General features: G+C 39.1%; 10 protein-coding genes across 18 annotated transcripts in view; 7 read left to right on the top strand and 3 right to left on the bottom strand.

The window, feature by feature from the left end:
• jade2 (jade family PHD finger 2) overlaps positions 1 to 26944 on the top strand; it is a 172526-nt gene extending 145582 nt beyond the window's left edge. Inside the window, exons 12-14 of the mRNA XM_020635492.3 lie at positions 4834 to 4965; positions 13926 to 14071; positions 15995 to 26944. Coding sequence (XP_020491148.1) covers positions 4834 to 4965; positions 13926 to 14071; positions 15995 to 16789 — 1073 coding nt within the window. The 3' untranslated portion in view covers positions 16790 to 26944. The remainder of the gene's footprint in view (positions 1 to 4833; positions 4966 to 13925; positions 14072 to 15994) is intronic.
• Positions 26945 to 37206: 10262 nt separating this feature from the next.
• sar1b (secretion associated, Ras related GTPase 1B) lies at positions 37207 to 48199 on the bottom strand. The gene is made up of 7 exons (XM_020635571.3): positions 48041 to 48199; positions 44992 to 45067; positions 42254 to 42373; positions 42020 to 42085; positions 41559 to 41662; positions 40373 to 40504; positions 37207 to 38969 (listed from the first exon to the last, which is right to left on the bottom strand). Exons 2-7 carry the CDS (start codon positions 45047 to 45049, stop codon positions 38853 to 38855), a joined length of 597 nt encoding a protein of 198 aa, XP_020491227.1. The 5' UTR covers positions 45050 to 45067; positions 48041 to 48199; the 3' UTR covers positions 37207 to 38852.
• Positions 48200 to 49416: 1217 nt separating this feature from the next.
• sec24a (SEC24 homolog A, COPII coat complex component) lies at positions 49417 to 69269 on the top strand. Of its 6 annotated transcripts, none has more exons than XM_065962962.1 (24): positions 49417 to 49789; positions 52294 to 52884; positions 56306 to 56470; positions 56960 to 57037; positions 57547 to 57609; positions 58208 to 58374; positions 59109 to 59296; positions 59504 to 59606; positions 60143 to 60266; positions 61300 to 61409; positions 61621 to 61733; positions 61932 to 62050; positions 62391 to 62446; positions 62764 to 62970; positions 63426 to 63549; positions 63824 to 63982; positions 64107 to 64280; positions 64465 to 64575; positions 65685 to 65860; positions 66035 to 66172; positions 66502 to 66606; positions 67008 to 67100; positions 67268 to 67371; positions 67773 to 69269. In XM_065962962.1, the coding sequence occupies exons 1-24, from the start codon at positions 49729 to 49731 to the stop codon at positions 67885 to 67887; spliced, it is 3444 nt and encodes a 1147-aa protein (XP_065819034.1). In that variant the 5' UTR covers positions 49417 to 49728; the 3' UTR covers positions 67888 to 69269. The 6 variants fall into 6 exon arrangements, with proteins under 6 accessions (XP_065819034.1, XP_065819033.1, XP_065819032.1 ...); XM_065962961.1 differs by having other exon boundaries at positions 60140 to 60266; XM_065962960.1 differs by having other exon boundaries at positions 59489 to 59606.
• Positions 69270 to 72053: 2784 nt separating this feature from the next.
• camlg (calcium modulating ligand) lies at positions 72054 to 76691 on the top strand. 2 transcript variants are annotated; one of them, XM_020635486.3, is made up of 5 exons: positions 72054 to 72196; positions 72305 to 72449; positions 73014 to 73480; positions 73879 to 73944; positions 74814 to 76691. In XM_020635486.3, the coding sequence occupies exons 1-5, from the start codon at positions 72191 to 72193 to the stop codon at positions 75003 to 75005; spliced, it is 876 nt and encodes a 291-aa protein (XP_020491142.1). In that variant the 5' UTR covers positions 72054 to 72190; the 3' UTR covers positions 75006 to 76691. The 2 variants fall into 2 exon arrangements, with proteins under 2 accessions (XP_020491142.1, XP_020491141.1); XM_020635485.3 differs by having other exon boundaries at positions 72140 to 72449.
• A 249-nt stretch (positions 76692 to 76940) lies between these two features.
• On the top strand, positions 76941 to 90571 carry ddx46 (DEAD (Asp-Glu-Ala-Asp) box polypeptide 46). Its single transcript, XM_020635554.3, has 23 exons — positions 76941 to 77090; positions 77370 to 77534; positions 78267 to 78389; positions 78664 to 78751; positions 78847 to 79015; positions 79229 to 79470; positions 79929 to 80039; positions 80281 to 80446; positions 80850 to 80970; positions 81211 to 81386; positions 81749 to 81870; positions 82209 to 82287; positions 83430 to 83512; positions 84910 to 85074; positions 85277 to 85439; positions 85913 to 86106; positions 87189 to 87326; positions 87764 to 87913; positions 88141 to 88368; positions 89126 to 89344; positions 89553 to 89697; positions 89790 to 89863; positions 90058 to 90571. The coding sequence occupies exons 1-23, from the start codon at positions 77074 to 77076 to the stop codon at positions 90103 to 90105; spliced, it is 3186 nt and encodes a 1061-aa protein (XP_020491210.1). The 5' UTR covers positions 76941 to 77073; the 3' UTR covers positions 90106 to 90571.
• Positions 90572 to 90915: 344 nt separating this feature from the next.
• c14h5orf24 (chromosome 14 C5orf24 homolog) lies at positions 90916 to 97406 on the top strand. 2 transcript variants are annotated; one of them, XM_020635568.3, is made up of 2 exons: positions 90916 to 91214; positions 92670 to 97406. In XM_020635568.3, the coding sequence occupies exon 2, from the start codon at positions 92676 to 92678 to the stop codon at positions 93297 to 93299; it is 624 nt and encodes a 207-aa protein (XP_020491224.1). In that variant the 5' UTR covers positions 90916 to 91214; positions 92670 to 92675; the 3' UTR covers positions 93300 to 97406. The 2 variants fall into 2 exon arrangements, with proteins under 2 accessions (XP_020491224.1, XP_020491223.1); XM_020635567.3 differs by having other exon boundaries at positions 90917 to 91214; positions 92673 to 97406.
• On the bottom strand, positions 97398 to 100591 carry LOC109985283 (E3 ubiquitin/ISG15 ligase TRIM25). The gene has a single exon (XM_020635566.3). The coding sequence runs from the start codon at positions 99912 to 99914 to the stop codon at positions 98808 to 98810; it is 1107 nt and encodes a 368-aa protein (XP_020491222.2). The 5' UTR covers positions 99915 to 100591; the 3' UTR covers positions 97398 to 98807.
• A 566-nt stretch (positions 100592 to 101157) lies between these two features.
• On the top strand, positions 101158 to 106537 carry txndc15 (thioredoxin domain containing 15). The gene is made up of 6 exons (XM_020635585.3): positions 101158 to 101362; positions 102030 to 102349; positions 103218 to 103364; positions 103518 to 103681; positions 105390 to 105520; positions 106274 to 106537. Exons 1-6 carry the CDS (start codon positions 101266 to 101268, stop codon positions 106468 to 106470), a joined length of 1056 nt encoding a protein of 351 aa, XP_020491241.1. The 5' UTR covers positions 101158 to 101265; the 3' UTR covers positions 106471 to 106537.
• A 591-nt stretch (positions 106538 to 107128) lies between these two features.
• On the top strand, positions 107129 to 121275 carry pcbd1 (pterin-4 alpha-carbinolamine dehydratase/dimerization cofactor of hepatocyte nuclear factor 1 alpha). The gene is made up of 4 exons (XM_020635509.3): positions 107129 to 107337; positions 108281 to 108412; positions 118206 to 118286; positions 120968 to 121275. The coding sequence occupies exons 1-4, from the start codon at positions 107224 to 107226 to the stop codon at positions 121061 to 121063; spliced, it is 423 nt and encodes a 140-aa protein (XP_020491165.2). The 5' UTR covers positions 107129 to 107223; the 3' UTR covers positions 121064 to 121275.
• Positions 121276 to 131506: 10231 nt separating this feature from the next.
• pitx1 (paired-like homeodomain 1) lies at positions 131507 to 142527 on the bottom strand. 2 transcript variants are annotated; one of them, XM_065963230.1, is made up of 5 exons: positions 142371 to 142527; positions 141371 to 141425; positions 137000 to 137149; positions 135672 to 135874; positions 131507 to 132818 (listed from the first exon to the last, which is right to left on the bottom strand). In XM_065963230.1, the coding sequence occupies exons 2-5, from the start codon at positions 141414 to 141416 to the stop codon at positions 132270 to 132272; spliced, it is 948 nt and encodes a 315-aa protein (XP_065819302.1). In that variant the 5' UTR covers positions 141417 to 141425; positions 142371 to 142527; the 3' UTR covers positions 131507 to 132269. The 2 variants fall into 2 exon arrangements, with proteins under 2 accessions (XP_065819302.1, XP_020491225.1); XM_020635569.3 differs by lacking the exon at positions 137000 to 137149.
• Between the last annotated feature and the right edge of the window lie 308 nt (positions 142528 to 142835).

Raw genomic sequence — 142835 nt, 5'->3', positions numbered from 1 at the left:
TTCAGTATTGTTCAATTTTGACCATCTTTATGAGCTTTTAGGAAATGTGTGAGTCAGATTTAGAGTGTTTGCATCACTGTGTTTAGTGAATCACACCACCAGACTACAAACTGGAGCCTTGCTCACATACTACTCTGACTTCAGCAAGTGTTGCCCAGCAGTGACCCTTTGTCTACCAGTAAGGACCGTAGACTGTATAAAAAAAAGATGGCTCAAATGACAGCTCCCCAAAATAGAAGCTAAAAACATCAAGAGCTCCCCCTACATAATGTCTACATTTTAAGTAATATACTCTGCCTCCTCCATGTTAGCAGATCAGACATGGGTCAAGCTATAAAATCAAAGTGCACATCAAATAATGTTTTCTCAAACATGTTACGTGTCATTAAAGAGAAGCTTGGATTTAATTAGTTATTTGATGCTATAAAAATGGGTGTGTGCAGTGCTGTGTGCACCAGATTAGCAGAGCAGAGGAGGAATGGCGAGAGAAATATGACAAACACTTACTGGAGAGAGTCTTTGAGCTTTCCACAACCGTGGTTCCTGCTTCAAACAGGAATGTCCTGCTTTACTGTTTTACTGGCACAGCTCAAAATGATGCATTTATAGTCATTGGTTATGACCTGGGAAAAAGCCCCCACAAACTACATCTCTTGTTCACTTTTCATGATCTGAAGAACATAATACAAAGCACAAAAGATCAAAAACGGTGGCTCTTTTCATGAGACTGTGATTGCATGCTAAAGACTAAAGGACACAATCATGTTCTTTGTAATTGTTGTTAATAAGAAAAGAAATCAGGTCAGCATAAAAAAAGAGAGACTGAACACGACGTAATAACAGCCAATGAACTTAATTAAGCCATGGCTTCTTCTGGTTGTATTGCATATTCAGTATAGCCGGAGAAGATTCGAGGTACATTTTTTGTTGTTGTAAAGCTTACAGTCTCCATCTGTGAATGTAAATGTAACCTATCAACAGTACAAGCTCGATGACTGACCAACTCCTCTGTGTAGGAGAGTCAAAGGACGTAAACAAAACTGTTTGTAAGATTCAAGATGTGCATTTCTTGGCTGTACTCCGGTGATTTCTGCCATGATCAGATTCATTTATTTCTCTATTATAAGTGATATCTTTATAATAAGTTGTCCTCCGCGTTTTTAATATTCTATAACTTGACCTAACGGTTTAGTCCTGGAGTGGGAGATAAACCTGCAGTTTAAGAGATGTTTGAAGAACAGATGTTCTTTTATTCGTCTCCTCTTGAAGTATTGTTCTCCTTATAAACTATAGTCTCACAGTTTCCGCTGTTATGCTCACTTCTGATTTACACACACACACACACACACACACACACACACACACACACACACACACACACACAAACACACAAACACACACACACTCTGGTCTCTCTCAGTTTCATTCATGCATGTCCTGCTCCTCCATGCTAAAGTAAGCATGAGGACAGCCTACTGCTGGCTATGACAGCCACACACACACACACACACACACACACACACACACACACACACACACACACACACACACACAGTGAGGTCATGTTCAGCAAAAGAACCTAAAGGAAACCAAAAAATCTTTACTTAAAAACCACACCTGCCAAACTAATGTCCACAGCATCAGTCAAAGTTCAGTGCTTTATGGTAAATGTAAGCATTCTAGCTCACTCCAAATACATGTTAGCATTTAGCTCAATGCTAATGATATCTTCTGACACTTCATCTAGTGCCACCATCTGATCAAAATGTGAATTTGTCAGTGACACATACCTGGAAAAAATACATCAGCCCAGGTTAATGTTAATAGCAAATATTGGAATGCAAACACCCTTAAGACATCAGCATTCAGCTTTAAAATGTCTGATATCTTCTGAGCCTTCGTCTTGTGTAAGCATCAGTGTCAAATATTTTATTTTTCCAAGATAAAAAAGATATTGACATCTGCCCAAGCCGCAGTAAGTGCTGACAGTACAGTATATAAGTGAAACATCTCTGCATTTAGCTCGATACTTATGGTATTGCTGACCGTTCATCTTGTAACAAAAATCTGGATTCATTTCTCATTGTCCAAGACAAAAACGGGTAAAGCCATTGTAAAGCTCGCTAAAATGCAAAACAATGCTTGCAAGACCTCTAGAACGGTTCTAGTTCTGTTTACATTTTTTTGGTGTATGGATGTACTTCATAATGTAATGTTCCTTTTGTCGTCAACAGCCACATTAGTAACACATTTTTCATGCATTTTGTATTTTGGAAAATACTGAAGGAGTACATTTTTCCACAGAGACTCACGGTTAAACTTTTCTTTGGGTATCAGCCTATCACCCTGCTGTGACTGCTGAGTGACACATAAACAAATACCACCAGCTTTCTAAACCCCAGTATATCTGTAATGAACCTGCAGCTGCCACCTGCTGTACCAGTGCACACACACACACACACACACACACACACACACACACACACACACACACACACACACACACAAAATATTCAAACATGATACACAGCAGTAGTAGAGTTAGTGAGCCGTGCAGTCGGGACTGTGTGTTTGTGTAAACAGCAGGAGCCTGTAACAACAAGACAACCAAACAATAAGGGCTTTCCATGTCATGGAAAGAAAGACGGGGAGAGACCCTCACTGTGCTGTGTGTGTGTGTGTGTGTGTGTGTGTGTGTGTGTGTGTGTGTGTGTGTGTGTGTGTGTGTGTGTGTGTGTGTGTGTGTGTGTGTGTGTGTGTGTGTGTGTGTGTGTGTGTGTGAGACTCAGCAGAGTGTGACTGCAGCATTTCCTTACATGCTGTGTGTCTGTGTGTGCAGATGTGTGTTACTGTTAAGCTTGTTTCTTTTAAATGCAGAGCTGAGTATACATATTTATTTATTTCAGTAAATAGTTAATATTAATGAAGTTTATTTTAGAGATGACAAATCCATTAAAAGATTGGTAAAGGGAGAAACATATATTTGCAGCTGTTTTTACAACTGTTTAACCAAATGTTTTATGTTTTGTCTTTACTATCTGACACTGTTGACAAAGAAAGTCAAGATAAAACATAATACATTTAGGTTTTTAAGGACTTTGGTTTGGCTTAACTTTTGATCTACTCTCCCTCTCTTCATGCCTGTGATTCCTGTAAAATTCATTTGTAGTAACTAGTAAATGATGTAGCTTTCCCTTGGCTGAGGAGAATTGTAAGAAGTGAGAAACAACCTACGGTTACTCCACTCACTGAAAACTCCAAGGAATGGAAATTAGAGTTAAAGTAAAATAAACTTGATTGGTTCTATAGCCCTTGGTATCATTGGCGTTATTAGTTTTTAAACCTGTTGTAATATACTACCTCCTGCAGTGTATGAGGTCATATTAAATGTCAGGTGTTTTTCTTGCTGGTAATTTCGACTTTGAACATGTTCATGTGTCGGTGTTTAGTGTGTTACCTGCCACACTCTCAGCTGGGGAGAGAGAGCGAAGTCTCCTGGAGTGAGAGGACAGCTCGCTGCAGGGAGGCGCTCTGCAGGGATCTGTTACATGCTATACTTTGTGCATGCGTGTGTTAATGTTTGTGTGGTGTGTGTGTGTGTGTGTGTGTGTGTGTGTGTGTGTGTGTGGTTGAATACACATTTTGTGCATAGTTTTTTTCCTTAAAGGGCAGTATCCTACAGTATATCTAAAAGTAATCGAACACCCACCACGAATGTAAATAAGGCTATTTATAGCATTTTTTTCTGTTCAATAACTTAATCATGTAAATACTGTAATATTATCCTCCTCATCAATCTATGCACACTGCTTAATGTATAAACTGTAAAAACTCTCTACCTCATATATATCAGCCATATATTATATTATTTAGCTTTGTATATATTAGTCTTTCTTGCTTACATATTATGTTTATATTTATATTTAATTGAATGTATAATTGCCTTGTCTGTAAGCATACATGGCCAATCAAGCTGATTCTGATTCTTCTAATGCTGTTGTGTATTTTGCTTCATGTTTTGACTAATAGAAACAAGACATATAACGCAGTTCTCCAGCACTCTCAGAAAAGCAGGAACCCCATGACATAAGTCAGTATTCATTTTTTGAAACCTCTGAGGTTAACTGAGGTCTGCCTCATCAATGGGAAATGATCTTGGATCTTACAGCCTATCCCTCCAACTTTGTACTAGAATACTTAACAGCCTTGACAACAAGCATTAACATGCATACCATGCACTTTGGTTTTTATCTGGGTGAGGCAGGAGGGTAAATGTGCCGCTGAAGATGAACTACAGCTCTATCACCAAAGCTCATTTGTAGTTGAGTCACATTTGGCGAGTGGCAGCTTTCCTTTTACTTCAGCTGAGTGCTCACCTATGATAGGCGATGTCCTGAAACGACATGTCACACTTAAAAATGTCGGTCAGAAGTTCTTAGACATTTTACTTAAAAAGAAGATATGACAATTTTTTTTAAATCTGGAAACTGGACTTCTTAATGCCTTTAATTCTCTTTATTCACAGCTTTTCCTCATTCCCTCCTTTATTTCCTGAACTCTGAATCTTATTAGCAACATGTTCATTTTATGTCAAACATATTTTAACTCTCTAGCAAATCTTAAATAAGCTTTAAGTGTGTTTCAGTCAGAATTGTAGCAAATGAAATAATTGCCTCAAATGTCAGCAAAAAATGACACTTCTTTTTGTGCTGTATTTTTCTCGTTCAAACTTCACCTAAAACAAGAAGTTTCCGAGGCTCGGTTACATTTTCCAGTAAAAAATGAAGTTTGAACTGATTACATTCACTTAATCCCTTCTGTGTCTCCTTGCAGAGAAAAGCCAGAAAGGAGAAAAGAGGAAGCAGAATGGCGTAATGGAAAAAGGGAAGGAGAGGAGGAAGAGTAGTCCTGAGAAGAAAAAGGAGAGATTGAAGTCAGACAACGGTTCCCTGCTAAAAGAGCTAGGTACATTGTGTGTGTGTGAGTGCGTGCGTGTGTGTGTGTGTGTGTGTGTGTGTGTGTGTGTGTGTGTGTGTGTGTGTGTGTGTGTGTGTGTGTGTGTGTGTGTGTGTGTGTGTGTGTGTGTGTGTGTGTGTGTGTGTGTGTGTGTGTGTGTGTGTGTGTGTGTGTGTGTGTGTGTGTATGTTGGAGTATGTCCCTGTAGTGTTTCCAACCTGGTCAAATGCTCTGTACTGGCTGAACATATGCTATGAACAGTTTGTGTGTTTGTAAATCAGTTTGAAAGAACCTGCTGACTGAAGTTGCAGCAAATTTTCATCCTTGATGCATCAATTATTCATCTGAGTGTTTTGGCACCAACGGGTGAAAATGATGTACTGAGCTGGCATCAAAAAACATAAAAAAAATGTTAAGGATAATAGGATAATATTTTTTTATTTTGAACTGGAAAAACTTTGTAGACAAATGGAGACAAATGTGTTTTTCTGACATATCCGCCGCCAGCACCGAGTTACCGGTTACCGGTTTTGAGATCCCCGCACCCGAGGCCGCGTGGCCCCTCGGTGCTGGCGGCGGATATGTCAGAAAAACACATTTGTACATAAGGATTGATGCATCAAGTTCATGTCACAGAAACATCTTTTATTTTAATTTCAGACGTCTGTGCTGTCAAACATTGTCTGTGCTGTCAAACATTGTCTGTGTCGTCAAACATTGTCTGTGTCCTACTCATTGTAGATCAAATGTCAGATTGTCAGTGTAATTTTGATTTATTATTTCACCTAATTTTAACCAGGACAAAACTTGTTGAGATTAAAAATCCTCTTGTTCAAGAGTGTCCTGGCCAAGGAAGGCAGCAGCACAGTTAACAGAGTTTCTGACCATACAAAGATATTAGAAAATACATAATTATAAAACATTAAAATACATAAATTAACACATTTAAACAGCAAATCTTTTTTAAGATCGCCACAAACACATCAGGCAGCAGAACATCTACAGCCAGATGTGTCTGCTTCCAATTCATTCAGTATCCTCAGCATCCAGTGAGACGATGAGAGCTCTTGTAATTTCATTTCAAGTAAAAGGAGCAACAAACTTCAGCTCTGACTTTTGGAACAGGAAGGATTTGATTCTACTTGAACCGTTGTTTGTTGATTCTAACTAACAACTTTTTGGAACAGTAACAAAACTGCCTTCAATGAATGTAATCATGTAATCATTGGGTGCATCCCTGATTATGAAAAACCTTTCAATAATGCGGGGATGTTGCTCATGTGTATGTCAGTAGCGCTTCAGTTTTTTTTCTGCAGCGGGAAGATTAAGAGGAAGTCTAGTTTAGTTTCATGTCATGCAAAAGCAGTTTCACTGTGAAGTTAACGCTTAACAGAATCCCCACTACTTTTCAATACAGCGACGTTTAACGCTTAGACGACATGTACTAAGTGCAAAATTTTGCGTTTAGAATTTAATATTTTGAAATGTGTTGGAGTATCGACCATTATAAGTAAGTAAGTAAAGTTTATTTATATTGCACTTTTCAAAGACAGGTCACAATGACAACAAAATACAACATACGTATAATAAAAACAGGAACAAACGAATTGGTTGACACTCGTGTCAATGGTGACTTGTAGTGAGGAAATGAAAGACAGATGAAAGACTGTTGATGGTCACGCATACTGGCAGCTGTGGTGAATGAATCTGTAGTTTATAAGCTGACTACACAACACAAGCCACCTGCTGGACTACAAGGGAACAAGTTGACATCAGAGTTCAAAAACATGATCTATAAGTGAGGCTAGAAATATGTTGACTGATATGTCAATAACGCATTCAGATACCAAAGCCTCTCAATTTCTCTCAAAAATTCTTCATATACTGCTATTGATTTGTTTACATCTCTATCCGCATTCCTGTAGTCAGATGCGCTTGTTTAGAGTGTTGGCAGCTCCTCTACAGCTGTCGATACCTTGAAAACAACCTTAGTCTTTTTCTCAGATGCAGGAGCTTCATGGGAGAGTAGAGCTGACAGTTTGATGGAATCTGGTGCTGTTGACGTAGCAGAACCAGGGCGCACTGTCACGATCAAACCCAGTGTATCTGCTTATTCAGAATACAGCTTTTAAGCTCTCATTATTCCCTACAATATGACTTAGCCATTAACAGCCATTCCAAGAAATGTAAAAGACCACGCACATTAAGTGGTTGAAAGCACAAAGATAGAGTAAAAGCTGCTTTGAGAGATAAAAGACGACTTTGAAATTCATGCTGAAGTTATTATTTTTTTATCAGTATGGTCTGCAAAAAAGAAAACCTTTTTGTCCAAATAGTTTCCCTGCTGCCTCTGAAAAGTACTCTATTTTAAATAACTGACTACATTTGAGATTTGAAAATTCCATCCAGCAGTAGTTTTTGACATTGTTTTAAAACAGATCAATGTAGTTGTATGAAGATATATTTAAATAGTGGTGACCATTATAACTTCTATGACAAGTTCCATTACAAACTAATGAGATTGAAGCTTCTGAAGTTTAAGTCGGAGAACTATCGAAAATGGAAATGAACTTTTGGATTATAATGTGTCAGAAAATAAATAATGAACCTCCAGAAAAAAGAACCAAAGAAACACTCAACTTGTTATATACTGTATGTTTGTGTGGGCGTAGTAAGTAGAAAATAAAGTCCTCCATATCTTCAGGCCTCGTCTAAAAACAAGCTCCTCTTGCAGTAAAAAGCATCTTTATGTAGGACATCAAGTGGGTGGTTTTGTAGCCTTATACAATCCTTGTTTATTGGTTTCCACATCTAATAACTTGTGAATATCCCTGCAGTAACTTTCTGCAAAAAGCTGTGGGTTGCAAGGACACTTTCTGATAAATATCTGAAAGCAGATCATGAAATCGGATGAATAGCTGTTTACCTAAGCGTAATTCATCCTCCTTTTCATGTAAATAAAATATCTTACCCATTATGATGAGTATTTAGTTTGCCTTGCTACCCATTGTGATCGGGATAGTAACTTAATAGGAAAAATAATATGCATATAAGTATGGGTCCAATTATTTTTTAAATCTGGACCTTCTGAACTAAACAAGTCCTACTCACAAAAAGACTTTGATCTTCTCAGTGGAATAGAAAAGTCACTGGATGTCGCAGAAACACAGAATTTATCCGCGGAAAGCTGCCGATCCCACAAAATGAGTTGATTTGACAGCACGTCACTACATTGTACCGTTCTATTTTTAGAGGTGATTTCGTAAAAAACGTCAATTATATGTCCTATACGACAGCATCATCCTAGGAGCCCCTGTAGCATCCAAGATTTCAAAATAGTCTCTCTGTTCTCCTTTCCCACTTACACAGGTATCTGTCATTTTCACTAAACTAAGCAGAGCGCAAAGGATTATGGTCTTTGTAGTTACCACTTCCATCCACTCTGCTCCACTGCGGCTAAAACAAAACTTTTTGCCCAGAACATCGACTCATACCATCGCAAGTCCATGACAGGAAATGGTGGCAATTAGTTTGATAGCCAAAAGCATATATGAAAAAGATTTAATCCACTCAGTTTTCTCATTATACATTATATGAAAACACTATGTTTAATCAACTAACTTATTTAATTTGTGGTTCAATGCTCTGTGTGTGTACTCACATTACTGGTCATTATTCACATTATTTCCACTCATAATCATTTAGGTTAGCCATAAAGCTATCTTCGTTATTATAGTGGGATTGAGCCTTGAGTGGTAGGTAAAGCGATCTCCATCTTGAAACTTCAAATTCCTTAGGGTTCCTTTTTGGTAACTAAATATAGCAGTTCAGCTATTTAAACAAGAACGCCATTAAACCAAACAAAACAGCTGAGAAAGTTTGGAGGACTGTTCCATATTTGTTTAATTCAAAAAGTCAACAGAGAAAGATTTGTTATCAAATTACTGTCTCCTATTTGTTTTAGAACAATGAACTGTAGTGCATACGTTCAGTACAGTATGCAGGACATAGTTTGTGCATTAGCATTTGTACTTTTGTATCCACTAAAGTGGCAGAGCTGTGTGGAGCTGTTCACCCACACACACAGTCAGCGATGACACATGACTTTTTCTCATTTCTTTTTTCAACCAGAGCTGAGGGTCACAGAGCCAAACACCATTTTCCTGTCCAACTGAATTTGATTAATAAACAGAGCGACAATAACAAAAGACATCTCTCTCAGTTATATCACTCATTAATATCACTCATTCTGTAGATCTCTCTTTTTCTGTTTCACTCTTTCTATCGGAGTGATGAGGAAAAAGAACTAACTACATGTAGAATAGTCGATGGGAGATCATCACTCACGTTGTGTTTCCATGACAAACAACCGTGCCTGTGTGTAGTGAACGTCCATGTGCATGTATGCTGTCCCCAGTGTTTTATATATGTATCGTTCCTGTCAGCATGTCATCTGTGTGTTTGTTTGTTCAAGGCGTTTGCGTTCATATCTCACAGTCTAAGTGTGTGTGTGTGTGTGTGTGTGTGTGTGTGTGTGTGTGTGTGTGTGTGTGTGTGTGTGTGTGTGTGTGTGTGTGTGTGTGTGTGTGTGTGTGTGTGTGTGTGTTTTGTGTCAGGCCATCTGTTCTCTGTCGGGGTCTGGTCCTGACTCCCCCGGCTTTGTCTTCCTCTTTGTGTTCTGGGATCAAGATGACAGATATGTAGCAGAACTCATCCTCAGATCTACTGTCCCCTATCCCCACAGTTTGATTACTGGGCCCATATGGTGCTGGTGATTTGGAAAAAGGAAGATTGTTTTTTTTTTTGGTTTGTTTTTTTTAAATCCTCCTCGTGTCTCCTCATACTCACTGAGGAGCTTTCACCTTCAAAACTGAGATCTGGAACACATTTCAGTCAAACTCTAATCAAATCTGCATGTTTGAGTGGTTTGAGATGAATTTGCATCAAATGAAAAACACCCACAGAAAATGAGCTGTTGAATTTGAGAGAGCTTTGATCATATGGTGGATAACTCAGTCAGCGATTTCTTTGCAACAGCAATTTCATAGTGGTTGACATAATGCCATTAAGAAATAACGCAAATCATCCGCGAAGTGAATTCACTTTCGGTGACATCTGTAAGCGTGGCAAATGTCCTGTGAGCCCCACCGTACTACAATGAGAGAGGTCCAATAAAGCATGCATGCTGCTGCAAAGTGTACAGAAGAAAACAAGGACCCTGTGACATCACTGTTGAGTACAAGAGAGCCTGTGTGTGAGCAAACACAAGAGTCTTCCGGCTTTTATTAAGGTCAGCAAGACAAGGCTTTTAGACGTTTGTTAAGTTACTCTTACAAACTGTAGAGTTTTTTTAGTCTGGATGTTATTGTGTCTTGTCCATGTACTCATTTTAGTGCAGTGTTAAGTGTGCTCTTTTTCTGCCTGCTGCACTTCCTCCTCCACCTTAGCTCTCTTTTAGTTTATTTTTTTTAATCTCTGAGTTTCCAGGCACACTGTTGGCACCTGAGAACAATCCTTAGACTGTAGTGAGGGCTTTAGAGCTTGCAACACACACTCACTCTTGTCTCTCTCTCTCTTTCTCACCCTCTCTCTTGCTCTCATGCACAGGCCTGGTCTTGGCCAAGTCCTACTTCTAGCACATTCCTTACCATTCACTGCTCCAGTAGTGCTTGCTAGAAAATCACTGCTCACTGCTACAAAATCATTTGTTCTGTGATGGCAACCTGTGTTTATATTTTTCTTTTTCTCCTGTGAGACTAGTGTGCACGTGTGAAGAGGCCAGCTGTTCTCCAAACTGCTGCGTCACATTGCACAGCCTTAAGCAATAGCTTTAATAGACCTTCTGACACATTAGCATTAGCCTACAGTGTCCCTTTTCAGACCTGTGAGTGTAAGCAAAAGAACTGTTTTTAAAGAGACAGCTCCATTTTGATGAGGCAAATATTGATCGGTTTCTTCAGAAGAGTTCTTCAAAAGAAACTTTTTTCACTATTACTTCTTTTAGAATATCTTTCTACTTATTACTTTTAAAACTGTGCAAAAAAAAAGAAGTCCACCGAAAAATAAATGTCCCCCTTTTTCTCCAACAAAAAGGATTTTTGTTCTCAAAGACAAAATGTAGATGTTTAGCACTCATATTAACCTCCTACAGCATTGCATTGCTGTCATTTCCTAAACCCTGGAGATACATATTCAACAATAATGTGACATCAGGATAGTTTTAAACATTGTTTGTTGCAACATGATGTAACAATATAACATCACACTAACTACCAGATGGACAGATGTAGTGTTGGGCATGTTACTGAAAATAAGTAACTAGTTACAGTTACTAGTTACTACTACTATCAAAAAGTAACTCAGTTACTTACTGAGTTAGTGCATTATTAAAGTCAGTCTAAAGTCTGACTTACAAATCTGGAAAGTAACTAAATATGTTTTCAGGTCACTTTCACGGATGGCCATTAGAAGAAGTTTACAATTTTATTTTGTCTTAATTCAGATCACTACCAATCATCCTCGAATCTGGACATTCCCATCAGCTTCAGCTATACTTTGTGTTCAGTGCAAATTGACCCTGTGTTGGCTCTCTGATTGGTCCGCTGACCACCTATCAGAGAGCTCCCTGTAATAGCAACCATGCTGGGCAAAGTCTTTTAAGTGCATCGCAATGAAATTGTGACCTTAAAAACATTGTGACCTTAAAAACATGGTTCATGGTTGTGACCTTAAAAACATGGTTCATATTATTAACATGGATCAGGGAAAAACACAACCTAGGCAGGGCAATAAAATAAAATACACAGGAGAGAGCTTTCATGGGTTTTTATCATTGCCAGTTTAAAATGAAACATCATCACTACTTTAATTAAAGTATCACTCTTGGATGATATGAAATGAGTGAATGAAGCAAACCCTGTATTTAACCTTAGTGTGGCATGGTTAACATGGTTAAAATGTGTGCTTGGTGTCAGTAAGGGTGACTCAAAATATCGTTATCCAGGTGTCATTCCGTTCCCTAAACCGAACAAATGTTTTTTTTATGTTATTGGTTTTATGACGGATATTTAGTAGATGTGTAGTAGGTCTAGCTATAATCTGTCAAAATAAACTATTTAGTTTGCTTTATTCACTTTCCTACCCAGCAGTATATGAGCAGTTCTGCCCTGTGACAGCTCCATTGGCAGTCATTTTCAGAGACAGTAAATGAGGCTTCTGTCGTTTTTCCATGGATCTGTAGCATTTAGCAATAATTGATGTTGCTGTGATTGTCAAATTGTGCACATAACTCTCAGCTGCGTATTGGAGGCCCTGTTGCTGACATTTAGAGGATATTTCAGACCTCTGGCTCCAGAAATGTTCATTGAGATGGTCACTGAGAGGGCTAGCAGCCACGGGAGGACAGCTAAAGTTAGCATCAGACATCGATCATGCTTTAAATGATTTTTTTAGATTTATGAGAGATTTTGAGTTATCCTCATACACCCTACTGTATATCTGTACTTTCCAAAATAATCAAATCAATTAAATACAGATAAAAGTCTGTCAAATCTCTGGGAGGAGCCCGGCGAAAAGAGATTTTGACTATCTTAGAAACAGTAACCAAGGTGGGCGGGGCTTGACAAAGGGTCAATTAGCTTTACAGATATTTGCATGTTGTCATACTAAACTAATTTGTTGAACATGATGCTTCCTAAACAAAAAATAATATTATAGTATAAATGGAAAATATTAGCAGGCTGATGTTAAGCTGAAAACAAGCTGTAGCACGGCTGTGAACTCATATACTTGTTTATATATTTCGACTACAGAGTGGTATGTTTCAGGTTTAGATCTTCTCTACCTCTGTTTGAACTCTGTTACTCCCTCCTCTCCTCCATCATCACCTCCCATTTTCCTCACACTACTTCATTGCCCCTTTTCTCTGCTCCGTCATTTATCCCCTCCCTCAGAGCTCTCTCGACTCCTGCAGAGACATGCTGCGTCATGGAAACGACCGACTTGGTGTGTGTGTGTGTGTGTGTGTGTGTGTGATGTTAGCTGGTGTGAAACACACCTGAACAGCACCTCCTGCAGTCCTACTTGGCAGATCATTATAGTCACTGATTTACTGGGAGGCTAGAAAGACAGTTGAGAAAAAAGAAGCTCACACCTTAAAGTCTGGTCTGTATTTTCTACAAGCTATTTGTGTGCAAGTTGTTGTTGTGAATATAATCTCTGCAGATATGATATGGTCCTCTAACTTGTTAAGAAGCAGCAGCTGTTCCCCACATTGGACATGACAGACTGCTAGTGTGCAGAGGTTGATGTTTTTTCTGGCTGTTTACTGACATATTGGGACAATTTGATTGCTGCAAACCACAACGTTATTCTTTCTCATTTGCGATGATGACATTGTTCAGCAAAAATGTGGGCAGCTTCTTCGGTGTATACAGGTGACATCATGGTAGACATTCATGTTGCAAAGCTACATGGGACCATGCATGGATATTTCTTCATCACAGAGCTCATATTATTAACATGGATCAGGGAAAAACACAACCTAGGCAGGGCAATAAACTAAAATACACAGGAGAGAGCTTTCATGGGTTTTTATCATTGCCAGTTTAAAATGAAACATCATCACTACTTTAATTAAAGTATCACTCTTGGATGATATGAAATGAGTGAATGAAGCAAACCCTGTATTTAACCTTAGTGTGGCATTTAAGAGTTGACACAGAAGTCAAGCATTGCATTTTTGAAAAGCCTCGTTTCTCTCACTCTGTGATCATTACAACTTTTATGCGTTTTCTACTTATGAAAAATGAATGAGCAGCACTTCTCACATGTCTGCCCCCCCCCCCTTCTCCCTCCCTGTCTTTTCCTCCGTTCATCCCTCTTCATTTCTACCATCTGTTTTTCTTTATCATCCGTCATCACCCTGAATGCTTCTTTCTCACTGTTTTTGACCTATTTCCTTCCTCTAGGTTTGTCAAAGTCCTTCCCATTGGACAACTCTTTGTTCGACAGCTGGCTCGCCCAGTCGGTTCAGATCACAGCTGATGACATGCTGAGTCAGTGGGCTCTAGGCGCCCAACATCGGGACAAGAGTGGCAGCCTGCTTTCCGACCAGGTAGGTCTTCAGCAGCTAGTTCAGAGTTGTTGCTGCATGGATTGATTCAAACATGGATTTCCACTCATTCAAAAAGTTATCAGAAGCTTAACATCATTTCAGCATCAGTACAAGCAGACAGTGCATAGATCAGTCGAGTTTAGAAAAAGGGGGATTATATGAAATGGATTGCCAACTGGCTCTTGGCAGTGAACAGCAGCACACATGGCAAAATACAAACAGCTGAAGTAATCACCAGAGTCAATCCATCACCTCTTGAACTGAATCCCAGTCCACTTCACTTGAAGACAAACCAAGTGCCTGGAGCCAAATTAGAAACTGTCCTGGCTACAGACAGGATTTAACAGGACATCCAAACTAACAACATCTTCTTATTCAAAGAGGGAGCTGGCGTGTGCATGGGTGCCATAAGGCCAAAATGCAGGCTAAGTGAATCTGTAAAAGCAAAACATATGTATTGTGGGAATCTTTGAGAACTACTCTTTGCAAGAAAATAAGTATTTGTCCTAATCAATCACAATTATTTCTCTTCCTGTTGTGTGCAAACAACTTAACCACAGACACACGGGTTGGTGATATTTAGTAAGTAACGTGTAAACGCCTTTCCCTTGATATCATGTTTTAAGTGTTAACTGACTTGTAAAATCGAGTTCTGCTTCTATGCTGGTTGGAAATTTTTATTAATTACTGTCAAATAACTTCAAAAGCAAATGCTTTAAAAACGAATATGCATTAAAAAAAGTGAGCTATAACTTTTATTGTGAGATTAAAGCCCCTGACATTAAAGCTCCTGTAAGTAACTTAACTTAAAGTCAAAATAGTGTTTTGACCACAGAGTTTCTTTCTGCAGGTGCTCCCCCTCTCTGCTCTTAGTATACATTGGTACAAGTTTAACTGAATGTTTATTTATTGTAAAAGATATTAATTTCCCTGAACTGAATATCATCAACATATAGTGTTTGTTTTTTGAGACGACAAAACAACCTTCATACCTGAAAGAACCTTACATTTAGAATTATTTTGACTCATAATTAAATCCTTTTAATTGCTTTTCTCTTTTGTGAGTGGCATGAGTTCTGCTCTCCTCTGACTGTGGGTTAACCAGTTTGATGAGAGAGCTGATGGACAGAGTCGAGCTGTACTGTGGCTGGCCTGCTGTTCTCCTCAGGAACCTGCCCTGTTTGTGAATTTATTCGCAGGGGGCTCCAACCAGAATGCATGATATATGCAGTATATATATAACTTGTTGTTATTGTTCACATGTTTAACAATGTGTGAAGGAAAGAAGAAGAAACAACATGAACCCTGTTGTTACTAAGTAAAACAGACTAAAGTAGTATTATAAATAACCTAAGGAAGTGCGGCATAAGGCTGATTTTAAGTCAAACTACTCCTACAATAAGTCAGATTTTTCTTTACCTATTTTTGCATGTGACATAGTTGCTCAAAGTGGGAGGAGAGTTTGTTTCCAAATGATAACAGGCAAGAATGTGAGAAAAACAGAATGGCAAGCAGCATGCAGATTTATTGTGACTTAATATGCACTCTGCAGGAAGTATGATAAACAAGTTATGGACTATAATAGTAAACAGGGGGAAAAAAAGCCATTAAACATTATGGTGTAGGTTACCACATTTACATATCCCATAAAACGAGGGGAAACAAAAGGGTACAGTTTCTCACAAGCGGCTTTTTTAATTGTGCCTGATTTAAGAGGGTGCTGCAACATCCTCAGCACCACTACTTACCGCATCCCTGCACAAATAACGTCTTCTGTAAAACTTTTACATTTTAAGTATGGGTTTTTGCTTTTGACTTTTTCTTATCTCGTCTTTATTTTTTACACTCCCATCTAATTTTGATCTCTAATGCCTTTTTTTTTTCTGTTCTCAATTCTTCTCTTCTCTTTCTTCTCTCATCCAGCTCCAGCAAGGGGAGGAGAGCCTGCTTAACCTCATGATGGAGAACTCCATGCAGTCTACTTGGAAAACACCCCAGCTAGGTCGCAAACCAAGAGGGAGCAGCAAGGCCCGTGCTCGGGGACATCCGCAGTCCACCACCACCACTGAAGCCCAGATACTTCTGCCTGCAGGGGCTGCTTCCATCGTCAGCAGTCCCTCCACTGCCAAGAGCTTCTGGTCCAGCGTGGCAGAGGATAAGCAAAGCTTTGCAGGTAGAAAAGTGGAAAAGTCTAGGGGCACTTCCAAGGTCCTGCATCACCACCACCTTCATCACCACCAGACCAGGAGCTCAGACCTGCACAAGGACCCACCACCACAGCCTCCCATTTCAAAAATGGATTCATGTCACATTTCTGAGGACCGCGACCGCTGGGATAGCGTTCTTATTGGGAATGGTGTTGCATCAGGGGCTGGTTCTGGTTTCACCACAAGCTCATCTCCTACCCCAGCCTCTAGCCCAGGGCCCATGATGCCTGACATTCTTCGTGGTGGGCCATCACGGCTCCGCCTGTCCCGCCAGGGTAAATCCAGAAATCGAGGATTCAGTGGAGGTGGAGGTATAGGAGGGCTGGAGTCTGTAGACATGCAGCTCACAGGAAAAGACACGTCTCTGCTGGATGCTGCAGAGACCGATGGGTACTTCTCCGATGGCGAGCAGAGTGACACAGACACACGCTCTGCTGGACGCAAACTCCGCCTGTCGCAGTTGCATTCTGGGAATGAGGACTTGCTAAGACGGAGCGTGCTGGCATCCTAAAGAATTGACTAAAAACAAACACACACACATAGTAATCCAAACAAATTCCTGCTGGCTAGTTGTTTCACCATCTGTGTAGACATTCTACAAAAACATGGCTGGATGGCTTTGTTCAACCAAATCCCTCTCACGTTAACCAGAGGGAAATCTCTTCAGCTCTGACCTGCTTTGTTTTTGAGATGATTTTGAATGTAGCTGTTTGCCTGTCGTTCAGAATCGTTATCCATCGGACCCCAACCACAAAATGCTGAACATTCAATGAATAGGAAACAAACATTACCTTCAGTCTTTTTTTCTGTTTTGTATTTCAGATTCATTTTTGTTTCTGGGCGTTTAGAGAACCCTATTCTGGCCTCATGTCTGTGATATCTGCCAGACTTGGGAACAAACACTTTGGGGCATTAATATTATTGTTATTCAAGCTGGTTTCAGGGTCTGCTTCGCCCCTGGCCTTTGTGGCCTGAGATGCATCCAATGAGTCCTTGTTTCCTTGAATATGTTCATTGGAAAGATGATTTCACACCAGTGCTGGACTGAATATGTATAGAGGGTGACATGGAACAACATGTATTCAGCCTTGAAAAGCACAACTAGCTAGTCGTAAGAGCTGTATTGTAAGCACTTGTGTGTATAATAGATGCTCATTCAGGATTGGGGTCAATTCTCATCACATTGACTCAGCTGTAATATTTTGTCCTAAGCTGTCACTCTCCACTTTATCTTGACCGACTAAAATTACAGATTTCAGTGTTTTCCAGTTTTTGATTTGACCCCAACCCTGGTGCTCATTGGGATTATCACACAGACACACAGACATACTGACACACTGACACGCATATGACCATGAGCAAATCCCTTTGCTCATACAACAGCAATTGCTGAAATGTTGACCTGACTTTTGACAGCTATTTTCAAATTCTTCCTGATTCTGAGTTTTTGTTTTCAAGTCTTTCAAGTCTTTCAAGCCTGACTCTTAGACGAAAAATCATCATAGAACTCTGTGCCTTCTGTCGCTTACCCTGTGCCCCAGCCCCCTTAACCCCGAAAACCTTATCACTCAACCAACAATCATTAAGCAGATCAATCAGTCGTATCTCAATCGGACTTGTAACAATCAAACCATTGTTGGATTGGTTACAGAGTGTAGCCAGCATTGGGCTCCTTGTCACCTTAACAATTATCTAGTGCCTGAAACAAGGATGTAAATGCAGCATTTTTCATTAATCAAACAAATCCTCTGCAACTGTTAGCAAAGCAGAGACATGCAGTGCAAAGAGCTGCTTACTGTTCTGTGCCCCCCCAACCCAAATAGATCTCTGCAGTCCAGAGCCATCAATACAAAGAGTTTAGGTAGTTACAAATTAGCATCTAATTTGCAGTAACTTTAAAAATTTTCTCGGTCCTCAAAAATCAAACATGTATCTCGTTACTATACAAGATCGCCCAGGTCCCCAGTAAAATTGAAAGAGTAAAGGCTTCAGGCATCAGGAGGGTAGAATGATGCTCAACACAGTTCTTTTTAAGTTACGCATTGAGCAGGTTTATGATACCAACATGGCTGCCACTTGAGTTTGGCCTGGATGAGTTCTGGTAACCGATGGCTCTGCTTGCTGCACCTGTTCTCCTGTTACATGAATGATGACAATGTTATAGTCAGCTTCAGAGGCCTGCGATCTTCAGTTCTTGAATTGAGTTGTTTGTAAATTAGTTTTCTCTTTTCTTCTTTTTTTTTGTTCTCTCAGAGAGTTGTATTTTGTACCTAAAGCAGTCCGTGTTATTCTCAGGGGTTAAAAAGAAATCTTTTGAAAAAAGAATAAAAGGTTGAAAATGTATGGAAAAAGTGACGCCAGACATAGATAAATATATATATACAAACATATTTTATATCATACAGTATATATATATATATGTATATGAAGTGATTTGTGTATGTCTAGATACTTCCTTATTTGGCGATCTTCACTGTTTGAACTCCTACACGACTACTACTGAGCATTTTGCCTCTCTCAGTATGATGGTATAACCATCAGCCCTGGGTTCAGTTGTTCCAAACAATAATCAATGCTCATCTGATTTCTAAGAACTTTGATACCTAATCAATCAGGTTTCAAATGAGGCTTAAACAAAGCATCAAGCGTGATTTTAAGGGCTGCTTGACCCAGGCCTGATGAACCAACACTTAAAAAGTGTTTGATCTACTTCCTTTTGTTTTCTCCATATGGACAGTTATGTAACCTGTCTTCTAAGTGACCACGCCAAAGAACAGATCTATGTATCAAGGCAGCATATTTTACATCTTATCTACAGCAACACACAAACACACTCCGCTCCTTCTCTGGCCTTCTACGTGATGAATGCTAGATAAGGATGTTACACAACTGTTACAGCGCTGTCATGGCCAGCATGGTTTAATCCAGACGCCAACATTACCTGGATTCTCTCCGAGATCTGCATTCACTGGGTTCACATTGGAAAAAGCCTGCTTCCACAGGACTGCCCTTAAATGCAGACTCACACATGTTAACCCCCTTCAGAAGAAGCCAAATGCTGCTGAACTGAACACACACATTGTATACAGCTCCAGCACGCATCTATACACACACACACACACACACACACACACACACACACACACACACACACACACACACACCAGAGCTGGTATAACAGGGTTAATGTAATGTTCAAGATGACTAGTTTTTTACGTATGTGTGGTCCTGACTGCATCAGGAAGAATGAGCTTACTCAGAGGGAAACACCCCCCTAATAGCAGGAAAGTATTATTACAGGTGACAGAGAAGCATCTCTGTCCTTCAGGTGTAGCAACCGTAGAAGTCTCCTCACTTGTCTGTTCTTTAACATGAAGAGGCAAAGTCAGGAAAATCCCTCTTTTTTTAAGGCAGGGCTACGTGTCAAACTTTGCAAAGAAAGGCAGAGGGATTTGGACTTCTACAACGGCTATAGTTATTACACCCCTAATGGAAACTGATCAAGATAACACACACACACACAACAGTAACAGCAACAAAGCTTGAAGTGAGGTTTTTGTGGACGTATTACTGCTCACAGAACCCGGCACTGGGTTGCTGTTACCATTCATGTATTGGTAATACAGAAAAATGTAATCTTGGTTTCAATATTCAATGTTTGGAGTAGCCTGACTTTGTAGACAGTGGTATTAGACAAGGCCTCTCATTAACGGCCTTTACATGTAGTAGCAAATGCTAAGGCTGCACAGCATAGGCAGAAGAAATGGCTGCACTACCCCTACTGAAAGTTATGGCGGTAGTTAGGTTAAAAACTCTTCTCATTATTGTGAACAGCAGTTTACCTGAAGACCGCACTATGATACCATCTCAGTCAATTTGGTTTTGGAATTTTTGTTAACCTTGATACTGTGCAGCCTTGGCATACACAAACTGGTTGTTATTCTATATTTACAGTGTGGCTTCAATGCCCTCTCCTTCTGTTCCGTAGATACTGTAGACTGCAGTCTCTTGCAGGATCGTTTTCTTCATTTTTTTTTTTTTTTATCAACTAGAATGCAACTTCAAAGCATCACCGTCCTCCGTGTGGTACGCTGGTGTGGGTGTTGGCTCACAGCCCAAAATGTGCTCTGATGATCTTTTTGAATTTTGCAACTGTGTCAGGTCAGATATCCGCATGATATGAGATCTAGTTGTATCATGTAGCATCAGTGTCAGCAGAAGATCAGGAGGCCTAATGAGGTTATGTTCTTCTGGGTAAGCCTACCATCTGCACTTCATGATGAACAAATTATGGATAACTATACAATCATACAGTTCTCTAAATGGTGAGTTATGGCACGCGTGAGAGCAACCCCCTGCATTGGAATTGGAACAAATGCCTCAGCCCAGAAATAAACTGGTGGGCATTGTGCACTTAATGGCAGGTCAGAAACACACCTACACAAAGTGAAGCATCCCACCTAGACTTCTTCTGAAAAGATAGTTAAAGGCCAACACTGATTTCTGCAGGCAATTGGCAACTCTCCTGTACTTCACACAGCGGCTAACGACTGTACAGACACTGTTGTTAGTCTCCTTGGAAAGACATCACTGCACCAGCCAGGCTGGGTGCCTGAGAACTGCCTCAGCTTAGCAACGATCATGTTTGGAGCAGAGAGGCAGGTCAGCAGTATATCCAGCAAGAAACATGTTGGTAAATTCTGTCTTAACAAGCCATTTTGTGCAACAACACCCAGTTTTTGTTTGAACAGGAAGACCCCATAAGTTCCATTTGTTTTAACAAGTGGAACTTATGGGTTTTGAAAAATGAAAAACTGATTGTTGCCCTGAGGTGGCTTTCAGGAACGGGGAGGACATTAGGAGACTGCTCATAGTTTGTCTCTCCTACTTTGTGTTTGAGCCGTCATCCAATTGGAAAGTGGTTTGAGGCTGTCCTAAGGTCAGTAAAGCCAGGGTTGGCAAGTTCTCAAGATTTGTATTGACGATACATTAAACATGATGCCTCGACTTCTCTATCAGGCTGCTTTTATTGTGATAATACAGAATATAGTTACACAAGTCTAGGCACTGAATGTCTGCTGGGCTCAACTAAAATCACTTCTCTCTCTCTGACAAAGATGAGTTGGAAATGGGCACAGAGCTTGTTGCATGTGATCTACATGAGATTTAGATTTCTCAAAATGAAGTGATAGAAGAGAAGTCTTGACCGAAGTTGAATTCATTAGTTTGTTTATATGATTTGGAAATGCAGACTGGCCCGATGACTGCTCAGTGCTTCCTGATATCATTGCCGAGACCTTTCTTTACTGTCTTACACCAGCCATACAAACCAACCCCTCTACCTGCGTACCACTGGAGTTCTTCACAGTTTCAATAATGTATAATACTGTTCAACTACTACTATTACTACTAATAGAGACATTTTCATTTTCCTTGTTTTGAAAAGGTTTTGGAAGCTGTTTTTTTTTTTTTTTGTAACGCTTTTTCTGGCCGCGGTGGCTCGTATCTAACTAGAAAGCTGAGTCATTATCTGCTTCCTCTGTTTTACTGGCGCTTTGCTCTCCTCTCGTTACAGCAAAGTAAAGGCTCAAAATCCACTACTCAGACACGCTGCATTGATTGGAGGTTTAGTAATACAAACTGGGCTGTTGTGGAGGCAGAAACAAAGTCAAGATTGGTGGAGTCAAAGAACAAAACTGATTTAAGTCAAGAAGCCTTCGGTTATTCTTTTAGGATTTGGAGGTCATTAACTGGCACACAGATGGATTGTGGTTTCCGTTTTTATTTTCTTTCAGCAAAAATGGCAACTGTTTTGTCAAAGTCTTGACACTGTAACTATTGGCTGACCAAAACATATATATGAAGATTTATACCTGTACTGTGAGAAATAAAAACAAAAATAGTTTAAATATTTTTTTTGCTTTAATGTTGGAGGATATAAGTTGGTCCAAAACAAACAAAAGCTTTTCAGCAGCTGAGAATTTCAGTCAATCACGAATATAAAACTATATCTACAAAAAGTACTCTAAGGTTACTTGGAGTGATTTGTTTTCTAAGATTTGAAAAAACTAAATTTGCAATCCTGTGTGAAATGTAAAAAAGATTTATAAGATGCCTATTTATTCCGACCAAAATTCCAAAACAAACGTGATGTGTGGTTTGCCATTTTTGTTAGAAAAATTACCTGTAACCATTAATCAAACATAACAGTTGAAGAGACAATGTATTGTCTCCTTTTCTATCAATTTATTGGCTAATTGTTTCAGCTTAATCTTTTCCTGAGTCGACATTTCTCAATCTTAAAGGAATTTTTCATGAAAGAATAGCAGCCATGTTAAGTTAAAGGAAATTTGAAAAGAACTTGTCCTTATAATACACTTCCTTTAGTTTTATTATGACTGTTTCATTGGGGCATCAGTCCAAAATCTCTTTGCCAAAAACACTCTTTGGCTCTGCCCACTGAAGCTCAACACAGTGAGATTATGATGTATCTGCCTCAATAGCAGCTCTGAGAAATCTCTTTTAAACTAAAGCTCCCGTCTGCTCAAACTGTGCACCTTTCTCTGCCTTCATCTTCCAACATCTCCCTCCTCCCTGCTCATTAGCCATCTCCCCTCCCCTCCTCCATCCTTAACCCCCCCCCCCCTCCAATGTTGATAACTCCTCCTTTTTCTCTCCTGTCCAGTTATCAGCCTCCTTGGCCCAAGTGGCACTTTTGGAATCTCTGTTAAAGCATAGGAAGATCAAATTTCTTCTTCTTTTTAATATGAAATGAAAAAAGGATGTCTGTAGCTTTAAGGACAAATAATGACAGGCACATCTTGTGGATGTACATGTGAGGAGGGGAAAACGTTTCACTCTGCTTTGCTCTGGGTTGCTGAAAGAGAGATAGAGAGAGAGAGATGGATAGAGAGAGGAGAGGAGGGAGACATTACCTGAACCGAAGCCAGAGAAGCAAGCAGAGAAAGAGAACAACTTGTTCTTTCCCCTGCGTTCTGTTTGCAGCCCGTCTACACAGTTGAGTTAACAAGCAGCTAATATAAACAACACCAGGCCCTTCCCTTCTGCTGCCCTCTTGCCTCCTCATATCTGCCTCTCTCTTTCAACCCCCTGTACTTTCTCCACTCTCTCCCTCTCTCTCTGTACAGTCAGGTCTCTATACAGGTGTTTCCTTCACAAACTGAAACAACTGAATCAGGATAGCAGTGCAGAAACTTTGAAGACTGGTCATTAAATAACACATTTGGCCTTGAGAAGCATTCAGTATTCTATAACCAACATTATTTTCCCATAAAAATCATCCTCTGTTGATATATATTGTCGGCTGATGTTTTTGTTAGATTACATGTAACTCAGCCAACATTACTACGTGAGTCCTGATAATAACAAGCCATAATGACATAATGCAGGACATCTTCTTGGTGTCTTTTTTTTTTTTGCCTTTGCTAGGGATGACTTATTTGATTCTTTAATCCAATGAAACACAAAAAAATTCAGCCTTTCTAAAACATGCACAAAAGTTACTTTTTCTGTACAAAGTAACAAAGATAAAAACTGACAACAAGGACTGTCTTGAGGAACAACAGTCCTTGAAAGTGTAAAGTGAAAATGCCATCTTCATGCACACCTGCACTAGTTTATGGGCCTGTGGTGACTACAGATTGCTAACTTGTAATGAAAGGAAAGACTGAAAATAATTAGTTTTTGCTGAATTTGTTTACATATGAGAGAGTTTAAGCACTGGGGAGTTGACTGAACTTTTTGCAGATTACACTTTGTCCATGCTTAGCCCTTCAATGTAGTCGTGATCAAATGTTATTAATCGAGAAATAACTGATTGCGACATGGGAGGGATGTTGCTGAGTATTGACATGACAGGTGAACACATTTCTGGTGTTGGTCCAGATTTGATAATCTTAAAAAGAATAACAAGTAACACCAGCTTCATCACTAAAATGTCAAAATACATCACCCATCTGTTAATACTCAGTGATTGTGTGCATTTTTATCAAGATAAGATTATAAATTTGACCAATGCAATCAAGTCTTGAAGCTGAATCCATTTATAGATTTTTTTGCCAATTGAACTTGAAGTAGTGATAGAAACATGGCTCGAGTCCATTTTCTGGTTCCTCCCTCACACTCTGAGAGGTGTACTCAGCCTCCCTTTCCATCTGGTTTAAGCATTAGGCTCCTGGGAGGTTCACACTCAGACATACATACATCACTGCAGACAAATTGAGTTGTAAAAGCAACCGAGACACACGGAAGATCAATTTGGCAAAAGCCACCGTCTCCCACTGGTGGTCAAGCAACATTTGGTAACATTTAATTTGAGCTCGGCTGGGAACTGTACACAAAGTATAAATACAACAAAGGGACACGAGTAGGAATCTGTCATTGGAGGGAAAAAGAGTTATTTCAGCAGACACTGGAGACACTTCACTTCCAGGTGTGAATGCAAAGTCAATAAATCATGTCTCTAGTCAAAATTTAAATTGACTCTGCAGGTTAAGACCATATAAAGAGGCCCTCTGTATCGTATTTCTGTCTCTGTTTTGTCACCTACTTTAATTACATTTCTCTATCTGTCTCTGATTTATTTCTCTCTCCTGGTTTCTGTCATTTTATTTCATTGTTCACTGTTCTCCTCCACTGCTTTTATAATTGGACTTCGTTTTGTCTTTAGCACACACATGGCAAATTCTCAAAGGAAAATATGTATTTATTTGGGGGAAGGGAATATTTTGGATTATGTTACTTGAGGATATGCAGTCTCTCGGTATGTGTGTGTCTTATAAAAGATTGTGTGTGCAGACAGGTGTGGATGTCTGTAGTTACAGGTATTAGAGGAATAAAGTTAGTGTGTGCAAGGTGAGACAGAGTTTGGGTTAAAAGTAGCTGCATCAATCCAGCAGGTAAACTGGTCTCCCGTCTTTCTCCTCTTCCATTAGGCTACGTCCACACTAAAAGCTCCCTTATTTTGAAAACCCCAACAAGTCAACACTAGCCTTTTTTATATCTCGTATTCCCTGAGATCTCTGTCTACACTGAAATGCCTAAAAAAGAAACAGAAACAATCCATTCTGGAGAGATAAAAAGAAAATCAGAAATCAGAAAAAGAGCACATTTTCTGGGTACTACGATGCTGAGGCTCTGCAGTTTCAACATCTGTTGAGTCCCCTCTTGCTCTCTGTGACCAGCGTTTATGTGTGCTATTCCATAGCCAAATTCTCATATTTGTTCTTATTTAACGTCCCAGTATAAAAAACCAGTATGAATGTACCCTTTGTAATTGGTTTCATTAACCCTAATGAGTCACATTTCAGGCAAATGTGTCATCCATAATATTTAGCCATATTAATACATTCAGTTTTTTTTACATGCATTTAAGTCACTGCATGTCAGTAAGCCTTCTTTCAACTTCTATGACAGATGCTAATCCACTTTTCCTATCAATGAAACAGCAAAGCCCGCAGATGGAAATAACCATTTTTTACAAGTCTCATCTATTGCATAACAAGGCTGGAATAAATCCATTTTTGGTGACAGGTTTTTAAAAAGCTGCAGTTTTGATTAAGAAAAACACTGGCTGAATGTGGACAAAGAGCCATAACAGAATCCTTTGGGTGTACTTTTATGCATAACCTCCCTGTTTATAGTCTTTGTGTTGCCGTGGCATTTAATGTCTCTTTCATCCACTTCATGTCTCTCTCTTTCCCTTTTTCTCCTCCCGTCTTTCTCCATGTCGCTCCTCAGTGCAGAATAAGTGTTTTCAGACCCTCATTGATAACTAAAAAAAAAACGTTCCTTTCTTGCCTGACCTGTAATCCAGAGTTTTCTCCCTCAGGTTTAAAACACATTGTGAGTTATCACGTAGAGACGGTTTGGTTTTCAAAATTTGAGCAACGTGTTTTTCCTGTTATTTAATTCTGTACTTACTCCTATAAGCACTTACAGTATGTATATCCAATTTTTTTTAGATTAATCTATTTCTCTCCCTTCACTCTGCTCTCTCTCTCTCTCATGATTATTTTTTTACATTACTGGTCATCATTCTGCAAAATTAGATTGTTTGGCATCACATTGGTCATATTTAGGCACTATTTGAATACCAATCAGCATAGTCCAATCAAAGCAGAGCTGGACACAGGTTTCTCCTCCTCCTCCTGTCTTATTTGTCTTTATAAAGGTGTTCAAATCTGGTGTCCAGCGTCTCCTCCACTCTGCATCGGCTGTTCAATACAATAATATGAATGTTGCAGGAGTTAATTCTTCTGTATTCTTTGTTTCAAAGAATGTTGTGCCATTTGTTAATAGCAAAGAGAACTATTGAACATATATGACAAAGAAGAGCTATTTTAAATTATTTTTTGGCTTTTTTTGCTATATTTATTTTCTTGTATTAGAATCTTCTTTGTAGGAGGGAATATAAAAAAATGTATTTTTCATTAGTGCGAAAAACCTATTTTCTTCCTTTTTGTACAATTTCGATGTTTTAAGCGAGACTTTGAAAAGCAATATGATGATGATGATGTTTCCTGTGACTGTATCTGCATGCTGTTTGTGTTGCCTTAATGATGGCTGCAACCCACTTTCAACCCACCCAACTCCAACCTGTTTCCTCCAAATCCGCCCCCCCCCCCCCCCTCCAACTCCTACCCAACTGATGGAGTCCCAGTTCCACCTGATCCAGTCCAGTCCAGTGCAGTCAATAAAGCAGTGCTTTCTGTGTACACAAACCTCTCTGCCTCTCTGTCTATCACACTAACACACAAACGGACGTCTCATTTACCACTTCTTTCCTGTTTAACAGGCACCTACATTGATTTAAAAAAAAAAAAAAAAAAATCCTGGGTTAACACATCCCATATTTTAAGAAATACATCTGAATTATTTTTAATATTTGATTTTAAGTAATCTACATTATCCTTGACAGGTCTCATATATAGAATCTCATATATACAAATATAAACACCGTATTTCATCATTTTGAGACATTTAACAAAGACAAATTTATGACAAAAACTTTAATCAACTGGTGGTGCATGAAGAACTGGAAGTTCTCAGATGTCATTCTTATTCATTTCCTGGCACCTTGGATATCTGCACCAATTATGTGTTCATCCATGTAAATGTATTGATCTTTTAGCAAAGCTTCTGACTCATGGCTTTGCCAAGAGAAAAGTCAAGACTAAACAGCCACCTGCGAAGACAGACTTTGATCAGAAAGGCAATATTTGGGATATCAGAACTTGCATTGTCAGGTAGTTACTGTCAGTATAGGCTTTCAAGTGCGTAAAAATACCTCTCCTTAAAATAAAAACCCACCACATGTTAGAAACCAGGAGTTTGTCAAGAGACATGAGACTGAAGGCATGATGCAAAAGACTCTGTGGTCTGATGAAACCAAATCCAAAACGTCATAGCTGATGCAAAGGGTTGTTTGTACTGGAAGGGCAGATTTTATCCGCCCTCTAACACCAGCCATACCTCGACGTTGAAGCTTCAGACTTGGCCTGTGTGTGTAGGGAGACTCTCCGCCAGAGGTTCAGAGGAACAATGCAGAGATCCAAACAGGCACATTTCAAGGAGAGCACAGTTTCTCAGTGCCAAAGGCCTGAGAGTAGGGCCAACAAATTTATTCTCCAGCACGACTTTAACAAGCTGCCAAAGAATCTTTAGAGAGGCTTCTCAACAAGAATGTGAAAGTCATTCTGTAGTCCCAAAACCGAGATTTGAATTTCAGAGAAAATCTGTGCAATGACTTGGAAGATTCAGCCATGTCAGCAAAATCCAAATATTCCGTCCTGATGCAGATGTATTTTCTTTTTCTTTTCTTTTTTTTTTTTTTTACAAAACTTGAATAAACTGAAGTTATATGAATCGTCATTCTTTATTTTTAAGATCAAATTACAAAGTGCAATGTGATATTGGTGTCTATGACGCACCCACAAAGTTATCTCTCCTTAATGGAAAGTTTTGCACTTGTCATCTTGTTATTTTGGTTTTCTGGACCTCTGATGATTTACTCTCAGTGCTCTCATAATCATAACATGATGGGGTTTGAACTATAAGTATTAGGTGTTTTTGCTTGAATGGGATCATTTATTCCTGATTATCTTAAGCACACTATTTGCTTTTGTTGTCTCTCATTACACATCCCCTGATTTGTATGTCTGCTTTCTTTTCAGAGGTATGTAGAAGCATTTTTTTGTGATATTGAGGCAGTGGAACATAAACTTCGGGCCAAAGACAGGCTCTTTAAATACTTCATGGAGGCACAGTTACAGACTCTGTTCTTGTTTGTTTATTTCAGGGCCTCCCAGCTTGAAACAAGGATTGATTATTACCTACTCATCCTTTTCGGGTTTTCGTTAGCTCTAGTGTGATTTTCCTCCTAATCTGATTACTTCCTCCTGCTGTATTCTATCTCACTTCTGTTTTTTTATTTTGCCAGCCTATTATGAAGGTTTAACTAGTTCAATCCACTCAGCAGTTACACTGTAAACAAAATATCCCACTGCAACTTTAAAAAAATGAGCTAGATACCATTTCTCTAGAATAAATTCATGGTTTTGTTTCATGTGCCTGCCATCCTATAGTCCACATGTTGTGGTGTTTGGGAAGCAGCAGGAAGAAGTTTCAGAGCTAAGTGTGCCTCAGAGGACTCAAGCTAACTTTTTCACGCACCTGCTACAGTGCTTTTACAAACAGCAGTTATTAAAGCTGTGGTAAGCAAGTTTTTTTTATAATTTAAAAAAAGTTTTCAAGCATAACTGCAGAAACATCCAACCTAACTTTCTGCTCCTAGTGCTTTACGTTCTGTGAGGTGAACTTTGAGTAAAGAGCAGTGATCACACTGAGAGTCCACCCGGAGTCTGAATGCAAACCGAAACGGAAAAACATTATGAAACATACAAAGACAGTATGAAAACATCGAGAGAAAGACAATGTTTTGTATGATTATTTATTCTTATAGAAAGGTTGTCTTTGTCTGGATACTGTTGTGTTCAAATCCAACCATCTTTCTATACATATCTACATCAAGTTCAGTCTGTAGGGGCTTGGGTTGGGAACCGGAGGGTCGCCAAATCAAGTCTTGGTGCGGACCAAGTCTGGAAATTGGTCTGGGAGCTGGAGAGGTGCCAGTTCACTCCCTGAGCACTGCCGAGGTGCCATTGAACAAGGCACTGACCACCCCTCCACCAGGTCAGGAGCGCCCCCCCTCACTCTGACATCTCTCCATTAGTGCATGCCCATAAGATCCTGTTTGTGCATGTGTGTGTGTGCGTGTGTGTGTGTGTGTGTGTGCACGTGTGCATGTGTGTGTGTGTGTGTATTTCAGCCAATTTGTGTGTAGCATGTTCAACAACAGTGTAAAATTGAATTTCCCCTCGCAGGTTTAATAAAGTGTGTCTTCTTCTTCCAGAAAGAGGGGTTGTCTTGATTAATTTTGCAGTTTTGTATTAGTCTTAACTGTTTGTGATTCTCTTCCTATACTAGATTTGCAAGTCATTTTGAGACTTCATTAATTTTCCTGAGGGCATCTCAAACATTATCAACTGATGCTTTTCACCCACAGCTCAAAGATTTAAGCCTGACTGACTGAAATGGCAGAAACATGAAAGACATCTCCCAGGATCACCAGCTGGTAAGTGAAGACAGTTTGAGTGAGTTAAAGAGGCTTTGGTGATGATGGATGCTTGGATTTAATTTGAAACAACTATCACTTGCCACTGCCACATCCCGCATTGAATTAAAAAAAAAAAACATTTGAATGCTTTAAGGGCATCATTAAGAAATTTGTCATATCATGCAAGATATTAAGTTTCACTGGTGTGACATTTCAGGGAATTCAGGAAAGCTTATCAGAATCAGAAATACCTTATTAATCCCGGGGGGGGGGGGAATTTGAACTGATCTGCTGTGATTGTACTAATCTTTACAGCTAACTGTCTTCCCAAGTGTCAGCAAGCAATGCAAAGTATTACGCATCATCAGCTAGCTCATTAGCTTGCTATCAAACACACATGCTCCATGAGGAGTGCTGATAAGCTTTTTTTTCTCAGTCCAAAAGACACGGGGCAGAACGTACTTTCCTGCATGATGTGACAAGCGTCTGGCAAAGAAAAAAATGACAGACAAAAAAATCAAAATGTCAAGGCATCCATTTAACAGCCTTTTGTGCTGGCAGCAAGTTAATCTGACACATTGTAGAAAAATCGATAGAGAGCAGAAGACTGTTAGGATAAACTGTTGGCAGATGACATCCACCACTGTGAAACCGTGAAATCCACATTAGTTTCAGGACGTCCAGGAACAGTCAGAGGAAGGAGGTGGGCGGCTCTGCTCGGGGTGGTTGAACAATTGTATCTGTTATAATCTGATAGACTGTCCTGCACATACGCACACTGACAACATAGTCCCACACAAGCAGATCATAGTCCTCCTGACACATGCTCTTATATTTTCTTTTATTCCCTGCTCCCTTGAGAGCCTCACTCCACCGACGATACGTTGACGCCAGACCAGTTTTTTCACTTGTGAGGTGTTTAAAACCATTCAGTACAATAGCAGGTTGAAATGTCAAGAGGCCACTGGGGTTTAGAATGTTCCTGATAAATTATAAATTATCTAGCTCCTCCAACATCAACAAACAAAAGGCTCAGTAGAGGGCTTGGCTTTATAAAGAAGAAAGAAAAGCACAAGATCCTGTGGGCATTAAAAAAAAGTTGTTTTTTTGTTCCTTTTTGGTCTGGATCCAACAAACTCTGCAGTAAGTGGCAAATCCCTTCCCGTACAAGACCTCTGTAAATACTTAGTAGAGTCAGAAAGGAGGAAACGCTGCAAAGAGTTATTATCTTGTTTTATATTCAAATTTTTTACATGTGTTCATCTGTAATATTTCTAGAAAAGTGAAACGTCTCACGGCAGCTCAAACTTTTTAATCACACTCTCGCATGCTGAGGTTTTATCATTTAGTCTAAATTCACTGTTACAAAATAACATTACAAAAAGATTAATACAACAATCTTTTAACGTACAGTAGCCTATTACCCGAGCCCAGAGAAGCAAAAGAGAGAGAGGGGGAGAGGACATACGCCTACATATAGACAGCCAGGATGCAAAACAAAAAGTGGTCATTTATTAATGAAGCCTTGCGTATTGCAACCCTCTGTGATGTCAATGAAGCATAATGCAGTCTCTGTTCACCTTCCCTTAATGAAAGTGACAGCTGTCTTGTGAGCAAGTCCTGTGCAGGTTAACAGTGTTTAGGTAGAACTGCCCAGATGGGCACCTCACATTCACACTGCCAACATGTAAGCTTGTGTGTGTGTGTGTGTGTGTGCATGCATGTCATGAATTTTGCGGCTCATGCATGTTAATCTGAGATTGACTTCAAATTGGATATACTTGATAGGACATGCCGGTCGGCAACCATATCCAAACAGGCTGTTAATCGACTGATTCCTGTCACAGGCCGGTCAATCGCCGAACAGTGAAACATACCAGTGAATCTTTGGAGGTTGTACAAAAAGACTGTTTTTGCAAGTTGCTGTTAACCACCTCGTCTGACACCTACCAAGCAGCAGCGATATCAGGTATTGGAATGAATAGATCTTGTTGTTAATTGTCTTCTTTGGTTCTGTATGTCATATAGAGACATCAGTATTAGTTTCAGTCTGTTTAAGTTCCAGTTCAAAACTCCACACAGGAGCTTTAACTATAATATTTTATAAAAAAACACTTATCTCAGAAATGTAATTAACTATAGTGACAACGCCATCAAAAACAAGATGAGTTTTCTCGGGTATCGATTATCAAACTGTGTTATACACAGTTATATGTCAGAGCAGCTTGTAAAAGTCACAAGAAAGCAGAAATAAAGTTACAGCAGCAAATGACCAACTGAAACAGGACCTGAAACTGCAATTACTTTAGTCAGACCAATAACTAAAGATAATGATATGGATTATTTTTATACATCCTCTTAGTAGGAAGTAGCTGATGTTATAAAGTGTTTCTCATTTTTCCTGTCCTGTGACACTTCAGGGGTTGATGCTTTGGAAAAACATTTTTCTTAAAGTCTGTTTCTTCTGCAAACAGAAGGAAAAGGGACTTCAGAGATGTATAGACTTTCTCAGAGACCCTCAGCTGCCTTACTGTACTGCCCTCTGGTGGCATGATATGAAACAACTGAATAGCTGAATTGCACCACAGAGCCATTACAAACACCTGCACTTCCAATTACAGTAAGTGCTAAAGCAGTTTTTAAATAGACCACTGCTGTGGCTAACAGATTTGTAATGCACTTGCACTTAAATTATAAAGGACTGCGTAACATAAAATTGAGTGAAAGACAAACACATGTCATTGTCATAGTCTCACTGTAAAAGACTTTCCAAACTAAATATGTGTAAAGCATTAAAACATGCATTTCCAGTTTGTTATGTAACAGAAGACTGTCATTAACCACTAGGCCAGTTATGAGAAAATATTGACGATATAAAATTAAGTTTAAAAAATATATACAGTATATGCTGTGGGCGGGTCCATTGAATGGGCCAAAACTCTGCCCATTCACAGAAAGAAGCTTCTAAAAAACTGGAACTCAAAATCTTCCAATTCTGGCATCAAGGCAAGATGTACTTGTGTAACGAAAGCATAGCTTAGGGAGGTTATTCTGAGGGGCCTCGGTGCATGTTTGGCCGTTTGCCCCTCCCCAAAAAACCTGAACCTAAAAGTGATGAAAACTTTCTAAAAGTCTAAATCCATAATTCAGTCAAACATAGTTCTCAGTCTTTTCAGATGCTGACAGCAACTTTTTTTCCAACATATATAGTGTGTTTAGAAACCAGTTTCTGATTTTGATTTACACTGACTTGAGAGGTTAGGTAAAGGTTAACATATCTTTTTCATTCCTAAGACCTCTTCTGAAAAGAGCTACACAATTTGGTACTCCAGGTACCTTTGTAAGAATTAACACTTACATATTGGTGAAAATTAGCCTATGTGGACTATAAAAGTTTACCATTTAAAATAAATAAATAGGATGGTCCAATAAATATATATTTTTAAACTCTAAGCCAGTTTAAATATATTGAGCACAAACTACTAAATAGTTAATTCTCAGTTTTTTATTAACACCTTGGAAAATAAGATTCATTTATGTTTACATCCTCATGATCTTAATGGAGACTACACAAAGAGCCAAATCTTATGGACACATGGAGCCACGTTGTCCTACCCTCTCTGAGTGACTGTGTAATGTTTGATGTCAGTTGAATGAATATGATAAGATAGGGTATATGACATGATAGGACACTAATACGATACGATGCAATGTGATGTGATACCACACGATACTATACCATACCATTCGATTTTCAGACACTTGATTGTCCCCTTGGTGAAATAACAGTGAACTGTTCTTTCTTATTTCTTTTTGGCTGTTCTTTGTATTTGTTTGTGAGTCTGGCAGGCAAAGTTGATCACAGCAGCAGTGAAGGACACATCTCCATGGCCTCTGTACCTTTCCCCTTTGCAATCTGCTATAAATAGCTTCCAATGTGTGTGTGTGTGTATTTGTGTTATCCCCCCTTGAAGAGATATTTACCCTTTCATTAAAGGAAGGTGAAAGAGACACAGAGGCAGAGAGGCAGAGAGACTATGGCAGAAAATGTTTTAGAATACAAAATGAAGCATAGGTGAAGAGAAGGTGAGGACACAAAACATTAAGTTAACACATCAGAATAATAACTTTAAAGCTGGATTTGGGATGCTCTTAGAGACAGGAAGTATTCAAGATTTGGAGTTTTTCCACTTGCAAAACTGCTTAAGCCACATTTACCAACATATGAACACTCTCTGCCTCACTTATGGTGCAGGATGAGTGTATTGGGGAGATGTGAGTGCAGCAGATAGTCGGGGCTTACTGTAAAGATGTTTCTGTCATTCTTCTTCAACAAACTTGAGAGTTTGATATGGAAGATATGGAAGATTCTGGTCATTACAAAGACTGCATGGGCAGCGCATTCACAGGTGAGCAGGTCTACAGGCAGGTAAGCCAACTATTATTTCATTCATTATGTATAAGATAAATGCATTGACTTGTTAAATGAAAGCAATAATAAAAGATAATGTATTTTTTCATGTATTTCAGTCATTGATGCTGTCATGATGTGAAGAGAATTTCAAAATATAAAACAAATGTGCTCCTTAAATTAATTTCCTTACCTCAGACCAGCATCACATCATGTAAAAAGCTTTGCAGCAGGATTCAAGCTGATAAATAAATCAATGGATTGATGGTTAAAGGAAAATAATTCCAATTTTTTTAAATGGCAATTCTTTTTTTTTTGTAAAAAAGAAAAAAACTATTTTACATGATACAACTAAAACTCATTTAATAAAAACATGACAATAGTGCATACACCAAATGTATGACTTTAACATCCCTAGTAAGACAGCTTAATGCCTGTCAATCAAAATAACCAGACAAAGGTCTGTAGTGTTTCATATATGCATTAAAGCAAATTATAGCAGGGGAGCTTTAACTTAGCCCATCAGGCTCAAACCTTTTTTTTTATTTCCATTAGCTGCTAATTCTTTAAAAATTGTAGCCCGCACTGTTTCCACAACAAATGGCACTACCTATTAAACATTTGACCGCTATACAGTACACTCTCCATCTCCCACTGGTGGCAGCTTTTGGTTATACTAAATATGAATTATACATAAACACAAACATAACCACCAGTACAATACTCTTAACCTATTAGAGGAGCATCATAGTTAACTTAAAGTAACATTCTAATAGTTTAAAAAAAAAAGTCTAGACGAGGCGTCATACAAAGTATAGACTATAGGAATATTATTGGTGTAGTATCAGTTCTTCTACAAATCTTCTTTTTACAGCATGCCATTTTGCCACAAAGTAATCCACAAATTCATTTTAATTTGCTTGAATATGAACACATTTTGAAGTTTTCTGAGGGCTCGATGTTACAGTATGAGGTCCAAGAGGTCATTCCCAGCGTATTTTTAATCACATAATCAACATCTATCTTGATACTTTTTAATGCACTCTGGGCACCTTATTTACATTCAAAATACACACCTTCATCACTGAAAATAATTTGAGATGTGTTCTTCACATTTGATGCACACCTGCTATTAATAATAATTTGATGATGGAGTTGGAGAATAAGTGCATTTCTGCAAACATTCGCTTATTGCAATATTACTATACACATTTTCCTACAGCCTACAGACAATATACTGTAGTGTCTGCACTGTTTACCATTAACATTACCATTCATATGTAACATTCAAATTGAGCTTTATAAATAGAAATTAAATTAAGATAAAGAGCGAGAGAGAGAGAGAGAGAGAGAGAGAGAGAGAGAGATGCAAAGTGTCTCCACCCCCAATCCCCCAAGGAGGTTGACATCCTGGGTGACCGTATATCGCCTACCTTGAGGCCCCTTTGGGCATGAGGCCCTGGGCAATTACCTACCTTCAGTTGCCTAATGGTAAATCAAGGACACCACAGCCCCTTATACGGGCCAGGGAGCTCAATGTTTTGATGCTTTAAACACATCAAGACTGCCAAGCAACTACTCTGTTCTTGGTCATACAAACAATTGGAAGTCAATGTTGACATAAGCCAGTAAGTATGGCTTTAGGCATCAGGAAGAGGTTCTGACACCCACCATAAATATTTAGACCTTAGAATCACTTTTGCAATAAGTGAACAATCCCATAGTTTTTAGTTCTTTTCAGAACTCTATGAAATTGATAGTGGAGACTATTTAAAGTGTTATTAGTGAACTTCCTTCCAATTTTGCAATGTTAAAGTCATGTGGCTGTCTAATGTTGTTGTATTTACAGGATGTTTAAAGACAAACAGTGACACCATCAGTCTACAGCATTGCTGCAATAAACCAGTTATGAACCTCAAAGCAACACAGATCATCTTAAAATGAAAGCAGGGCTTCTTGGAACTTAATCTTCAAAGAACATTCATTTGATGATTTATTTGTAAACAAAACTATTACTATTGAATTATTAATTAATCAATAGTATTATTGTATTCTTTGTAATTATATGTTTCGGCAATATTGTCACGTCAATAAAGCTTACTGAATTAAAATAGACATAACCTTTGAGATACAATAAAAGGTTGTTTGTCATGATGTGGTCCACTGATGTCGGTGAACTTAAACAACTTTTTCTCTTTATTTGCTGTCATAAAAACTCCAAAAAATCTTCTCATAAATATTATGTCATGTACACCAGCCAGTGGCCCAATGCAAATACAATGTTTGTATTGAAACTAAATTATTTGGTTTACTATTTCTTTATATGAACATTTAAACAGTCAAGTAGATTGAAACTTCAAGTGTCAGATTATGAGCCCCAGTCTTGAAAAATATGAATGATTACTCAAGTACTTCAGTACTTGTTTACAACTTCGCTTTTTTACTTCTACATTTTATCAGTGGGTATTTGAGCTGTTCTTGTTACTTTTCTGATTGAAACTTAATTTTTTGTGTGTTTTTGTCATGATTGTGATTGTTTGTAATGTTTGAAATTGATCATGGGTTTTCCCATGGTTTCATTCACTTCACTGTTTAAGGCATGGAGAGGGAGGTCTATTTACATAATGTATGTGAAAGAACAGCTTTTCTCTTCATCATACCAAATTTAGAATTTAGACTTCTTTTTTTGTTGACTGACCAACTACATCACAATTATAATAATAATCAATATTGACAGTTGAAAATATACATAATGGAGGAAATTTCTGCCACTTTTAGTTTGTGTACTTTCTCCAACATTTTCCTGAGACTTGTGTACTTTCACATAATTTGAATGCAGGACTACCTTGCAGTGGTAGTAAAAAAGCATTTTGGATCAATGTTTAAGTCTGTTATTCATTGAAAACATTTATTACATTTTTTTTTATGATGCAAACAACAGCAAGTCCCACCCTTGTTGGAACAGCTCGATCACGTAGTCATGAGGGAATGAAATAGACACAAGGGGACAGAAAAAAAACGTGTATTAAGCGCAATTCCATTGTTTCTGTTAAAAAAAAAAAAAACATGATAATCAGCTCTTATGGTAAATTTTGGCATCTTTTCCCCTCCTGTTGTTCACTCTGGAATATTGGTCATTCAAAATCAAAAAGAACAAGGCATGCATAATAGTTTCTGGTAATGCACGAGTCAAAGGATACCACTTATTAATACAAAATCCATGTACGGTGTTCATGTACATTTCATATACATATATGGTCCCTTTTCTTAGAGGCTACTAAGGCCTACCTACCTGTTCCCACTGAGGGACTGTGGCCTCTGTTATCTACACTTGGTCACTAGATTCACCCTGTAAAAAGGTCTGCGCTGGAAAATACATCTGAAGGATGGATTTCCAATATTGACAATTACTAGATGTTATAACCATCTGTTTCGTTCTTTCATGTCTTACTGCATGTTACTATCAAGCTATGGATCCCAAAGTTTCATTTCTTTAAATGTGTTTCTTTGCATCAACTGACCCATGTGCCTTCCGCACCATGACACACTTTTCCTGGTTTATAGCCTTTATTATTTCTATTAAAAATCAGATCCCATCTGCTATACTACCACCCCATGACATCTTTAAAAGGGGAACCCACAGATTATCCATTAATAATCCATAATCCATTCAATGCAACTGTGCTCACAAGATAGAAAAGTCTGGAACAAGTTGTTTTTTTTTTTCCTTTCTGAAACACTAAGTTAAATGCACTGGTCCATCTAATTAACGGGTGAAAAAGCCATGCGTCTATAGTGAGGGCTGTATACATGGCCACACTGTTATTAATTTAAATGTAAAAAAAAGAAAAAAAAAGAAAGAAAAGAAAGTGGGACAAACCAAACTGTCGATTAAATACAATGTCGAATGAATGTCTTTACTGTTAAAAAAGTCTACTGCAATGTATGCAACTATGTGGCTCACTCTCATTGCTCAAAATGAGTTTAAGAGGGGACATAGGCATCAGGATTGTTGATATACCAATGAAATCATATACAGATTTACAGTTATAATGCATCTATCATCACACTCAACTGATGGCAGGATGGGAGTTTGGGGGGGGGGGCGGGGGTGAGGGCAGAAGATGACAGACACAATATAGAAAAGATTCATCCGTTTGAATTTAAACACCCTTTGCAGTGGAACCAATGCTATGTTACTCTCTTAGAAAAACATGAATAAGAGTTTGTGTGTGTCTGTGTGTGTGTGTGTGTGTGTGTGTGTGTGTGTGTTTGTGTGTGTGTGTGTCTGTGTGTGTGAGTACAGGTATGATTTCTGTAAGTGCAGAACCAAATGTTCGACCAATAAAAGTCTATTGGGATCAAGTTGTACTGGTTTCTCTGAAGGTGGAGGCAGACTTGTTAACCAAACATGGGGCTGAGTAAGATGGTACTGGTGGCAACGATGGGTGTCTTGAGTGGTTGGGTTTTGCGCCCCACCCCCCCGGTGGTGGTGGTGGTGGTGGTGTATTACAGGGCTTGACTGCTTTAATCGATGTATTGGGAGAGCCAGCGGAATCCATCGCCATAGCCCTGCCTCTTCAACACACTGCACATGAACACCTCCAGTGGTCTCGTGTTCAGCTCCTTCATGGCAACGTTGCCCTGCGAGTAAAACAAGAAACCAAGTCACATTGTGTCCGATTTCTTTTTTTCCCCCAGAGCAGAAGTTATTCTCTTGACAAGCTAGAAAAACCATCTTGAGTTTGTATGCCTTGGCAAATGGGGAAAGTGCAGTTCAAATACTTCAGGGCCAGCTACTGTGGCCAGCACAGAGGCTTCTATACTTAATAAATTATTCTTTTAAAGAATATATTACCCTAAAATAAATAAGCACCAGTTTCCCTATATTAAACAGGAGAGGTTGAACTAAAATTATTTACAGGAAGGAAAATAATACGAGTGAAGTGTTCTCGTTCTCTGCTCATTCATTTGCAGAGCGTGTGATCGTCAGCAGACCCTGTAAGCAAAAAGCGCAAAGGGAGATTATGTACCAACAACACTTGGATGATTTTGTTTTCTCAGGTAGAATTATAGTAATAACAATAAGAAAATGATCTTCTAGTGTTAATGAGATATTGTGTTCATGAGAATTGGACACATAGAATCTCAGGACCGGAACTACTCCAATCTAAACACTTCTTCCTGAATTTGTTGTGGTGAAATGTAAAGATATTCCTTCCCTTTCAAAGATATTTACAGTAAATTCAGGAGAATGGGGACAGAAGAATAGCCTGAAAAAAACATTATGCTGTAAGAATCAAGTTTCACATTAATTATTATTATTTTTTTAAACCTTTTGGGTATCAAAATGTTACTCTTACCTATTAGACATTAGTGAGTCCAGTGAGTGGACGGATGAGCCAAAAATGTTTATTGAGAGTTCATGAATCCAAGTGAACATTTGAGCGAAATTAAGAGAATCATATTCACAAGCAAGAGACTTTGTTGCATAGAGAGAATTCCCAAAAATATGGTACCTCCGGGCTATGGCTGTGGTCAGCATAGAATCAAAATATGTTATCACACAAGAGAAGGTAATGTCATAACCTGGAACCGATGCCCTTGTTCTACAGATTTAAACTCCTGTGGCCTGGTGACTTTGGATTTTGAAAAAGAAGGGGCCCCGTGTATACAAGAAATGATTGAATATGTTGAAGAAGACAGAGAAGGGAACTCTTGCATAAATATATTTGACCTTGGAATCTTACATTTTATGTCTGATGGACGTTAAATAAAGGTTAAGCTGACAAATGGACAAGCCAGGAGTAATTCATTGAACCATGCAGCTACTAGAGCCTGTCTTGACACAATCACTTTTCAGTCTTAGTGAATGTGGCGGGGGCTCATCATCCTGTAGTAGCACATGTTGGAATGAATGCAATTTCTTTTTTGCAACAATAAAAAGTGATATTTCTTTTTTCTTCTGTTTTAATTACTTGCTGGGGTCAGATGTTTGAAAAGAGGCTCTCTGTTAGATTTGTGGTAGGATGGACTTCTCTACTCACTTTGCCTGTTGTCTGTCCGTACAATCCAAACATTTCCCTCAGCTTCTCCTCACTGATGGCGTCATTTCTGTCGATCTTGTTGCCCAGGATCAGGATAGGCACATTTCCAATGGTTTCGTCTGTCATTAATGCCTGGGAGGAGAAGAGAAGGTGATAAGAAACTCATATCTCTATGTTAAAGTCATGACACATCTTATTTGGATCCTTCGAGGATGGATTCATTTTAACGCATGTATACATCAACTAATACCTCATTCCCAACATTTTCAGCATTTCCAATGAACTAAGAAAACGTATTATTTCCTATATAGTAGTTGGTTGAGAAAAATTCCAGAGTTAGATGTTTTAGTAGGGATGGTAAGTGAGTCATTTGTCGTGTTGAGTGCTGCAAGCTTAAAGAATAAAAAATATAGTATTAGACAGTGCAGAGTATTTTCATGACCTTAATAGAGAAAAATGGTTGAAAGTTAAAGTAAAAAAAACAATTGCTCTGTTTCTAAAGGGACGGACTAACATAGTATGTCTGTGCATAAAATCATCCTTTGCAAAAATGATTTCATGCACCCGACCGATAGATGTACACCGATACAACTGCCACTAACATCGAGTCAAAGTGTTTGATATTAAAAATGCTTCTTACTTTTTTTTTTTAAGTGTGGGCTTTCATCTCTGCTTTGGCTTTATGTTTAACAATTATTCTAGAAACAGCAAATGAACTCTCATTGCAGTGCCCACTTTATTAAGGCTGATTGTGATGTCATTTCTTCAAATATCTTCACAATGATATCCCTTAATTCCACTAGATATTTACGCCATTCAATTTGTTTACAGTTTTTCTCTAGCTTTTGTTTTTTAGATTGATTTGTACAAGATAATACAAACAATTATCAACCACGGCCAGCTTGAGGACACACTGTTCCATCACCAGTTTGTACACTGCACATAACAAAACACATGACGTCATCTATTTACATTCAACTTGATGAGCCAATAAACAGGAGCTTAGCTTTTATATTACATACATTTAGACAAGATGTGCAAACAACTGTAACAAGGTCTGTTGTGTTAGGGGTTAGAGGGCAGTTTAGACTGCATCAGGACCTCACAGCTAAAGTAGTATTTAGCTCTGAATGCAAAATAACCACCCTAAAGTGTTACTGTGACGAGGCATGTAGCTGCTACTTACATCAAGTTCTGCTTTTGATTCAGCCAACCTGATGAGGTCAGCACAATCCACGAGGAAGACAATGCCGTTAATGGCAGGGAGGTAGTTTTTCCATACTCTGCGTGCTGTGTAAACAAAAAAAACACACAAATACAAAAAACAAATATGTGAGTTTACAGTGCAGCCTGACACGCATTTCAGTCATGTCTATTGCTCCATCCTATTTGCCTTGTTCAGCAACAGTATCAACAAAACATCAGAACTTCTTGAACGACAAATTCCCTGTTGTATTCCCTGTCATGGCGGTTATGAATCCTGACTGATAAAAAAAAAACTGTTAACTCAATAATTGTTTTCCTGAATTCAACGAGCACTCGAAAAAGTGGTATCGGTGCTTCACTTACACATACCGAGTACAATGCAAGCCCAATACTTTCCTTAACTCCCCCCTCCCACGCACACGCACGCACACATACACAAACCTTGTGCGTGGCCTCCAAGGTCAAAGGTGGTGAAAGTCATGCCAGCGATCGTCAGCTCTTCCGAGGCTGGAGGAAGAGAACAGAAAAGGAAAAAGTCAGGTAGCTTAAATACACTGACAAACCCCACAAATCTTATAATACATTTATACAGCATTCATTTCTTTTTGCCAAATTGAACACATTATTTAACACATTCAAGAATCCCATGTGTGTGGGAGAGTGGCAACAACTCACTTGGATGTAAAGTTGGCACATGCTGTCCCAATCTGTCATCTTTAAGCATGTGCAGTAGCGTCGTTTTGCCAGCATTGTCAAGGCCAAGAAATACTAACTTGCCGCATTTCTTGTACAGTCCTGAAAGAAAACCCAAAGAATTATAGAACACAGGCCATGACACAATAAATCAACCTATTCAGATGTGAAAGAATGTTTTATCTTTTGAACTAAGGTAAAAATACATGTCATCACAGTTGACCAGTCAGGTGGCACTAAAGGCCTGTCATATGTGAAGGGTTAAAAAGTTTGGAAGAAAAAAATAATTAAAGTAAAATAAATTACTTTTGACAAAAGAGTTGCTGAGCTCAGATTTGTTCTCTGCCATCTACTGGATATCTTGTACAACCAAACAGGTTATTTGATTCAAAATGAACACATGAAAAGTAGAGCTGGGTATTAATTTCACGTGACTTCACACTCTTATGGAACCGCCCACCTGGAGGGCAAGAAAGGCTCTCTACCACTGTACGCTACTGAGAAGTTACTGGTCTCAGCTGCCCCCCTACGTCTTTTTATCGGTTTTATTTTTTTCAAATGAAATACAGGTGGTGTTTAATATGATACACGAATCGACAAGGAGACGAGCCTGAGTTTTGCTTCTACAGAATTTAATCCGAGAAAAAAAAGAAAACAGAAAGGAGGACGTTTGTGGATTAATGCCCTGACGCTCCGCGGCCCCTGTGAGGGGAAACATCAGACTTCTCCTCATCCTGACATCAATTATAGTGTTGACTAATTCTAAATATTCTTGCCGTTAACTCAAATTACTGCCCCAGAACACTAAAATTGACAGCTGATACTATCCTGATACTATCGCTAGCTTACGCAAACTAGCTAATCTTAGCTAATTAGCACTCACTGATGCTTGAATGATGAGGAATTTCTTGCCCTTCACTTCTCAAACAGCAGCATTATCGACCCAGACCGATCAATAATACATAAAGCTGCCTGTATGTTTTTAGACATTCATCCTACAGCGATGTAAGGAGAGGGATTCTCCTCTAAATATCAGCAATATCACTTAAGTTACGTTCTGGTGTTACGGTTAAAAGAGTGACCATGTTAACTGATGACTTTCAGACAAACGCAACTGAAAGTGTCCTAACAAATGCCTCTTTGTATTATCATAATGTCAAAATTACTTATGAGATATACAAAATTTCGCTATGGTTGTTAGGTGATGTAAACATGTGTCGTTTATAGGATATGTTAAAATAACAGCCCGTGATGCACTTCTACAGGGTTTTCAACGGTAGCCGTTACTTTCCTGTGGGAAAGGAGCCACAGGTTGGATCCTCCATACATGGGGCGTGCACACTAAACACTGCGCCACCAGCACCCCGGCCTTGTATTCTTTATTTGGGAAGCTGAGGGACATTAAGTCCAATAGATAAATAACAGATCCTCTGACAACTGCTTCAAGCCTGACACGGTTTTATTGGCAGTTCTGTCAGATGGTGTATTGACTGACAGACAAAACAGAGGAGAAAAGGTGTAACTAAGGCTTCTCCTTCCTTAACACTTGTGACAAGATAACAAGGCTTTCTGTTTACCACCCTCTGAGTCAGCATAGTGATACCCAGATTTGTGAAATTTCTGACTGAGTCAGCTCCACCAGACATCACTATACTCACAAGAGCACTATGCTACCTGTCTGACAGGTAGAACAGGGCCGACTGCTTCACAGGAGGAGCTCTGACACACAACGGTGGAACAGCAAACCTCCTAACAAGACTTTCCATCAGATTTCATATGGATACAAAAGCTGTGGTGAATTATCACGTCATGTCTCAATGAGATAGATTTCCTTTGTCACTTTCATTTTCAGATAACATTGAAATTCTACCTTTTAAATAAGATCACCTTTGCTCAAAAAACAGTAACATACTGTAATAGAAGTCTCACAGACATACCACTCCGCTAGAGTTATCTATAATGTAGAGGTTTTAAGAATAATTTATATCCAGAAAGTCAAGAGGGAAAACCCTGAGTATTCCTCTGGTCAATTACCAATCTGCCGTTGCCAGCAAGCAAAAGCTGACGTAACATGTGCAATGTAATGTAAGCCTTTAGCCACACCACTATACAGACACATTATGGGATGCATGTTTTGCCCCAAAGAGAATAAAACCCGTAATCCATCTTCTGTTAATGCTCAAACAGGAGATTCACAAATAATCCATTTAGAGGTACATAACATTTTTTTTAAGAAATTCATTTATCTTACATGTTTTGATGATTACTACATAAGATGAAAGAACAATGGCCTAGGCTGATAATGTTTAGTGTTTTAAATCTTTAAGTACAGATTAGAATTTCAAGAATTGCCAACTGAAGTGAACTGTCAGAGTACTTGCGTTTCAGATTTGAGTCTGCAGGGCACAACATAGATCAGAACTTGTAAAGAAACTCTACATTTTCCTTCAAGCTTTTACTACAACAAGGATGGCAGGAACAAAGCCCACTATTGTTAACTACACTGTAAGACGCAGCTTTCCACCAAGAAGACTTTAGGGCTGTGGTGCTACACAGACCAGTTGTTGTTTCAATGTAAGTTGTTGTGATCAAATAAATGAGACTTTAGGCACAGTAAATCATCTTGAACTAAAAGTTCTGTGCATCATGTCAGAGAAAAACTCTAAAGAAAAAAAGGAAAAAAGCTTTGTGCTTCAGAGTGTGTGTTCACTTATACTCACCGAACAACTGTAGCACACTATTGAAACTGTGATAAACCCAGTCAAATATGAATGACATATCCGGAGCTGTTGAGTCCTAAAAACAAGAAAACAGAAAACAGAAAAGAAGAGGTAAGAAGTTTGTAATGCATGGAGAAGAGAACAGGAAAGAGAGGAGCTGTAACATGTTATTTTGTCAGCAATATCCATCATCATCATCATAAATATCATTAGCCAAATTTAAGCATTGCACGTTGAACTGTCCAGGTAAGGTCATCTTGTTTGAGCATTTCTTTCCAAGTGGTTATTTTATCAGTAACATTTGTATGCAGGCTGTCACTGATGCTACCCACAGGGTCTCTTTTCCTCTAGATGAAGGATAACTTATTGTGGCATCGGAAAGCTGCACTCTTACATCCCCAGCAAAACAAAATCCACACGTGGAAGAGTTTTTACGATAGCTGCTTAAATGGCACACTTATTAAAGTGCTGGACAGTTTGTTTTCATTATTCTTCAAATCCTAAAAATCACAGGATGGTATGTTAAACATGTTTTAACTTTTTATTTAATATTGAGATCTGAGATTCAATATCTCTGGGAAACAAGGATAAATTAGTAAATTCCTGTTCACATTGGGCTGATTACTTTTTGTGCTATGAATGAGAACACAGTTTTCAAATCCAAATCTGAAGATGACGACACCACTTTTAATTTGCAGTGGAACATTGTTGGAAAGCTCTTTCAGGGGATAGTAACCAAAGCGAGATACAAATTAGAAATATTAACAAAATAGGAGACAAAGAGTAAGATCAATAGAAACCAACCAGCATGCCCCATCACAATTCTTACAAAAGTGTCAGCAATCAGCTCTAAGAGTGTGTGGACTGCCTTAATCTATCAGATGATATCTGCATTTCATGGTAAGAACAATGACTGGTGGTCCACATCCAATGATAAGCTTGCTCTAGTAGTAATCTTTCAACAGCAGGACAGGAGACTCCGAGTACTGATCAGATAGCATCTGACAGCTCCTCAACAACCCATCTGCAAGGACCTTGGAAATACAGCCTAGTCTTAGTCTTTCATGATAAGCTGGGTAGATTGTATTTCAATCGAAAAACAATGAATCTGAGATAGGACCTGCTGTTACTGTGTGACATCAAACAGCTCTCTGACAGAACACATGCCACAGATTGTTTCTAGCTTTGTTCATTTGTTATTCTACTTCACACAAGCTCATTTTTTTCTAAAATGATGTGATCAGCAGTTTCAGCTACAGTCATGGACATAAAAGTCTGAGAAGGGGAGTAAAAAAAGCACAGACTTCCTCTCACTGAAACCAAAAGACAACATTTTTGTAACCTCAATTTTATTCCCACATCACACCATGATGTTTGCTATGCTGGTCAAATTAATTCTGCTTTACACATTATTTAAATTCCCAAGACTTTACTCTGCGACAGCCAAAGTTAACCAGAACAAGGTACGCTAGTGCCGCTGACCTCAAGTACTTGTTACGTAACATGCAAACAACACAGAGGCTGAAGTGTACGGTAGGTATGAAGTTCAAGAACACGCAAATACAGCTGAACTACACGTCAGCTGTTGCTACAGTTCACTGCTCAAACTGGCTGCTATGACGCTGTGGGCTGGCATTTCTGATTGATGCTCCACGTGGGGTTAAACGCTGCTGTGAATATGGAACCACATTTGCCCATGATTGTTGTCAGTCACAGTCAGACAAATAGAAACATCTGTTTAAAGATCATAGCACACAAAAGAGGGGAAACCTAACTTGATTAATGTAGCAGTTGTGAACAGGCTTCAAATGTGGAAGCAAATAAAAACCACAACCATCACAGTGAAGCTACAGGTGTGATACAGAGCTCAGATTATGTAAACTCAACAAGATGATAGATAAACTGAATGAGACATCTGATATCACGTAAATCTATCACACAGGGACATGCCCATTTATAAAAGACACTTGGACAAAAATGTTAAAGAATAATTAGGAGTTCACATGCTCAAACTTCAACGCTATAACAAACGTTTGCCATCCTTACTAAACAACATAATCTGATCTTTACCTGGATCTAATTCACCATGATCTGCTCCCAGAGACAGTGAGTGTGGAGGAGCAAAGTCTGAACTTTCTAAACACTGTCATATTTAAACACCACAGACTCTTTTGCATGATTAAAAAATGCCTTTACCCTAAACTGGTTTTTAAATATCTGGGGGGGGGGGGGGGGACTGGCCGCTGTTTACATAATAACTAATTGAATAATAACAGAACATTTAAAAAGTCGGTTTTTTAAGCAATTAATCACTTGTTCAAAGTTTATCAGCTTTACTATGACAATTTCCCTTCAGAATATTTAGTCTCTGTCGATATCGTTTTCATAAACCTGTCAGGAAGGGCTTCTGAAATAGCGTTCATGTCATTTCAAGATAATTAAACCAAAACACTGTCCCTGGTTTCTCTGTCTGTCAAACGAGTCTCGCATTTACGACCGCTGTCAACGTAGCAGCGAAGTTAGCTAACCTTTACCTTCACATGGAGGGTTGATCTTTTGCAAATAAAAGAAAAAGAAATGTCCAAATATAATTTTAACATTTATTTAAAAAAAAACTATACAAGTAAGGTTGTACACTGTGCGTGATGATACACAGCTTGGGTCAGGTCGGGTAGTTACGCTGGCTAGCAGCTACGTGTCATCTTCTGGAACAGGCGACGTTGCATCAAGCGGCTACTAGCTCGAAGCTAAGTTAGCTACAGAAAACCAAAAAAAAAAAAAGAAAAGGACGTACTGATGAAAACGAAACTGGACATTTAAAGAGTGTATCATATCCCCAATAATAAACACGAATGTTAAAAACACAATCACACCTGGTTCAGTAAACATTCAGATTGTGTCTATTTGATAATAACCAAGTAAGCCAACTTGGTTTTCGCGATGCTAACGTAGCGTCGCTAGGAGCCGGGGTTAACGTGCTATAGCCGAGATCATTCACGTAAGAGCCTCTTTTTTTATATCATTAATGAGGAAATGTATCAACACTTACCCGTTGTTTAGGTGTAGACTAATTAACCCAACGTGTTTGCTCTAATAGTCATGTAAATTGGTCCCCTAGTCGAAAAAAGAGAGCCTGCGAAAAGCCTTCCTCTCTCTTTTCGTGTTTTGTTACTGAAGCCACGACACTGCAATGGCTGTCCAACTACTCCCCAAAACTCTGCCGCTTCCTGTTTATGTTTCACAATCTTCTTTCCGACAGGTGAACTGATTTAGAAAGAGGATCAATTTTCCTCTATTGATAGTTTTCATTCATGTAATTCACTGGATTTTTTTTTTCTTCATACAATATGTATCAGATTATATATGTATATGTATTTTAGTAAGTATGACTGGATTACTTAAACAGCTTTCTGTAGTTCTTTATACTGTAGTGGATTTTTTTTTTCATACAATATGTATTTTAGTAAATTTGACTGGATTACTTAAACAACTTTCTCTAGTTCTTTACACTGTAGTGAATTTTTTTTTCATACAATATGTATTTTAGTAAGTATGACTGGATTACTTAAACAACTTTCTCTAGTTCTTTATACTGTAGTGGATTTTTTTTCATACAATATGTATTTTAGTAAGTATGACTGGATTACATAAATAACTTTCTCTAGTTCTTTATACTGTAGTGGATTTTTCTTTCATACAATATATATTTTAGTAAGTATGACTGGATTACTTAAACAACTTTCTCTAGTTCTTTATACTGTAGTGGATTTTTTTTCATACAATATGTATTTTAGTAAGTATGACTGGATTACATAAATAACTTTCTCTAGTTCTTTATACTGTAGTGGATTTTTTTTTCATACAATATGTATTTTAGTAAGTATGACTGGATTACATAAATAACTTTCTCTAGTTCTTTACACTGTAGTGAATTTTTTTTTCATACAATATGTATTTTAGTAAATTTGACTGGATTACTTAAACAGCTTTCTCTAGTTCTTTACACTGTAGTGGATTTTTTTTTCATACAATATGTATTTTAGTAAGTATGACTGGATTACATAAATAACTTTCTCTAGTTCTTCACTACAATCCACTGTAGTGGATTTTTCAAACTGTGCCGTCATGAAAATTCACTTTGTAGAATAAATTAATGTCACTTATTTCGACTGTTGGCAGTCTGTTTTATGGTCGTTTGAACTCTGCACGAATAGATTAGACTACATTAAGAAGGTCACTCTATATTTAATTTTGGGGGAAATACTTCATCGTACATAAACGCGGTGAATGTAGTCTGTGTTAGAGGTCTCCCGGTCTCCACTCTTGTTTCTAGTACACTACAAAATCCAGGACACCAGAGGAAATGCCACGTGTACATACTGCGCATGCCCGACGATTTTGACGTTGATCCTGCTGGGTGATCCCAACTTCCGGTTGAAAGAGGAGAAGTGTTTCACACGATTACTCTGACAAGGCCTGTCGTTAACCACCCCGTAGAAGAGTTGACGGGGTTTTCTGTGTAAGTCATGGCCCTGTGATCGCCATCAGGCGGGCTAATTAATTTTTATAAGATATTGGCAGAGGACTGTTGACGTCGATTTGACCAAAACGCCACATCGTTAGAGCCACAGGTTTAAACACCTAACCCGGGACTACGAGCTAGGAGGCTAGCTAAAGACGCAGCTACCTATTCGCCAACCAAGCACCTCTAACTTGGATTCTGGTGTCTATTTCAAGATGTCAACAGCGGGGTTCAACTCCCAGAACGGGACAGGGACAGGGCAGGCATATGCTAATGGTGAGTTGTATTAAAATATCATTTAAGTTGACTCATGGTAATTAGCTATCAGCACCATACACAAGAGTATCAAGCTAACACTAGCAACAGTTATTTGGTCTTCTCTCTGTGGCTGTTTGCTAACTGTTAGCCTACTATCTGTCTTAGTTTTAATCAGCTATAATTAAGGTAGGAATGATGAGCTGTCAGGTAACATGACTGCTCATGTGGATTACCTGAAGGTAAATCTTACTGTCTTAATATGGAAAGAGTAACTGATGCCACAACGATACGCTACCTGTAACCTGTCTTGTTTATTACATTTTGCTACTTTTGGTTTGTTGACTTGGAAGACCAACAGGTGGATAGGCCTACATGTTAAAGACATAAAATAGTTTGATGATGGTAATTAGGCAGCTATTCCTTTTCTGTAAAACTGTGTTGGCGAGCAACAAGTCTGCCCTTAATATTTGTTGTTTTTTTCGCACAAGTCTCCTTTTTGTTTTTCTCCAATGCAGATCCATTGCTAGTGGATATGCCAATCTGAATGTTTCGTAGTTATCCCACTTTGCACAATGCCATTTTTTTTTATTTTTTTTTAGCAGGATATACTGCTCTGGTATGTTTTCGTTTATCGTTTCACTGTACATGTGGCACATTGGGAATGATCCAGATACGTTACTGCTCTCTCCAGGCTCAACCAATTACCGAGTGTGAGACTTGAGTTGAGTTGCAGAATATTCCCGTTACTGTCACTTTGCATTGATCACTGAAAAAGACATATCTGTAAACAGATATCAAAAGTGTGAATGGGTGCAGCCCTCAGTAGTTAATATCGATGCTTGCGAATGGTTATGTCTAGTACTGCACTGTGGAAGTTAAGTAAAAGTGAAATTAGCTGTGGTTTACTTAAGTTGTAGATAAACATGTGTGTGACCATGGCAATCCTGTTATTCTCATTCCTTTATTCCTTTTAATCAGACGGGCCACTAAAAGGTGTTAATCTTTCTCTGTTCTTTGAGCGGTGATCAATCTTACAACAATTTGATTAAAGAAACAGTTCATGACAGCGTGCCACTAAAGCTAAATTAGATCAGTTTTCACCACAGTGGTTGGAAATCAATTCTTCTCAGATATTTCTTTAGTTCTAAATTCTAATTCTAAATTTTCAATGTCTAGATATATTTCCAGAATGCTCTAATATTTCAAACTATTTCCACAAAAAGTACAGACAAAAAAAAAAACTGTAGTATTAAAATGCTCTCTAGAAGTCTTTTCTTCTCTTTACAAATGTACACCCTTGAATCTTGATTGACAATCATTCGAATTTCTCGATTGAAAAAGATTTGGGTTAAGTTATGACTTCAAAGGGCACTCTTTCTGATTGGACACCAGCTGTAATTAACTGTGAGCTTTAGTTCTTAAATCTTCCCTGCTCAGAGGAAGGAAGGAGATTTGAGGTGGATTATGTTCCTTCATTTATCTTTGCTCATTGAGAAGAGTTGTTGACTAATCCCCTTTAACTCTGCTGACTTGACTCTACTTCAAGTTGTGTAGTACTACATAAGTGGATAGAAGTAAGTAATCTGTAGGTATGTCATTATTTAAGTTGTAGAAATCTACAATTGAAGCATTGCTGTTTTTTAGGTAACACAATTATTGATATGCATTCCCACTCTGACCCAATTCTTTTCTCCTTTTTTCCACTGAATAGTAGATAGTTTTTGAGATCTGTTTTTTGTTCTTCTTGATAATGAAATCTAGAATTCAGGAAATATAGACAAAATAGTCAAACATTTTAGTCTGTGGTGTTTAAATATGACAGTGTTTAGAAAGTTCAGACTTTGCTCCCCCACACTCACTGTCCCTGGGAGCAGATCATGCTGAATTAGATCCAGGTAAAGAGATTAGACCCTGAGCACTGAGCAGTCAGCTTATTGGTTGTTTGGTGGATCTGAGTTTTTTTTTTTTTTTTTTTTGTACTGAGCGTGTCCATTCACAATATTGGTACATCATGATTTGTTTATCAAGTAACTTTTTGAACTGGGCTCCAGATTTAAACCCAAAGATTTAATTTAACTTAAAAACAGATGAATACTATATGGTAATGTTTTGCATTTAGGAAACTGTAACATTTATCTATCTTTGGATAGCTAAAGGCTTGGCTGTACATTTTTTAACCCAAGGCCACTTTCCAGAAGTGTTCCTTTAATAGTTCTGGTCATGCATGATTAGTCTGTCTAACTTAAAAAGCTGCAATCATTTTCAAATGTTGCCATCTGGTACAGGAAAGGAAGTCCAACAACCATTTTCTTCTCGATAGCAGCAGTAGTTTAAAATCATAGAAACTTGCAGCTGTCATTTAAACTGTTGAAACATTAAATAAGTTAAGTGCATATCTGAAAGGACATGAGTGTTATTTTGATGGCTATTTTTTGGTTTGGTTGAATACAAATGTTTTTACCTAACAGACATAGACCTGCTGGTTCTCAAACATGCCTGTATTTTTCTTTTCTCTTCTCCAGGTCCGTCACAGAATCCAGTCGCCCTGCAGCAGTTGCCTGGGGTCAACTATGGCATGAGCCACCAGCCAACCTACAATCCAATGCAGGCCAAAGCTCCGGCACCACCCGGCCCTGGACTCTACCCAGTTGGGCCCTATCAACCTGTTCCCCCAGTCAGCCCCTACCAGCCTGGCCCACCACTCTCTTCCTACCAAGCTCCTCCAGGCCAGCCACTGTTGACAAGACCTCAAATGGCAGGTCCTCCATCCCATACCCCTCCTCAGTCTGCCAGCCCAAGCCCTGGTCCTAGGTTGCCCCCTGCACAGGCCACACCCCCACCTCCTGCTGTGTCATCCAGTAGCTACTACCAAAGCCCCCAGCAGCCACAGCCTATGGCTCCAACATGGCAGTACAACACAGCTCCCCCACCAATGGGGCCACCCACTTCCATGAACACACCTCCTCGCGGCCTCCCAGCAAACCATGTGAACCCTGCCGCAAGCTCAACAGCATCTTACAACTCGGCGCCACCAGCCTCCTTGTCCCACAGTGCTACCCAGCCCCCTGGCCCACGGATGCCCCCCACATCTCTGCACGGATACATCCAGCCAGGTAGGACCACATAATCTCTTTTGAAGGACAACCTGTACGTTCTAGATTCACAATATCGTTTCATTTTCTTCTGAAAGGTAAATGAATTACGCAGACAACGATGGTACGATTCATAAACATGACGCAGGCACTCCATGGGTCACATCCATAAAAAGATCAATAATCGTCTCTGGCTCTGTTACAATGGGACCACTCAACTTCAGCATGCTAATTTTGTCCCTGTAATTGAATAACAAGAATTAAAAAGAAAAAACCCTATGTTATTTTAAATCTACTACTGTTCCCATGTGACTTTTCAAAGGCACAATCACTGGGTGCGTTCGAATTGTCATTTTTGCTTAGGAAGGTTCCTAACTGAGTGAAATGACCCGGAAGCATTTAAGTGGCGGCCATGATAAGTTCGAATTCTCTAAAAGTTAAGGAAAGGTGGGTCAATGCTTCCTTTATAGCCTCCTTTAGCATAGGATACACTGGACCATCCTTTACGAAAGGAGATGAGATATGCCGCCCCGCAATTCCTTGCGGCCGCAACATTTTAAAGCGAGTCGCGCATCCGACAGTTCACGAGCATTAACGATGATCGTAAAGTGATACAGATCATGTAAGGGATAAAAGATAAGAGACATTTTTAGCCAGATGATGTTTTATTCAACATATTTCATTCACTTAGGAATGCTTTGTGCAGTTGTACATTTGTATGCTTAAAACATTATGTGTAGGCTATATCTTGCATGAATGTAACAATTAATTTGATACTTTTGTTACTCGTAGCCTATATTTCTTTTATTTCAATCCCAACCTTGTAGTTATTAGGATTATTTCACCGGCAAGAAGGCACAGGGGAAAGTTTTTTAGATGCGTTTTTTGTAACATCATAGTTTCAACACGGCGGACCCACGTCATTAACCTCCACCGGCCCGTCGCATTTAATTACGTGGCCTATAGGTGTGTATAGGAAGAAGATGGTGTTCTGGTTTGATTTTAATTTTCTTTACCCATCTGCTTTGTTTGGTTTGATTTTTTTGACCTGGTCGGATTGTCAGAGCAACGAGATCGCCTTTCCCTAAGTCCTTTATGAATTCTCCTAACATCTTTCCTTAACCTCATGACGTTTTCCCCGGGGTTAAGGTAAAGTGGATAGTGAAAGGAGATAGGAGGGACAATTCGAACGCACCCACAGAGTCCTCCTGTCTCTTTTTCCTCGTCATTGATCTCTTACACCGGCAAGTGCCGGAGATATGCGTATCTACAACACTGATATGTTGGAGATGGACATTGCCCTCTGCGCTGACATTATACATGTAGGCGGGTTACTCACTCTGGCTGGATTTATTCCTGTTGAATTTGTTCAAAGTTCAAATATTTTATTGTTTCCCAATGTGAGTCTTAATCTTGGTATGACGTGGCATTTAAAGCAATGATGATGATGAATTGTTTTAATTTGATTTATTGGACACTCCCTTTTAAAAAAAAAAAAAAATCTAGAATACACACAACTCTCTTCTGGCTATTAAGAACATTTGATTTCTGGTCACAATTTTTATTTTGTCCCCTGCGTGAGTGTTAGGGTCAAGTCTACTGCTAAATGTTTGGCTGCTGGGTCTTCTCATAGAGAGTCTCTGTTCGAGAAACATTATAAAAGTTGGTTACATAAGCTTTTACCAGTGTCAGAATGATTTGTCTTAGCATTTTGTAAAGTGTCCTTCTTATGAAGAAACCGTACTTCTGCATCAAGGCAGCCGTCACATGATCTGTCTGTTACCAACATGTCGCTCAATCCAATGGTCAGATTAGCTTGAAAATTGCTGTTTACACACCCAACCCTGACAAGAAGAGCCTGCCTGATTCAGGGTGACCTTTCCCCCAGCAGCACCATCAGCTCCCATATCCCCAGTACAATGCTGACAGTGAAAACAGCAGTTTATCAGAGAAGTTATGAGATGCATTTAAAAAAAGATTCTTTTGACTGGTTACTTTCTCAAATGTGACTCATCATGTCACATCAATTCTAAAATGTCACATTTCACCACCAGCTGTAATATGTCCAACAGTTTTGTCTCTGTTGAGCTGTGCAGTTGATAGTGGTTCAGTCACAATGTTTTCTGTCGGTGAAATGTTTCAGAATAAATCTAACATGTTGTCACTGAACCACTCTGGCATGCTTTACAAAGGGTACTGCGCAAGTGAATTAAGAAGAATTGTCGTTTTTTGTCTTAATCTATTGAAAAAGTTCTTGCACTATTTTCCATCATTTTCAAACTTCAACTCTGCTGCTTGCATCATCTCCAGAACCCCCTCTGTTAATCACATCACTCCTGTCCTTCAGCAGCTCCCGGTTAAATATCGCATCAACTTTAAATTTCTGATCCTTACCTTTAGAGCCATCCACAACCTCGCTCCTCTGTACCTCTCTGAACTCCTACACGTCAACACACCCACCCGCACTCTCAGTTTCCTCTTCTTCCATTCAACTTACTGCACCACCCTCCCACCTGTCCAGCACGGGGTCCAGGGCCTTCAGCCGCTCTGCCCCCCGCCCGCCTCTGGAACGCCTTCCTACCACACATGTGTAATATTGACTCAGTCTCCATTTTTAAATCTCATCTAAAAAAACACATCTTTTTATACTGGCATATTCAGTCTGATCGTTCTCCATCCGGTCTCATAAATCCTCTACACAGTGATTTTCCACATCCTGTTAATTTGTCTTTTTAATGTTAAGAGATTTTATTGATGTATTGTTACTTTGTTTTTTATCTCTGCTTTGTAAGGGGAGGTGACCTTGAGTGCTTTGAAAAGCGCTTTCAAATAAAATGTATTGTTATTTTATATAGATTTCACTCCAAAGAGACAATCATTGGTCTAAATCAGTGGTTCTCAACTGGTCTACATTTCATTTTGCTGGTTTATCAGCAGAGATCAACATGTTGCTGTCACTGTTCTGTCATTGGCTTGCTGTGGGTCAGTAGTGCCATCAGCTGTTGTCGCCTCTACTTGGAGCTTATAATGTTACACATCAGTATTGCTTCATGTCTCTTCTACATGATATGTCACAACGCCATATACGACTCTTGTTTCACAAGCCACAGTTATGTTGACATCATTTCAGAGGTCATGCATATCCCTAAATTATCTCTCTGATTGAGGATGTTAGTGAAACTGTGTCATACGTTCACAAGAAATTACAGCTAAAGAAAGTACATTTAAACAGAAATGATTTAACACAACTCTGAAATGTAATTCATCTTAGAATTTAATTCTCAAACAGAAATGCAAAACAGTTGATGGTTTAAGCTTGTAAATAAAGGGTTTGCTGCTTTGCTCATCTGTTTGAGATTTGTTTACATTTAATCTAAATCATTTATGAAAATAACCAGTGGTTGCATCTCTAAGAAGAAAGTTGGGTTTTGTTTTTCATCAGGTGCTGCACCTCAACCAATGAATCCAATGGTCCCCAACACATACCAACCAAACAGAGCTCCCTATGGCCCCCCACCTACAGGCCCACCACCAACCATGAAACCAACATCGCCACCGACTGGACCCCCAATGGCAAATGCCACACCTCCTCCCCCCAAGGCAGATGGTAAGCTGTTAGTCTAAGTGTTTATCTAGGAACATTTGATTTTTGGGCTTTGACATTGGGCAGGGCAGCCAATAAAAGCAACAACGCACTAATGAGTGCAGTATCTAAGTGCGTTTATGCTTTTTAAAGTGATTTAAAGCATGCTATTGGCTAAGATAAGTGATTTATCCCCAAGCTGTTTGGATCAAATGACCAAAGAAGAAGGGCTAGTTCATTTTAGATGTTCATACATCGGTAAGTTTGAACTAGGTTTGCAGGTCAAATGAGGTCAAAGTCAGGGTAGCACAACTATTTCCTCACTGACAAGGCACCTATAGTGTGGTGTTGATGGCACATTTACTCTTTATTGGTCTGTGCCAATTGTAAAGTCAAAACGCTGTCATTGATGGTAATAACATTGTTTCACTTTGAGTCCTTAATTGTATTTTCCTCTTTATAAGCCAGTCATATATATTCTGATCACCTTCCATTGTTTCCTCCTCATGCCAGCTCAGTGTGGGTGGGCGGTTAACAGCCCCCTCTCCCCCACTGAGCCCGACTGCCAAGAGGAAGATATTGAATGTCCAGGTGTGGCTAAATCAATCAGTAGCTGATAGACATCGTGTCAGTCCTGTCTTCACTTTGCTGTTCTTCGTTGTATCTAGGGATGCACTAAGTCTTATTTGATTCCTAGAATTGATATGAAATATGTAGACGAGCAGAATAAGCTGATGTCAATTCTTTTACATTTACAGAACACGTCTTTAAGCTTTGTTTAAACTGGAATACAACATACAACTTGTGCTGAAGTTGTTTTGTTATAGTGCTTCTTTAGCCTTCTTTTTTATTTTTTCCGAATCAGTGCATCCCTGGAAACATATTTCCCGTGGGTAGTTTGTTTCCCCCTCTCTTCCATCCATTCCCACCATGACTCTCGTATCAACTCAAACACATTAATCACACACCAGTAGCTATCGTCATTAGTATTGTTGTTTAGCTTCAGTGCGTCTTTGTGCATCTGAGTACTCATCGTCTGCGGAGAAATAAGCAGTAAGTGTCCCGAGATATTCACATCACGTCTGTTTCCTTTGCAACAGAACCTGTGGCTGGAAACGGCCCACAAGCCCCAAACAGCTACAATCATGTTGACAACAAAATGGGTGCGTTGATTTTTCTGCCACATGTCTGACTCTTTTCTCACCAACACATGGACTGTCTATATTTACAACATAGGGTTTCATAAAAGCTACTGTACTTTTATTTTATACAAATATATTTTCCTCTCATTTTACAAACTTTAAATAGTAAATTCTTTCTTTGGTATTATTTTAATAATGATAGATTATGAATTCTTTTCTCTATTTCTCTACAAAATCACAAATGTTAGCTGAGACGTGGGCCAACTATTGTGTTCTGGCATTTTTCTAATTACGCATCTCCTATTTTCATAGTTGTAGGATCAAGTTATAAATGGTCCTTCATGTTGTGCATATCATCAATAATCCCAAGAGCACAAACACTTTTATTATTATCATGAGACACCGCCTGTCTCTTTTTTTTTTTCTAAGCTTAAACAAAATATTCTTGTTTTTGTAGGATGAGTTATGAGGATGAATTATAGAGCAAGGAAGTAAAAAAGTGTGAAAGAGAAACTTGTGCGTTGTTTGGTTTATTGTTTTCATTACAGGAGTAAAGTAACAAGAAAAAGAATATAATAAGACCATTCTTAATCCTTGCTTCTATTCTTTTCTTCCCCAGCTGGCCCTCCCCAGCCTGGACCACCAGGTCGGCACTTGGGCCACTACCCATCTCTCCCCCCTGGTTACCAGAACACCTCTGCTCCCCACAACGCAACACCCCCCATGCACCCTGCAATGCAGGCCGCCACGCAGCCTTATACACAAGCACCTCAGCCATACCAGCAGGTGAGAGGGAAGTCATGACCTCCTGCAGACTGAGCAATTTAAAAACATTTTGCACACCAAATGTAAAGTTCTTCTACTCCATATTTGGTGACTAAATTATTATCAGAGAATCACATTTCAAAATGAGCCTCAAAAAAGAGCTTGTGTAATCACATGAAAAAAACATATGTGCTAAAGTTTCAATATCAGAGTCACAAAACACACTTAAAAAAAAAAAAAAAAAAAAAGATTAAATCTTTGTGTTTCAAACTCATTGCATTGATACATATAATAATACTTGATAAAGTATGATGTCTTATTTTATATCATTCATTAGAGTGACTTTCATTAGTTTTAGGTGAGTTGGGAGAGTGTAGTGTGATCTGGTTCTAATTTGTAATGACTTTCATTAGAGTATTCTCTCGTGACCCAGTAATACACTTTAAAATGTCAGTAACTGGTTTCAACTCAACAGTACGAGTTTAAAAAACAAAATGGGCCTTGAAATTTCAGATGATCTTTAAAGTATTTCGTAAAGTTACATGATGTTGGTTATGATAGCTAGACTAGTTCCGGTGCTTCGGCTGAGGTTGAGTCTGTCTTTAGGTCTAAATGGGGCAGATTTAAAGACAGTGAGATTAATCATCTATACCAGATCACCGGTGGCCAAACCTGCCAATGATTTGACACACGAGTTAAAAAAGAAACTTATCAACAACAATGATCACTTAATTGTTTTCTTTCTGTCCTCTCAGCCTCCTGTTGGCCCAGGCCCAGCCCAGCTGAGCCCGTCCCTGGCAGCCATGAGCCTCCAGTCAAGCACACCAGAGGCTCTGAGAGTGGTCAACCTGCTGCAGGAGAGGAACCTGCTGCCTCCAAGCCCAATCCCAGCCCCGACACCCTGCCTCCCACAGGACCTGCAGAAGATCAACTGCAACCCAGAGTAAGCCACGATGTGATACAACTGACAGCATGTGCCTATTTCTTCTCTGTTTTCTATGTTAATGTTAGTATTGATTTTATTATGATGTTTAGTTCTTGCACTTTTTGAAAACTCTAATATTGAAGTAATATAGCATACTACTGCTGATACCTCTACCTTTACCTGATAACTCTACTCTACTCTTAACTTCAGTGTGTGTCTTTCCAGGGTTTTTCGTTCTACGCTAACCAGCATCCCTCAGACGCAGTCTCTGCTCAATAAAGCCAAGTTGCCTCTAGGCCTGCTGCTCCACCCCTTCAAAGACCTCTCGGTAACATCTCAGTTCTATATTGAATATCTGCAAACATGTATGAATGCATTTACATTAACTTAAATGACCTTTTTATGGTGATCAAGGCACTCTATGCCATTTTAAGGTTAAGCTGGTAACTGCCGCTTCAGGATGAAACCACTGTGAGAATATATGGATGTTAAACTGAATATGTTTTTATTGCAGATATAATTAGTATGCGTGATCAACAGAAATCTTTCCTGAATGACTTTAAAAATCATCCACAGCCTCATTATGATGATGATGTCACTTAGATAAAGATGACATAAGCAGATCAGACTGTTTCTTATTCAACATTAAGAATCCTCTAAGTACCTCAGAATTTGACTAAAAGGCTTCTGGGGGAAAGAGAACGAATGCCAGAACCAATCATGTGTTGTCAGGTGTTAGTTGAGGACACAGTCGTTGCACAACTTGGACAGCAACAAGAATGTCTTTATTGAAATGCAAACAAGAAAATGAGTTGGCCTAAAGGCAGTCCTCCCTGTTTTGTTCTGTGGTTTTCCATGTAGCAGCTTCCTGTGGTGACATCCAGCACCATAGTCAGGTGTCGGTCCTGCAGAACATACATCAATCCCTTCGTCTCCTTCCTGGACCAGAGGAGGTGGAAGTGTAACCTTTGCTACCGGGTCAATGATGGTAAGAAAGGGGGGGAGGGGTGATGAAAGAGAGGCTTCTGTCAGTGAGAACACTGGAGGCAGTCAGCTGGTCTCCATAATAATGTTTATTTTCAAGACATTTCATCGCTTTCCATTAAGCAACTTCTAGAGAAAATGATCTTTTATTCTTCAATCAGCTGATTGTGAAAACCCCACATATTTCTGCATAAAGTTACTCTGTATGTTAAACAACGTTCATAAAAAAAGAATTAAATTGATATCATACTGCTGGATGGACTATAATTATCAGTGGTATACCAGAAAGTACCCTGAACCCCAGGCTGGGTTTCAAAGAAGACAGAGTGAAAGCACCAAGAAACTTTTGTTCACATACTTTCCAAAATGATTGCTAATGAAGATGTGAAAAGCTTTTAGATGTTGGTAAATTCAAGTCATTTTTAAATCATAAAAGCATGATAAATCACTCAATTCTGGCTCATATACAGATTTATGCATGAAATATTGAGTGTTTTGCATCCCATGAACATTATTTCAGAATGTTTGAATATTTTTATAATGTTGTAATAATGTTCTAAACCACCCTCATATATCAGTCCCCACGTGACTTTAATATGATGGCTTGTGTACATACTTTTTTTTAATTTGTTTTTGTATTCAAACAGGAAGGGACTTTGAGATTAGGAATGTCTTTACAAGAGTGCCTGGGCCAAGACAAGCAGATGCACATTAGAACAATGTTACAGTCAAAGTTACAGACAGACTACACAGAAGAGTTACAAAACCCAGGTCAACATTTGCTGGCTCACACAGCAGTAACGCATCAATTGATGCCTTTCAAGTATCTTTAATTAGCATGCATGTACTCTTCCAGAAATCCAAAATGTCACCCTTATAATAGTGAATAACCATTCCCGTCCTTGCATTAGTTACGATCCTCCCCATAACACTCTTTTCATGCTCATGAATGTCAACTGAATTACACAAAAAGTACAACAGAGGACTATTCATTACTATGACCTCACTCACCGAATGTGTTGTGTGCTTGTGTGCAGTTCCTGAGGAGTTTATGTACAACCCAGTCAGCAGATCTTACGGAGAGCCCCACAAAAGACCAGAAGTCCAGAACGCCACCATTGAATTCATTGCTCCTTCAGAGTACATGGTGAGTTTTTAAAAGCCTTATTGACATTGGTTCTGCATTGTGATCAGAATGCTTAGGTTATTGAAAATGTATGATTTATACCCCATTAAAGTATGAGCACAAGGTAATTTCTGAAACAAAAGTAAAACACATGTTAGTGTATTACTTGTACATATTGTGCAGCCTGTGTGTGTGTGTCTATATTAACCTTGAGTTCTGTGTTTCTACCCAGCTGAGGCCACCACAGCCTGCTGTTTACCTCTTCATTCTTGACGTATCCCACAATGCAGTGGAGACGGGCTACCTGAATGTGTTTTGTCAGTCGCTGCTTGACAACATCAATGCGTATGTTCCCGTTTGGCTTGTAAAAAGTATTATTAAAGTTCAGGTTTCTTTTTTGATCTTTGCCCTGCGGTGTTGTAGTATTAGTCAATAGAAATAGCACATCTTCATTGTGCAGGGTTGAAATGAGTCTTTGTAAATATTAAGGTCACTCCTGTTGTCTGATTGTAAGTTATTTAAACTTGTTTGTCCGTGTCCTAGGCTGCCTGGAGACTCGCGGACAAAGGTGGGCTTCATCACCTTTGACAGCACCATCCACTTTTACAACCTCCAGGAGGGACTTTCTCAACCGCAGATGCTCATCGTGTCTGACATCGAAGGTGAGACACAGCCGAAGGCAAAAGCCAAATGCTCATTACTGCTGCAGCTTCACACCAGCTTTATACACAAGCTACTGCAGACACTAATGTATAGATAAGAAATCATGAGACACAAGGCTGTCTGAGTCAGTCAACTTGAGTACAACGTGGGTTTTAGTTATTACAGAATCTTCTGGACGTTCTGCTCTTTATGACAAACAGTTGTTCTGAGTTTATAGGCTTCAAACAAGCTACCTCATGGTAGCTGCAGTTTTTAAAAATGCATCTAATTAACGATTATAATATGAGTATGTTTATGAATGTCATTTTTGTTAAGCTAATACCTTTTGTGCTCCCACAGATATATTTTTACCAACACCAGACAGCCTTCTAGTAAACCTAAATGAATGCAAAGAGGTAAGGAGATACTACAGTGATCAAATGTTTTAACAGGAAGCAATATCCAAAGCCATCCACTTCTGTCTTTAAGAGTTATGAAATGTTTCAGTCACAATTTCCTTGTTCATTTTCACTGTGTAGGAATGTACATTTCTAACTACTGCATGTCTAAACCTAGTGGCCACACTGCTGAGTGACAGCAAACTGAAATCACCCCGACTGTCAGCTCTGACCTTCTTGTAGATGGAAGAAACATGAAATCAGAAACAAAATGTTTCCTCATGGACTAATTACATCATAAAAATGAGGCTCACTTTTATTGTTTTTTTTAACAGCTTGTACAGGATCTGCTAAAGAGCCTGCCAACTCTATTTGAGAAGACCATGGAGACCCAGTCTGCCCTGGGTTCAGCTCTGCAAGCAGCCTTCAAGCTGCTGTCGCCCACAGGAGGGCGAATGTCTGTGTTTCAGACCCAGCTGCCTAACTTGGGTGTGGGGGCGCTCCAGTCTAGAGAAGACCCCAACCAGCGGGCTTCTGCCAAGGTAGGGGCTCTGATGATGAGTTTGTAGGATTATACACAGAAAAATAAAAGAGCTTGAGCCTACCCTAAGATTTTTTCATATTTGTTTAAAACTGTGGTTGAACCTGTTAACAACAGTATCATAATTAGTTGCTTAGTGCTACAAGAAATATCCCATTCATGGTTTTATTGGTGGCTAATCATCCGTGGCGCGTTGAAATTGTGAGGCTGCATCGTAAGAGGAAAGTTAGAATTATTTTTAGGAACAAAGAGTAGTTGTAAAAAACAAATTTGAACTGCACTAATAAACAGCAAACAAAGCAAAGTTTCGAGGTACATGTTGAGAAGGCGCACTGATTTAGTAATAGGTCATCATGGTAAACTGATTTGTTAATGGAAGGTGTTTGGTAGATTTTTTACGTTTAAGTTTTTTTTACATTTGAGTTAACATTCTCATCCTGGTGGGTTCATCTTCAGGACATCCAGTACTTATCTCCAGCAACAGACTTCTACAAGAAGCTGGCTCTGGACTGCTCCGGCCAGCAGGTGGCGGTCGACCTGTTTCTGCTCAGCTCCCAATACTGTGACCTGGCATCACTCGGTAAGACTGATGGGAAAAGATTCAAGACATGAGGGGAGAGGGCTCATATGAATTTTTACATAGCACAACACAGAATACTTTTACTAGTAAAGTTGAATTCATACTTTAGTTTCTGGTTGTCAAGTTATGGTTTATCTTATTGAAAACAGGGGGAATTAATTTAACATTTAAAGCTAACTGACCAATATTGTCTTTTGTTTTCATTAGGAAAATAAATCAGCTCTCATCTCATTATTGTCTAAACTCTGCTCTCATGTGCCTTTCTGTGTCCCAGGCTGCATATCCAGATACTCTGCAGGAAGCGTTTACTATTACCCCTCGTATCACCACCAGCACAACCCTGCTCAGGTGGAGTGCTTCCAGAAGGATCTGAAGAGATACTTAACCAGGAAGATCGGCTTTGAGGCTGTCATGAGGATACGCTGCACGAAAGGTGAAGCATTTACCTGAGTCTGCTTTCCCTGATTTGAATCTTCTCTTTTCTTGTTTTTAGTTGAGTATTTTAGTCTTCTTGTCGTACCATTGTTATTGATTTCTCTCTCTGTGTCTCTCTGCAGGTCTTTCCATCCACACGTTCCATGGAAACTTCTTTGTGCGCTCTACGGATCTACTGTCCCTGCCTAACGTGAACCCAGATGCCGGTTTTGCAGTTCAGATGTCCATCGAGGAAAACCTAGACGACATGCAGACTGTCTCCTTCCAGGCTGCACTACTATACACATCTAGCAAAGGTACACACACAACAAATGCAAAACTTAGGAAAAGTATTGGTTAATGAACTAAGAAGTAGCATCAAAAAGTGGATGGACCTGCCAATTAACTTAATAGGAAGGATATATTTATTCAAAATGATATGGTTACCTCAATTTCTATCTGGCTATTTTTTGTTAAAATAAAACACGTTTCACCTTCCAGGAGAGAGAAGGATCCGTGTCCACACTCTGTGTCTCCCTGTGGTCAATTCTCTGTCAGACATCTTTGCTGGAGCTGACGTTCAGGCCATCACTGGACTGCTGGCGTGCATGGGTATGTGAAACACTGTCTGAGATGTTTTTTTTTTTTACACTTAATTATACTCTGCCTGAAATCTTGATTCATGTCTGATCTTATATCTACAAGTGTCTGTACACTTGAAATGGAAGTTTCACAATTATAGTAACATTAGGTAACCAGCCATAGCATCATATTATCTCAGCCCAATAAAAATGTTAAGTTGAACATAAGGTGCATTTTAAAAAGTTTCTCCAGTTACCAGAACTATTTTTTGCTGATTTGTGTATCTTCAGTTCTCCACTGATGTTTGTTCGAACTCGTTGTTATGTTAGTCTGTTTTTCTCCCCTGTGTAAGTTCAGCTGTAACAGGAGTATGGGGATAAGATATAAATAAATGCAGCACTCTTCTCTGTTTAAGTGCTAACGATAATTTGTGGATACTTAATGACAAAGTATTTTCAACATAAATATTTCTCTTAAAGAGAACAATCAGTTTGTTGTTGATCTCTGAAATGATTCCTCATTGTTGCGTTGAACAGTCTGATACAAAATCACAGCAAGCTTTTCGTCCCCCTGCTGTTATTAGCGCTGACAGATGGAGATGAGTGGCAACAGCTGTGGTTACCAAGCAACCATTGAATTCTGAGCAGTCAGATATTTGCTTGCTCATCTCACATTCACTTAGAGAACAGACGCTGACATTTTGCTTCCTTCAAAATAACACTCAAAACTCTAGAAAAGTCTACTACCAATGTTAGGACACAGCTGATTATTGTACAAAACACTAAAACTCTTAATGTTGCATTGAAATAAATAAATTATAATGCTCATATAATAATAACATAAATATAAAAAAGTTTTTAATCGATCACGTTAAGTCCAAACATTCATACAAACACAATCCCCTCTACTTCTTACACATCACCAGAGTACATTCAGTTACTCTTGTTCACAATATAATCAGTTATGGTATTTGGACACCGTTGAGCTGTATTTCTCACTAGTTTTGGGGATATTTAATTTAACAAGAATAACTAGACAATTTATATTTTCTCATTTGGGTCGTCTTGGTCAGAAATGTAAAAACACGGATTCTCTAAAAACTGACATTTGTCCTCATGACAACAACATGTGTGTTCTAGCTGTGGACCGCTCTGTGACGGCCAGTCTGAGTGACGCCAGAGATGCGATGACAAACGCTTCCATCGACTCACTGTCATCATACCGACAGTCTGTGCTAACCATCCAGCAGCCCGGCCTGCTGGCTCCGGCCTGCCTCAGACTCTTCCCACTCTTCATCCTCGCCCTGCTCAAACAAGTAAGCTTTTCCTCCGTCTGCAAAGTTAGTTTTATACGTTGAATGAACACAAAACCTGTAATGTTGTTCTTGCAGTAACAGAAACAGTGTTTCACTCTTGGGATCAGTCTTTAGTTTGACCTTTATTGATCCTGCTTCCTGTGTGTGTGTGTGTGTGTGTGTGTTTCCCTGCAGAAAGCTTTCAGGACGGGCACCAGCACCAGGCTGGATGACCGCGTGTTTGCCATGTGTCAGCTAAAGTACCAGCCGCTGGCCTACTCCCTGCTGATGATCCACCCAGCTCTGTACCGAATTGACGATCTGACAGATGAGGTGAGGAGGATGAAATTAGCCCTCAGCACCTTCACATTGCATTGACACAGACTTCTTTGCATGCAGGGGTGAAACATCTTTAAACAAGAAAAAGAAGACATGATTTATGTTATTAAGTTGTTACTTTTTTTTCCTTGTTTAGAGTGATTTGTGAACAAAAAGGAGAAAAATTAGATTTTGTTTTTTTGTTGTAAGCGTTGCTTTAAACCTTAAAAAGCGTTCCATTGTGTAATGGGCTGGGCTGAAACACACACTTTTGTTTATTAGTTTAAGTCTCTCCATGCTACTGAGTAAACTTCTCTTTTCTTCTGTTTTTCCGACAACCTCAGGGAGCTTTGAACATCAATGAGCGGACCATTCCTCAGCCCAGGCTGCTGCAGCTGACTGTGGAGAAGCTCAGCCGAGAGGCAGCTTTCCTCATGGATGCAGGAACGGTACGAACTTTCAAACCATGGTTGTATAGTCAGCCCTCTTCATAAGCCAAAAGGAAACAAAAAAGCTAATGTCAAGTACCTGATGTCTCTCTTTTCCTGAAGAAAAGTGTCTTTCTTAACAACCTTTTTAAGCCTTTGAGGTTAATTAATAAAACTTGTCTCTTTATCTGTGAGTTATTGTGTTGAATGGAGTGGTTAGAATAGTATTGTAATAGAGAAATTACTTGTATGGTGCGTATAATTAGCATTTTTATGTATTTATTCATATGGAATATTTATTCAAACTTAAAATGAAACAAATCCCCCAATAGAGATGGGCAAGTGTTCACAGTGATTGCTCTAAAAACATTCTAAGCATATATTCCCAAGTTGACTTAATATTTCTAATTCTGATCCTGAAGGTTATCTATCTTTGGATTGGGCGAAACTGCAACCCCACTTTCCTCTCACAAGTCCTTGGAGTTCCCAGCTATGCTGCTGTGCCTGATAACCTGGTAGGAAACTGTTGTCCACTTTGACCCCCATATACATTATGTCTCTGCTTTAGAGTTTGGCATAATGGTCACATCTGTTTAATAGCATACATTACAGGTACATTATTAAGTATTGCATGCATCACCCCTTGAATACAAAACCTGACCGTGTCTTTCTCTTCTTGTAGTATCTGCTCCCAGAGCTGGACACTGCCGAGTCACAGAGAACCAGAGCTTTCATTGGTTGGCTGAGGGATCAGAGGCCGTTCTTCCCCTCCCTGCATATCATCAGGTGGGCAGCTCACAATAATGTAGTAGATTGAAAGGATTGAGAATGTATTTTTTTTTTTTATTGTGCCAGATAAACGGCTGTGATTTCTCTTTCTGAAAAAAATCTAAGAAATAATTCTTGAATAGTTTGAATTAGAGTAACGACTGACTAATGAAATCAAAAAATACAAAACCTGAGGTTATTTGTGAGATGTGTTTTTTTTTTTTTTTAAGAATTTTTTTTAACAATAAAAGCTTATTAAGACTTTAGTAGCATTTAGATGTCTGCAATCCAAAGATCCTAAATAGTTTCATAATAAAAATAAGGAAATCTCAGTTCTTCATTTGTCAGCAACATAATGTAAAGAGCAACAACAACTTATCTTGCACTATTTTTCAATCTGTTTTCTCTTACTCTCCCAGGGACGAAAGCCAGCAGAAAGCCAGCTTTTTACAGAACATGATTGAGGACCGAACGGAGTCAGCCCTGTCATACTACGAATTCCTGCTTCACGTCCAACAGCAAATCTCCAAATAACGCTCAGTGGGAAATGTGCAAATGAGGAGACACTGAAGTGAGGACATGCATTGGCGCGCGCATGTCCTTATGTATGTATGTATGTATGTATGTTGGTATGCTGTTCGAGTGTCTCTGTGTGAAAGAGGGACTGAGGGATGCTCCATCTCCAGTTATGGGGCTGCATGTCTGAGCTGAGCTGCTGCAACTTTGCGTCACTCAAATCAAATTCTGTGACGGACACTTGGACGGAGTGTCAAAGAATCCATTCTGATGCTCATTTGTCACTTTTTACCCCGCTGAAGCATCACATTGGAAGAAAAAAGAAAGAGATCCGTGATGATGAAGATGATGATGATTATTATATTGTCAATGATTGAATGAATCAGTGTTTATTCTCATAGAACAATACTATCTTACTGAGGTATCGTTCAGATACTGTCCAGGCAAAGCGATGTGTGAAGTGTTTTTGTTCAAAAAGCACAGTTGTCTTTACTAAATCAAGTCCAACGTATGTACTGTATGTGTGTATGTTAGACTTGAGAATAGTCTATGAGGATGTTTAGTATGTTTGTGCTCAAAGACTGTTATTGGGTGTCACCAGGAGTATTTGTACACACAGAACACCTGAGCCCTAACAACACTCTAATATCGTACCTGGGGGACAGAACGTGTGCTTTTTATTTCTGTCATTATAATTGTGTGTCGAACAAATCTGTAGACCCTGGCGTAACCGTTGAAATGTTGTTTGAAGGCTGATGGAAATGGCCGTCTTAGCTGCCTGAATGTTTGGATTCGGCAGTGGGAAGTTTATTTCGTGGGTCTCATCTGTCCTTCAGAAACTTTCTTTCATCTTTTCAGAACACCTCGATAACACCCTAGTCTGTTTGTTTATTTCCTTCTCTTTTTTTTCTCTCTGATAATTAATAATTTATGAGACTCCCATTATGATTAAATTCTATAATTGCCTTGTATGGGAACTCACTTTTTATTATTAAACCTCTGTTCAAATACAGACTCTATATATGAAATATTTTAATATAATAGGATATGGGAATTCTTTAACACAGACAGAACAAAGCCATTGTGATCTTTTAATCATGCTTATTGATACTTGTACATTGAAAAGACTGCATTATATAAAGGTGACGAAATGTTGATGATTTTAGTATAAACATTACGGTGGAATGATGCTAAGAAATAAAATGTTTGGGACTTTTTAAATGTAGTTTTGTGTTTTGGTGAGTGAACAGCAGGAGTTACACAGTGAAAAGAAAGGATACAAAACAGATATATTCAATATTTCTCCTGACTGGGTTTAAAATGACATTTGTTGATCTGATTTCATACAGTTTGTAATCTATGTATAATAAAAACAAAAATGTATTTAGGAAAAAACATGATTAAGTCTTCATGCACAATTTATTTTCATTAAAAGATTGTTGAAAATTAATAATACAAAATAAGGCAGGTTTTTGTAGACAGAATATCACAGGTGTTCTCTTGGGTCACATGACCTGGACTTGAGATGTTACTGTGGGACTGTGGAAGCCAATTTAAGTCCTTTTTAAAAAAATAAAAATTTAAAAAGGTCCTGCGGTTGTTGAAAGGTCACATATTATCCTCCCCTCATGTTTATCCCCAAAACATGAGGTTTCATGTTTTAAATCCACTCTGATCCTGTATTTGATCATGCCTATAAACCCCTCTATTTCAGCCCTGATCAGATTAGACTGTTTCTGTGTCTGTAGCTTTAAATGAAAATGAGCTGTGTCTGACCACGCCCCTCTGGAAGGGGTTTCAGTGACTTGGGCTTTCATACACCATGCTCCTTGTTTCAGATGGAAGAACAAACACATAGCTGTGGGAGTATCACCCACCTGGGGGAGGGGTTACTGCCCTTTGTGATGTCATGAAGGGAAAATCTCCAAACAGCCTGTTTGAGTACACATTTTCTGAAAAGGGGAGCAGGCAAGAGACGGAGAGGATGGACTTTCTCATAACTGGGGGGTTTGTAGACAGGCTAGGGACACATTAGTGTAAGAAAAACAAAAAAGCTGTAAATTAGCCATAAAGGCTAAAGCTGCTCCTTTCACAGTGCAGTTAATTAAAGGGGACTGTCCATGAAACAGTAAACAAATAAACTAAACTAAGAAGAGTCATATTTCAAATGATAAAATACTCAATATTTGATCAGATTTGTCGTTACGGTGCCTTAAAGCAGTGATTCCCAATGTGGGGGTGAGACCTTTAAGGGGGCCCTGCAAGGCTTCCCTGAAACAATGCTCATCACCTTTTCACTGTTAGAAAAGCATGTAAAACTTTGTGAAAGGACTTCCAGGTAAGTGATAGGAAAAGGAAAATGAATCCACATCAGACATCACAAAAAGTAAAAAAAAAAAAAAAAAAAAAAGGGAAATTTTCTCTGAACCTGGAAGTTAAGAACAAAACACAAATTGCTGAGTAGAGGACTGCGTCCCTGCAGCTTTAAATGGTAGTCATATCAACATTGGATATTTACCGACCTTATCAGTACACTGTTTGACTTTAAAGTTCTTTGTACTTGAACTTTAAATGTCTTTCAAGTTAACGTTATTCTTTCTGTAGTTCAGGTACAGTGGCTTTTATGAACATAAATGTTTTAGTTCAGTCTTCAACAAATTGTGATCATACCTCCTTAAACTTTATTTGAAATCAATTAATCATTTTGTGTGGCCTACCTGGTTATTTGTAACTGTCGTTTTTAGCTCTGGTTTTAAAAACCAGTCACAACTTTGGCAGGTGAAAGCAGACACTTCTCTTGCTTGCTGCTGCACAATGGCTGTGATTATGATTTTTTTAAATGTGGTTATGCTATCGTCATTTCCACAAAACCTGAGAGTGAGGAGGACCATAACAAGGGTCTGCAAGATGAATCCAAGATTCCATCAGAGAAAAAGCAGATGTTAGATAAAAATAAAAAACTCCAACACTGATGCACAATTTAGGTTTCTTTAAACACCTTTGTTAAACCTTTTTTGGATTATTCGTTTTCAATGCTGCAAATTATATAAAAGTGTGATAGAAACAAAATTGTTATGCTAAATTCATGTAAGCGTCGTGGATGTGAAAGTACTTTTTTTCAAAATGCATTTTTATATTTTTTGTTGTATCACCATATCTGTATGAGATACGACATACACCTATTTACTATAGTTCATTCCTGATGGTGAAGAATGGCATTCTTCACATTTTGGCATTTTGTTTGCCAAAAGTACAAACGTGAAGTGAATTTGTAAAAAGTAATAACAGGCTGTGAATTCACCCTTTTTTCTTCTTTTTTTTATCAATATACTTTATTGAAATCATCATATATTGTGTTATATCATATTACAATGACCTCAGGAAAATGAGGAAGGTTCATCTGTGTAGTTTGTTTCTGTGAAAAGTCAAACAATGATAAGGAAGTACATAGGTGTTAATAAAGAAAGATTACATTGAAAATAAAGAAGACAAATAAAAAGAAAACAAAGGCAGAGATGTTAACAGAGCGTCAATCGACCAAATAAAAATCATTTTAGGCATTTAAACAGCCTAGTCTTTAAATAAAGTATGTAGTGTGTAGCTATCTTCTTGTAATAAGTTATACATTTTCTTCAGTTCTTCAAAAAAATTAGATTCATTATTCCATTTAATAGTATTATGGGGCAAAAAAAAAAAAGGTACAAATCATATTTTTTGTTGAAATTAGTTGAATAAATTTAGACAACCTAGGTGAAATGATCTACGAATTGATCGAATGATATTTGGAATAAAAAAGGATAGGCTACTACAACTACATTAAACTCTATAAAGCATTCTAAGGGAGACAAAGTTATTTCCCAAACAAAATGTTTTTAGTGCCTTGATAACAATTCATGTCCTAAAGTGTTGAACGCTTTATAAAAATCCAAAAAGAAAATCAAGCAATCAGGTTCAATGGAGTGGTCCAGCGAATCCAAAATAAGCCTAATGTTACAACTGAGTGTGAATAATAATCTCATTTAAACCTTTTCTTAGTTATCAAGCAAAGATTATATTAAAAAAAAATAATGCTACACAGTATCAAACGCTTTGTAGAAATCCAATGAGGGCATCAGCGTAGATCAGAGCAAACCAGCAAATAAAGAAAAAGTCAAATGCATTAATTTCCACATGAAGGTTGTAAGTAAAAGCCTGTTTGTGTTTGCCTTTCTCTTACAAATAGTAAAAAAAAAAAAAAACGCCTTAACTAGTGTCAAGCTCGATTGTGACGTCATCACCGCGCGTCCGTTCTCAGACAACGCTCAGTCATGTTTATGGTTTAATGCAGGTGGCTGGGCTTTTGTTTTGTCGACGCTCATCTGTTGAACTGCTCTTATTTTGGATTTCTTGAGGTATCGTTTGTAGTAAACGCTTATTTATTTGTTTCCACATGGAGTCCGGAGAGGCCCACGAGGAGAATGCAGCTTCTCTGTCAGCTGCGCAGAGGAGAGCCGAGATCCGGAGGAGGAAGCTGCTCCTGAATTCAGAGGATCGCATGAAAAGAATAGTGGGCTTCACCAAAAACGAGTCTGAATTAAACGGTATGATATGATAAGGACTGCAGTATACACCCTGGGGATCTGCCTTACTGCTGCTGTTTGAGCTGTAGTCAGCACATCTGCTTTCTTACTGCAGAAGTATTATCATTAAGGTATTTATATTCACTACCAGTGAATGGATGGGGTCATAGTTTATTAGACAATGGAGTAATTCTTAATACGGAAACGTCATGATTGTTAATATTTAGTGATTTCTTAGTCTTAAATATTGGCAACTAAAATATTTTGGTTGAAAGCAAAAAAAGGTTGGAGTGAGTCAAAAGATGAAGAGGAATCAGATGCTCTTCAATCAAAGGGGACTGAAGTCAAATAGCTCATAAATAAATGACTGTCCTGATAAGTTCGTCGTGAAGAAAGGGAGTCTGTAGATGGGTTTACACGTTTGCCTTTCTTTCACAATGAACTTATTTAGTAGCTAAAATATTTATGGATCAGTCTCTCTAAATAAACTAGCACATTAGAAATGCCTTGTTGAAATCTAGAGACGATAGATGGGATGATTCACTTTTCTTAAAACAAACAAAAGTGTGTTGCTCACATCCTCAGCTGCAGCATCTCGGCGCCCCACAGAGCCCCGCTTTCACCTGGATCTCGACAGGACGGAGCCATGGTCCTCACCTTCATCTTCGTCGAGACCGTCCCCTTTCTTGCCAGAAGCTTCAGCAGGTGTTGGCAGCCGTTCCCACAGTGCCACCCCGGAGAGGAGGGGCTCACCCCTGCCAGGCTGCAACGAGTCACACACGGGCTCCCTGGATGATGACATTGGGGGGATCCGACAGAGGCCGAGGGGAGAGCTGGCGTCGGACGACATCAGTAACTCCCCCCGGCGAGGCCTTCAGAAGTACCTGTCCCGTTTCGACGATGCCATGAAACTGCGAGGTCAGCTGGCCAATGAGAAGCCGGCCCAGGATGGCGAGTCTGAGTCTGAGGAGTTTGATCCCTTCGTAGTCTTTAGGCTCATTGGCAGCATCCTCCTCGCTGTTTTTGTCAGAGTTTCTGTCTGCAAGTATCTGGTAAGTCTGCTGGGATTAGTCATTCATGGGAATAGAAAAGATAACTCACATGGTCTAAATATAATCTGTGTTTGGAATCATCCAAGAAGGAAATAGATCATTAACATCTGTAATGTTTTTTATAATATGACACAGTTGTAAAAATGTGATGATATATCTTTTTCTTTTGTGACTCTTGGTAGTAAGCATTAAGCACTGGAAGAAAAAAGAAATGAGTTTGTCTCCTTTCCTAACACGAAGCTTACTAACAAGATAGTAGTGAACGTTTGTGTACCTTTTAAAGACACCTGGTATTATCCCTCAGAGCGCTGATGAGCCTGTGGGCAATGAATGAAACTTACCATGTCATGATCTGTTATCTAAGTAATCATGTGAACCTCATCTTTTTTTCTTTCAAGTCAATATTTGCTCCATTCCTGACCCTCGAGCTGGCCTACATGGGGTTGTCCAAATACTTTCCAAAGGTGAGTTTACAGTACATTTTTTTTTAGTAAACTTTCCCCATTTAATTGATCATGTGGGCAAACATGATAAATGAATAAATAAGTCAATAAATAACTAACAGCTTTCTGGATGCAGACTGTCATATTTCAGACATAGTTACAGAGCAGTGATATTGACATGGTGTTTTTAATGCTCTGACTTCTTTGTATTATGGCTGACAGCCCAGTGTTAATATCCACCGCCTGTGTCGCCACTAGCCTCCCACAATGAATATCATAGAACTTTCATGCAACCTGAAGGGTGGCACAGGGTTGTCTTTTATTATTATGTAAAAAAAAAAAATCATTGAAATGCGAGAACAGATGAACTGCATATGTCTTTAAGGTAAACAGTAAATATACATAGACATACACTAAATACATATACACAATACATATTATACTGTTTTTTGTGTACCATAAAACTAGTATGAAAGGGTTAGTCCAACAGCAGAGAAAGAATTGAAATAATTTTCATAGCTCCCAATGGGAATAATAGTTGGAAATCAGGTTTATTTGCTCTCCCTCTCTGAGAGTTAGTTAAAAATATAGAATCGAGTATTGTATGTCTCAGGGATCAGATTGAACTTTGGACAGAATGAGAATGAATACACTATTCCCACTTTCAATTTATGTCATTTATCAAGAGCAAGTGTATATATTCATTCCCCCTCTACAACTGCTCCTAAAGATTTGCTTCTTTTGTCTTTCAGTTCAATTGTGACATCTTAATTTTGAATTAATTAACTTAAAAGTAAAAAAAAATTCAAGTGAAAAGAAATCAAATCAGATGAATAAGAATATAATCATTAGTTGCTGCTATGCATTATAGTTGTACTTTGTACCTCCAGGTGGAGAAGAAGGCTCAGACCACAGTACTGACTGCTGCCCTGTTGCTGTCCGGTATCCCTGCTGAAGTCATCAACCGCTCCATGGACACTTACAGGAGGATGGGAGACGTCTTTGCCGACCTCTGCGTTTACTTCTTCACCTTCATAATCTCACATGAGATCCTGCTTCTTATAGGCTCAGAGACTCCCTGATGGACTAGAAGGATCTCAGTAGCCCAGCCTCTTCCTTAATTTCCTTCTGTCTCCCATCGCAACAAGTTATGGTCATTTAAGTGGGCTGATGTGAGCTTGTTGTTGACAGTCTGAAAATGAGTCTTCGCTGCTGTGTAATAAGGGCACTATGTCAGATGGACGAGTGCTAATTAATCAGGATTCTGATAAGGCTACGCTACATGTGATTGTAAAAAGAAAACCTGGTTTTTGTTACAGATTTCAAATTCATTCTTGTTGTGAACCAAACCTGAAAAACAGACATGTTTGTGTTTGCTTGCGTGACAAACATGCAGTGGCATTTCTCATGCAAGGTTTCATTAATTTGTCAGATTTAGCGATGAAATAGTCAATGTAATATTCGAGAAAGGACAAAAGTACATTTCATCACTCAACACTTACAAGCTGGTCAGCAGCTGACGGGACAAAGGACAGTGAAATTTCATAGGGACATGTGTATGATAACCTAGTAGCTACAGTTGCTAACATTAGCATTTGACAAATAGCTGATAAGCAAAAGAGTTTATGATATTGTTTCACAATATGATTGGAATGTGTGTTTTACTTCCATCCTTAAATACATGCGACCAAACTGTTAGTTTGCACTTTATTAAAATCTATATGAAGCTTTGCCATCATATTGTGTAACACTATCAGTGTGTAACGTTTGCTAATAATGGTTGAATGCTAACATAAGCTCATCCAACGGCAGCTTATAAGTAATAAATGTGCTATTTAATTTTGAAGTACCAAATACATCTCTGGGTTTTGACTATTCCTTGTCTTTAATTGGAGACAGAAATATTAGGAGGTTAAAGAAACTGGTCAGACTTGCTATGTTCATTCTACTTGCAGCCTTAAACACAGAAGATAAGCATTTGAGTCGTTCAAGTTAGGGTTGGCTTTTTTTTGTTTTATTATGAAGCTTGTCTGACAGAGCAGCGATAAATAAGGTTGAGGGAACTGAGGTAGGATCAATATATCAGAAACATAAACTCTCCTCTTATCGATTGATATGAATGTTGTGTTTGTGCTTCAAGTTCTATTTTCTATAGTCAGCATTTGTTACAAACAAGCTCTCTTCCTTCATTTAGGTTGTGGAGTCGCAAAAAGCATTTATCCCTTGATGTGGAGTGTATTATTTTGCACGAAGATGAGCTGAAAACCCAGTCAATTTCATACAGAACTTTACATACTGAAGTCAGTTATTGACTGGAATGCTTGGGTTAAACTGGAAAGCACTGTCTATGTAAATTATTATAAGGCAGAGGGAGTGTGTATGCGTATTTGTGAAGAGTAATTCTAGTGAAGTGACCTGCTATAGTTTGTTCAGCCTTTGTCATTCATTATTTATATCTATACTCTCTACTTCTGTGCTGGAATGTCTCTCTTCATACTTCAAAATATCATCCAAATTAATTTATTTGATGTGAATATGGTTTTCCTCATCCATGAATTGGTGTGGTTTATGACTTGTCTGACCTTCTTGATTGTTTTTTGACAATGTTTGCAGAATACCTGTTTTAACGGCTCCTGCAGTCCCTTACGTATTTCATCTTAGGTACAAAACTGAGTGTTGACATGATATTTACAGTATCTGCTTATAAACATAAACAGGAATAATAAACTGACAAGTCATACCAAATAAATAGTACTTGTGTAAGTATATCCTACCTTGTTTTGCCTCTCAATTTCTATTTATATAATTTTAGTTTGTAAGTTTATTTAACAGCATGAAAGGGTTTGTTAGAAACAATGAAGGAAATACTTAAGCAATACTTGCATACTGCTCAACTCTTGTAACCTTTCACAGAGGTTTCTAATGTGTTTTCTGTTTTTTATTTTTGTGAAAAATTGGCCTCGGTAAATTATATTGAAAAGTTGCAATTCCGACCTCCCGCCGCGGGGTGGCGCACTGCGCTGTTTCACGTCTGAGCTTGTAAACTGAACTGTCGCAGTTTTCTCAGCTGCAGGTTCAGGACACAAACAAGAGCTGCTACTATCTGCGAACTCATTTAACTCTTCACAAGACTTTACCTCGTGGAAAGCAATGGGACGCGAGTCAAGGTATTTCAGAATGATAAAAACATATCGGTGTTTTTTTTTGTTTTGTTATGCTCGGTTATCATGATCAACTCGTGGACGCTAAGCCGGCTAATTTGAAGTAGCATGCTAGCTACGACATGAGTGTGGAGCACAGCAGCAAACATAGCGTGACGCTGGGTACACGGTCTCGTGATTTAGTTGTTTAATGCGAATCGCAGATTTATATATGTAGGTTTCCTTTGACAACAATCCAGCTAACTTTCATCTGACGTGAATATTATGCTTCCCCCCCCACATCAGACACTACAGGAAACGCTCTACATCTCGGGGTCGATCAGGTAGCCGATCGAAGAGTCGTTCCCCGGAAAAACGCTCCAAGAAGGACGACCGGGACCGAAACAGGAGGGAGCGCTCCCGGAGCCGGGAACGCCGCAGGTCCCGGTCCAGAGATAGGAAACGAGTCAGGTGAGTGTGAATGTCTTGTTTACTTACTGAAGTGTAGGGGTTGATGACATGAAAGACCACAATGTATTAGAAAAGTGAAAGAAGACAACTAAATGATGAGGCTCGTTGTGGCTTTGACAATATACAGAAGTCACCAGGCTTTCAATTTGAGTGTGTCGGGGGAACTCAAGTGGGCTGACATTGACTTCAAATCTGTTTCACTTCACATAAGAATCACAATATTATTTTTTTTTAAATGTGTTTTCACAATAATGAATAACTTGTTGTTTGCATATGCTTAAAATCCATTAGTAGAGATCACCTGACATCAAGAACCTAACAAACATTAAACAAAAGGAGTGTCACAACCTGGCTTAACAGAGCAGTGACAAAAGAGGGAGACCACACATAGTTGGCAACATTATTCAAAGAAGTTTAATTAAATTATTAAACTAAACAGTGTTAGACCTGTGAAGAGGTCTGTCTGTGGATAAATGAGTATCACACTCAAACAAATGTTAACAGCAGTATGCAGGAGAGAAGAGAGCGAGTAGATTGAGCAGGTCTGCTTTGTAGACTCCCAAACCAGCCAGCTCAGGTGTGTTGCGTTAGAGTCCTCCCTGACTCCACCCACATCTACCTGCAACAAGGAGAACACAGCCAGCAAAGGGAGACAAACAGGGAGAGGCCAACCTTGAGGCCGTCACAGGAGTCGGTGTTGCCTTCCTCTCACCTGATACTTTTTCTGTCCAGGCGCTCCAGAAGCAGAGACAGAAGAAGGTCCAGGAGCCGAGAGAGGAGGAGGTCGGGCAGCAGGAGTCGAGCCAGGAGGTCCCGATCTGCCACCCCCAGCAAGGGCAGGAGACCAGATGAAAAGTGAGGCTAATGAGAAAAAATATCATAACCAAAACCTCTGCAGTCATCAAGTGTCATTTAGTAACACTTACTACAGTTTATTTTTCTGTGCATATTTCTTTTAGCAGCAGAGAAATTACATGTTAAGCAAAGTCCGCGAATACGGATATTTTGAACAGAACGTACAACCTTTAAGATTACTTAGCAGCACATTGTTCCAAAGGAGCTTTACCATTATTTTTTTTAACCTTAAACCAACCTAACAGGAGTTTTCTTTTCCTACTCTTCCCTAAAGGTCAAGGAGCAAAGAGAAGGACAGCGTTGATCCTTTATCCGACAAAAAAAAGATAAAAGAGGAGAAAGAGGATGAGAAGGTTGAGGATGTAAGTTCTGTTGATTACGTTCTTGCAACTCCTAAAACTTCCAACACCTGTAAAGGTGAGAACATATTTATCATCTCGTCTCTGTGTCCAAGCAGCAAGACTTTGACCAGAACAAGCTGGAGGAGGAGATGAGGAAGAGGAAGGAGCGTGTGGAGAAATGGAGGGAAGAGCAGAGGAAGAAGGCAATCGAAAACATTGGAGAGATTAAAAAAGAACTTGAGGAGATGAAGCAGGGCAAGAAGTGGAGTCTGGAGGATGATGATGGTGAGAAAGCACTGATTGACAGTTAATTTAAAATTAGTATAAATATCCTAAACAACCGTGGAAAACAAAATCTAGCATTATGAACCATATCCAGCAAATGTTTGTTATTAAAGCTTGATATACAATTCAAATCAAGTTTGAATTGATTCATAGTTTTCACAACTAGTACATCAATTGTCCTGTGCAGTGTTAACAGTTGACTCTTCATTTCAGATGATGATGAGGATGCTTCAGCTCCAATGGATGCTGACGACGATGAAGATGGGGAGGGGAAGAGTGAGATTAAGGAGAGGGATATGAAGGAGGAGCTGTTAGATGAGGGAGAGAAGGAGGAGACTCCCATGGAGCAGCTAGCCGAGGAGGATGACGACATCGACCCTCTGGACGCCTACATGGAGGAGGTGAAGCAGGAGGTGAAGAAGTTCAACATGGGGGGTGTGAAAGGAAATGATAAGGTAAGTGTGAGAGGACAAAATACTGCATCACTGTAGTTTGATAATGTCATGGTATGTTAGGCTTATGAAGCATTATTCTGAAACCATGCTTCTCCTCCTGCGGTCAAAAGCTTCTGCTAATTGTTAAAGTAGCTTACGTTGTATTAGCATCATTGATTGGGAACTAAGTAAAAGTGACCTCCTCCTGTCAGGAGGGAAAAGTACAGCAAAATATGCAAAAAATATATTTGTAATGTGTTGTAGTGCAGGGTTGCTAAAGTCCCATTACATTTCATATGGAAGGTCATTTCTTATCCACACTGTTAGCTCTCGCATTAGCTGTACAAACTGTGTTTATTGTCCTCTGCCGTTGTCAAAGTCTGTTTGTCCTTGAGTCTTGGACGAGTTAAAATAACGTCTTTGTTGTTGTTTTTTTATAGTTTTGAAAAATCTAAACTTTAATTTGATATTTTCATCAGAAAGGAGCAATGATGGTAACCAAAGTGGTGACCGTTGTTAAAACCAAGAAAGGACCTCACACCCACAAAAAGAAGGGAGAGCTGATGGAGAATGACCAGGATGCTATGGAAGTGAGTTCTTTTTCCTTTATTAAACCATCATCGTTGTTTTGTTTTTGAAGAAGGTGATGCATTTATTTCTTCAGCTCTGATGGCTTGAATTTAAAAAATGTTTCCCGTATATCCTCTGTCATCTTCAGAGGATAGTACAATTCTGTACTAATCAAATGGTTTCCCAGTTTCTTTTTTTTTTTTTCTTCATAAAGTTTCTCTTGAGGGAACACGCTGCTAACTATCCAATTGTGTTTGACAGTACTCGTCAGAGGAGGAGGAGGTGGATCTGCAAACAGCACTGACAGGCTTTCAGACCAAACAGAGGAAGATCCTGGAGCCTGTCGACCACGGGAAGATCCAGTACGAGTCATATCGTAAAAACTTCTACGTGGAGGTCCCTGAGCTCGCCAGGATGACTCAGGATGGTACGTAAACGAATCACATGGAAATGGGATTCCAGTGTTTTTATTCATTATCTCAAAATGTTATAAATAAAATCTTGCCTCCAAACAGGTATGACTTGAATTGTTAGGCTGCACATCATGTAACAGCTGTGTTGCATTGATATATATATATATATATAAAACACATCCATACAAAATACTGTCAGTCTTTATAATGATTTATTTATTTATTTTGACTTGTATGACACCACAACAAACATTAAAGAGCAGTTCCAGCAGTTCAAATACTGAATTCTTTCAGCACAAGCTGGAAATGTACTGCTGGAAAAAAACATGGATGTCTTGTTAGTTAAGTACAATGGTTAATATAAATCTTTACTACCCATTTCACATTTCCCTGTTTCTCTGGTTTGGATCAATACAGATGTGAATGCGTACAGACTGGAACTGGAAGGCATTATTGTTAAAGGGAAGGGCTGTCCTAAACCCATCAAGACCTGGGTGCAGTGTGGTGTGTCCATGAAGATCCTCAGTGCTCTAAAGAGGTGAGTCTGACTGCTGGTGTGGTGGACCAGGAAACATTTGGGGGCTATTCAAACAAACTAGCAAAGATATTAGTAAGAAGTATTTACCAGGTTTGTAAGAATCATTCCCATTCTTTAAGGGCCGCCCTTTGAAAACACCTACAGCATTTTCACATTATCAGGCCAGTATGAATGATTATCTGTATTGTATATAACACTTGACTCTTTCTGAACATTAACAAATGCATCACATGTACCCAGGCACGGCTATGAAAAGCCCACGCCCATCCAGGCCCAGGCCATCCCTGCCGTCATGTCAGGCAGAGACCTCATTGGCATCGCTAAGACCGGCAGCGGGAAAACCATAGCCTTCCTGTTGCCCATGTTCCGACACATCATGGACCAGAGGCCCCTGGAGGAGTCCGAGGGACCCATCTGTAAGGATTTATACCTGCTTTGGCTTCTAGCGACTACCCAAATGTTTCCCATTTCTATACAACTGAAAGATATTTAAAAAATCTAGGTTTCAAGAAATGGGTCAAGACTCAAATGTTGATCAAACCAGGACTAAATAAAACATTTATAAAATATAAAGTGGGGTAAAAAAAAAAAAGAAAAAAAAAGCTTGCTGTTCTATTTCTTCAACAATTTTAATTTCTTTAATCACCCACTCTTTAAGTAATTGAGCAGCAAATATTTTAAGCAATACTTTGAGAAATACTGTGAAAATGTGAGTGCCCAACAAAGTCAAGGATAACGCATTTTCTCTTCTCATCCCGTGTCCCTCCCTCTCCCACAGCTGTAATCATGACTCCCACCAGAGAGCTGGCTCTGCAGATCACCAAGGAGTGTAAGAAGTTCTCCAAACCACTGGGACTCAGGGTGGTCTGTGTTTATGGAGGCACAGGTATCAGCGAACAGGTGAACACACACACTCATTCTTGCTGTGTATTTAATTTTCCTCAGGGCTGTAATTGTCTTCATCATATCAACTTCATGTTCCTTGTGCATGTCCTTATTTTGCTTCTTCCTTATTTTCTGAAAGTAACAATAGTTCATCACATATTTAATTACCCCTGTGTTTAGATATCTAAGAAACTGACCTTAAAAGATCTAGTAAATGGACTGCACTTAAATATCACTGCAGATTTTAACAAGGAAAGTCAAATGAAAAATAAATCAGTCTGTTCGTTCCACAGTTCTGTTATTATTTTGACCTTTGAATGTTGCACTAACTATCTGTTGTTGTTGGCTGGCAGATTGCTGAGCTGAAGAGAGGAGCTGAGATCATTGTGTGCACACCTGGAAGAATGATCGACATGTTGGGTGCCAACAGCGGTGAGTTCTCACACCTTGACCCTCTCCCTCTCTTTATTCTCAGAGTAGAATCATTCAAACGTACTTTCTTGATGCCCTGTAGGCCTTTTGTTGATGACCTTGCATGGGATGAATGTAACATTATGATAAAGAACAAAATGAACCAAGCCAGTGCCACTTACTAAACTGTCAACATTATTTGACCACCTTTGGGATCAGTCAAATCTACAAGACACGTTCCTGAAGAACAGGAGAAGTGCAGGTAGGTGGACCTGGTGCTGCCTCCGTGGTTCCTCAAACTCTAAGCCGGAGAGGATCAAAATGTGATGAATGTATTTTAACATGAGTCTGTCAGGATCTGTCATTTCTTATAGTAAGTGAACAAGCTTGCATGCAGGGTTCTACCAGTGTTGTAACAATAGACATACTCTCATGAATTAATGTAAACTGCTTAGAAAAAAACAAAAGGCACACAGGTTTATCTTGTATCCGAGGCACATCATGCTATTTTCCTGCTATTCTCACACATCAAGCTTCTTCTTTCTTTTCTGATTGTTTTTTTATTTCAAGCTTGTGTTGTCTCTTGGAAAAATAAACCTCCCAGTAGTGTCATGTAAGCTTCTGAGCATTTGCATAACAAAGTGAAGAATAATTCAAATCTGTTTATGTTATCAGGGTAATGTTTGACTAGCCTTTTTGTTCTGCATTCTGCAAATATTTCATGAACAGTTTTTTTTTTTTTTTTTAAAGAAGGGGTTTTTGTTGTTTCCACACATGCGCGGTAATCTGTAATATGTTTCCCTTGTAGGTCAAAAGGCGCTTGGTCAGATAATGCTTGATGGGCCTCCATCTCTTGTATGTTATCTTGAGGCTCTTTTCTGACTTTTACAGGTCCCTCATGCCCCTGAGATGGTACGCAAGAGCTGAGATAACAAAAAAAAAAACACACATTTTAAAGTATAAATTCAAATGAAACCCTGGCCAGTTGAAAGTAGTTCTCAGAAGACTGTGCACAAGTCAGGAAGCCTTGTTTTTATCAAGTAATACAAACTGGTTGTAAAACAGTTCTTTGTGGTTGGTAGATTAATTTCATGATTTTTGAAGAAAGCAGGATGCGACTTTTCTTGACGTTTCTTCTCATGCTCCTCTCCCTTGGTGTTAAGGTCGAGTCACTAACCTGCGCCGAGCTACGTATGTGGTGTTGGATGAAGCAGACAGGATGTTTGACATGGGCTTCGAGCCACAGGTAGGTGTCACCCTGATTTTTACGAAAGCATACACACTTTGGCATACGTACTTTTGGATACCTAATTTCACTGTTTCTGATTCTTTTTTTTTTGCTATATGTGGTGGATGAAGTACCTGAAAGCCATACAGATACCATACCAAAAACTGACTTGAGTAGAAGTGAAAGTCATCTAGTTAAGGCTGTCAAACAATCACCTTTTTTAAATCGTGATGAAACACAAAATGTAAATAGTTAATCGCAATTAATCACATGTTTAAAATTCCATTACTTCTTATTTAGAAATACATATTGTTTGGCTTTTTTGTTCTGTCTTAAGCAGAGAGTACATTACTTGCTGTTGAATTCAACCCTGCTTTTATTTTGAAATAAAGTAAGGACCTTCTGGTTGAAGGTTACGACATTAACTTAACCACAGAAAAAGAAACCTTTTTCTGTATGAAAACAACCAAAGGGAGTGGTAATTAAGTCAAATGTTTGATGTCATAAGGTGGATATTACCTTTGACTCGTGAGCTGAGCTGTCTTTAAAACGTTTTTAAAGTGAAATGAGACATTCAAAGATGCAGAAGAGTCGGTTTTTTTCCATCACTGACTACAGGGAGACACTGCTGAGGCTTATCCATGGTGTGTCTGAAGGGACAAAATAAAAAAAGATAAAATAATGCATTCAGACCTTAATTAATTGTGATTAACAAGCTGACAGCCCTCATTCTAATATTACCTAAATTAAAATATCTTGGATTGTTTTCTACTGAAGTGATATAGATACAAATGAAAGTGAATAATATTTTTAAAAGTTAAACCACAAAAAATGGAATCACTTATAGAAACAAAATGTCTTAACATTGACTCCCCTTTAGTGGAAATCTATTTTTTTCACCATGTTAATGTTTCCATTTAGTCTGAGATGGTTTTAGTCATTTGGAGGCCGTATGTAAATACCAATATTCAGACTTTGCGCATTTTGCTTAAAGCAATCCTAGCTTGTGAACAAAACTTCTTTTGAGGCATCTCATTTCAGTGTGTGAAGCCACAAACCCACAGGACAGACCGAGGTGTGAATTATAAATGAACACATACACAGACACACCAGTACTTGCTCATTTCCTCTCAGAAGAGTAACAGCATAGCTCAACGTCACCCCAGTCTCTTCAGGGATAATCAACCATTATGTTGATTTCTTTTTATACACTCTGGGCAATTTATTCAGTCATTGAAAATAATACGACACGTGTACCTCTCATTTCATGCACATCATTTAATATTTAGAGATTCGAGTTGGAGAAGAAGTGACCGTAAACCCGTTTATTCCCGCGGCCAAGTAACGCAGAAACACAACAGCCAAGTAGAAAAGTCACTAACCTTGTGGTTTTCACACATGGTTCCTCCTCTCAGGTGATGCGTATTGTGGACAATGTGCGTCCAGATCGTCAGACGGTCATGTTTTCAGCCACCTTCCCCAGAGCCATGGAGGCACTGGCTCGTAGGATCCTGGCAAAGCCTATTGAGGTCCAGGTGGGAGGCCGCAGTGTCGTCTGCTCGGATGTGGAACAGCACGTGGTAAATTAAATCTTTCACACATCAACTTGATATAATTTAGTCATTCAAAGGGTTTCTGTGTAACTTGACAGACTCTTAATTCAGAATTGCCCGTACTTTACTTTAACATCTAAAAGACTTTTTTCAAATTCATTAGTCCAAATTAGACTTTTCATATCTAATTATTTCCTCCTCTCCTTTTCCTTTGCATTTGTCTTTGTAGTTGGTAATTGGCGAGGACAAAAAGTTCCTGAAGCTGCTGGAGATTCTGGGCCACTACCAGGAGAAGGGCTCTGTCATCATCTTCGTGGACAAACAGGAGCATGCAGACGCACTGCTCAAAGACCTGATGAAAGCCTCATATCCATGCATGTCACTGCACGGAGGTAAGAGCTCACATGGGTTACACAGATAAAATGTAGATGACGCTTCATATCTGCATGGTGAACTGCAGAATCAGAGTCGGCTCTTTATTTAGCTTTTTTGAGCTCGTTTGACCTGAAAAAAGCTAGAATGTAATGCTGTCGTGAAGAGCAACAGATATTTTGTAACTTGTGCTTTTGGCGAGTATTCTTACAATTTCCTTCTATATAAGGAACCTAAAATCAATATTTTACATTGAAATGTTTCATCTATAGTGCCATTTTTTTGTCTATTGACAGCCAATAGGGTCACTTTGTACTTTTATAACATCTCAAGTGTAAATGTTTTCAGTGAAAATACTAAAGATTCAAAGGTATTAAAATCATTCTGTATCACATGCTCTTATTCCTGCCTCAGCTCCTAACCTCTTTAAAAAGCTGTTAGCTGTGACTGCTCTTTAACCTGGATGTGTTCGCCTTTCCTTCTGTCTTCTCAGGAATCGATCAGTACGACAGAGACAGCATCATCAATGACTTTAAGAATGGAGCTTGTCGCCTGATGGTGGCCACCTCAGTGGCAGCCAGAGGCCTGGATGTCAAGCAGCTGATCCTGGTTGTCAACTACAACTGTCCCAACCACTACGAGGACTACGTGCATAGGGCGGGACGCACAGGCCGAGCAGGCAACAAGGTGAACAACCTACAGCTGAAATGATGTTGTGGTTTAGTGTCTGAGCTGACTGAGATGGTTGATTTATATTTATTAATCAACCTTTTGTTTAACCAGGAAAACCTCACTGAGATTTCAAATCTCTTTTTCAAAAGTGTCTTGGACAAGACAGGCAGCAGCACAGTGAACATAGTTACTGACAAACAACAAGCAGTCATGCATGCAACCATACTACAAGATAATTAGTTAACACAAAACAAGATATTAAAACCGCAAATATTTGTCAATTTCCTACAGTAATGAATATATCAGAACATCGAAAGCTAGGTTTGTCTGCCTCCAAGTCATTTAACGTCCTCTTAAAAGTATCTAACAAGACCAGCTCATAAAGTTTCAGCTCTTTTTGTAAGTCGTTCCAAGTCAATGGAGCAGAAACTTAAAGACTTTTTTTCCCAAATTCAGTTCTGACCTTTGGAACAGACGGTAAGAAAAGATCCTGGGACCAGGGGCGCGCTGGTGGCGCAATGGTTAGGGCGCGCGTCCCATGTATTGAGACTCTTGTCTCGAGCGGTAGGCCCGGATTCGCTTCCACCCGTGGCCCCTTTCCGCATGTTATTCCCCGCTCTCTCTCCCTGGTTTCCGACTCTATCCACTGTCCTCTCTCTGCATTAAAGGCATGAAAAGCCCAAAATAAATCTTTAAAAAAAAAATTTAAAAAAAAGATCCTGGGACCGAAGATTGTAATTTCCTGTGTTCCTCTGTGTGATGTAGGTCAAAAGGTATGAGAGAAGCAGCCCTAAAATAGACTAAAATGGACAAAGAAGACACATGCCTACAACAAATAATGACAAGTGAAAAAAAATGACAAGGGCTATAAAATTGGTGATAAACTTCAAAGCTCCATGATATAGTGTTCAGAGCATGTAAGCTCTCAGAAGAAGGTGTGCATGTGTAACACATCATCGTATTCCAGCACTGACAGAGAAGTGGCAGCAGTACCTTTTTGGACTCTAAAGATGGATGGATAAATCAAAGCATTTGATTCTGAAATAAAAACCCACTTATAGTTTCTATATTTACATGCTCTCTGTTGTGTCTTCCAGGGCTTCGCCTACACCTTCATCACAGAGGATCAGGTTCGTTACGCTGGTGATATCATCAAAGCGTTGGAGCTGTCTGGCTCCCCTGTCCCGCCTGAACTGGAGCAGCTTTGGGCCTCCTTCAAAGACCAGCAGAAAGCGGTAAGATCAGGTTTTACAGCGTGTGCTCATCAGATATTCAAACATGATATTTTCATGGATGTCATTACCCGGAATTTTATGTTTCGGGAATGCTGGAAAGGGAAGCGGTTACCTGACTTAAAAGTTGCCTTCCAGTTTGTTGGCCAAGTCAGATGTCTCTACCTTTTTATAGTCATAGATCCCATTTATCTTTCACTCATTATCCATTCATTACTTCCATTTTGTTGTTGATGATTGCCTAAAATGCTTAAGTCATTATCTTAAAATAATCACAGATGTTTTTAATTAGCTGTGTCTCAATTAGTAGACCTTTATTATCAATAAACCTTATTAACAACATCCTTGCACTGCTTTTGGAATGATCCATGGGAAATTAATTTGTATGGTTGTCCTTTGTTTTTCTCTTGCTCTTCCTGGCCCTCACTTTCATCTGGCAGGAAGGAAAGACCATTAAGAGCAGCAGTGGCTTCTCTGGGAAAGGCTTCAAGTTTGACGAGACGGAGCATGCCTTAGCTAATGAGAGAAAGAAGCTGCAGAAAGCTGCTCTAGGACTGCAGGACTCTGATGATGAGGATGGAGCTCTGGATGTGAGTAACGATTACATTGATTTCTTTATTCCATGAATTTTAAAAAGTTCATTAAAATGGCAAACATTTTGTTGGATTTGACACATCAATCAACATTTTCTAAACGTTATTTAGGAAGGTTTACTTGTTGTCGCCTTTCCCTGTACTGGAGTCCACAGCTACATTATCACACTAATGAATCCAGTGTCTTTGTTCACACCTGTCTCATCTCTTCCCCTCTTACTCAGATTGAGGAGCAAATCGAGAGCATGTTCAACTCCAAGAAGAGAGTGAAGGATATGTCTGCACCCGGGGCAGCCGCCGGCGCTCCAGGAGTAGCTGCAACCACATCAGCTGTCCCTGGAGGGCTGCCGGGTCTCGGACCCACATCTGCCGGAAACATCCAGAAACTGGAGATGGCCAAGAGGCTGGCACTGAAGATCAATGCTCAGAAGAACCTGGGTGCCGAGGCTCAGGTAGGCCAAACACAGATGAAGTTATGTGTTCATGTTCCCTGCAACATGTGGAATGCCAGAGAAAAGATGATGATATGCCTTCATCTCTGAACATTAGATTTGTTCACAAAGTGAACCTTTACTCAGTTTCCGCATCAGCGTTTAGGCTCTTGATAAGGGCCTGGCTGGTATTTATTTGAACTACTATCCATGCAAATCATGTTTACTCACTTGCATGTGCAAAATCTACCGTGCCCTTCGTAACACATCATGTTTTTAAGGTGCATGATTTTTATTTTTATTTTTTTTACCTCTAAAGTGTCAGGGTGGGCTGTCTGCTATTCTTCAAAATATACAAACTCATGAATTCAACTAGGAGACACTGAATGAAGCTGATTTCTCTTTTAAATAAGTAACATACTGGGTAAATAAACAATTTAAAAAACATCAAAATTATCTCCACTTGTCATGGTTTTGTAGACTTACCAAGTTAGGTTGTTTTACTGTTTCAACATTCAAACCTGACTAAATTCTGAGTTAGGTGCTTCTGTGGAGACAAAAAAATCAATATTAAGAGTCTTTAATAAATTAATGTCTCCAGCTGGAAATGTCTCTCCTGTTGCAGCTTTCATCAGCTTCTTCTCTGACATGCATTGTAGCTTTTGCTTTCTTTATGCATTACGTCGTCATTTTTGGATGTTTTTTTTTTTTTTAAGCAATAACAGTTTCCTCTTCATCGACCAATTACAGTCAAACCTATCTTTTTCATCTTGTTCAGGATGTGATGCAGCAAGCCACCAACGCCATCTTGCGAGGCGGCACCATCATGACACCCTCTGTGTCAGCGAAGACCATCGCAGAGCAGCTGGCGGAGAAAATCAACGCCAAGCTGAACTACACGCCTGTGGAGAAGCTGGAGGAGGAGCGGCAGGGGGCCGAGCCAGCCGAGACTGTCAAGAGATACGAAGAGGAGCTGGAGATCAATGACTTCCCTCAGGTCAGGATCAGTCTTATTTTACAACTCCTGGATTAAAAACTAAATAATACTTCTTTTCAACATTTAATGTCCATTACTAATTTAAAACGTGATGTCATGTTATATGAACAACAACTACAGTGAAGCAGGTGATGGCAAAGAGACAGGCTCCCTCTGACAGTGCTTCAAAAAATAACTTATAAAATGGTTTTCATTCTGATTTCTCCAGACGGCCAGGTGGAAGGTGACGTCTAAAGAAGCTCTGCAGAGGATTGGTGAATACTCTGAAGCTGCCATCACCATCAGAGGAACATATTTCCCTCCAGGCAAAGAGCCTAAAGAGGGGGAGCGCAAGATTTACCTGGCTATTGAAAGTATGTGTCAAAAAGTAGTAGTAGTATTGACTACCTTTTGACTCGTGTGACTTCATATAACGTTTCCTGTTTACTTGTGCTTGATGCTTTAGGTGCAAATGAACTGGCTGTGCAGAAAGCCAAAACAGAGATTACACGGCTGATCAAGGAAGAACTCATCAGACTAGTAAGTATCTTCTTTGACTTTATACACCAAGCAGTACTGGAAATCCAGCTCATATCAGGGAAAATACCAAACCTGATCCAGTCGTTTTGTAGCAGTAGGTTTTTACAGCCAGAAATATGAGTTTGCAAAAAAAAAATATCAATGAAAGATGTTGCTTATTGTTTTTTTTCTCCCTCCTTTCCCCCCTCCCCCAGCAAAATTCCTACCAACCAACGAGCAAAGGCCGGTACAAAGTGTTGTAGAGGAGGAATCAAGGCCCAATGGAAGTTTCCATTGTTGGAAAGCCCATTGCTCAACAGTCTCCTGTCGTCTCTCCACTGGCATCAAATTGGTTTCAGGATATTTTAGTCTATATTTTTATAATGTTCCCTTCAATTACACAAGTGAAGTTTCTCTGTTTTTCCTAAGTTTATTCTGTTCTTTGCTTGACTTTCCTGTAATTTTATTCACATATTAAGTTTCAAAATGTTTGATGTTCATTTGACCTCCAGTGTCATTGAGCCACCACAATTACGCGCTGATTTATCTGTAACATGTTTTTAAATATTAGACATTTTCTTTCATGTTATTTTTTTTTTTTGGTTCAGATTTCCTCCTGTAAACATGAAGGAGCAACATACCAAAAATATTCTTTATTATAAAGAGATCTTCGATTGAAATATGTTTTTACTTTTCCTCACAATAAAAACATGTTGCTAAAGAAACGGACTTGATTTGTTTAGCTGTTTGTATATTCAAATAATGTAGCTGCTGTGTACCCTGACAGACTGTTTAAATAATTCAACAGTGTTCGTTTGTATATTATTCATCAGTGGTGAAAGTGCTGTTTGATAAACATTAAAACCGAATTGTGTTTCAATTCCAGTACGGTGACGTTTAGATTTAAAGCAGTTTTGCAGCTTTATTCCCGCTTTTTGGATGAATCAACAGTTTTCTGTATTTATTTTTTATTTTTTTGGAGTAAATACGGATTTTTTTTTGTTTTTTTAATGTCAGAGGTTTAGCAGTGAAGTAGAACAACCTCTTCCTCACATCGCCTGTTTGGTGCACTGCGCATGCTCAGACTGCCCTCCCGTCTTATTAATTTTTAATGGAAAATGGCTGCGTTTCTAATCCAAACCTCTGGAGCTGGGAGATAAAAAAAACAAAAAAAAACACGTCCAGCCGAAACAAAAACCTCTCGGCGACGTTCACACCGATTCAGCCCGTATGTGCTGAGGTTACGTTAGCGAGCAGATGACCCCGTGGTGAGCAGTTATTTTGGGGGAAAATGGATCGACTCGCGCTTTGAGGGATGAAAGATCATTTTTCTCCTTAACCCTTTCAAGTCCGAGATCTGCAAACAATCGAGGTACAGTAATGTTAGTGCTCATGTTGGCGGCAAGAGGATGTTTTTAGACGCACTATGCCAGCCTAGATGTGCGCAGTCTAATTGGTTATTTGCGTAGTTTTCCGCTTTCAACAACAATTTAAACCTCTTTCTACTAAACCGCTGCTTCATACAGATGTTTGTGTTGAACATGATGAACAAAGTGACACTGAGGGGGGGTTTGTTGTCTTTACGCAAAGATGTCGAATACATTTTGTGAATGAGTGTTACTACTGACAGTGTGGTGTATGTTATAGTGAAGAACACACCTCCTTACATCCAGCCTCATTAGTTATGAGTGCTGTTGATACAAATGAAAGGCACTTTAGATTTTGTAATTAGTTGTTATTAGCTTCTTGTTTATAGAATTCTAGTCTTGCAGAGAAACATAGTGCCCTATGTCAGGGGTCTGGGTCAGCAGCTGCAGACCATCAGCTGCAGGATTTTGCTCAAAGGCACTTCAGCACCACTTCAAATTGGTTTGTTCAAGGACTTATACCCAAGACCTGTAGGTTACCCAACCTCCATGTATGCAATATATGTCTTCATAGGTTCGGTTTATTCAAAGTGTTTTCTGATAAAACTGGGTAATTTACCATTGACCCTGTTTAATCTGACTCCTGTGAGGTATCGGGTTAAACAAACCAACAGATCCAGTCTGTAGGTGTGGACGCCCAGGCTCCAGAAATACACAAAAGCACAATATCAGGGAAAAAACAACTATAAGCCTTCTAGGTAACTGCAATTATAATTGATTCCTGACACAATCTATAAAAAAAGTGAGTGTGATGAAAACCCATTGAGAAATAAGAAAACATGTTTCTATGTGATTGTTGTACCAGTTGAGTTTGAAAGATCTAAATAGGGTGCAGCTGCTACTTTTAAAAACGTGTCTGTTTTAGGATTATTGATACAACATAAATTCAAGCTATGGTTGTTTTCTTTTGAGTTAGTTTCATTTCAGGTTTGAGACAACAAGTGCATAGTTTGTCGTCCAATCATGTTTTAAAAAAAGCTGCTGGTGTTTGTAAGACATTAACACACAGACTCAAGAGTTGTTATTGAGATTAAAAATGGATAAGGAATATATAAAGTGCAATAAGTTTCGTAAAATATAGTAGTAGTCATTTTATCATAGGCTACTATATGAACAGCCTTTTTGTAACCAGTGTAGTTGCTCCCTTTGTAACCATTATCTACCAGAAGTGGCACTGCGATGGCAAATTGCTCTTAAAGGTAATTAGGTCAGGTTTCATTTTTATAGTGGTTAAAATATTCAAATATTCTCACTTTTCTTGTTGAATAGAGGATTAAGTCAACAATGGTTCTGTCATCACTTTCATTCTATGTGACCAAGCATTGTGCTAATCAGAGACATGTTAGTGCTTTTTCACATGTGTGACAATAACACAGTTCACACTTATTTCTGACCCCCAGCAGAAGATGATGCGTCAGGTGACAAGCAGTGACTTCTGCATGAATAGCAGGCCGTCATGCCTCGCAGAAGACAGCCACCATCCGGCCTCCCACTTTGAACTGTGCACCTCCCAGCCCAACAAGTTCTACCCTCCTCCCCCTCCGTCGGCGCTCCAGATGACGCTGGCCCCCATGGCCTTGTCCACCCATGGCCACAAGCCTATGGTGTGCCAGAGACAGGAAATGCTCGGGGTGGACGCCCGCTCGCCTGGGAAAGTACCCGGCATTAAGAGCACTGATCAAGCACCGGATGACGGAAAGAAGAAGAACAAGGCTGTCGGGAAGACGGGCAGACGCGGGAGGCCTTTGGGAACCACCAAGCTAGCCGGGTACAGAACCAGCACGGGGCGACCCCTAGGTACAACTAGAGCTGCCGGGTTCAAGACGAGCCCCGGAAGGCCGCTGGGTACAACCAGAGCAGCGGGGTACAAGGTCAGCCCAGGTCGGCCTCCAGGCAGCATCAAGGGCCTCTCACGTCTCAACAAACTGGCTTATGGTAGCACCTGCAGCGGAGCAGCTTTTCCCTATCCGATACCACACAAAGAGATCCTCTGTGAACCCTCCTGCAAAGAGAAGACAGCCAATGAGTAGACGTTTGACTCTGTTTCTACTCGTCCTCCAATAAGAGACGCATGTGTACAGGTTTCCTGCCAGATGCTGGGGGTGATTGTGTGATTTTTCCCAATCTGCTGCGAGACAGACAGGAGGAGATTTTCTATCATTCGTGTTGGTGTTATCTGTGTGCCTGCCACCTGATAAAATACTGTTAGGTTTCAGTGCTGCAGCCAGAGATCTAAAGTGAGTTGAGGGTTCAATTTCACTTTTTCGGTGTCTGTGTACCAAGAAAAAAAGAATGACAGTTGTTTATTGAGCAAGGGGCTTTTATCTTTCTTATGGTAGTAGTGGTTTTCATCATACATTTGATTTTTGTTGTGCTTTATGTAGCATTTAAACGCTGTAGGAAAAAAAATCATTTTAAGCAGATTTATTCTGCAAACAAAGGACAACATGAGAAGATAGTTAGCAACACTTGTGTGAAATCTGCATCAAACCAATACCAACTTTACTTGAAATACATATTAACTTATGTTTCTGAACATTTTTGTTCTTTAAACAAACACTCCCAAAGTAAGAAGGAAGGAGGAAGAGGGACACGCTGCAGCACTCTCCATGAAACAGGAAGATTTGCTGGAAATTTAAATAACAAAATGGTATATTATGTAGCACCTTTTTGTGTGTCACATTTGAAAAAAAAGGGTAATTTGACTCTTGATTTAAACATTTCATTTAAAGAATCAAGAGGGAGCTGTGTGTAGGGGAGGTGGGGGGTCTAGTGCCTTGCTCAGTGGCACTTGGAAGACAGATGTACAGATTATCCTCCAGGCTGACAGCACCCCGAAAACTGAAATCACAATAATCTTTTAATCCATCCTTTTCCACTCTGATCAAGATTCATCACTAAACTCTCTCACTTTGTGAATGTCACCTTGAGAATGTCGACAAGTTATGTGTGCATGCAGATCATCAAAGTGACTGAATCAACATGCAGAATGTTGTGACTAATAACACTGTTATCAAGGACTGTTGTTTGTCTTTATTGTTACAAAAGGTGTAAAACGACACAAACTGCGTTAACATTAGCAGCAACTCAATACCAGCTCCTGCTTCTTTCAAACCTACCAAACCCCCCAGAGTGTGGAACCTGGTCGTCCTGTTTGCTCTCAAACATTCGGATAGAGTGTTTTTATATTTGCATGATGCCTGATTGCTCTCCAGTAAAGAAACATTTGAGGTTTTTCATCCACATTTTAAAACGTCCTTTGATTTTTTTTTTCCAGCTCTTAATGGCCTGGGTTTCATATAAGGTTGCAACACACTATTTCTACTTCTTTTTTGAAGTTATTTTTTGGGACTTTTTGCCTTTATTAGACAGCTGAACAGAGAGGAGAGAGTGGGGATATAACGGGCAGCAAAGTGTGGAGGTTAGATTCAAACCCAAGGCCGCTCCATTGAGGACTAAAGCCTCCGTACACTATTTCTACTTCTAAAAGTGAAATAAAACATTTACTGGTAGTAACTCACTTGTCCCAACACAAGCTGAGGAACTCTACTTGTAAAAAATCTGATCTTAAATCAGTTCCATTTAAGTTCAGTTCAGGATATTTCTCTCCTTTTGGTTTTAGAGTTTCTTCTCGAAAGGTTTGTTTTCTGTCATTTTGTGATTGTTTTTCAATCAAACAAAATATGGCAAAAGTCCTTCAACAAAATCTTGCCTGATGAGGCCTGTAAACATATCGAGTGGATTAAATCGTTGCTTTACCTAGTTGCTTTACCTTGTTGCTTTACCTATAACTTTGTTTAGTTGTAGGGAGGCTTTGTTACCCTGAGTAATACTGTGTCATTATTATACCCCAAACCAGCATCATGTGGTGTAAACAAGGGCAGATGTTTTGCTTAACAAAATGAGAATTAAGAAAAGGAGCAGATTGATGTTAAAAATATCCTGTTTGTAAAGAATGTGCTGCTGAATGCACTGACTGGAACTGATGAGGCAGTTCACCTTGTACTGAAAGCATTTCTTTGATGTGGTGTTTGTGTGCCAACAGTTTCCCCAACTTAAGCCTCAAATGTCTTATTTTTCATTCTGCTCATAGGCTTAAAAAAAGATAGGCTACTTACAATGTTTTGATGATATTTCAAAGCTGAATCATAAGAGAAAGGAGAAAGGGCAATTTGGCTTTCACAGTCTTCCCAGCCTGCATGTTATGATCGGTGGGAAATCTGCAGACAGGTGGCGCTGTTCCTTCAACAGAAAATGTACGAGTTAAAACGCAGACCAACAGAAGAGAAACATCCTTTAAAAATTGTCCCATTTGTTAGCAAAGATTATACTTAGTGGTAAGAATGAGATAATTTTGTATTTAGGATTTAATTTCTCTAGTTTCAACATCTCAAATGTATCCTAAACAAGCTTTCAACTTTAGTTTCCTTCATTAAATGACTAAGTCTGATAATGTGTCTTTTGACGTTGCTGTGGATTATGTTGGCACTTGAATCTGACTGTTGAGGACGCTGATTCTTTTTCAAATGTGAAAGCATGCCGTGCAAACCGGCTGAGACAGAAATGATCAAACAGTTTGTCAGCATGGTTGATGTTAAAGCAGCGTAAATAATGTAGATTACATCAAGTCTGACAGGATTTCAGTCCTTCATAACTGATTGGCTATATGACTATGTGTCCATTACTTATAGTCAAGTTTCTATTATTTAAAGTCTGAATCTAAAACCTTTCCTCTATGAGTATTCATTTAGCAGTTTTATTTGTAAAAGGACGTTTCAAACCCGGAGAGGAAAGACGCCGCTGAAGCTTCACTGAGTTGCTCTCTCGTTGAAAAATGATAAAATTAGTTCAGTTTGGTGCAATAATTTGATGTGTGTATTGTACTGTGAAAACTTTGATACTATCACTTTTTATTATGGCTGTATTTTTATACTTGTGTGTGCAAGGCCTTCTGCCACTTCTTGTTGTTGATGTGTGCGGTGTTGACAGAGGTCACTGAAGTGTCACAGACAAACATGGTTGTCACCCTCCTTTACCAAAGAATATGACGTCCTCTAACTAATACACTGTTTGATTTGAAAAGTGACGCTACGTCCCACAAAATAACCATATACCGTGAGAGTTACTGTTTCACATGTCAACAAAGAAGCACTTGGAGACCACTATCCCATAAAAGACGATTGTATGAGGGGGAAAAAAAACGTTCACCTGTCACATCTAAAGGGATGAAATGTCAGTTTCTTTGAATGCATTGTAAATGATACATCGATAATGTAAAGTTACATCATTATATTTCATATTTATATCCATAGTTCTCTTTTTTGTATATCATTTTGACACAGCCATCTTTGATATTTGATTGAAATGTGTTGTTGAGGGTTAGCTTACATGTGTCACATCCTGAAGGGTTTGTTCAGGATCCACTCAAGTGAAGCCTGAGGGGTCAAACATGCTGGTATGCATTGGAGGCAGGAGAGCACTTTTTTATTACAAAAGACATTTGAACATGTCACAGTAGGACTAACACAGGTGTAAATAATGAATAAACCATGGCTGTACTCCATTAAGCTGCTTCAGTTTAAGGCTATTGTCACACTGTCGATGTTAACAGTTACACCTGTGCTTCCCTTACATAAAAAAAGTCAAAATGTCTCGTGGATAACACTTGGTGATCAAAACTCTCTTTCTTTCCTGAGTTTTGATGAAGCACACTGACTTGTTGGATTGTGACTGTGAGGAGGGCATCAAAACTGGCACAGAGATTATTGGTGTGTGTAGAAGGTGGATTAACTTTTTCCTTTTTTTCTCTCCCATATTTCAAGTCAAACATGAGAGACAGAAGGCACAGGAGTTGATAGATTATATCATAGTTTCTTTTTTCTTTTTTATTCTTTAGACTATTATTTTCTCAAATATCCAGCATTGAATCATCACAAGGTCTACTGTCTGTAGATGATGATTCAAAAAAAAAAAAAATATGACCTCACATTTTGAGTGTTTTTAAGAAGCCTGGTAATTCCTCAAGTATGACTGGCCAAGCCTGTAAAGCTTTGTATTACTCCCATTTGATTCCTGCATGATTGTTGTGGAATGTTTCAAAATTGTGTAATAAAACTCAAAGTCACACATGACCATGACAGATTGTCCTGTAATATTTGTATGTGGAAAAAACAGCTGATACATCTCAAATTCAAAATCATATCATGTTTTTGTTTTTTTTAAATGAAGGTTAAAGAGCAATCAGTGCAATTTCTTAGACCATGGGTGTCACAATTGAAAATATGACTTTTATTAATTTGTTTATCTGTTGTTTTCAAGGTTATAGGCAGACTTATTCAAGTGTTCCCTTAAAGGAACTTCATGTAAAGGCGTTTGAAGATCAACAGTTTTCACAAGTTCAAAAGTTATGGTGTACTAGCCTCCGTATAGTTACCAATTTCACATTTTTTTCATGCAGTTTTTTTGTACATGATAGAAATGGGATTTTTGCAATATTACAACAGCACAAAGGTTTGCAGTACAGACAGCAGTATAGAACTAAACATTAAATATACAATTTAACAAATCATTTTATATGAAGATGTCTTACAATTAAAGTCAGTCATTTTTGCATAATTCTTGCATTTTTTCAGCCAAATGCATAACAAGACTTTTAACCAGACATGTTGTATATATAATATTCCAATGCAAAGTATACATGTAAAATGATCTTTAAACACAGCACACATATCAGTTTTCACCAAACAAGAAAGAAGAATCCCAAATGAAATAAAAAACAATTTGACCATTTCATTAAATTGCTGTTATGGAAACAATACAACTTCAAAAATGTGTTTCTCAATAACAGAGTTTAAACCTGAATTTCCCTGAATGTATTTTCTTTTTTGTATTCGTATGTTTGGATGCTAGTCGTTTGTGTGAAACTCGGACACTACTAAAAAAGAGATTTGAATCTCTCTAGCAAAAATCTAGGATTACCAAGCATACTGTCACTGTGTAAATGAGTTCACAAAACTCAACAGTGCTTCCAGGATTTTGAGGGAACCAAAATCCAGGATAAAGAGGCTTAGTGAAGTTGGTCTGAAGTCTGTGGAGGAGAGTCATGGTTTCAGAGACACTGAAGTAAGACAGAGTACCTGCCTGATCCAGGTACACTCCTATTCTTGAGGATTTAGGGCCTAGGGGGCGAGAGACATCACCATTATGTCTGAATCTGTGTCCTCCACTTTGACATTCCAAAGCCCAAGATCTGTCATTGAAACCAAAACCACATTGTTCTCTGGTCCCTGTTCTGCTGATATCTTTGTATGCAACTGCTATATAAATGTAGTCGCTCCACTTCACCTCCCAGTAACACCGTCCAGTTAGTCCCTCTTTGCTCAGGACCTGCCACCATTTAATAACTAAATCTGTGTGAGTGATCTGAACACAACTGCCCTGCTGCCATTAATGTTGCTCCCCCCCCCCCCCAGTGTGATTGGATCCAGTGTGATTTGACGAGAGTATCTCAAAAATTCTGCTCTGGTTCTGGGCTCTGCTTAGAGAGGTGAAATAGCCACTTCAGTCACAGCCAAGAAGATCCTGGCCCAGTCCTCACTAAGAACAGCCTGCAGTTTATCTCTGACCTCTGATACAGCCGCTGCCACATCCTCAAAACAGCTGAGAGGACAGACATCAATGGTCGGAGAGTCTTTGGATTCGTACAGGTGAGATAGTGAGGGGTGGTTGTTTAGGAAGTGGATGTGATCCTCTGCATGTGAGATACGCTCCAGCTCGATGTCTGTCCTCCGTAGATCATTGATCGACTGCTGCAGCTTTTGCTCAAGCTCTTGAGCTTGATTCACTTGGGTTTTATGCTTAGATCTGATCTGCTGTGTCACTTCAGAGCGTATTTTCTCAATGAGATGGATCAGCTCAGTGAAGGTTTTCTCACTGTCTCTCACAGCTTCATCAGCAGAGACATTGAACGCCTCCACCCTCTGCTGAAGCACCTTGACGTCTCTCTCTCTGTCCTGGACTCTTTGTTGGATTTCTTGCCGATTCGCTCCAAGCTTTGTCTGCCGCTCAGCTCTCTCTGCTGCAGCAGGCACCATGTCATGGCCTTTATGATCATCCATGGAGCAGAGAAAGCAGATGCACTCCTGATCAGTGCGGCAGTAAATCTTCATCACCTCGTCATGGCGAGAGCAGTTGTTCTCCTGGAGCTTAAAAGTTGCTTCAACCAGTTTGTGTTTCTTCAATAGAGCTACCCTGTAGTGAGGCTGGAGGTGTTGCTCACAGTAAGAGGCCGTACACACCAGGCAGGACTTGAAGGCTTTCAGCTTCTTTCCAGTGCAGTAATCACAGGCCACATCTTCAGGTCTGGCATAAGCAGGATCAGGTAAAGCAGTTTGAGGTTCTACTTTCTTAATTTCCTCAACTAAATCTGCTAACATGGTGTTTTTCATCAGGACAGGCCTCAGTGTGAATCTCTGCCTGCACTGAGGGCAGCTGCATGTTTCCATCTCCCTCTCCTCATCCCAGCTGCTGTTAATACAGCTCATGCAGTAGCTGTGCCCACAGGGAATACTTACAGGATCCTTCAGAAGATCCAAGCAAATTGAACAGCTCCATTTTTCTCGGTTGAGAAATACTTGCTGCGCCATTTGTCCTCTAGAGTTTAGATGATTGTGAATGCAAAAAAGTTTCACTTTCTGTTCTAGATCAAATCTGTGCTCTTGTCCTTTGAGCGTGTTCACTGACCTGCGGTGTATGTGCTTTCCAGCTCTTGTATTTTATCACATGGTGATAACACCCATCTCTGAAGTGGTAGATCTGCAAAAGGGGAGGGAATGATTAACGCCTGAGTTAAATATACTGTGAAAGAAGGAGGAGGCAAACCAGGAAATAAAGTCTGGTATATCAATGTGTCTTACACAACTACTGAGGAACTTGTAAAGCGTGGATTAGGGTATTGTGGGACACTTCTGTCACACATTTCCATATGAAGCCAATGAACAATATCAACACATGGCATCCTGATGAAATCCCCAAGTTGTCTCCTTATTAAATCAGAGAGAGAGTTTTCAGATATTGTGCTTATAGGTAAAATGGCCCACAAATCGTTGTTTCTTGTGCCAACATTTTTCAGAATTTGTGGATTGTCAGAACTGGCTGAAATCTGGGGCAGTATTTTTTAGGCTTAGGATGCGAAGCAAACTCATTTGCCACAAAACTCATGGTTAAATGTCCATAAGTTAGTAGCCCTAAAATCCCTTTGCTGTCTTTATCAGACAGCAGTTTAAAAAAAATAAAAATAACTAGTAGCATTAAGAAACCATGTACAAAGTAAAATGTAACATAATTAGAACATATTTTTCAAATCCAGGCAGCATGAATGATATTAACCATAATAATAAACATGAAGTCACAAGTGTAAAATTGTGGTTAATAAGATACAAAATATTTTATTTGTCCCTTATAACCTGAGCTCAGAAGCAGACTTTATATGTCAAAACGATTAAGATCTCAACCTTATTTGTTAAGGTTTAATCTGTGCTGCAGAGGCAGAAAGGAAATAATAAGAAATCATTCAGCTTGTTGTGGATGTTTTTGAACAATGTTGGGGTTACTTGAGAGGAAGTGCAGGGGCTTCTGAGAGAGGCCTTCAGGTTGAAGAGTCTTGTTAGAGGATGGGGGGAAGTATTGTTATTATTTAGTTTATTTTTTTCCCCGTTTATTTATTTTTTTAAATTGTTTAAATACTGGGATACTGTATTATTACTCAAAATCCAGAGGTAGGCGGTAATGCAACTTTTTGTATGCCAACCGTATTTAAAAAAAAACAACGAAGAAGAAGAAAAAGAAGAAGCCGACTTTGGACGTGTTACATTTATTGTCTTCCGCCAGAATTAGAAACAGTCCTTCCTGTGAGCCGAAAAAGATCCCCCCCCCCCCTCCACATCTCAATATGTAGTGAAACTCTTCTGTTTCTGTATCTAGCTATCCTTTAAAAATATGACGGAGTTTTTAATCAAGCTCTACATCCCATATGCTTTATTGTTTGTGTCGTATCATTCTGAGCTTTCGAGGTTTTCGTCTGCGACCGCACAAGGTAAGAGACTGACAGCATCTTGGAGCTAAACAGCGCTAGCGAAACAAAAGACATTTAACATAGATGCTATTGAAAAGGTTCCTGGTAAACATGCTTACTGTTTTATTTACTATTGTGAAGGTAACTGTCGCCCATGTCTTATGAGATTACCAGATAAAGCTCGAAATATCGATCTGTTGTGGTTATATTTGTAATATTTAGTATCTATACAGTAGTCTGTTTATAAACGCTTTAAAAGTTAAATTGAGATGTGATACACTCACGTTCAGCTGCTTTATAAAGCATGTCACATAACATCATCTCTTAAATACAACAATTTCATTTTAACCTTTAATGAAGCTAATGGGTTTTATTTTACATTTACTAAGGTGCAACTCATCAACTGAATTGAATTTACTCATGACTCATATATCATACCAGTATTATAATCATTGGTTCACTGAATTACCTTTTCATTTAGCTTTTCAGCTTTCTAAAGGACACCAGTTTATAATCTTGTACCCTCTTTTAATTTGTTATGAGAGATTATTTTAAGAATAACAGCCTTAAAGTGAAGCTCTTGTAAAAGGATGCACTATCAGAATAAATAAACAAGTCAATTAATGAATAGATGCAGTAAGAGAAATAACTTGTGGACTGAGCTTAATCCATAATTTGTGTCTTTTAGATTACGATGAGTCACTGGAGCTCACACTGTCAGAGGATGCAGTGTCTGACTTGGAGAACAGCCCGAAGTTTGTGGAGTCAGAAGACCTCAGCTCTCTGCCAAAGAGGCAGTTTAAGACAGCCGAGATTGCAGATGCTGTGATGGGGACGGAGGCCCCCATTGATCGATCGAACATTGAGTCCCTCTTCCCTAAAAATGTGAAAGACTTCCAGTCAGGCTTCTCCCCACCTTGTGATGAGAACAGTGCGCAGTGTGGGTCACCTGCTCTGGCTGCTAAAGAAGCATCAATGGAGGAGACAAGCACAGAATCCACACAACAGGTCTTTTGCTAGCAACTAATAGCTGTTATTATATTATCACTTCCTAAACAATCACTACCTGGAGGTTCTGTAACCCTAAAATTAATCAACTAATGGACACTCACTGAGATTAATTGTTATTTTGAGTGCAGAGAAGCCCTTCACAGGCGAGATGTGAATTTTGTTGAGCTCAAATGGTGATTTCAGAATAGTCATAAATGTATGTAAGCAATATGCACATTTTAATTGAATACTATACTTATATTTTTGTGCTGTTTTGTATTTTTAAAAAAAAGAAGTGATTTATTAAAATGTCCTAACATTGACAGAAAAAAGGAAAAGATCAGTTAATTCTCCCCGAAAGAAGATGCTAAAAATGATCAAAAGTGCCTCAAGCTAAGTCTGGAATTGGATTACAGTGCTGACAATTTTTTCATTGACTCTTTAGCTGATTAATTATTTGATTAATTTCCTTAGCTAAAATACCATTCATTCTCCGGTTACAGCTTTTCCATTGTGATGGTTTGCTCTTTTATTAGTTAATGAAATATGCTCTCTGTCTTTGTCTACGACTCTGGAAGACAGTGAGAAGTTGGAAATGTTATGGCCATTTTTTAAATTATAAACTGAACTTAAAATGTGATCGAAAACATTCTTTGAATTCTTTGTGCACCACAATTGCCCAGTGTGGATCAACAAAGTAAATCTAATTATAAAGTTGTTTTATTATTATAGAAAGTATAGAAAGTAAGTAAAAACCCTTGTGAAGATGTTCTGTAGCTCATTTTTCTACACCCTGTCTAACTTCCTTTAGACTCAACACGACAATGAGTTCACAAGTTGTATCAGTAGTGCAGAAGCTGACTTCTTCTTGGATGTTTGCCTCCAGGTCACTCTTGACATAGTGCATGCCGAAATGTCATCAACTGAGGAGCAGAACACGACAGAGACCACAAAGACATACAAGGTGAACTGTGATAAGAGGAACATCACAGGAATGGAGACGTTCAGTGTGCAGGTCCTCAACGTCTCACAGGTATTCACACTGCACTTTAATACTCACACATCCCAAAGCTACTCTCTGAATGTCTTCTAAATGACACACTATGCACAATCCACAAGTTCTTGTAAGGCAGTAATGCTAAAAAAATCAAAACAAGGTTAATGTGTTGGTTCTTCCTTCTCTCAGGACCTGATGGAGTTCCTGAATGCTAACAGCACAGAGTGCTCTGTGGTGCTGTTTTTCACAGCCTGGTGTCAGTTCTCAGCTAACCTGGCACCTCACTTCAACGCCCTGCCTCGAGTCTTTCCCATCATGCACTTCTTAGCACTGGATGCCTCACAGCACAGCAGGTGAATGATCATGTTTTTTTCTGTTATGATGTGAAACTTCCCTCACTTTATTAAAGTGGATTAAAGGGACTTTTAAATTGTTAAGCATTACCCTGCTTCTGGAAGACTTTTATTTACAGTGAGTTAACAACCATAAAATTCAACACTCAGCCTATGAAGCCATTCAAAAGGCTCTGTAGTATTTCAATAATTCAAATAAAATGAGGTGTAGTAAAGTAAAATAAAAACTCTTCTCAATGCATTTGTATTTTAATAATCTAAATGAATATCACTTTGCATTAACTTTAAGCTGTTTGTAGTAGTTCGAAACCTTTCTTGCCTCACATCCTTTCTAAAGATTTCCTTAACAACCTTTCAGCACAGGTCATGGCCTGAGTGTGTATATCACTTTGTGTCATGTTTTCCCTCAAATTATGAATTTTATCACAAGGAAACCGCATAATGAAGGAACCAGATAAATCCCTCTTGTTTTATTGATTTATTAATGATGCATATAGTCGCCCTCCCCTTCAGATGGATTTGAATCAAACCCGGATTAGTCCTGGTCAATAACTGTTCTTTTCTCTGCTTGGTTAAAGTCACTGAGCAAGGCTATTTTCCCTTTCCTTTCCCTAACCGTGAGCAGTGAGCAGTTAACATGTGGATCCTTTCAAGGGTTGTGTAAGCTCTGCTTCTAATGTCACAAGTTGGAGCAGTGCTTACACAACCCTCACCAGGCAAAAAAAAAACTTGAATTGGTGACTGATGGCGCACGTGCACATGAATTATTCTCTCTGCTCAGGGCTCTGCCTTTGAGCAGTTTATGATGGCTGCTGCTGCATGTAGAACATTGTGATCTCCCTATCATGTCAGTATTAAATGAAATTGATGTTAGTCAAAGAAATGAACAAATAGTTTATTTTCTTATTCATGGCCTGTAAAAGTATATGTATCATATTGAACTAGAATGTATGAATGGCTGTCAGAACTAGCTACCTAGACTAGCTGCCCCTTGCTAGGTCACATAATTGCTCTGATTGTTGATGGCAGCCCTCTGAAACAAAAAAAAAACAGAGGAGTTTAGTTAGTTATATTCTTTATCCCTTTTATCATCTAATGACTTCACGTATTTAACTTGGAGACAAGATAAACCGAGGTTTCTTACAGTGTCGATTTGTCCTGAGAGTTAAGCTTTCGACAAATGGATGTACCAAAAAAATATAACCTTAAACTGTGAAGTTTTCAGCTTGTGTTATGTTCTTTGATCATAATTGTTATCTGTTGGATTTTGCTATTTCAAGAAGGGTGGTTAATATTCAGTCCCCTCCCATGTTTGTTGATATGATGTGTGCGAATCAAAACAGAAGTGACGTTCTGTTCTGCGGGTTGAGCAGGTCCTCTTCTCACTATTTCCTGGTTCCTCTGCGACCTTTCACGTTTTGATTCATCAACCCCGTTCTCTCTTTCACGCATTCCCTTTCTCTCATCAGCTTCCCCATCAATAACGCCAATGGGCCAAAAAATAATCTTTAAAAAATAGAAACAAATCAGAATTGAATGCAGAACAACACAATAATAAACAACACCATTTTAAGTCCTTTTGCTTATTCAAACACAGTTTTATGGAGTGTATAATTCTGCATATTAAACCAGACCAGCAAGTTACAGGAGTATCTAAAAGAAGCAATCATCTTATGTGATTATGTTTTTGTCTGGTACCATCTCTCAGCCTCTCCACGCGCTTTGGGACTGTGGCAGTGCCAAACATCCTGCTGTTCCAGGGGGCCAAACCCATGGCTCGCTTTAACCACACCGACAGAACGCTGGAGACGCTCACCTCCTTCATCGCCAACCAAACAGGTACAAACTGAGAGAAAACAGTCCCAATTAATGAGTTTGGTTCAGGGCTGAACCTCAAGTATTTTAAGTGTGAAATGTGTTCATTTAACCCTTGAGGGTCCAGTTTTGGCTTTATCTGGGCAGTGCAAACCTGCTGCTGACCATCTTGATGATCCTCTTCCTGTTAAGACCACAGTTGATGAATTAATTACAATTTTCATAATTATAAACATCATCTTGGAAGCAGAGAGTTCAGCGTAATCCTGTGTGTACTGGCTCTGATTTCTTTGCTACAGATAACAAACTTTTTAAACATTATGTCAGCGCTGAGTAAATCAAGAATGAACAGGAAATACCCTTTTTGAGAAGATCTATCAGATAAATAACAATATATATCTTTTTTTCATGTGTACATTTCATGTTTATTTTAAATCTGACGCCTGACTTTTAAAGGATGATATATCTTGTCTCGTTTGTTTCTGTGCAGTCACTCAGTGATGCTTTATGGTCTGGAACATTTGGATAGCCTAAAGTCAGGTTTTGGGACAGAAAATAAATGTATAGAGTGTCAATTTTTGTATGGATTATTATTAGATTTCACTTGTAGCATATTCAACTGTGTGCAGCGTCTGTACTTTTTCTACTAAATAAGACATTAAATCACTCTGAAAGTACAACCATCAAAAAGACCATAATTTTAACCAGTATAAATGTCAGACCATTTGTACTACCAACACGTGCTGTATTCTCTGATTAACTGTTTACGTTCTCCAGGGTTTGAAGCTGGCCCAGACGGAAACGTGATGGATACAGACCGCCTCGGCCCCCTCCCCAGTGAACCGCTGAAAAGCATCGACTGGCTGCTGGTCTTCTCTGTCCTCTTCATCGTAGGCTTTTCTCTGTACGCCATCCTGCGGACAGACAGCATCCGCTGGCTTATACCAGGACAGGAACATGAGCATCAGGACTGAAAACGGACTGCAAGTCATTGGATCTTCAGATTTGAGTTTGTCTTTAAAATAAACAGTGGCTACTTTGGTTTGGTGTCAGTTCTTTGGTGAAAAAGACTGCACTATGTGTGTCAGCGTGCTTTACAATAAAAACATTTTAACTGTCTATTTAATTTACCAGGAAAACCTTGTTGAGATTAAAAATGATTAATTATTCTGACCATTTCAGTGATTTCAGCTATGTGTGAAAACTAAAGGTATCATCTTGTCTTTCTGGCTTAGTTGTTTCTCTACTCTGCCTTTATAACATATCCCCTTTCAGTCATTATCCTGAAGTCCAAAGTACAACAAACTGATTTTAATTAGTTGAAGTAAAAGCTGAGGCTGCAGTGGAGTGTATCAACTCATTCTAAAAGTGCATGCCTCTTTCTATCTGTCAAAATGTTATATATAAAATGAATCATAATATATAACAAGATAATTAGACATTGTTCAGTAAGATTATATTCAAAGATAAATAATACAAAATCAGACAGAATTGATGTGGTGTTTTCATTTAGCCAGGGTTACATATAAATACATGAAACACACACATACAGTGTTAGTCATTTTGGCATAACCAAACTCACAGTGAAAAATAAGGCGTTTTAATCAGGCAGTAAACGAAACAGCTATGGTAATGTGTGAGAGGACAGGAGGAGGACACACACACACACAGAGAGAGAGCAGAATTGGTGACAGTGGAGAGTGAGGACAGTCGACAAAGGGCTAGTCATGTCTGGGTTAATATTTAGCCTGAGGACGGGCAGCTCATGGTCCCGTAACCGTCTGTTCGGGCTGAGCAGTCTCCTGTTGGCTCAACTCTGCAGGAACAACTCGTCCAAAATGGTGAGTGCTGCAGTGACAGTCTAGCATTTAGCAGTAGCATTTCTAAGCATCTTATCTGCTGCTTACTGTTCTTATGTACGAGTGAGCGTAATCTCCCGTGAGAAGCAACAACTGTGCAAACTTGTTGGTTCCCGAAAACGACGGCGATAGTTCAAAAGGAAGACGCGCTGCTTCACTTCAAAGGGGAAGAACCCGTGCGCCAAACTCCTTTAGAAACATACTGAATTTAACGTTTTCAAACTTAATTGTTAAAAGACACACCAGTTAACATGATTTTTTTTACCATTATCATTTACCGGAGCTGTTCTTCGATTCGGTGTTGGTAGTATGACAGGTGAATCATAAAGGACAACATTTTTCGTGGTTTTAGCATTGAACATTTGATATTCAATTCGTATGTTGCTTGTTGATGCGCCGAATTTAAAAGTGTGATGTTACATGTCAGAAAAGGTTATATTTAACTGAAAATGTGAGTTTGCAAATAAGTAAGGCCAAATTAAATAGATGCTGAATTAGTATTACGGGTAAAAAAAAAAAAACATCTTATAATTGTTATTCTGAATTAGTTTTGTTTTTTAAATGTAGGCTATACAGTCACAGTTTAAATATTATTGAGGCAACATAACTTAAATATCTGTGCATGTCAGCATGAGTCCTCATTACTGATGCTAGGCTGCCACCTTGCGGACATAGCAATAATATCACTGAGCTCACTGCTGCAATAAGGTTGAAATCGATCTTAATCTTAACTGTGCATGACATTTGGATGAACGTGAAAATTGGGTTGAATAAATCTTAAGAAATAGACACCCAGAAGCACTGATAATAAAAAAAGAAAGTTGGCCGGAGCACAGAAGATGGAGAGCAGATAACGCTCCAGTGATGTAACTACAATATAAAAAATAGACATGTTGCTAAATGCATAGTTTTTGTGTGTCCACAGTCTTCAGATGCCCACTGGCTCTCTCCTGCAGACCGGGATCAGATGGTGATGGAGCTCAGGGCCACTGGCTGGGTGGAGGTGGAGGACCGAGATGCCATCTTCAAGGAGCTCAACTTCAAAACCTTTAACCAGGTGTGTGTGTGTGTGTGTGTGTGTGTGTGTGTATGTCACATAATGTAGGTTACTTCTCCCACAGTGTTACGCCTTTTCTCCACAGAACATTTTAAAACATTCAGGCAACGATTACATGAACGCAAGGCTTACAGTCAATATTATCAGGTGCAAGTTGTATGACTTGACAACCTTTTCCCTGTCATGTGTGTGTAATATGTATGCATACTTTTTCAAGTGTTATTCAGGTGATTCAGTTGCAATATAAACAAGATAATACAGATCATTTCAGACAGAGATCAACACACAACAGAATATTTTAAGTTGAAATGTTGAATACTATTAGTTTTTTCCATATTGGCAGAATTAAAATAGTTGATATAGTAAGAAAGATTTTGAAAAAAAATGAAGATAAAAGTGTAATGAAAATAATTGTACATCTCAAATTGTTGAGTTTAATAATGACTGATCACTGGGATCATAATAATATGTGTGTTGTGTTTGTGTGTGTGTGTGTGTGTGTGTGTGTGTGTGTGTGTGTGTGTGTGTGTGTGTGTGTATTACAGTCATATCTGCTTCAGTATTTGTAGTATTTTCAGTCCAGATGGCAGGTAGAGTGTGGGGAGAATGTCTTCCCAATTTTTCTTTTTTAGTTTTGGTAGAGATCTGTCTCTGCTCTCTGCTGGGGTCTGCAGATTCATTTGATGGGGATCAGAATGCAGACCGCCAGACACAAGGCAATCTCACTAACCATCGGAAACACAAATTCATCTGTGTTTATATGCTGATTGGTTGCAGGTGTAGCGGAGGGCAGGTTCCCCTTTCCTTTCAGTGGTTCCATTTGGTTCATGGATTTCTTTTTGTGCATCCCTAAAAAAATGAGCTCGGATCATGATTGAAGGGCGGGATTTTTTTTGCCCATTTTTAATAGCTGATCAATTTAACTCTTGCAAGGACAGAGTGTGTTTGGCACACCACATTAAAATTAACATTTAAAGCCATAATAGACATAATATTCACAATATTCAGTAAACCACAGTTACACTCCCCCCCCCCCTAAAAAGCCATACAATTTGATGTATGCATGTTGCTAAACAAAATGAGAGAACAAAAAACAATCGTAGCTAAGATGTAAGGGAGCATTGCCATAACAGCAGCATCATGGACTGTCAGTGCATCCGTCCCGCCTCCTCACTGTCACACATTGTCCTTTAAAGGTAAAAATAATTCTACAGTAAACTTGATTAAAACAGGATAGTGACAGCGACTGATCAAACGCATCATTGTTTGTGTTTATGCATTAACCAAATAATCCATCCATGCCAAATGATTTAATTATTTCAGCAACAATTACACTCTCTTCTTCCTAAAACTGAATTATCTGTTCCCCTGAACTCTGAGAGGTTTGATTCGATTCCCGGCACTAATTACATCAGCACAGTTTAGTGACATCTATCACTTTGCCCTATTTCATTTGTGCCATTTCATAAAACGTGTGTGTGTCCTTTGCTTATCATTCATAAAATCTTGATGAATCATGCATTTTTAATACAAGTGCTTTTCAAAGTAACCGGGGACAGTGTGTGTGAATTATTTAAATAAGTAAAAAAAAAGGGGGCAAAACATAGATAAAAGTGCAAAAACCTACAAAAGTCAAGATAGGCTGCATAGAAATGTGGTTATGTAGAAAACACACAATCAAAAAATAAGTTTCTGTTCTTGATGAGTTGTAAGGGAAACAGCCTCGACACAATATTTTTACAATTTAAAATATAACATTTCAAATAATTGGTTAAAAGATGATAAACTCAAGAATCATTTTTGTAGATTTGGACTGTAACCCATGGTCAGGTGTTCATGTCATACGTTTCATGTAATAATGAGTCCTTTTAGTTCCTGTGATCCATCCTTCATATTGATGATTAAAGATGTGATCTGATTAAAAGCTTAAAATTGATGGCTGCTCCCACAGATATGTATATGTAATGTTAAGTGTTAAACACATGCATGAAGAATAATTGTAAAGAAAACAACTTGAAGTTTAACGTGCATGATGTACATCACAGGTGAAGATATGATAATAATAAAAAGTGCACACAGTGACGTCAACAGTATCAAACTTATCATGACCTATATGGCATTTCATACCAGTTCTACCACTTATGGTGGGTAAAAGAAAGACTAAAAGATGATTTTTTTCTTTTACCCAGTCCTGGCGGGCAGCTCTGAGCTTTTCTTCCTGACTGTATCGGATGAAGTAAACTGCAATATCTCAAGGCCACTTAGCGGACTTCCTCTAATCCAGTCGTTAGTTGTTTTAGCCCCTAAAATAGTCTGTTTTTACACTTCCCTGTGTTTGAAGTTGGGGAGGCAGGCGCTGACCTCTCCCATCTGCTCCTCCTGCCTCTAAAGCCTCTCCTCTTACCCCGACACGTCAGGCCACATTACCCTGAGAAAAGCCAGGCCTCCAGTTGGCAGCAATTGGGGTTTTGATCAGAATGATTTCTTTCACAAACAATCAAATTGGTTAAAATGTTTCATCTGGTTTGCAAGCCACTAACAACCCCATCATTCCTTCTTGTGGATGTGTTCTTTTCTTGCTCTTTGCCACCCTTCTTTCCCCATCTTTCTCTCCCTCAGTCTTTGTTTCTGTCTCTCGTACCCACCCTGCGCCCCATGTTACTGGGGAATGAGCTCATGTTGTTCCAATTTTACATGCTGGCAACTCTTCCCTGCCTGTCTCTCTGCCTGCTTTTCCACCCTCCTTTATTCTCTCTCCTCCCAACTCTCTGATGCATTTTCACAAACGAGCTCAGTTTCATGGCTCTTCTCAAAGGGCTTGTACCAGAGAGGGGGGGGATGAAGATGAGGAGTGACATGCTGGCTGATTTCCATTCACCACTTATCTCCAATTGATGGGTCCAAAGAAATCAGATCCCAGAGAGTTTATAATGAGAATAACAAATCCCCTCTATACGAGTGAGCACCCTTCCCTATTGAGCCCGCAGGGGGCGACAGAGTCTGTTCTATAACTGTAAATGCACAGTGGCCGTCTGTTGAAGTGGCACTGAATACACAAAGCACAGAGCCACTCTTAGCTACAAATTAACTTTAAAAGAATTGGACAGCTGGATATGCTTTTTTTGAGTTTATTTTTCTTTGATTACAGCAAGTGGAAAGTGTTGTGATGCTGTTATGATCTGCTCTGTCATTTTTCTGTGGCATGTGGGTAAACTGTAGTCAGCAGAGTTATTTCCCTCATCAATCTGGTAATATTTTATAAGGTTTGAGAGGTAAAATCCCCTTTTTGGACTCTTTCAGCCAGTGCGAATCACTGCAATCACAAGTGGAAACATCTGTGTGTGTGTGTGTGTGTGTGTGTGTGTGTGTGTGTTTAATGCTGTAAATTTTGTTTGCATTTGTGCTTGTTTTTTAAGTTGCAATCACTGATATTGTTTACCTGCTTTATGTTATTTATGTTTACAGATGACCATCTGCTTTACATTACACTGCACTTGATGCAGTGGAAACATACATGTAACATAAGTGAAATGGTTTGCTTTAAGATGCAGTTTGTTTAAGAGAGGTGAGCTGTGCATGCTCACCTGTTGTGTTATGTTAGCTGAAACTGACAAGGATGGCGTTCCATCTTTCCCCACAAATATGAAGCAATGAGAAAAAAAACACTCAAAGGCTATAAAAAAATTGCAGGATATTATCTTGAGTGCCTTCTGCAAAGTGCATACGCTGTTTGTTAAACAACAAAAAGAGAATGCTCTAATAAGCTTCATATTCATATCTTGAGTGCAGTATGTTTTTTTTTTTTATGGGCAAATGTGAAAGTCCATCAGTTTAGAGGTCATCAGGTTCTGTAGACATTCATTGGCGATTTTTAGGATTTTGAAGTTCTTCAACAATCAGTGTGTTGGTACTAAAAATGAATAGACAGCAATTTCTAAAATCAGTTGAATGCCACACATGGATTTGATGCTTTTCTCTTTAAAATTCAATATGAAGTGTTTAGGTATTAAAGGGCAATTACAGACATGGCCAAAAATCATCACACATTGTATGGATTTCTTTTTTTCAAAATGTTTTTATTGAAAATGATTAATACTTTATTATACCTATTAATCAACAGATCAAAATGCAATGACGCTTTACTTTGAGCAACATTGTGGGATTCCTGATTAAATGAGTTAACCTAGTTTAATTAGGCAGTGAAAGCGTCAATCATCATGTGCTCAGAAATGGAACCGTCTCACCAGAGGTAAAGCTCAAATTCACCTCCTGTGGTAAAAACACGGACTAGAAATTGTAAAAAAATGTTTTTTTGAAGGATTAAAATGTCTACATTAAAAGTTTACTAATTGAATATGAAGTACTTTGTTGTAACTGTAATATTCAATGATTGGTAGGTTCTTTGTGTGCATTGCTCTTAATTACTGTTAATGTTTAGTCGTCATTTCTGATTTCTTTATAACCATATATCAAAATCATGGATGTAAATTAAAGAAGTCTTGGTAATATTCATAGGACAGGGACGTGTTTGAAGTGGCCTTAATAAACTCAAAATTGGCACATAAATATTAGAGATAGGGAAGTGACAGTTCTGCATCTGTGTCAGAAATAGGTCGAAATAATAAACAAAGGTTTATATCAGGAAAGTCACACATCAAAATTAAAATAAGGAAAAATACTACAAAGAGTGACAAAAACAGCAATTGGAAGTTGGAGTTCACCATGAAACATGACGCATTACAAGTATAAAAAAAAGCTGTAGTGTCCACAAGGCTTCTGTACTTTAGTTCCAATTCTGAGCCTGAAGACAGCGCTGCTGTGTTTCCGCAGCCCCCTCTGCTCCTTCGTTCCGCTCTCAGAGGCTGATCCCTTTTTATATTCAGTCAGGGTCTCCCTCCCCTCCAAATCTCCCTCAAGTCTCGGCCTCTCGTCATGGGCCTCGCTCTGCTTGTGTTCAATAAGTTGTCTTACAACTAAACCTGAGCCTCCTGGGTAAACCAAAGTCTCAGAGCCGCCCCCCCTCCTGCATTACACACACACACACACACACACACACACACACACACACACACACACACACACACACACACACACACACACACTCACAGAAAAATGTCTCTGTTGTAGTATCTTCAAACAATAAGACTAGTTTTTGCTTCATGTCGCTGACAGAATAACAACAGTTTTGTTGAAGCTCCAATTAATACTGTTATCATCTACATTTTTTGTCGTGCTATAATAAAATACTTATTCTTAAATTTAAAAGATATATATATATATATATATATATATATATATATATTTGCAAAAATTATGAATAGAGGATTGGAAAAATACTGTACATTAGCCTAAGTGTTCTTATTTCTGCAAAGGCTGTGGCGAGTTGAATATTTTTTTGAGAGCTTCAAATAATTTGATCAATTGACAGTTTTGGGTTTGTTAAGAATGTTTCAGTAAGTTATAACACACACGCTTTGGAAGAAACACAGACAACTGGGCATTTTTATCCTTGAAAACATGAAAACCTTCCTAAAATTCTTTAAAAAGACATTATATAACCAATCTATTGTTTGTCAGCCCTCATATTTATGTACACATGCTTGCATAATCGCCCTACACCGGCACTCTGAGCGAGAGGCCGGTTAATCGGCTCTGCGGTGTTCAGTTCCCTCCTCCGTCTCAAAACTGGAACTTTCCCTGGGAACTGGTGGCGTCCCGCATTCATATCGTCTTGTGAAAATTGGCTGGAGGGAAGCGATGAGGTGTGGCGCCCAAGAGGAGTTGGTTAGATAATCTGGCTATCAGTCCGTGGGGAAGCTAAAATGGCCTTGACGTCTGTTGCCTTTTGACGGAGCCCAATGTCTTTTTAAGCCCCGGCTGGTAACTCTGCAGTTAATGAGAGGGTTTGCATAAGTCGGCCTTAACGCCACGCTTGAGCAGTACATGACACTCTTTACACAAATAGGAGCTGACGTGTGTGAACATTTGTAACACCGAATATTTGTCACTTAATGAGTGTTCACAGCATGCATCGCCTTAGTCAGAGTGTCAAGTTGAAGCTCTTCTGTGTTAACTTGAGAAGATTATGAAGTCACACACACCCAGCAGAGCTTTCTACAGAACAACGACTTGGCCAGTTTTCTTTGTATTTATCTGTATTTTGCTTTAAGTTACTCATCAACTTAGTGGGCAGCCTTGTTCAGCCAGCTGGATGCTTTTGAAGAGCTGTGTAGGAAAGAAGAGAAATGAGACATGAGAGGTGTGGTCGTCATCCTCATCATCACCGCTGCCGTTGTGCAATTCATAGCATTCTTGACTTTCGCCGTGGAGGAGCGAAGGTTTCATTCCAGGGTAATCATCGGGTAGTCATGGTGGCGTGTAATGGAGGCAGAGTCTTTATGTGTGTGTCGGCACATACTTGTGTGTATCTGGAGTGTGCGATATGTGCATTTGTGCATGCATGGGTGTGCATGTGTGAGTCTGTCAGAGGCTAGTTAAGAGTAGGTGCAATCTGCATGCACTTAGTCCTGGCAAGGCAGAGCAGCCGTTTCTAAGCCCCTGGACCGGGCAGCGGTGGAAAACCGATCTGTAAATAACAGACACATGTGTTTGAAACTGAGTCCTGTATTCTAGCCCACGGCCGCAATGAGACAGAGAAACACCACTCTGCTCCGACGTCTCATCCAGTGTTGTATGACAATCATGCTGTAATAGCACCAAATAGGCCCCTCAGAAGCGGCTATGTGGGGAAAGGGGCATAGTGGGGGTCTGCCGTCGGGTGTTTCTGATTATTTGAGATGGAGGCCTGGGTAATGTCATGTTAAATTATCTGAGTCTGACAGCTACAGCTTGTTGGGCCAGTTGGAGAGAATGCCTGGCTGGCTGGATGGATAGATGGATGGATGGATGGATGGATGGCTGACCTGTTGGCTCTAGAGTGTGGGCCTGTACAAGCAAACAGGCTAAACAAAGCTCTCTTGAGAGGGAGAGTCCTTGACCTTTGCTGACATAAGACCTCAGCTGGGAGTTGAGGGCTGGTTTTATTTTCTTGTTTGGTCCAAGTGGAGGACATTGAGTTGACCTACAGTTGACAGACAGGCATAGTCCCCGCCACTTCGCCAGCATTGTGTCCCACTGCTCTCCTTACTGCCCCCCGAGGGGACCCCCACCTGTTAAAGAAGGCAGATGTAGGGCGCCATTTTCTGGGCTTTTACAGGATTTCAAGCTTTTTGGACATCCAACTCCAATTCATTTGTAGAGGGAGATTACTTCTTTTCTTGTTTTTTTTTTGCTCCCCTCAAAGAGTCTTTTCTAAGGGTTCATGTTTCCTCAGGCTGAACTCCACATCTTCTGTTTCAAATTTGTTGTTCCTCCGAATTACAAGTTGCTCTGTGGTCTGTTTGCACATCCATTTGGTTTTAACTTGGACTTTTTTAGCATGTGTGACAATTCTCTTAATTAAAGCTGCTTGCTGTACGCTAAACAGCACTTTTGAGGTTTAGGGTTGAGATATCGAGTGTTCATCCTTGGTTAACATAAATGTAGACCACGGATGTATCTGAAACATAACTGCTTTCAACACATTTGGGTATTAATAATGTAATGGGATATTTTACTTCAATGCAGATATATCTCCTCAACATTTTTTCATCACAACATTTTTTAAGAGAAAGAAATGGAGGACCTTATGACACTGAAGGCCCCTCCCTCCTGTCGCTGCTGCAAAAAGAACTTGTCTCTATCATTTTGTCATTACGCTTGCCTGTCAGTGACAGAAATCGTAAAGTTTCATTCTAATGGCAAGCTTTAGCTATTTCCCTTTTGAGATGAACAATAATGTTTGGTAATTATCTTGTACAGCAGAAACGTCCACATGGTGCAGATCCACCAAAGAGAGTAACATCTCGTATGAGTGTAAATATTGATGTAAAAATCTGTCTTTGTGCATATTCTCAGCTCATGTTTGGCAGTGTCCTGAAATGGAAAACAATGATTTTTTTTAATTTGTTTTGAGTCCAGGCTGGAAAGAGAACATCTTATATTCAAATGAAAAAAAGTGCAGGAATCTTTGAGTCTTTACACAGAATCCTTTAAGCTGTCACTCAGTGTTACTCAGCAGCAGATCAGCCAGAGCTAAGAGAGAGAGAGAGAAAGAGAGAGAGAGAGAAAGAGGGGACATGTTCAAACAACAACACCTGACATGACATGCTGCTTAACCATCTCCATTAGAGCCAATGAGAAGTGAGAAAACGCAGACCGCCTCAGACTCCAAATTGGTGCCAGTGGGGTCAAGTTGCAGGAATATGCCAATTACTTAAATTGATCAGGAGATGGTTTCCTTGATAACCAATTTGATCAAGCTGCTGATCGTGTTACAGCTGTCGCTCTGCACATGCAGGCACAGAACAGGACTAACACAAAAAAGGCTTAACGCATTTCTTCAGCGGGAGTAATTCTGTTTCGCCATGTCAGGTGATGGACGTGTATGAAGCCCCCGCCTGTAAACAATGGCAGTTCAGTTGATTTAATTAGACAGGGAGGAAGTATTTAGGGGCTTAATTGAGATTGCAGTGGGAAATTGCTCTGAAATAGGTCTACCTGATTTTTTTTCCCTCTTTTCACTGTGGGCATGACGAGGGATTTCACTCTCCTCTTTGTAGATAATTAGAATAACCATAATCACTCCCTGGATGGCCTGTGATTGGAGAGAGACACATGCCAACTCGAAATATGAAGAGTGTGTGTGTGTCTGTGTGTGTGTCTGCATGCTGTCTGCTCCTGACAGGGTTGTGGAAGTATGCACATACATGCCTTCATGAGAGGTTTCTGTGTGCACAGAGAGGCCGTCTTGTGCTTCTCTCTGCAGCATTGAACCCTGACCCGTGTCAGCCAACACGTCCCTTTTTTAAGCTGCAATGATTATTCGATTAATCAAGTTGTGAATCAGCAGATGATAATTAGACAAGCATTCTGCAAGTCATTAAATCATCATTTTGCTGCAGTGAAAAATTCAAAATTCCGCCACTACAGCTTCTCAAATGAGAATATTTTCTTTTGTTACGTTTAATGTTCGTGAGATTAAGCTTTTTTATTGTTTTGAAAATGTTTGCTGCACAAAACAAGACATTTGAACTAAGATGACACCTTGGGCTTTGAATGTGTGTTGAGCATTTTATCGACTATTTTGTGCCATTTTATGTGCCAAAAAAAAAACGTTATTTGAATTAAAAATTTTGATCTTATCACCAGAAGTTTACTTTAATGGGTACGGTGTGATTTTGTTGTTGCGAAAGATATCTTCTTTTTTTTTTTAAGTACTGTCAAAAATAAGCTTCAGAACAACTCTTCTGTAGTGACGCTGAGGTTTTGTCATGATGAGTGTTTCGGTAAAGTGCAACTGCAGCCGATCATGCCAGTTGTTTCTGTCAGCATGTAGTTAGTTAGTTAGTCAACAGTTAGGCAGTTTGCTACATCTACAGTGGTTTTCAAACCTTTTGTTTTTGCATCATATCTTGACAATCTAATCTTCTTTAAGAAATAAGTTGTCCCTTGAATAGGTCCATCTAGCTTTAGCTTGTGCTAAATGAAATACCCTCATGTCAAATTTGGGTAGTACATTTTAAAATGTGTTTGAACTCTCACTTTTAGAAGATTGGATGCTGTTTGTGTTGCTATTTGAACTTTTTGCATTAGGATGAAACTTGGTTGTATTTTTCCTCCACTTTGTTTATAACCTTAGACAAAAAAGTCACATAAACACTGACACGACAGTTGATTGTTTCTCCTTTTCCAGGCATTCGGCTTCATGTCGCGTGTGGCTCTGCAGGCAGAGAAGATGAATCATCACCCAGAATGGTTCAACGTTTATAATAAGGTAATAACTTACTCTGCATTTTGGCTGTATGCTAATTGTATCATCATGAAGATTAAAAAGATATGTTTGTAACAGTTGGTTAATTACAGATTACAGACACATTGAATTCAGTCAACCCCAGATAAGTCAGACTCTTAAAGTAAAACAATCATCACTTGTTCTGGAGAGTTGTGAAACCCCCTCAGTAAGTCAGAATGATAAAAAAAACAACGCTGTAGCCTCATTCCATAATCCCGTCGTTTTTCTTGTGAAAAGCTTTGCAATAACTCTACCTCCACTCTACGTAGCCCCCTACAACTTCAGGGCCTACTACGCACTCTCTCAATTTCTCTGCCTGAGATATAAAGTAGTGGTTGATATGACAAAGCTGGTCCCTGAAAATCTCTATGCATTAGGCTGTAGCCACTGAGTTAGTGTGTGGTGGACCGGGCCGCTCTAACAGGAATGCTGCTCCTAATCCACTCTTTATTAAAGTGGCTGTTGTACGGTGCTACAGGTCTCTGGGCCCCCGCAGCACTTTCCACCAGACACTTACAAATAAATCCCTCTCTGAGTGAGGTTCAGCCTCCACTAAATACATGATGTATGCTGAGCTTCTGCTAATAATCTATTAATATGCCAGTATGCTCTGTTCTGTTCTCTTGGCTCTCAGTTTGAAGATGGGAGTTTTCAGCAGAGCTTTATGGCCGCTCTCCTGGGAGCAATCTAATTGGTTAAATCAGACATCAGTGGGTGGAGCTTAAAGACATATCTACATAATTGCAAGTACTCAGTAAAAATATGACAAATAACATTACTGTATGGAGATCAAAGCTTAAAGAAATTAATTATTATTCTTTTTTAGATTCTTTTCACATATTCTTGTCTTATAATTGCCCTCATAGACTGTGATTGTTGGAAAGTTACAGGAAATGTGGGGAAGATGGAGAGGGCGAGACATGGTGAAATTGATATAAGAAAATCGTTTTTGAATGTGTGCACAACTAAAAAGATGGAGTCAGGACCTGGCTAGCTTAGCATAAAGACAGGATTTATGGAAAATAGCTTCTTCTTTCAGAAGTTAAAAAAAGAAGAAGGAACAAACAAACAAAAAGCCAACACCAATACAGCTGCATAGATAAAGAGATCATGATGCCCTTTTTGGTTTTATGGAGTAGTTGCATGCTTAAACTGCTTTTTAATAGCAACCGTTTGATGTAGTGTCTGTTTTCAGCTTTCAAACCAAAGAGACTAAAACACACTGTGACTGGAATGGTTTACCAGAAGTCACTCCAACATTCATGACTATAATACATTTTATTCAGCGCAATAACTGCATTGAAAAACTTGCAAAAAAAACATGTACACATTGTACCTCTGCCTTTTTCTCAGAGTCAATGAACTACCCGTCCCACAATTCAGAATGATACAACTTCTTTTTAAATGTGACTTTAGTGGTTTTTAAAGTGGTGTTAATACAAGTGGTGTTAATACAAGTGTTGTACTACGTTGTAGTTTGTGTTGTGTGAATATATAAGTTATACTCACTGCAGTATAACAAGGTTATTAGTACATTTACTGTTTGCTAACTAACTAGCTAGCCTGCTAGCGAAACAATCGTTTGCATACGGCGCAGAGGGAAACATTGCCATGGTGACAGTGAGCTCCACCAATCAAAGACATTGTTGTGACACTCTATGATCGTGGGTAATGTAGTTCTTTTCCCTAACATTGCGATTAAACCAAGTTTTTCTTAAAACGAGGTTGATATCATACGTCGTCTTCAGGAGCATATACCATCGTTTCACACTCAGGGTAGCACGTGATAAGTCTACCTTGGATGGTTATGGCATCATGGCTTATAATGACACGGACAGACGCAGCTCATTTGCATTTAAAGCTATAGACACAGAAACAGCCAATTCTGAGCAGGGCTGAAATAGAGGGGTTTATATGTATGATAGAATACAGGAATGGAGTGGATTTTTGGCAAGAAACTTCAAAGACATGTTTTGGAGACCTCTGAGACTTATTTAAACTTGTTGAAAGGGAGTATAATATGTTCCAGAAATTCCTTCATCACCATATCCTCATGGAAGCTCCCTTTTAGTTAATAAACCAATAGTCACAATAACTACATATTAATATAAAGCAATGTCAGCTCTTTCCACAAACAAGTCTAAAAGCTCTGTATTGTGTTGGAGTTGTAAAGCAGCTGGTGTGATAATATATTCTATTGAAATAATCTGTCATTAGAAAATTCATTGTTATAGCCCACTCTGTTTCAATAAAATGTCTTTAATTGAATTGGAATTTAAGTGAGATCCTTCCTCTCTTTATCAAAAAAGGAAATCAGAAATGTTTTGGTTATTGGCTACATGACCTGAATGACAGATGAGATGTATTTTTTTAAATGCATGGAAACATAAGTTACTGCAGACTTGCTGTTCCTTTAAATTGGCTCCACTACGACTACAGTGGAAATGTATAGTATTGTATATGTATATTATATGATATCATGGAGCTTTGAGAGGGGAAGAGTTTAAACATTTCTGCATTGTGAAAACTTAAATTAAATGATTGCCCCCTTAAAAAAGACTTATCGGACAACTCCATTAGTGTATAATACCCAAATGTTCTTCCTCTTCTGGTATGTTTGCTGTTATTGCTCTGTGGTTGAAACATGATTTTTCACCCCACAGGTCCAGATTACATTGACAACACATGAATGTGGAGGACTATCAAAACGGGACATGAAAATGGCCAAATTTATTGACAAAATTGCACTTTCCATGTAATGTTTAGTCATTATTCAGAAATCTTCCCCTGTATAATCAACAACCTTGTTCTATTAAAATAATTCCCATTAAAAACCTGTCTTCTGTTGATCAATAATACACTGGGTTTGTTTTAAATAAAATCTCTGAAAGATATTCTACTTCAATGTTTGCATTTGTTTGCAATATATTTTGTACACACTTTGTGAAGGAATAAAACGGAATTTGTGAAACGCTGTTGTCTCTGTTATTGATTTACAGTAATATACTGTAACTCTGCACTGAGTCTGTAAAGTTTGATTTGATTTCCAACCTGAAGAGCTGGACACTTCAAATGCTCAGCTGGATGGTCGAGGTCGGAGGTTGTGTGGAGCAAGTTGAGACCATAGTGTAGGTAGTATACTCCACTGGTTCTTAACACGAGGTTTGGTCTCCATCCTGAGGGTCACAAGAAACATCTGAGGGGTTCTCGTCATGATTAAAGGGGATGAAAGCAGACTTAACTTGGCTGCTGGCTGTGCCTTTAGGTTTAACAGGCAGATAATACGTTTTCATATTCACATCAAACTCTGAAAAGAGAACAACTAGCGTACTTCAATACTTTATATAGTATTCACATCATTTTAAAGGAAGTTAACACTATTTATACAGTAAATATACAGCTGCATCTAAAAAGATCACATCCAAGCAAGCTGTGATAAGATTTTTTTTTTGTTTCTATTTCCATTTTCATGAAAAAACAGCCAAGTGTCAGAAAATATCATAATCAAATCATTGGATTAAAATGTACTGCAAAAAAAATAAAAAATCCTTTCTATTCTCCTAATAAACATAAAAATATCTACAAAATCTCCTTTAAGAATCAAAAACTCAAATCTAATAGACTTAAAGCTGTAGTAAAGGATCAAATTATTATAAATCATAATTTTGACTGCTTAAATTCTTTTTTAAGTGATGACTCTTTCAGACCTACAAGCCTCAAAAATAGTAATTTCTGAGCCAGACCAGACCAGATGTGACACTCCCCCTCCCTCCCAAGGTAATTGGCCTCAGCTGATGGACAGGAGCAACAGGCAACCAGGCCAGCACTTCCCATTAGTGAACTCCCTGGATCCTGGCTTCTTAATCCGTTTTTCGACTTCACCTACTAATTCTGCAGCGCCAGCAGTCCGGCCTGTACACACACGCACAAGCACACACACGTGCACATGACCAGTGGGAGACAGGCAGACCGGGGAAGGAATGAGGAAGAAAGAAGAGGCAGAGATTAGAAGGAAAGGCGAACAGAGAGGTGGGGGATCCTTTTGTGCAGACCTTGAAATGGAAAAATAAAAGTTCTGCCCAGAATAATTGTCTCGTGACTGACAGAGAGCGACAGAAGTGAAAAGAGAAAGGCAAAGTGGAAGTTTCATGAAGAAACCTTGAGCAGTCTAAAGACACTCTGGAGTTTTTCCAAGTAGCTGCATGATAGCAGCCCAAATTTCCATCGAGTATGTAAAACACAATTTCACTCCCTGACTGTGGGGATGGGTTGATGTGCAGACCAGTAGTTGCAATCGGATACTGCCAAATAAAGATAACAAGGTCTTAGAAAGTCAATCTTGACTTAAGTCTGCTTTTAGAGTCTCCAGGGGGAGTGCTCAGGCCAGCGTTTAGCATGTGGGCTCGTCTGTTGTGGGATTTACTGCAGACACACCGCTGATAGTAATCACACTGTGCGGTCGATGCCAGAAAGCAGCCAGGAGCTTAACATTAGCAGAGACATTTGTATGACATTAGTTATTTGATCAAATGCACCCCATAACTGCTGGACGATGGCTGACTCATCTCATCTGTGTGAACAGAAACACATTGTTGTCTGTTTTGCAGATAAATGGCAGTTTCACGCTGTCTTCTTCCATTTAAAAGACAAGTTGTCAGTAGAGTCTTTTTAAGGGAAAACCCCCGACATTTTCTCTGTGATATGAGGATCACTGCATTGGTTGTCAAGCTGATTCCACAGTGAAGTAAAATATCAGAAACAGAGAGGCTCTCTATAGCAAACATCTGTTACATCAACCCCTCCTGAGCCAAAAGAAAGATTTTTTTTTAGCTTTCTGATAATGCATTGTTTTTAAGCTAGTCCAGTAGTATTTTAAAATGATAAAAATAACAGAAGGTGAATGATCAGCTCATATAAAGCATATTATCAAAAACATTTCAAATCCCCAGATTGTGATGGTAACTGTAAAAACAAATTTGGGTGAATTTCTTTCAAAACTCTCTTGAAGTGTCAATCTGAGTCGATTTGTTTTTGTTTTTTTACTGTACTTAAACACAACAATGCTTTCAGATAAATGCTAATGTAAAATTGGCTTATTGGCACTTAGCAACGAATACCCATTTCCAGTGGGAATGCTGCTACTTTTTTAAGTACCTGGTCAGAAACCAAACCCTTAGACATGAGGGATAATGATGCTACAATAAAAAAAGTAATGATATCCTCTTAGGTAATTTAAAAGATGTTGCAATTGGAAAATTAGGGAATCACTCAATTCAGTATAGGGGCTCAACCTTGAGGGTCATGCGAGAATGTAAGGACAAACCATCCAAAAAAGTTAATGACAATTCTGTCAATTTGGTGTGAAAAATCTTGATTGGCCGACCTTACCTCCACCAATCCAATAACTTTTTCATGTGCATTTAACAGTAGGTACTTTTCTGCCAAGCCCCTTCTGCTCAAGTGATTTCCTACATCTCCCAGAATTCCAGAAGTTCATCTACCACCAAATGAAGTAACTGTACAGTTCATGGTTTTGTTTTTAATCCCTGACAGTAACTGTGCCCATAATCTGCTTCCTTAAAAATAAATAGAGCATGTTTATCCAGATCCTTCTTACAGTAGACCTTTTCTTTACTCCGCCACCCAAGCACAGGCACACAGAGACACAAACTTGGCTGTGAAGTCACTTCTGTTCGACGCAGCACAGCCACTAATCCCAAAATGACCGTCATGTGTCAGCTTTGTCAGAATTACTAGGGTATTGAAACACAGTCTTGGCAGTAAATAGATCATTTTCTCAGGATACATATAATTATGATAATTGATGCTGTTGTACACTGGCTTGAAACAGCATGCAGTAATAAGCCGAATGCTCTTTCAGCTATGTGATCCACTACATTGTAATAAATCTTGTGCTCCATAAATCAAAAATGTATCTCTTTGTGACACCCAATAAATGCTAGCTTGATATAGAAGGTGATTTTACAAACATCCAGTTGCCTTCGGGCTGATTGAATTTAGAATATACTGTTAGGAAATCACAATTAACATTATGTGCATTTTAAATTTGGCATTACATAGCTCATGTGATGTTAGTCAGTGAATTAAAAATATAATGAAATATTGAGGGAGAAAAGACGTAAAATAAGTTATGTGTGTGTTAAGGATTTTGTTTTGAAACAATGGAAGAATGGTATATCAAGTATAAGATACAATAAAAATGATCATACTTTTATATTATTCATTTATGGAGTTGACAATAGATTCCATGGTAAGACCAAAAACTACAACATGTTTGTCCATCTTTCTTATTTCTTTAGCGGGAACTGTATTTCAGCAAATGTTACTCAAACTAGAATGAACAGTTTATTGGTTGGAAGATATTTTAAGCTGGGAATTCTTTCACATGTGGATTTCTATCAGGACAAAAAAAATCACACTACTTTTTACCCTATTCTTAAATATTGCCTAATTCATGCATGTTATAAGGACATTGATTTGTTACGTGTTTTCCTGTAAGACAAGAGTTTTCAATCAGTTACCTCTCTTCTTTTGTTGCATTTCTTTCTACTGTCAGTATCCTTGACACTGACAGTGATTTTTTAATACTAATTCCTTTTTTTTGTTGCTTGTTTCTTTCATCGATTCTTCCTCCTCAGTTCCTAGGATAACTGAAAGTGCAGGGATGTTTGAGTGTTGAGTTATCTACCTGCCTAACCAAGCACACAAATGAAATAAAGAAAAATCATCTCACTGAACACTTAACTCCAGCGAAAAAAGTTTACAGCCTGGTACAAAAAAAGTATTTGCATCTGAATAGCTCATGTCTTTATCAGCGCACACATTTATTTTATTACTCATCCGTTTTGATTTTAGGAAGGTTAAACTGCAGATTCCACAGCATGTGTGTGCACAGCTTTCAGTCTCCGTCTGACGGCACACACCCATCCTGCTGGATCCATTTCTGAAGCATCTGAACTCGCTGGTTCACAAGATGACAGGAGAACTACAAGATCAAGCAGGAATAAAGAGAACATGCAAACAGCAGGTTAATTTGCCTTTCCCAGGTTGATAAGTTTGACACAGTGTTGATAAAGCAGTGGGATATATCATTGGGATTCTGTACATTGTGTTTTGAAATTGACTAGATGCTCTATGTGTTTCCTCCAACCCCTGACACACCCACACATCTAGTTCCCTCCACATAAATAATTGAAGTGGACTTTACCACTTGTAGGGGAGCTTACTATAAATAACACATATAGACAGACAATGTGACTACATTTATATTCACATTTTATAAAGTAGTGTTTGCAAATCCTCAAGAAGTTTCAGTGCTCAAGTTATATATTTCACAAACATCTTCAAAAACAAACACTCATTGGAAAAAATGTATGCCCCCCCCCCCCCTTTTCAGTGAAAATGGTTCAATCAGGAAGTATAAAAACCAATGAGAAGCTTTTCAGAACCATTTGCCTGATGACTAGAAAAAGATTAGCAACAAAGGTAAGGTGCGTGTGTTCGTTTTTGCTAGCGAACTGTAAACTGTAAAAGTATCTGGTGTTGCTACTGGTCCACCTGAAGGTTTGTTTGATACTTTGTGTAGCACTGACATCCACGGCTTAAAGAGTAAACTGTGTAACCTCCTTTATCTCAAAGACACAAACACTTATACACATCTCATGGAGGGAAGTCTCTGTATCACTTTGTCTGCAGTTAAACAAACACAAGTTTCCTCCTTTTCAACCCACAACCTGGAAAAATGTTCCAAGCAGCTGTTGCTAACATACTTACTTTTATAAAAACCAGAAAGCCATAAAACACAGCAAAGGACAATGGACCAGGGAGAGAGTTAGCATACATTGCTATTAATTTCACAAGGGGTTTTTATTTTCTCTTTTAAAACCAAATTACCTCGCCTCAGCATTTTTGATAGTGCTTACCATGTGATCATGTTATGATGTTGTTGAAATACACTGTAAATAACAAAATTATGAAAAATGATCTTCACCATGAGGGCCTCTTTGAAACAAAAGGTTGGATCTGTTTTGCCCTCAGATCACTTCCCTTATACCCATCTGTCTCTCCTGGAGTCTTTAGCCTGAGTGCATAATAAGTTCTGAAGAAGGCCAAAATGCTGTAATGTTAGAATGTATGTTAAATAAGTTGTTCAAATTCAGATGAGCCAGCTTTGTCCTGAAGATCTTAGAGTGTGCTACATTTTAATGTTTGGGTATTACATTTTTTAATTCTTTGAATATGGTACAACACCACAAACAAAATACTGTAAAGGTATATCACTTCAAAGTCTAGAAATCATCCCAACATAGGCTGTTTTCGAAACCGCATACTATACTACTAGTACGTACTTATTTGGCCAAAATGCCGTATGCAGTATGCGAGCAACTGCGAGATCCGCAGTATGCCAAAAATACCAGGATGCCATGCTGATTCGGGAAAATTGTACAGTATGCATCGGACCAGTCTGCCTCGCGTACTGTTTCCCACAATGCAAAGTGCCAGGTCAGAGATCAAAATGCCGGAGCGCAGCTGTTTGAACTCTTCGGTGGCGGTGACTGAATATCTTGCCACATTATGGGCATGAACCAATAACAAATATGACTTGTTCATATATTCAAGGTCAAGTCTCACCACCTCGGATTGTTCTGCTTTTTAGACTGTACAGTGGATGTGCCACAGCTGGACAAGCAGCTGCAGTTACAGGGTCCTTGGCTTGCTCTATTACTACATATTATTCATATTATTACCGTGCCAAGCATACTGCAAAATAACCGACGACTGGCAGTCATACTACATACTACTGTTGAACTAAATATGCAGTATACAGTATATACTGCATACTGATTTAGATAGTACCGGTATGTAGTACGCGGTTTTGAAAACTGCCATAGTTTATCTAACCGTTGAGTCCACTGAAATACTCACTGCTTTGTAAATCGAATTATTGCTGAATAAAAAAAAATGTGTTGTCAGATGTGGTTTTGACTTATTGAAATATTGTAGTGTAAGGCTTCAATTCTCGAAATAAAATAACTATTCTGTGTTCACAGGGGAGATTAAAAACTGCAATGAGAGTCTGAGTTTTGAGATTGCCGAAGTACACAGCAAACATGGACGGTGTCGCCAAGAGGGATGAAGACATGAAGCCCAACCCTGTGAGATTCACAGATCTTGAAAAGGAATGTTCTGTTGCTGCAGCTGAACAGGTAACAGAGGTAACACTTTTGCAGAATTTGCAGCATTTCTCCTAAAGTACAATCTATTCAAAAACATTAAATGTAAAGACTATAACAAGGTTAAGGCACCTTGTTATAGTCTTTACATTTTAAACAGTGTGAATATATTTGAAAATAACACTTAAGACTATAAAATGCAGCTGTGCTATACAGTCTTGTATCTATTATTTTGTTCACCTGATTTATAGCCAGGAGCATGTGCTTGAAACACAGAAACTTCTTTTTGTACATTGGGGAGTCTTGCATCTCTTAGTAGTGAGTTTCCATACATTTATAACCATGACAGTCTTGCTGAATCACAATGGGACTAAATGTGAGACAAAAAGGCCAAACAGTCTACTTCATGGTGTGAAAACTCAAAGACGAGACATTATAACCACAAGTGTGATTGAAACTACAAGTAGCCCAACATGCAGCATCTTGAGTTACAGTTTGTGCTGTTTTCATGGCAGCATTAATCCAAGTGTAACCAAATTTAAGCAGCACATCAGGATTCAGCTTGTTTTTTTTCATGTTTCTGTTCTCTGCAGGTTGAGATTGGATAAAATGTATTCTTAAAATAACTGATTTTTTTACCTCCAGGACTAGGGACCATTGTGTTCTTCAAAGATTGTTTTTATCAAAGCACGCTGTAGTCTTTGGACTGAATTAATTCAAACAAAGTTTGGCATCAAAATCAACCTGCCAAGACTTTGAACACACATGAGATAGATCTTTGAATTAGTCATCTATCAGTTCAACTCTGATTATTCAAGGGCTGCACTCTATTATATTAAAAGCTTAAAGATGTTCATTACCAGTCTTTCACATGTTTCAGGTATTTAACATTTTAATTTCTTAAGTTAATGAAAATAAATAAGAATGGCTTCCTGGAAGACTAAAAGCAAATTTGTAATGCTTAGCACCTGTAGGGAAGAAACTGTTACACCTGATATCTGTATGTCGAATTCTAGTTTTTGGAGTGTAACAGCTGCCTTACACATCTAGATAAAATCAGAGAGACTGATACTGCCCTCATAGACCCCTGCTGCTCTTGTTTGGGTACATTACATAGTCTCTAGGTAGAGCTTCTGAACCACAGGTTTGGATCCAAAAATATGGACTGTGTTTATAAGGAGGCAGCAGTTGCAGGGCAGGTTTAAGGGTCACCTGGTGGTGCAACAGCAGAAGACTAACAGACAGCATTGTATTCATGGCTGAGGGAGGCCTCCCTTTGCAGTGCTTGTTTTCTTGATTAGGGTACACCAGAAGGGTGTGGTTATAGAGTCAGAAGTCATAGAAGTGTAGTGGTATAAAATATAAGATTGGGGGATGTGTGCTGCCTCCTTTCTGTTACAATTTAGAACATCTGTTACAGTGTTTGACTCTGGTTTCTTACTTTTGTTTTTCTACGCCCATCCACTTAAAGCCCCCTGAAGTCTGATCCTCAGACATGGCCACGTTAAACTCTTATGGGTTACCTTATTTAATCTTCATTTATTTATCAAAAACAACGTATTATCTTTGCCATGTAGGAGAACAGGGGATGCTAAAGAAACGGATGTTTTGAGACTTTATTTGCTAAAAAGGGACAAGACAAATGATAGGTACATAAAATAATAACGCAGTGTCTGATATTTGGAAGCAAATTCTGTAACTACTGGTGTAAATGGTGAAATAAATTCACTTGTGCAATTTTGGCCTTTTGGGGCCTGGCCGCATCCCCTGCTTTGTCTGTAATCCAGATTGGATTTACTAAACTGATGTTTGGAGGAGCTGATGACAAGTTAAATTAAGCGACTGCTTAGTCATTTTCATTTATGGTTACTTGGTAGATCAGTCTCCAAAAATGTTTGTTTACTTATTCAATCAGGCTGTCAATCAATCTCAGACAATATTGCATTACACACACACACACACACACACACACACACACACACACACACACACACACACACACACACACACACACACACACACACACACACACACACACACACACACACACACACACACACAATAAAGGATTCAATTAAGTAATTATCTTGAGATAATTGTTGTTGTACAATAGCCTATTATTTCCTTTCGATTCCCTCTTCGTATCGCTAATAATTCAGGGGAAGGGGAAACTTGCCAAGCGGGGCAACACGAGTTCAAATATTTACCTGCAAAGCCACGTCTTGAACTTTGCCCTCCTGGTACAGGCGCGTTCATGTTGCCGCGCGCTCTTTAACCGGAAAAAAGGAATTATGGGTATCATTTACGACGCGCTTTGTTATTGTTATCAATCACTACAAGCCTTCAGTGCGCTTTGGTCTCTCGTCAAACATTTCCAAACCAAAGCGAGGAGTTACAGTTACAACCAGTGCGCAAGACCGCCCTGAGTAAACGTGTTGCCCCTCCGTGAGCGCGGACGCGCCCAAGGAAAGAATTTGAGGCCGCGCACGCTGCTGACACTGTTGTGACTTGTTATGAATCGGGGAACGAAACGGCAAGGAGGACAAAAAAAATCTGTGACCAAGATGGAGAAGAAAATTAGTAAATGTTTTTGGATGCATAATATAAATAAGAGGAAAATATGCAGGCCCATGACATTTTGAACTGCCATAAAATATCCACAACTTGTATGTTTGTGGCTACAGAGACTCAACTCATGGGCCACAAACTCACGACATTTTAAGGATTATTATGGACACTTCAGGAGGGGGAAAAATAGTAAATCACCTCAGTGTCCCCTCAAAAAAGAGCCACAACTTGAGTGTCGGAAAAACAATCATAGGCTATAATTACAAATTATTTAAAAAAGGAACTGATTTTTCAGTATGAGACACTACAGATAAAATACTGAGGGCCTGTAACAGGAAAGTCGAACTCACACAAAATGCGTACAGTTCATGAACATTATAGAGCCACTCTAGATTAAAAATAATTTGTCCTATCAATGATCATCAAGTAAAACTGCACTTCACATATTTGTAGGCTACAATTTAGAGTTAGGCTACATGTGGTAATATTAAAGACCTATTTCAGGTAATGAATTCACCCAAAAAGAACCTGAATGCACTAAACATTGAAAGTTCAGACCGTATTCAGTCAGAGTATTTCTCCATCACACATGAGTGGCTCTTGAATGTCCCAAACACATTCAGGCTACAGTATATTAAAATCCTTAATGGATGGAAGCAATTTTTAAAGTACGCACTTATTATTTCAAATGGTTCAAAGTGTGATTCTAATACCCAGCTACCCTCAGAAAGAGCATATCAGTCAAAACACACACTCTTTCTCGCTGCATTGAGGCTGCCCGCTAATATCTGTGTTACAGTGAGTAATATAGATATGGGGATTTCTGCAGGTGTCAGAGAACAAGATATGGTATTGATTTAATGATGTTTGCACTGTGACAAAGGTGCGAGAGATTGTCCCCCAATTTAGTGTAAGGCGTTCTCTTTTTGTGACACTGAAGTCTGTTTTAGCCTATTTGAGGTAATAATATGAAGGAAGCTTTACAAAATAAAACAGTTTGAATTAATCACTTTAGGCTTAGACGCGGCTATAAAAATAATGATACTCATAAACCTAGATTTTGATATAATTAAATTAGATTTTAAAAAAACTTTAGAGGCGCATGTGGGATTATTAGCTGCACCGTGATTAAATTTTTTTTATTGAATAATACTGAATAAACTATCTTAATACAAAGTAAGGCTGAAGACCCTGATCCTATGAAAAATAAAATGGAGAGGATTATTCATTGCATTGCAAGGTGCGTATTAACTCGCATTTCAGAAACATTCCCTTTAATCTTCGTTTTCCTGAAATTATCCATTTCATCGAATGAAAAAATTAGTCTGTGGGTTATAAACTTGGTTATATATTTTGCTCCTCTTTGTAAAGAACATGACCACTGTATCTCAGCCCGTTAATCAAAGACGTCTCTAAAACATATAGTACCGTAGGTAAACCTCTCTTTTCCTGGAGTTTATTCAAACAAACATGTTACCATAAACACATGAGGACTTTGATTCACCTTTTTGTGTACATCTTAGTCGGATAAAGTCTTACATTATTGTACAAAACACGTTGCACTCAAATTAAACATGCGGAGTTTTCTATGTCAAACAAGAAACATTTCAAGATAAAGTCACTGAATCAGAGGGAGGCAAAGGGGCCGCTGGCCCCCCTGCATAGACTGATATCAGTAAGCACACAAAAGCAGCCTTTAAAATATGTACAATATGGGGTAGACTTTTTTTTTTTTTTTTTTTTTTTTTTTTTTTACTTTGAGTGTTGATTTATGATATGGTCGACATTTTAATTTGAGTAAATTCTTGATTTGGTCGAGAAATAAAGGCCCCGCCCCCTTCCGGTTTTCAATACAAGCAAGCACATAAAGAAAAAAACAAACATCCCATCATCTGTTTTGATGACAAGCCTGTATATTTTTACATTTATATATTTACAATGCAGCAATGTAACACGTCTTCATCATTTTAAAAAATCCCCCCAAAAATGGACATTTCAATTGATGTGCAAGTTCATTGGTAAACACATAAAACCCGCATTATCCACATTTTTCTTTCCTTTTTATTTGAAAGGTGTTTGCAACTTATCCATTTTAGTTGTCTTTGATTTTTTTCCCCCCAAATCCGCAGGTCGCCTATAAGCTCTGACATGTGTCTGTTTATCACTTATACTTATTTATATTTGTAAGAATACAGCTGGCCCGTCAGCTGTTGTACTGACACGCGTTCAGACTCGAGCCCGGGCTCTGCAGGCCGCTGTATCCAAAAGTTGGGTGCTGTTTGGATTTCAGTCTGAGGGTGGCCAGGCTGGAGTTGCAAGTGTCCCGGTAAACGCTGTACGGAGAGCCGGGAGGCCCATACGGACAAGCGGACGATGACATAGCAGAGTTGATCCCGGAAGTGCTGATTCCGTTCAGGTTGCTAATGTTGTTGAGGCCCGGTGTGGGCATGCCCGGCACGGCGGAGTGGCCCATTCCGGATGCCATAGTCATGGAAGAAATGGAGTTGGGCGCGGAGAACATGGACTGCGAGGTGAGCGGACTCATTGAGTTGAAAAAGGTGAAATTCTTGGTGGAGAGCGGCGCCGGGGTGAGGCCTTTGTTGGTCCAGTTGTTGTATGTGTATGCAGGGTACATGTCTTCGTACGGCTGCATGAGGCCGCTGAACTGCGGCAGGTAACTGTTCTTGCACAGGTCCATCTGCTGGTTCCGCTCGCGCTTCCTCCACTTCGCCCTCCGGTTTTTGAACCACACCTGCACGAGACATACACAGTTAGTGACAAAAACGTAAAATGACCAATTATCAGATCATTAATGAGTGTTGCGCGTGGCCGTTCTTTCAGCTTTAAATCACCAAGTTTTTAAAGTATGGAAATATTTCCTAAATGTATAGCCAGGTTTTCTATAGCCATACTGAAATAGGGCTGGAGTAATAATTCTGAGCACTTTAAGGCCAGCATGTTTCCTTCAAGGTGTGCTGATGCAAAAGATGCAGGACACACACAACATTGTCCGACCTTTCAAAAAATAGACAAAGATCTACACGATGTCTATTTTTTTTTAAATGCTATTCAGAGTAGTGTAAATGCATGAAGGTCAGTCACTTAAAAGCGCACTGAAAAGTCCGCAGTGATGGACAGTGCTTTAATAGCCTACAACATCTGTTGAACGGTCTCAGATGCCTAAGTTTGTTTACACCAATCTATAAACACGGCAACAATAGGCCTATCATACGTTGAGAAAAAAAATCCGTACACATTTGTCTATTTAAACTCAGTCGGTATCTTTCAAAAACATGGAAAATAACACTTTTTTCGTGAGTGAAATGTATCCTCTATTTGACATATCTAAAGTCGTGATTCCAGGATCGTATCTGAGATTTGTTAGGCCTTCGGATAAACCTCTGATGCAGGTTTTTTAAAATTTTTTTAAAGTTGACCACCAACTTTTAAAAATTGAACACATTTGCGGAAGATGAAAATATAACCTTGTAGCTTATCAGTAACATTAAATTAAGTTGTGTTTGCGGAGTAACAATTATTTAGGTATGTTGTCTGAGAAATTTGGACATTTCCACAGGCTGTAACCTAATAAAAAAATGAATCCCAAATAAAGGCTAAATGTTTTTTTTCCTGAACTTTACAACATAGCCTAGACTTAAATAAAATAATTAAAACCAATGCAAAATAGTGGAAAAGCCTTTTCATTTTTTTTTCTTAATGTCCATCAAAATTAAAATGTTTTTCTGTGTTGCATTCACGTAAAATTAACGCCGACATGTTTTTTTATTTTTTATTTTTTTTTAAATAGCATAGACCTATAGGCCTATCTCTGTGTCTGGGGTGAAAATATGAATCAGAAAGACGCAGCTTACATTTCTTGACTTCTTAGTAAATCTTAACAGAACCTCCGTCAGTTAAGATTTACAGTCTGCAGTCTGAGTCATTTTTATTTCAAAGCAGAAACAGTTTACAACTGGCGAGCTTGCAGCGGCTACTTAGCGGAGCAGGGGGTGGTGGATAAATTCTCCACAAAAACGTAAACTATGTGAGAGAGAGAGAGCTGAAACTCACAAGCTGCATTTCACACAAAGCACCGCCTCTCCTCTCAGAATATATTTCTATTGGTATAAACATCATGTAAACATGCAAAAACGGCGTTCCATCAAATTAAGGTATGGTTGCATTGAAAAAGTCTCTCCACATATCTCAGTACAACTGGATATTTGTCATGCATGATAAAACACAAGTGGCATTTAAAGGTCAAGTCCAAACACTTAGAAATGTCAAAACATGTTATGAAATAGGTTCACAAATATTACATAGCCTACATAAAAAATGCTCAAGATTGCCCTGTGTCATGAAAAAATGTTTTTTTTTGTGTGTTATTATGCAACAACGGTGGATTTTACAAATACCAGGCGCCAGGACTGTCAATGAAAAGCAACTGCAATGTTGTGTGTGTTTAACGCAATATCAATCAGCATGAATACCTGCGAGTAAACAGTGCGTGGGATGTGTCCATACGTTTTGTAGTTACTTGATGGCTCAGTGTGCCAGCAATATCGGAGCCTTATTAACCGAAGTCTATTAAAACTGCATCCTTAAATATGGTCCATGAATAAATAGCATACTGTTGTTCCTATTGCATTGATTCAGCCACATTTAGGTGCATGTGTAGTCTCCGCCGCGGGGACAATTATGAACTCAAACTGGTGATGAAGTCATCAAAAGACAAATCCCTCATTGGCCTCGATTAGCAGCACGGATACGCCAGCAACGACGATGTATTTCTTTCCAACAATCCAAATAGTAACAAAGTTTTCACAATAAGTTTTCATAGTATATACGGTGATTATAACTGCAGCTTTACCAGAATTAGAAAACGCGAGATGTTGAGAATTATGCTCGTGTTTAATCATGAAAAAGTCACACTTTTCCATGATTAAAAAAAACCGTCTGTCAGCCTGGGATGACTGCAATCAGTTAAGTCTCTCTACTCTCTATTTGACCACACACAAAGCTTCCAGCTAAAGCGTTTAAAGTAACCAATTCTACAATGCTGCATTTTGTATTTTTATGTATATAAAAGCAGGATGATGTCGTTTTTAAAGACGTGGCAAAAGTAATAATAAAACACTAAATAAAAATGAGATCATTGGCCTTCTTATAATACAATATAATATAAATGGAAATGTTTCTGTTTTGACATCCTCCGTGAGAATAGACATTTCTTTACAGTATTTTGAAATATCGTGGTCCAAACAAATAGGTAGGTAATTTTGCATAAAAATCAGTGAACGAGAAGTCACAACATGCATTCAGCGCACTCATCATACACCGTATGGCTCTGATGTTAAGCTATTAGTTGCATATTTGAGAATTAAATTCATTTAATTTATTTACTGTCAGAATGTTTTATTTTCCCTTTCTTTATTATTTGGGTCATTATTATATTATTTATTTGCCTGACGTGTGTTAATATATTTATTATTTCCTTTATTAAGAACATTTTATAAGAATCCTTCCTGTCACACGAGCCTGCTTTAATTTGCTGTCTTTACGCACGCATGACGCACACTTTACGCACGGCCTGCTGGTCTCTTACCCGCACTCTGGCCTCGGTCAGGTTGGTCCACACGGCGATTTCCTCCCTGGTGCTCATGTCCGGGTAGCGGTTCCTCTGAAAAGTTGCTTCCAGCTCCTGTAGCTGCTGGCTGGTGAAATGAGTCCGCTGCCGCCGCTGCTTCTTCTTCTTGGGATCGTCTGCGTTCCCGTCATCGCTCCTTTGTTCAGCGCTCCTCTCCTTTTCTGTGGATCAGAAATCAGAATGAAAATATGTTATTCTACAGCTATAATGTACTCTTAATAGCACGCAAATGAGGGAACATTCATGAGGAAGATAGTATTGGCACCTTTATTAAGTGCACAACAAACTTCTGGTTAAACTAAGATAAAAGGCCTTTAAATAAACCAGGTTTATAAATAACTTGTATTAAAGAATCCATAACAAATAAGCACCAGGGGAGAAGTGACACATTAAGCCAAATATTTACAAACATGTCTGGAACTTTACATGGATCTTTTCAAACACACTCAGAGCTGCCTTTTTATGCTCTGACAGATAAGTGTGACTTTCTTTACGACAAAGTCTGCCCACTCTTATCTCCTTCTACTATCGTGTATTCTTCTTGTCCTAACAAGATCTCACCGTTAAACTGAAGGGTCAACACGTGCAAAGGTTAATCACGAAAGGGAATAGTTTCTTGACCTTTTGCCAGAATAAAATGGAACCTTCGAACAGAGACTTATTTTTCAAATCCCAGAACCGTGAGTAACGTCAACAAAGAAGACTTGCTCGGTTTCGTGTGAAACAAGTCGGGGAAGAATGTAAAAAAAAAAATAATATAACAAGGACATGTTGGAGAAATATTAAATCTGACCAATTTAAAGAACACAAACTTGTTATATTTTTTTTCCAACAAGAATGATAAACACCGACCTCAGTTGCTTCACAGGCCTAATATTTAGTTGAATGCATTTACGGACAGCAAGCCTCTGTAATGCATTTTTTCCCCCTGATAGACCTCGGGATCCTGCCAAGTGTTTGGTTCAGCGTAATAAACAGAAAAAGGGGTGTAACTACACCAAATGGGATTACCTTCTACTTTTAAATCTGAATTGAGTTTCAAAACATTAGTCCATGCGCATTTTGCACAAAAACACACGCAAACAAACAAACGGCCATTGGATTGAGAAAAGTCGAAACCTTTGACATTGAAATGAAAAGAAAATGTTTCTCCTTTTCCGTTTGCGTCAAACTGACAGAAGCCTCCTTGAAAGCCCGTCGTAAACGAGCTTGTGGAGACGTGAAACTAAACTGTTATTGCACTCAGAAGAAGGGATCGAGCCCTTAAAAGCTCTCTGATTGTATACCTGCCAATTCTGTTTCTGAAGACTCGCTGCTTGAGTTCTCTACAGTTTCACGGTTGCTGTTGGAGGTTCTCGGTAAATGAAATGCGGGGGCAGCGTCGCGGGGCGGCGGTGCTCTCGCGGCCTCTGCGATTCTGTCCAAATTCATCCCACCTTGAAGAGAAGGATGCGTAGAGTGAGGAAACGGGGTGAATCCTTCGGTGCACAACACTTTCCCCCTTGAACAGCTAAAAAAAAAAAAATCCAAGCGCTACCAGGTACACACACACCACGACATAAGTCGATGAGCCACGCAGGGAGAATTCCCACTACAGTTTGTTCTTCCACGAATGAAAATAACTCTGAAATGATAAAACATATCCCCTTTCCCCTCCTCAGTGACAGCAGTGTGCTCCTCTTCTGTCCGTTGAAGGGGAAAGCTTCTGTCCGATGTGACCAAGGGGAAGCTCCGGCTCACACAAGAGACACACCCATCTAACCTCCCCAAACTGAGCGAGTCCCACCCACTAAGTCTGCCCACTGCAAGAAAAAAAACCTACCAGACAAGATAGTCTGACGTCAACTCCAACAAGTGAAAAAAGGCGTGCTATTCATTATTAGATCTCTGGTTTTGTCGCATGCAAATCGGTTTATATCTTACAGTTTAGACGAAGTGAAAGCATACAAAATGATCCATCCGAGCAAATGCCCTGTTCCTTCCAAGGAAATTAACTCTACACTAGTTTGCTTTGACGTTGGCAGACTTATAAGACTGGCATTCGACTAGACCTCTTAACGGAGCATTTCTTTTTACAGCGTTCTTTCGCTTTTTTTCAAGAGCATGGGAGCGCGCAATGCAGCGTTTTGCTGTCCTGGAGAGAAAGGGGCCTTTTATTCGTGCAGGCATGTTTGTAATGTGTTCATTGAAATGCAGCTGGGTGCACAAACACACAGAGCGCGCACACAAACACAGCTCCACACAATGTGTATCTCGGATATGTACTGAGCTGAATAAACATTTGCCATCTATCGCGGGTCTGCCCAGTTACTGTTTCCTTTCTGTGAAAAGTGCCCGATGATGTGGAGATTACTGTATATGAATGGCCCGCACTGTAAACTGTTGCTCTATATCAGCTCATTGTTTCACCACAAATAAACATTCAGGAATAAAAATAAAAAAAATCAGGCAGATCAGAGCTCCCATTAAGCAACACACGGTGTACCAGTGTGTTCTCTGAAGCAGATAATATGCTTCTGAAGAATCCTCGGGAAATAGGCTATGAGTGAATACAAATGTAAAGTTTAAGCATGTTATGAAGTCAGATAGTTTTCTAGTCTGAATATAATGTGTTATTCCTGACACCCATGCACAGTATTGGCACTGACTCACAGCACAGAGAAGTGAACTGTTACTCTTAATTGACTGCAGCGTGTGTCTGTGTGGAGAGCTGCACAGCGTCATCCAGATGTTGACTTGCTCTTATTGTGTGCTGATTTGAAGTTAAACATCAGCAGCAGCATCTACAAAATATATCAGATATTCTTCAACAATAAGTTCACTGTGCCACAACACACAGAGGTCAACATTCTCTTTTTCTTGAGTTTTTCTGTCAGGATGTCAGACGAGGACTCTGTTAATCCTAACTGTTTAAGTACACTTGATGCATCTTGGGAACCAGCGGTGTTTTTATTCAGGGAAAAAGAACAATAGCCTTAGATTTTTTTTTGCAAAACGTATTTGACTCTATTTGGATTATTCCATGTATTTGTCTAAAGCTATAAAATGGGCTTCCCTTCGGTCTAAGGTCTGTTTGCAGCGTTCATTACGCACGTTTAGATCTCACACTCGAGTCGTTAGACGTAACCTATAGCATTTAATTAAACAAATTCATTTGATGAGGAAAATCAGATCTGAGTGCAAAACATGAAGGAATGGATGCTGTTTCGTCACAGACATGGACAACAGTTTTCAACCAAAGAAATGTGGACCTTTAGGTCACATAACTTTCCACTGCAACTTGAGCGCAGCTGACCTGCCGACTCGCAGTGGTTGGGCCTTCCTGCCTGTACCCTTCATGTGTCAGGTTGAACGCTCTCCGGCTCAGACCTCATCGTCCGAGACCCGGACTGTCACCGGCGCCAGTCTCGAACGTTTTGGTTCCTTTGTATGTCTATGACTTCTGACATAAGATCCCCGTCCGACCGGAAACCTCCCCTGAAGGCCTTTTCAACAGACAATCGTGCAAATTCTCGACAACCACTTAGACTTTTTTTTTAAACTATATTTGGACAGAGTTTTTTCTGCAGTGTTTTGCAAAGCGTTGGGGAACATAGGTCTGTAATATAAATCCACACAAAATAAATTTAATTTTTATTCAGGATTACTTTACCGCTATCATATCTGTTATAGACCTGTAACAAGTTCGTCATTTATTAATAGTCTTCTAAGTTCCCCTGGAGAGGACATAACTCCATAACTTTCTTTCTTCCGAGTGCGTATAAAGGGACCTTCTCACAAATTCACTAGGACAAATTCACCTCCAGCAGCTATAGGGGACTAAAACGATGATGTGCAGATATGACCTCAAGGACCTGCGTGACCATAGTGTCAGCAGGTGGTATTTACTTTGCAGTTTGTGAAACTCTCAATCGGTCACTATATAACTTCTAGGTTACTGCACTTTGCACGTATGGCCTATACAGCTCTTGCTCATTTACGGCAGTTCAAGACAAGTGAAGTTTAAGCCCCAAAATGCAAATGTTAAAAAAAAAAAAAAAAAAACCTTTTCCAAACATAACATAAATGTCAGAGCAGCACAGAATATAGGAGGCGGACTATTTGAAAACCAACGGGAATATTGCAGGATTTCTATCACATCATGGACACTGTCCTGTGGTCCTCCATCTGATATTCCGAGCTGATAGATGGCGGTAATCTAAATACTCAGCCTCCTCAGCCCGCATCCCGGCCCGCGCCCCGCTCCTCCTCCGCTCTGGAGGGCACTTGCGTGTGATGGATGACTGAGAAAGCCTTTCCATCCGGCAGTACTGGTTAAAGGCCAGTGGCAATGCAAACACTCATATTTTTCCGCTAAGAATTGAAAATAAACTTTGTGAACGCCGTTAATCACACACTGGAATACAGTCCTGATACGTTTTTTTTTTTTTTTCTCTCTCTTCTAGAACAAAGTCAAACCACGACCACCAGAAACAAAGCGTACAGAAAATGAAGGGTGGCAAAGCAGCAGTGGAGATGTAAGAGGACACTGTGGGTAACTGGAGAAGAACACGTCTGATTGTTTCTATGGTGACGGTGTCCCAGCTCGGGCCAGGACCTGTTTAACCTACAGCCTGACAACCAACAACCAACATGACAGAGGGGGGTACAGGCCAGGTGAATATAAAACTAGCCATAGCCATTAAAAATGAGGATTCCCTGATAGACTCTCATTAGGTCTAATCCAAATGAAGTTTACTGCCCAAAGTGCTCAGTGGCCAGTTTGCTAATGTGGATTTATGCATAAAGAAAAATCCGTTTGAAAAAATCCTTAAAAAAACGATATTTATGAAACACTGGAAGTTTTTTCTTCTTCTGATAGGCTGCTTGAAAACACAAATGTCTGATTTCAGAGTAGTCTATATACCCCAACACAATCATATAGTCTGAATTTCATTCAACCTATGTGTATTCATATCCTACATTTTTAGGTTTAAAGTTAATTAATGCTTTGTTTGTTTAGAATGCATTTAAACTTTATTTCAACCACTTTCTACCTAACTTGCATTCATTTACATGTCCAAAACCATATTTTCAAAGTATTACAACGTCCGCGTTTTTACTTTCCTCCTTCAGCCTGTGATCAAATCCAGGTTTGTATAAAACCTTCCACTTGATGATAAAACAAAACACTTTGCATGTAAAGATCGTGGATACAACTTCCCTTTCTGAGTCGAGCTTTTGTTGCCTGGTTTGATGGTTTAACATTTTCGTTTTCAAAATGCACTACGACACATCCAGAGATAATTTTCAAAAACTGGACACATAAAAAGATTGCTGTGTAAAAGTAACGCGCAGAAGTGTCGTAACTGTTTTGTCAACTCTGATTTCATTTGATTCCGCCTCGCTTGTATTTGCATCTCATGTTTTTATATTCCCACGTGTCGGCAGCAATGCCCCAAGAGTCACGCGCATCAGCAGACATAATTTGACTTTTGAAAACATATACACGTGGACACGCAGTTCAGACTTGGAGACGAAGTGTTCTTCAGAACACCGCATGCTTTTGCTTAACGTGATCATTTCTAGCTTTGTTCAATACACGACGTAAAACTTGTCCAGTAATTTTCCCTATAATAAAAGCCAAAGTATCACACTGAGCAGAGAATAAGACTTACCCGGGTCTCCACAAGAAATCCCATTTTTCGACAGATTCAGTTCCATTCCAGTTACCTGGAAAACAGAGGGAGAAAAAGTCTCTTTTAAAATAAGCAAAAACAAACCGTTTTAGAGCTGATTTAAAAAAAAAAAAAGGAGATCTAAGTTGTTTGAATCCAACAACCATCCTGTTGTACATGCACCACAAACACTTCTTATTTATAATGTTTGAATAATTTTCGCATTCTTTTCTAATTCTCACTTTTATTTTAAGAGGATCACAAAAATATAGAATATGATGTTGAGGAAATTCCAATAGAGCCAAAAAATAACACACAGCCCATCCAGCGTTATCTGTTAACTGTTATCCTCTCTTCATTTAAAATGTTATTCCATTGTAATTTAAAACTTTTATTCTACTGAAATGTAAAACTGTTATTCTATTTTAATATAAAAATTGTATTCTCTTCAAATATATAGCGGCATCAGCTTGGCAGAGTTTACCTTTGCCGTGACAGTTGGCACACACACACACACACACACACACACACACACACACACACACACTCTTATCTACAGGAATCCCTTTGCTGCTGTCTGTCCTCAGTAAATCTTCTCTCTGCTCCCTCTGTGTTCTCACGCTTCATGCTGCAGTCGCGTGCAATTTAGATTCATTCATAGTTTCATGACAGCGTCAGTGAGAGATTAATGCACAACTACACTTAATTTTCAGTACTTTATATTGCAATAAGATGGTGTATGCTACAAACGGCTGTGCTTAAAACTACATCCACTCTCTGGCCTCTCTACGGTCACTGCAGCCTCTCTGACCCCAGCTACCTTAAAACACGAACTGCTTCTTGGAGTTCGCACTTTTTTTCACCATCATACTTAACGCGGAATCATGTGTGCAACATCTAAAGCGTGAGAGCGACGACGCTAGCTGCAAACCACCTTTCAAGTGTCCCTGAGCTGAAAGCTAAAATCCAGCGAGCAGACAGAAAGCTGTTTGTGACTCACCAGTTGCTTCCCAGCGGAGGAAGACGATAGAAAAGAAAAAAGAATAAAGCCTCAGAGTTTCTCCATGCAGGTGTATAGTAAATCCACTTTGCGCGACGGCTGCGCGTAAACGCTGCGTCCGCGGTAATCTGCGCTTTGGTTGCGTCTCTGCGGCGGTGTCTTGGTTTTCTTCCTCAACGCTCTGCAGCACGCCTTGTGGTGACGTCACCACCACCAACACTCCACTGCTGCCGCCGCCATCCATTACCCACCTCCCCAGTTGTCATCTCCTCAGAGGCTTCATATTCTCTTCATCATTGTGCTGTTTAAAAAATATCGTCATCATTTTTAATCCACAACTCTTTGTAAAATTACTCCATATTTCCTCTGTCTCAATCTTTGGATTCTTTTTTTTTTAAATCCTATTCCATTCCCTTATAGCAGCAAGAAGCAGACAGAGAAGAGTCAAATTATTACTTTGATATC

Source organism: Labrus bergylta, chromosome 14, assembly GCF_963930695.1.
Source record: "Labrus bergylta chromosome 14, fLabBer1.1, whole genome shotgun sequence".
Lineage (NCBI taxonomy): Eukaryota > Metazoa > Chordata > Actinopteri > Labriformes > Labridae > Labrus > Labrus bergylta.
This window is presented reverse-complemented; position numbering and strand designations above follow the sequence as displayed.

Bases quoted from the DNA above. Each gene is read 5' to 3' on its own strand.
- pitx1 (XM_065963230.1), bottom strand. From the start codon at position 141,416: ATGGAACTGAATCTGTCGAAAAATGGGATTTCTTGTGGAGACCCGG. The intron at 135,875-136,999 runs GTATACAATCAG...TCTGATCCACAG, and splicing joins TTCAGAAACAGAATTGGCAG to AAAAGGAGAGGAGCGCTGAA. The intron at 132,819-135,671 runs GTAAGAGACCAG...TGTCTCGTGCAG, and splicing joins TGACCGAGGCCAGAGTGCGG to GTGTGGTTCAAAAACCGGAG.
- sec24a (XM_065962959.1), top strand. From the start codon at position 49,729: ATGTCAACAGCGGGGTTCAACTCCCAGAACGGGACAGGGACAGGGCAG. The intron at 57,610-58,207 runs GTGCGTTGATTT...TTTCTTCCCCAG, and splicing joins TCATGTTGACAACAAAATGG to CTGGCCCTCCCCAGCCTGGA. The intron at 62,971-63,425 runs GTAGGGGCTCTG...GTTCATCTTCAG, and splicing joins ACCAGCGGGCTTCTGCCAAG to GACATCCAGTACTTATCTCC.
- c14h5orf24 (XM_020635568.3), top strand. From the start codon at position 92,676: ATGATGCGTCAGGTGACAAGCAGTGACTTCTGCATGAATAGCAGGCCG.
- txndc15 (XM_020635585.3), top strand. From the start codon at position 101,266: ATGACGGAGTTTTTAATCAAGCTCTACATCCCATATGCTTTATTGTTT. The intron at 101,363-102,029 runs GTAAGAGACTGA...TGTGTCTTTTAG, and splicing joins TTCGTCTGCGACCGCACAAG to ATTACGATGAGTCACTGGAG. The intron at 103,365-103,517 runs GTATTCACACTG...TCCTTCTCTCAG, and splicing joins AGGTCCTCAACGTCTCACAG to GACCTGATGGAGTTCCTGAA.
- LOC109985283 (XM_020635566.3), bottom strand. From the start codon at position 99,914: ATGGCGCAGCAAGTATTTCTCAACCGAGAAAAATGGAGCTGTTCAATT.
- ddx46 (XM_020635554.3), top strand. The intron at 78,390-78,663 runs GTGAGGCTAATG...TCTTCCCTAAAG, and splicing joins GGCAGGAGACCAGATGAAAA to GTCAAGGAGCAAAGAGAAGG. The intron at 80,971-81,210 runs GTGAGTCTGACT...ACATGTACCCAG, and splicing joins ATCCTCAGTGCTCTAAAGAG to GCACGGCTATGAAAAGCCCA.
- camlg (XM_020635486.3), top strand. The intron at 72,450-73,013 runs GTATGATATGAT...TCACATCCTCAG, and splicing joins AAACGAGTCTGAATTAAACG to CTGCAGCATCTCGGCGCCCC. The intron at 73,945-74,813 runs GTGAGTTTACAG...TTGTACCTCCAG, and splicing joins TGTCCAAATACTTTCCAAAG to GTGGAGAAGAAGGCTCAGAC.
- pcbd1 (XM_020635509.3), top strand. From the start codon at position 107,224: ATGTCTGGGTTAATATTTAGCCTGAGGACGGGCAGCTCATGGTCCCGT. The intron at 107,338-108,280 runs GTGAGTGCTGCA...GTGTGTCCACAG, and splicing joins GGAACAACTCGTCCAAAATG to TCTTCAGATGCCCACTGGCT. The intron at 118,287-120,967 runs GTAATAACTTAC...TTCACCCCACAG, and splicing joins GGTTCAACGTTTATAATAAG to GTCCAGATTACATTGACAAC.
- sar1b (XM_020635571.3), bottom strand. From the start codon at position 45,049: ATGTCATTCATATTTGACTGGGTTTATCACAGTTTCAATAGTGTGCTA. The intron at 41,663-42,019 runs GTTTGTGTATGT...TTGTTTACACAG, and splicing joins CCTTGGAGGCCACGCACAAG to CACGCAGAGTATGGAAAAAC. The intron at 38,970-40,372 runs GTGAGTAGAGAA...TTTTACTCGCAG, and splicing joins ACGGACAGACAACAGGCAAA to GGCAACGTTGCCATGAAGGA.